The sequence below is a fragment of the Pyrus communis genome, chromosome 8, assembly GCF_963583255.1.
Source record: "Pyrus communis chromosome 8, drPyrComm1.1, whole genome shotgun sequence".
Lineage (NCBI taxonomy): Eukaryota > Viridiplantae > Streptophyta > Magnoliopsida > Rosales > Rosaceae > Pyrus > Pyrus communis.
The window spans coordinates 3695579-3835813 of NC_084810.1; the positions used below are offsets into that span (position 1 = coordinate 3695579).

At 37.7% G+C, this 140235-nt stretch overlaps 18 protein-coding genes across 19 annotated transcripts; 12 read left to right on the top strand and 6 right to left on the bottom strand.

Moving 5' to 3' along the window:
- Positions 1-501: 501 nt before the first annotated feature.
- On the top strand, positions 502-3129 carry LOC137742163 (ras-related protein RABA1b-like). The gene is made up of 2 exons (XM_068481945.1): positions 502-849; positions 2503-3129. The coding sequence occupies exons 1-2, from the start codon at positions 629-631 to the stop codon at positions 2933-2935; spliced, it is 654 nt and encodes a 217-aa protein (XP_068338046.1). The 5' UTR covers positions 502-628; the 3' UTR covers positions 2936-3129.
- Positions 3130-3848: 719 nt separating this feature from the next.
- Positions 3849-12309, top strand: LOC137742445 (anaphase-promoting complex subunit 6). The gene is made up of 16 exons (XM_068482310.1): positions 3849-4213; positions 4618-4752; positions 4884-4957; positions 5208-5247; positions 5898-5943; positions 6190-6269; positions 6436-6614; positions 6715-6840; positions 7112-7186; positions 7922-8047; positions 8579-8648; positions 9387-9469; positions 10287-10400; positions 10683-10782; positions 11703-11738; positions 12017-12309. The coding sequence occupies exons 1-16, from the start codon at positions 3968-3970 to the stop codon at positions 12146-12148; spliced, it is 1662 nt and encodes a 553-aa protein (XP_068338411.1). The 5' UTR covers positions 3849-3967; the 3' UTR covers positions 12149-12309.
- A 100-nt stretch (positions 12310-12409) lies between these two features.
- Positions 12410-16366, bottom strand: LOC137742443 (uncharacterized). The gene is made up of 8 exons (XM_068482308.1): positions 16247-16366; positions 16000-16116; positions 15016-15209; positions 14827-14932; positions 14544-14694; positions 14248-14387; positions 13160-13326; positions 12410-13082 (listed from the first exon to the last, which is right to left on the bottom strand). Exons 1-8 carry the CDS (start codon positions 16308-16310, stop codon positions 12789-12791), a joined length of 1233 nt encoding a protein of 410 aa, XP_068338409.1. The 5' UTR covers positions 16311-16366; the 3' UTR covers positions 12410-12788.
- Positions 16367-16488: 122 nt separating this feature from the next.
- On the top strand, positions 16489-17012 carry LOC137742444 (uncharacterized). The gene is made up of 2 exons (XM_068482309.1): positions 16489-16642; positions 16785-17012. The coding sequence occupies exons 1-2, from the start codon at positions 16570-16572 to the stop codon at positions 16901-16903; spliced, it is 192 nt and encodes a 63-aa protein (XP_068338410.1). The 5' UTR covers positions 16489-16569; the 3' UTR covers positions 16904-17012.
- Positions 17013-22605: 5593 nt separating this feature from the next.
- On the top strand, positions 22606-23747 carry LOC137741639 (protein DOG1-like 4). Its single transcript, XM_068481332.1, has 2 exons — positions 22606-23016; positions 23475-23747. The coding sequence occupies exons 1-2, from the start codon at positions 22606-22608 to the stop codon at positions 23745-23747; spliced, it is 684 nt and encodes a 227-aa protein (XP_068337433.1).
- A 7669-nt stretch (positions 23748-31416) lies between these two features.
- LOC137742025 (tubby-like F-box protein 7) lies at positions 31417-34986 on the top strand. The gene is made up of 4 exons (XM_068481757.1): positions 31417-31835; positions 32982-33069; positions 33895-34024; positions 34225-34986. The coding sequence occupies exons 1-4, from the start codon at positions 31491-31493 to the stop codon at positions 34796-34798; spliced, it is 1137 nt and encodes a 378-aa protein (XP_068337858.1). The 5' UTR covers positions 31417-31490; the 3' UTR covers positions 34799-34986.
- A 1007-nt stretch (positions 34987-35993) lies between these two features.
- LOC137741905 (uncharacterized) lies at positions 35994-39731 on the bottom strand. Its single transcript, XM_068481602.1, has 8 exons — positions 39660-39731; positions 38611-39600; positions 38045-38518; positions 37834-37929; positions 36991-37593; positions 36760-36915; positions 36440-36625; positions 35994-36353 (listed from the first exon to the last, which is right to left on the bottom strand). The coding sequence occupies exons 1-8, from the start codon at positions 39729-39731 to the stop codon at positions 36267-36269; spliced, it is 2664 nt and encodes an 887-aa protein (XP_068337703.1). The 3' UTR covers positions 35994-36266.
- A 576-nt stretch (positions 39732-40307) lies between these two features.
- LOC137742767 (polynucleotide 3'-phosphatase ZDP) lies at positions 40308-46829 on the bottom strand. Of its 2 annotated transcripts, none has more exons than XM_068482716.1 (12): positions 46394-46829; positions 45916-45975; positions 44658-44714; positions 44510-44569; positions 43791-43862; positions 43425-43481; positions 43089-43165; positions 42309-42390; positions 42063-42179; positions 41717-41841; positions 41328-41397; positions 40308-40676 (listed from the first exon to the last, which is right to left on the bottom strand). In XM_068482716.1, exons 1-12 carry the CDS (start codon positions 46769-46771, stop codon positions 40629-40631), a joined length of 1203 nt encoding a protein of 400 aa, XP_068338817.1. In that variant the 5' UTR covers positions 46772-46829; the 3' UTR covers positions 40308-40628. The 2 variants fall into 2 exon arrangements, with proteins under 2 accessions (XP_068338817.1, XP_068338816.1); XM_068482715.1 differs by having other exon boundaries at positions 45910-45975.
- An 8102-nt stretch (positions 46830-54931) lies between these two features.
- Positions 54932-60315, top strand: LOC137742766 (uncharacterized). The gene is made up of 8 exons (XM_068482714.1): positions 54932-55346; positions 56361-56495; positions 56795-56986; positions 58042-58103; positions 58224-58381; positions 59167-59315; positions 59409-59552; positions 60068-60315. The coding sequence occupies exons 1-8, from the start codon at positions 55005-55007 to the stop codon at positions 60242-60244; spliced, it is 1359 nt and encodes a 452-aa protein (XP_068338815.1). The 5' UTR covers positions 54932-55004; the 3' UTR covers positions 60245-60315.
- Positions 60316-61953: 1638 nt separating this feature from the next.
- On the top strand, positions 61954-64246 carry LOC137743425 (peptide-N4-(N-acetyl-beta-glucosaminyl)asparagine amidase A). Its single transcript, XM_068483312.1, has one exon. It carries the CDS (start codon positions 62042-62044, stop codon positions 63875-63877), a length of 1836 nt encoding a protein of 611 aa, XP_068339413.1. The 5' UTR covers positions 61954-62041; the 3' UTR covers positions 63878-64246.
- A 2253-nt stretch (positions 64247-66499) lies between these two features.
- LOC137741907 (exopolygalacturonase clone GBGA483-like) lies at positions 66500-68875 on the bottom strand. The gene is made up of 4 exons (XM_068481603.1): positions 68702-68875; positions 68198-68512; positions 67013-67142; positions 66500-66939 (listed from the first exon to the last, which is right to left on the bottom strand). The coding sequence occupies exons 1-4, from the start codon at positions 68873-68875 to the stop codon at positions 66500-66502; spliced, it is 1059 nt and encodes a 352-aa protein (XP_068337704.1).
- A 2398-nt stretch (positions 68876-71273) lies between these two features.
- On the top strand, positions 71274-74370 carry LOC137743731 (uroporphyrinogen decarboxylase 1, chloroplastic-like). Its single transcript, XM_068483675.1, has 5 exons — positions 71274-71431; positions 72337-72719; positions 72851-73135; positions 73290-73525; positions 74000-74370. The coding sequence occupies exons 2-5, from the start codon at positions 72393-72395 to the stop codon at positions 74160-74162; spliced, it is 1011 nt and encodes a 336-aa protein (XP_068339776.1). The 5' UTR covers positions 71274-71431; positions 72337-72392; the 3' UTR covers positions 74163-74370.
- Positions 74371-79893: 5523 nt separating this feature from the next.
- On the bottom strand, positions 79894-83409 carry LOC137743752 (protein LIGHT-DEPENDENT SHORT HYPOCOTYLS 7-like). The gene is made up of 2 exons (XM_068483696.1): positions 82610-83409; positions 79894-80130 (listed from the first exon to the last, which is right to left on the bottom strand). The coding sequence occupies exon 1, from the start codon at positions 83194-83196 to the stop codon at positions 82645-82647; it is 552 nt and encodes a 183-aa protein (XP_068339797.1). The 5' UTR covers positions 83197-83409; the 3' UTR covers positions 79894-80130; positions 82610-82644.
- Positions 83410-87671: 4262 nt separating this feature from the next.
- Positions 87672-88040, top strand: LOC137741909 (uncharacterized). Its single transcript, XM_068481609.1, has one exon. It carries the CDS (start codon positions 87672-87674, stop codon positions 88038-88040), a length of 369 nt encoding a protein of 122 aa, XP_068337710.1.
- A 33643-nt stretch (positions 88041-121683) lies between these two features.
- LOC137741359 (uncharacterized) lies at positions 121684-123485 on the top strand. The gene is made up of 5 exons (XM_068481081.1): positions 121684-122669; positions 122773-122821; positions 122918-123044; positions 123228-123298; positions 123391-123485. The coding sequence occupies exons 1-5, from the start codon at positions 122507-122509 to the stop codon at positions 123410-123412; spliced, it is 432 nt and encodes a 143-aa protein (XP_068337182.1). The 5' UTR covers positions 121684-122506; the 3' UTR covers positions 123413-123485.
- Positions 123486-124866: 1381 nt separating this feature from the next.
- LOC137743424 (EP1-like glycoprotein 2) lies at positions 124867-126520 on the bottom strand. The gene has a single exon (XM_068483311.1). The coding sequence runs from the start codon at positions 126452-126454 to the stop codon at positions 125087-125089; it is 1368 nt and encodes a 455-aa protein (XP_068339412.1). The 5' UTR covers positions 126455-126520; the 3' UTR covers positions 124867-125086.
- Positions 126521-127525: 1005 nt separating this feature from the next.
- Positions 127526-129244, top strand: LOC137743545 (epidermis-specific secreted glycoprotein EP1-like). Its single transcript, XM_068483461.1, has one exon. It carries the CDS (start codon positions 127772-127774, stop codon positions 129092-129094), a length of 1323 nt encoding a protein of 440 aa, XP_068339562.1. The 5' UTR covers positions 127526-127771; the 3' UTR covers positions 129095-129244.
- Positions 129245-136874: 7630 nt separating this feature from the next.
- LOC137743333 (epidermis-specific secreted glycoprotein EP1-like) lies at positions 136875-138563 on the top strand. The gene has a single exon (XM_068483205.1). It carries the CDS (start codon positions 136902-136904, stop codon positions 138204-138206), a length of 1305 nt encoding a protein of 434 aa, XP_068339306.1. The 5' UTR covers positions 136875-136901; the 3' UTR covers positions 138207-138563.
- The last annotated feature ends 1672 nt before the right edge of the window (positions 138564-140235 follow it).

Here is a 140235-nt window from a genome sequence, read left to right on the forward strand (position 1 = left end):
TTGACTTTTTAATGTAAAAATGTGATTTTTCGTTAAAGTGAATAGTACAAAGAGTTTTTTTGTTAAAATTCTCTAAAATAAAATAAAAACTTACATCTTTTAGAGAAACAATTAAAGAACCTAAGAATTGTTTCATCTTTTGATTCAATCATTAAGGTTTATATAAAACGTGTGGCTTGTTAAAAAAAAAAAAAACAGAAAAAAATGAAAACCGAGGTTTTTGGCCGTGCAGAGCTGCTCCTTCCTTTAATGTCTTCATTTTGAGGACCTGTGCTGTCATTTTTTATATAAATTATTAAATTAATTTTACGGTAGATTAAATTATCAATTTAAATAATTTTTGTTACACAAATATAAAATACTTACAACTAAGAAAAACAAAAAAATAAGAAGAGAATCATTCTATCTATAAAAAAAAGTGCTGATATTTACATGGACGTTTCCTCAATGTACAAATTCCTTTGACATCAAGTTTCTGGCGCTTTTTTTAATTAAAAACGCTTTCACACTTCCCAGTCCCACTTCAGTATCCCCACCGAAAGCTGCACCTCTCTGCAACTCTGTCTCTCTCTCTCTGTCTCTGCACCTCTCTCTTAATTCGAGCACCAAAAGTTAGAGAACTGCAGAAATGGCTGGATACAGAGCCGACGATGACTATGACTACCTCTTCAAGTTGGTCTTGATTGGGGACTCCGGCGTGGGGAAGTCCAATCTGCTCTCTAGGTTCACCAAGAACGAGTTCAACCTCGAGTCCAAATCCACCATTGGCGTTGAGTTTGCAACCAGGACCTTGACCGTTGACGGCAAAGTCATCAAGGCTCAGATTTGGGACACTGCTGGCCAAGAAAGGTCCTCCCTTTTCTTCTTCCTCCATGGATTTCCCCATCTAGGTCTTGCTCGTTTTCTATTTTATTTTTTGGGTTTGTGAATTTTTTTTATGCTGGATTGGTAGATTTTGTGTTTTGGTGAAGTTTAATTTTTGGGTTTTTGTGAAATTTGGAGCGGATTTGGGTGATTATTGTTGCATGTAGTTTTTTTAGCTCAGATTTGTTGAATTTTGTTTGTTTGTTTTTTTTTCATTTGAAGTTTGTGCGTTTAGGAAGATTTGGGGTCACTCTTGTTGCAGAGACTCATTGATATTAGGATTTGTTTCTGGTTTTCTTGATCTTTGAATAGTAGGTGGGACTTAGATCCTGGTTGGTTGAGATCCATGCATTGTCAAGGAAAAAGATAGGCTAACTGTGGTAATATTCTTGCCTTCTTCTCGAGGCACGTACCGGGATGAGGTAGATCTTAAATTCCTTCAGTTTGTGGACTCAGATCTTAAATTTAGGGAGTAAATACTATTCCTTAATTACTAATACAAAAGCATGCTTTGCCGTGAACCTTCTGGCATGCCTTTAGATAGGGATTAGATAGCATAGTATTTAAACATTGCCTAGCATGTAAGCGAAAAACATTACCTAGGAAATCGGTGTAAATTTTTACAAAAGGCCGTCAGTAAAATAAGAAAGAAAAAGAGAACCAAGGACGTATAGAACATCCTCTTTCCTTTATAGATAATAGTGGCGCAGCATCGTACTAGTAGCTTCCCCTTTAGTTACAACTTACTTGCCACGGATTAGCTTCTCTCCCTTTAAATGCTGGATGGAAGTTTGTGCTGGTAGTTAGAACTTACTTTGCATTAACAGGACTTACATTAACACGGTGGGCTTTAAGGGTTGACAAAGAATGGCAGAACAGAAGGAACAGGACCGAGTCAAATTAGCATCTGTCGTGTCTGCATATATTCTGACAGTTAGAATCTAAGGACTGAAAACAGATGCTGAGAAAAGTAGTGGTTGTAGAGTGTTGTTTTCTGTTGAGATTTTCCACTTGATCCTTTAGGCATGTTCGTTGTTGTTAACTAGTTGAAAGGACTAGTGGTTATGTTTGAGACTCATAGGGAATCCATTATTAAAAACATAAGCAGTTCCCTTTTTATAGTAAATACGAATACGAACGAGAGCTTATTACCTGACTGAAATTTGATGCAGTGCAAGGGCTATTGCTAATTATGCTTATTTTCTTCTTGTTATGCGTTTCACTTTGTGCACATTTCATTTGGCGGTTATGGAAGCCCAGCTCATATGATGTATCTGAAAAGGGATACTATAAGCTGATGAATATTGCTGCTTTCTGGTCGGTTTTAGCTGATAATATTGCTTTTTCTTGTTTCTTGGCATTCAGTTGGTGCAACTTATTAAGGCCAAATTTTATCTTTTGGAAACTTAGAGCATCATTATATTTAATCAAACTACTGTTGCTAGTATATGGCTTATACATTGGCCAGAATGTTTCACTACGATTCAGGCTTATGATTTCTAATAGTGAATTGTGGTTCATAATCCATTTTGGCAAAGGACTTTCCCCCTTGCTTTTGAAGTCTGCTTATGACCGTTTCTCTTAGTGATGCCCTTCTACATATTTTTTATGCTTAAGTTTTCCCTCTTGGTCTCATAGGTACCGCGCCATCACTAGTGCTTACTATCGTGGGGCTGTGGGTGCACTCCTTGTGTACGATGTAACTCGCCATGCGACATTTGAGAATGTGGACAGATGGCTGAAGGAATTGAGAAACCACACCGATTCCAACATTGTTGTGATGCTCGTTGGGAACAAATCAGATCTCCGCCACCTTGTAGCTGTCTCAACTGAAGACGGGAAGTCCTATGCTGAGAAGGAGTCACTCTACTTCATGGAAACATCTGCACTGGAATCAAAGAATGTAGAAAACTCCTTCGCTGAAGTTCTGACTCAAATATACCATACTGTGAGCAAGAAGGCAGTTGAAGGGGGAGAAAATGGAACTTCATCTGTCCCAGCACAAGGAGAGAAAATAAACATGAAAGATGACGTGTCCGCGTTGAAGAGAGTTGGGTGCTGCTCAAGCTAGGCCTGGTAAACAAAACTTGATTGAATGAATATGGCTTCTATGAACTGTGTAATATTTTGCAGAGGGACACAAACTAGAGAATACCGGAACACGAAATTTTTACTTTGAGTAAGCTAGCTTATGTTATCCTCAATTAGTAAACAATTTCAGCGGATGCTGATTAGCACTTTTAATTCGCACTTCAGCACCATCTATCTATGCCTTTAAATTTGTTTTTAGCAATGATATATTTGTTCAAATTCAATATCAGCATCGCCTTTCTTTTCGAAGGAAGAGGATCCTCTCTGGATCCGCCTATGAGGATCCTAGGAATCCCCACATCTTAGCCATTTGTTGTGTATCGTGTAGTTAATTTTCGTTAGATATTATTTGTGTTTAATTTTAAATAAAAATGTCAAATGATTTTTTACACGATGAATGACTAAGATGTGAAGATCCTTAAGATTCCCAAAAAGTGGATTTGGATGGGATCCAATTCCCTTTTCGAATGAGTAAAACTTCCTGATCATCGTGTACAATGTAGTGCCACATCATTGATTAATTTTTTTTAACCTTGAACCTTGGACTGGAGTTCAAAATTTAAAGATTTTGATATGACACGATTTCAAGACCTTGACATGAGGCCATAGATTCAAGATGCTAAAATCGTAGGTGTAATCGGACGGATAACACATTGTATTTGTTTTTTTTCCTCACATCACATGATGAAACAAAAAAGTGCAAAGTTATATATACTCAATTACATTTAAGATTTTTTCGTATAATAATTTTAAACACGGTTCTAATTTGAATATTAAACTTTCAGGTTTTTTTATTTGTATCTAAAAATATCAAGTTCTTTAATAAAAAAGGGTTTAAAATTTTAAATTACAAAGCCTAAACAAGAACTTAACCAAAAGCCCATCACTCTAAAACCCCCACAGCTCCCGCCCAATTCAATCACTCTCTCTTCCCAAAATCCCTCACCCACTCTCTCTCTCTCTAACCCAATTCGAACTGAAGCAACCAGAGCAAAACCCCCTTTCGGCGACAATGAGAGAAGAAGAGATTGAAAAGCTTCGTGGGGTAGTTCGGGACTGCGTGACGAAGCACCTCTACTCCTCCGCCATCTTCTTCGCTGACAAAGTCGCTGCCTTTACCAATGACCCTGCCGATATCTACATGCAAGCTCAGGCTCTCTTTCTCGGCCGCCATTACCGACGCGCCTACCACCTCCTCAATGCCTCCCAGATCGTCCTCCGTGACCTCCGATTTCGCTACCTCGCTGCCAAGTGCCTGGCAAGTCTATCTTGCTGCTGAAATTAGGAAATGGGTTCTCTTTGTTTGCTGAGTTGGTTCAATGTTTTTGCTAGAAATTGGGTTTTCCATTTGTGGATTTTGGGTTTCTTTAGTTGGGTTTTGGTTCACTTTGATACGTGATTGTAGAAAAGGAGAAAATGGGATTTACTTCTTTCTTACTCGGATTATAAAGGCGACATTTTTTCGTGTTGTCGGATTTTCAAATTCAGTAACATAGATAGATATATTGATGATTAAAAATTGCGGTCTTTCAGCTTTAATTTGGGTCGATGCAGTTGTATTCTGGATTAATAGGACTGACTAGTTCTTTTCTTTTTGTTTTTGTTTTTTTTTTTGTTTTTTGTTTTTGTTTTTTGTTTTTGTTTTTGTGTCTGTTTAACCAGGAGGAGCTGAAGGAGTGGGATCAATGCATATTAATGCTTGGCGATGCGAAAGTGGATGAACAGGGGAATCTGTATGACACAAAGGATTCCAATATCATGTACTTGGATAAAGATGGCGAAGATCATGAGATCAATGTAAGATTATCTGACTACCTCACCTCCTAGTAAACATTGTTATATGAAAATTTGGAAACAGTTTCCGATGTTCTGTCTGTATATACTACTATCTTTGTCACATGAAATGTGTTATTCATATCTTGCAACAGATATCTTCTGCAATATGCTTTTTACGAGGTAAGGCATATGAAGCATTGGAAAACCGTGTCCAGGCCCGACAGTGGTAAGTTTTTCTCTGGGACCTGGCTTTATCATGTAATGTTTAACAGGCGTGCGTGTGTTTGAACATGTTTTTGGGTAAAAGAAATGATACCCTTTGTAGTTTTTAACTTGTAGGAGTATGAGACTTAAGCTTAAAGTTGATCTTGTGGATAGACAATAAATGATTTCTATAGGTGTGGTATCTGCTGAGAAAGGTTGATTGAAGGGATCCTTTAACTAATTTTATTTTTTTATTTTTTTTTAATTTAAAGGTACAAAGCTGCTATCAAAGCTGATCCCTTATGTTATGAGGTACGTTTGGAATATTCCGTTGGATATATGGGATTTTAACTTACCAGAGATAGTTTGGTAAAACACCCGAACACCTGTAAGTTTTATAGAAAAACACTTCAAGGGCCCAATTGGTGAAAAAAAAAAAAAACTCCTCGACCAACCACTTATCACATTCTAATTGATTCTTAGTTGCAAAATTCATTTGGTATCCTTCTCCCCACCATTGCTAGGTAAGAGGGGAATTTTTCTGAAGTAATTAGTTTGAAGTGTTTTTCTCGGAAGTTTAATCTTATCAAGGGTTTATTTATTAAAAGCCCAAACTTATTCTTTCTTGCCTTTTCTAACATTTTATGGCCACCAAAAGCAGGGAGGGGAAATAGCATTCCCTACAAAAGAATTGAAATTACTAAAGTATCAACTTGATAAACTGTTTTATCCTTTCGAACATGCTTAAAAATACATGGAATCATTAATCAGAAGGTAGGTAGAATCACTTTCTCATGGGGAAATAAATACCAACTGGAAAATACTATTCAGTCCAACTCTTTACCAACTCTATTACATGGGGTGAGACCCATTTGAGAGTGTTAGACAAAAAGTTGAGCTTTCTAGCAGCTTCAGTTTCAGCCTTCAAACTTTTTCTACTGACCTTTTTAATTTTCTTTCAGGCTTTGGAATGTCTTATTGAGAATCACATGCTTACATGCGAGGAAGGTTAGGGTCATTTAAATAAACTTTTCATTTAATCAAGTTCGATTGTTATTCAAGGAAGTAATATCATGTATTTTGATACTACCTTTTCAAGTTAATTAATTAAATATGTTTTAGGCATCTGGCACTTTTATCTTTGTTGATCCATAGATTGCATTGGATTGTTTCCTCTGCATTTATTTCATCAATCATTTAACTATGGATTCCATGGTCCCCTACTTATACCTTTTTATTTGCTGCTGAGTTCAGAGGCGAGCCTACTTTCATCATTACAATTTGGTCCTGAAGATGGATGGCTCTCGTCATTCTACTCATGTTTAATTAAAAAGGTAAATCGAAATGCATTTCAATATGTCACCCTTTAAGTGTCGAACATAGAGAAGACATCTTACATCCAAACAATTTTTACCCTTTTAATAAATATTACTGTACAAAACATCATATAACAATATAGTTTGCTGTGTTCTCATCAGTCCTCCTTTTTGTGTTTTCCAGTATGACAAAGAAAATGTTGTAGAAGCAAAATTCAGAGAACTTGAGGAAGAAAGTTGTAGTAGTAACACTGAGCAATCCTTCATTTGTACTCTGAAAACCAACACCGACCTTCTAGCCTGCAAAGCTGAATACTATCATCAGTGTGGTGAATATCAAAAATGCTTTGAGCTAACTTCCGTGTAAGTTGGGAACTGGTTTGGAAGCAACATACGATCATACCTACATTTGAGATTTTATTTCCCCCCAAAATTTATCTGCATTTTATTCATGATTCAACAGACTACTCGAAAAAGATCCTTTCCATCTGAAAAGTACGTTGGTGCATCTAGCAGCAGCTATGGAGCTTGGGCATTCGAATGAGCTCTATCTTATGGCATGCAATCTAGTGAAGGACTATCCTCAAAAGTGAGAGTGGTTGAAAACTATATTACTCGAGTCACTACTGTACAATTTGAAAATTGAAAGTACATCCATAAATACTTATGCATATAGTACCATTACTGGGAATACCCATGAGACGAACATGGAATATGGATTGCGGTTTCCAGGGGTTTTGGGGGATCTTGTAACTATGATTTTAGATGCCAAAAGAAAGACGGACTTTGAATTTTCTTATGTTTTGTCGCTTTTGTGATTCATTTAGTTCAGTACTTTATCAGGTGTATTCTCTTTGCAGGGCTTTATCATGGTTTGCTGTTGGTTGTTACTATTATTGTATCAAAAAGTATGTTGAGTCGCACCGTTATTTCAGGTAACTCCATCACAATTGGTAATGCTGTTAAATGAAGTGTATACATGTAATATATTTTGAGTTGCCTTATTTCCCCCATGTTGACTTGTGATTTTTTCGTTTAGACCTTTCAATTTCTGCATTATTGGTTTGAGATCCTTTTGATTATGACATTTATTTTGTGTTTATGCTTTGAAGTTTATTCTGCAGTTATGCTGTGTATATGAGAAAATAGGTTATAAGCATTCTTTTTCCTCAGCTTCCCTGATATTTCTGTTTTGTGTCCTTGTTGCCTGATAAATGGCCTTCACATCATACTGGATGCTTTAGATTATTTAATGTGAATTCTGCTGGATTATATAGGGATTGTGCTGTAGTTAGGCTCATAACCTTAATCAACCTTGCATCAGTTGTTACCACATTGATAATTTTAAATGTACTTATGTTACATTGCTTTGTATTACTCGTATATTAATAGATCCTTTTTAGGTTGAAAGTTTGGACCAATCCTGGTTTGGATTTGATTTAGTCCTGCTTGAACATGCCCCCTGCTTCCTCCCTCATTTGGTGAAAAGCATTTGGAACAACAATCTGTCCCTAATACACACACACACACAGAAAAAAAAAAAAAAAAAAAAAAAAAAAAGAAAAATCATTTGAAGTGATAGCAGTTGAAAAGGACGGGTTATTGTTTCCTTGTATGTTTCAATATCTTGAATCCTTACCGATTTCTTTTGGGTTTGTTTTACACTGTAGCAAGGCTACCAGTCTAGATGGGACCTTTCCACCTGCTTGGATTGGATATGGGAACGCATATGCTGCTAAAGAAGAGGGTGATCAGGCCATGTCGGCTTACCGCACTGCTGCTCGTTTGTTTCCAGGGTAATTATGTATCTCTCTCAGTATCTTACGTTGACCATTACCTTGAATTTTGTTTTCCTTCTGCCACTTGGGAATACCAGGAAGAAGATATGATAATGTTATTTAGGCAAATTTTAGAGATTAGTATAATTAATAGGAACTAAAGTCATTTAACTGAAACAAAACACAGATTTGGTAGAACATTCAATTTTTTCTGCTTGATATTTTCCTTTAGTTTGATTGGAGGTGATATGGTAGGGCACATAAAGCTTCTGTTTTTTATCCTAGTAGAAAGAATAAAATTATGGTAAGAACCATCACCTATCTGTGCGCAGTGGTTAATGGTGTCAGAGTAAAAAGGTATAATAAGAAAAAGTCAAGAACACAGCAAAATCTTAGGTCTTGAGAATTGGAAAACTTCAAAATGAATTTCTAATGATCTTACTTGGAATATTATCATTAGTTTGTCTCTTATGTCCAATAGTCCGTAGTTTAATTTCTCTTATTATGTATGAATTGTGTTTTACAGGTCTTGATATTCTCTTATTTCAGGTGTCATTTACCAACTTTATACATTGGGATGGAGTACATGCGAACCCATAGCTTTAAGCTTGCCGAGCAGGTAAAATAGAGTCCTGCAAACTACTTACAGATTGCTGTTTGTGATCTTGGTGTTCAGAAATGTGAAATAATCCTCATCTATACCAATCATACAAGGAAAACCCTGAATGGCATATTTACCTCATGACTTCCTACGTTTTCTTAAGTCACAAACAACTCTTTACATTAAAAGATTAATCTATAAAAGTTTGAGAGCATGATGGGCAGTATGAGAAGTGGATAACTCCAAGAGGAGTTTGCTTTGTCATAGGCACCTGCACTTGAAGAAAAAATGAAATTGTAAAGAAAGGAGAACTTTACATGTGAAGGATGTGTGAAAGGACTACTGTTCTTAATTAATTATTGTTTGTAGCTTCCTTGAACTTTCAGTTTAGTCTTTAAAAATTTAAATTTAATCTAAACTTTCAGCTTCTAATATATATTTTACGTATTCGTTGCATTATTCTGATGTCACTGGCTTACCACTTTGGAACGATGACAACAAACTGTGTTCCGTCTTTGATTTGATGTCCAGTCCACTTGTCAAAAAATTGATTACAATGAAAAAGTATAACATTGTTGCCCAGATGTGTTAGATTGATACAAGAATAGAAGTATCCTCTCCATCGATATGTAGCCCTTAATACATTTCCCATGTACGTGCCCACCTGACAATAACGGATTCTGTGACCGGGTAGTTTCATTTGTAACTCTTTATCTTACAATAAAAATACTGATATAAGCCTCTTTGCTTCTGTAGTTTCTTATGCAGGCGAAGGCTACTTGCCCATCAGATCCACTAGTATACAATGAACTTGGTGTTGTTGCTTATCATTTGAAGGAGTAAGTACTGTTACTGTATCATGAGAAATGCAACCTTAAATAATGAATATAAGATAAGTTTGTAAAGGCATTCGAAAAGGCTGACCATTTATTTCTAGTGGTTTATAAGTAAGGATCGTACATGCACAATTTTCTCAAATGATATTTATATTGAATCGCAAAATATTAACTCTACCATTCTATAACAGTCGGTTTGGGCAACTTTACATGTATGGGTATTTAACTGGCCCAATGTGGTATATTTATCTGGTGGACTAGTGCTTCGTTTTTCTCACATCCATATTTGTTCTCTTAAGTTGCAGAGTGCAGAATGATTGTAGTTAGTAGGGTTTTAATTTTTTTTTATTTTGTTTTATCATATCTACACTTTTTTTTGGGGTCGAATCCTTTAATTTCAAAGTAGTCTTATGATGGATTGACAACTAAACGAAGGATGCTAATTAAATCTGCTTGAAAATTGACTCTAATTTTCCGAAACAAGTTACCAGAAGGGGAAGTAGTTGGTAATAATTTGAAGAGAGGGAAATAGTGTGGACTCGCAGTGTCATATAACTTGGGAAATTTAACATTTGGGGTCCTCATGCTGTATGATTATTAATTGGCTCATAAGAAGTTGCTACTGCATTAAGATTATGAAAATTGTATTTGTATTCTGTAATTTATGTGGACTATTAGGTCGTATAATCAAATCATTTGCATGTTTTCTTTCCTTTTTAGTCTGTTCTATTTGCTGGCCATTTGTCACAAATTTTCTTTTCAGCCACACCTCTCCGATTTGTACTATGTGATTTTTATGAACATCTCTCTTTTCAAACAGGTATACTAAAGCTGTGTGGTGGTTTGAGAAAACTTTGGCTCAAATTCCCTCCCCTTTGGGTGAAATGTGGGAACCAACTGTGGTTAATCTTGCTCATGCATACAGAAAACTGAAGTATGTTATTTATTTGATCAGAATTTCTAGCATTTTGTTTGTTAGCAGTGTCTGTACTTCTTTCATCCTGAATTTTTTATTTTATTCTAGGAGACTTTGGTACCTTTGATTTGTGGGGTTGAGAGAATGTTCTCTGGAATTTTTTTTATTTATAGTTTTTTGATATAGCGCAATTTGTTTTCATCTTCAGTTTCTCTCTTCTTACTGATGTCTATGGTTTAGTCTTTATATGTAAAACTAATATTTCCTCTAGTCTAACTAGATAATTCTACTCTGTCTCAGGATGTATGATGAAGCTATTAAATACTATGAGAAAGCACTTGCATTGTCAACAAGAAGCGTGAGTACTTATGCAGGTCTTGCGTATGCTTACCATTTGCAGGTATCTAAAGTTATAAATTACTTTATGTATTTTAATTTTTTAGAGAATTGTGTTTATTTCTCGTTTTGCTGGGCATTGCTTCTTGTTCTTGAAATGTGTTAAAAACTTGGAATCTGTGAATGGATAAATATTAGCAAGGGCTTCCGAGTTGATATAAATGAATAATTTCCACTTATAAAAGGTGGTTGTGAGAATGTGAGGGCAAAGTTCCACAACGGTGAGGGATCAAACCCTGCAAGGGCTTATAAGGAGTTGGGCTACTCCCCATATAATGTAGCCAATTGGTTTTATGGTGGAACCCCAACTTTCTCAGGTTGTCCCGCGTGTGAAGCTCAAAGGCACACATGCTCCACGTCATCATGTTTGTGTTGTTCACGTGTTAGGCTTGAAAATTCGCCACACGTGAGAGGGCGTGTAATAATTTGAGAACAAAGTCCCACATCGGTGAGGGATCAAACCATGCAAGGGCTTATAAGGAGTTGGGCTACTCACTATATACTTGGTTTTATGGTGGAACCTCAACTTTCTTCAGTTGTGTACTTAATGCAGACTGTTCTACCAATAAACACTCGTTTTTGTAGTTAGATGCATGATGTTCTGGATGTGTGATCAGTTTCAATATCTCCCTGTCATATGTGGATAGAGAAGCTTCACGTTTGGAGTAGAGAAGAAAATTTTAAAATTAGTCGGCAGATAATATGCTTGTTGCATTCTCTTGGATGGGTAAATAAACACGTTATTCAACTCTAAAACAATGAAATTGATCTATTCTTGCCTGGAAAATGTTAGTATCACTTAGAATCTTGTGTCTAGACACTGAAACTTCTAAAAATTGAGTGCTTGTGTCTTTCATCCCCGTCCAGTATGATGACAGTACTTAGTGTTATTGTGTTTATGCTCTTGTTTTCACTGCTGTGCAGGATAATCTTAATGCAGCAATTTCATTCTATCATAAGGTGAGTAATTGCTTGCTCTCTCTCTCTCTCTCTACTGACTGTGAGGCTGATGATTCTTTATGTTGTATTGCATGACTGATGAAAAACTTTAAATTCTTTGTCGTACATGGATCCATTAAAATTTCCGCATGATGCCTTCGTGCCCAAACATGCTTTCTATGCACCTGGAATATCTTTTTAGATGCTCATAGTGTTAGCATGAGATTGCCTGTAATGGCAGGAAGATAGTATGATTATGACAGAGGTATGATTACGTTTCTTTTGTTGTGTCCGTGCAGGCTCTATGGCTAAAACCAGACGATCAGTTCTGCACCGAAATGTTAAGCTTGGCTTTAGTAGATGATAGCCGTCGTGGTGTGGACTCCAGAACTGAATTTCTAGGCTTAATTACGTTTGATGAACGCGTTTAGTCTTGTATGCGTGCTGTATTTTATGTGCAATAGATACCCCAGTGCCTGGGATTTGATCAGGTGAAGTAATATCTTAGGTTTTCTTGTATCAAAGTAATACGTCTGAACCTGTTAGTATCAACGATTGATGATTGAAATAGAGGTACCTGGGAGTTTATTCATGATTTTGGCCAAATCTGTCATTTTAACCAGTTTTCTTATTTAAACGAAAACGACGTGGGTAATGAAGGATTAGGCAAGCATAACGAAAGAAAAGAGTGATTAGCAAAGTGCCCCAAAATCTCCCTTATGATTTTTGGCCAACTTCAAGGCCGACATAAAGATCGATGCCCGCCAGACATTATTAACAATGATGCGAAGTAGTATTACAGAAGGTAGCATAAAAAGTACCGTAATCCCTTGGAGAAGCCTCAATTGACCGATCTCGGAAGCTATACTGCCACTGACTGTATTGTCATTTAAGAATATCCCTACTGGAGAGAGTAAGACAATATATATAGAGGAACTAGGCATACAAAATCTATAGTTTCTCTTCTTTAACTTTCTTAAAGCTCGAAAACGAAGAATAATTAAAGCTCGATGAGTCATTAACGCAACTTAGTCATGCAGTCTTCCGTATTGTACTATGTTAATTCCCTCTTCAGTCTCTTTTCGTCCGAGCAACATCAGCAATGTATTGATTCAAGTGCTGACCAAATATTTTCGTAGAGAATGACTCTGTGACATGCCGTCGTGCTTCTATACCCATTCTCTGAGCCATCTGCGGGTCTTTTATGAGTTTAGCCATAGCCAAGGAGAACTCTCTTGGGTTACAGTCACACAGAAATCCCGTTTCACCATTCTTAACTGTCTCTACAGGGCCCCCACTGTTGCATGCAATAACAGGTTTATGAGCGGCCATTGCCTCCAGAGGTACAATGCCAAAGTGTTCATCCTGCATTTTTGAATATCTCATATTAATTTCATTTTCCCCACTATCCAATCAACGGAACAAAATTATGTACTTTTTACCTTTGGCGTATAAAGGACGCATAGGCATTGGGAGAGAAGTGCATTTCTTTCTGCTGTCGAGCAAGAGGTGATGAAGTTAACTTGACTGGACACTCCTTCCCTTTCTGCTAGGCTTCTGAGCTCCTCTAAGTACTCAACATTTTCTCTCAGACGATTATCGAAGCCACCTAAAACATCAGACATGTATTACATTTATCATTCCCATATGTGCAGAAGTTATGCAGCACTACCAATCAATTAAGGAATGATAAATGAGTATATCAATGTCAAATTAAAGTCCACTAGTAAAGCATTGAAGTAGAATTGATTCCTCTTGGAACACGGCCCAGGCAAGGGTTGACCAGGGTAAACTGAACCTAAGGACCCAGCGTAACTTGTCCTGCTAGCTCATATAGAAATCCAATGTACATATGGTTGTTTACCTAGCATCCACAATAGGTAAAAGGCAACCCCATACAAACCTCGAGTGACGAACACATACGAGTCCCCAATATGACCTAACTTTTAATTTAAGACAATAATTAATATTTAAAATGTTTAGACTAACACGGTCAGAAACTATTGTTCAAGTTAAAATAGAATTGCTAAAACTATGACACTTGTTTCTTACAGCATCTGCATTGTTTGGAACCCTGAGGAATAACTTTTGAGAGGTCAAACGAGTATGTAATCCTCCAATCAATCTAAATTCATTTCACCTCACCAAGTACCAAGTCACTGGCCAGTGTTATTTAAATTTTGACATCTTTATATACTTTTCATATATATCATGCAAAATGACGCGCAAATACTTTGCAAATAACAAAGGAAAATTTGAACACCCAATACAGGGTTCTGAATTGGCTGTACGTCAGACAAGCTTACAAAACTGCTCATAAAAGGCATATGATACTGTAAAGCTCTCAACATGCAAATGAACTAAGGGAAAGCTTAACCACACAACCAGGTGATTACTGCATGCTTCTACGTGGTTATTGAGAGCCAAACAAAAATGGAAACAGTCTTTCAACAGCAACATAAGGTAATGAAGGAACACACATCCTATAGAATCATTAAGATTAGTAGGGAGATAACAAGTCGGAACATGCCTGCAATTGTCAAGGAAGCTTCAGCCAGATCAGGACCTTGAAGGACATCCCCTTCAAGGGTACGAAGCAGAGCAAAAGCTGATATTGCCAAGTCTATATTCTTTTTCCTCTCGAAACGATTGATAGACAGAAAATTTAGCCTGGAATGAAAAAACCAAGGCAGGAAAAACAACAGTAAACTACCAGATGAAATTCAGAGAAGAAAATCTTCAATGTTATGGTTAGATATAGATTCATACAGGCACCCTAAAAGTAAAACCAAAGGGTACCGGCAAATATACAAACATGTTCATTACTTGTAAGAATTGGCGGGTTCATTAAACTGATTCACATTGACAGCCGGATAAAGAACAGCTGGCTGAATCCCTTGAGCGGCAAGATGCTTAAATGTCTTTGCAAACATAGATGCTGTAAATTTGCTGTTAACAAGAATCTTATGTGCCATTCCTGCAGCATTATTTATCAAAAAGGAAAAGGAAATCTAGTAAAAAAATAGTAGTATATCCACAACAAAATAACACTGAAAAATACACAAGAAAAAATAGAGGAATGTCATAAAGCCAAGATATGGAATCAGACCAGTTGTCATTTCTTCTATGAAGTCTATGGGTTTTCTATATATCCTCCTCAAAAGAGTCGTGTGTTGAGCCAGCAATAAATCCGGAAAATGACAGTAAAACAAAACCTGGACAGAAAGACGTAAAGTATTAAACAACCATACTACTGGATGCTACCAGATAACAATTCATACGAAATAGGTGCAAATACCTTTGTTGCCTTCTTAAGCTTCAGTAGTGGGATGACAACAGAAACCTGATCTGCTAGTATTACATCAAATGATGGCCACATGACCAGCATGCAGAGAGCAACAAAAAGGCACCGTATATATGCACACAAAGCATGGAGTCGATAGAATATATGTCGGGGTAGGAAAGATCCATATACAGTAACAGGAAAGATACCTGTAAAACCAAATGACAGTAAAACATCAAACTATGCAGCGATCTTGAACGACATATGATCAACATGAAACTGAGAAAAATAAAAACAAAAGGAAGGAAAACATGTTATGTTGTTCCAACTTCTATACATTCCCAAAGGGCCTAAAGGAAGTGAAACGTGTAAAGTTGTAAACCATCTTCAAACCCCAAGGCCTAACATCCATCTACCTACGTAGTCACCTATTTGAGGAAATCCCCATTTACCATATTAGAACAGGAACATCCAACCTAAAATCAATTGGCGATTGGTGGAGAGGCCTGAGATGATAAAACACTTGTGCAAGGCTTTAGTTCACCAACGTCGGATTCACACCCTCAAGAGGCAGGTCTGTATTTTTATCCATGTTTCTCATAGAGTAGACTCACCAAGACTAGCTGTTGTACCGTTATTTCTCCCTAAAAACAATGCATACTATTTTCTTCTCTTATATGTAAATTGGGCCATCATCTAAATCTCCCACTAACACTCACAAACAGAAATTACAATCTCCTTTCTACAACTTCCTTTATTTATTTATTTAAGGTTTGTCTTCGCTATTTCCGACTACTGGATAGTCCGGATTTTTATCCATTAGATTGGCAAGTAAGAAAAATAAAATTTCCTCAATTCAACCATGACCTTTCATTTCTCGTACTACTGACTAGTCCGTACTATTGAAGAAAAATTGATTTATTTATGATATGGTATTCCAAATAGGGTACTTATCAATTTGATCAAAGCATAAATTGAAGTAGAGAAAGCCGCACACACCAGAAACGGTCTCCTCAAAGCATCGATTTTTATCGTGGTGGGAAGTGAAGACGTGAACTTTGTGGCCATGTGATGCAAGTTCGACAGCCGCGTCGACGATCAGTCTTTCAGCTCCACCTACCCATCACATTCACCACAACAAAAACTCAATCCCCAAAAACTCCTTCACAGTTTTCAAAAAACAACCCAAAAACCCCTTCACAATTTTCAAAAACAACAGAAAGAAAAGAGAAGAAGAGGAAGTTACCTATGCCCAGATCGGGATGAATGATTGCAACGTTCAACTTGGAGCCTCCTTTCTTCTCCGCCATTTCTTTCAGCTCGTTCTTTCTCCCCTATTATCTGCAGTCTAACTCAAAGTCTCAAGGGGAACCTTTTCTGCTAATATTGGGCCGAAACGGACCGGGTCTGCCCCAAAATGTGTAATTATGAAGTGGGCTTTTACAAAAGCACCTGGGTTGGTTCGATAGAATCCGACCCGGTTACAATTTCGAGCCAAAGCAGTCGTCTTTCTCTGTTTCTCTAACGCACAACGGAAGAGAGAGAGAGTTTGTAAGACGAAGGAGAGAAATGGGTGGAGAAGAAATAGCGGGCCCACCAGCCCCGAAGGTCCTCCGTCTCCTCTATTTCGTCGGCGCCGGCTGTAAGTCACAATCTTTCAGATTTCAAAGTTAAAAAATCTTTGGTTTCTAGAGAGAGAAAGTGTTCTTCTTCCTGTTTTAGAGAGAGAAAGTGGTCTTATTTGAATTTTGGCCCATTTTTGTTTGATTTTTTTTTATGTGTAGTTATTTGCACGGTTGGAATCAACAAGTGGCGCGAGATGCAGCGCAAGTCCATGGCTTTACAGCAACACCAGCAGCAGCAGCAGCAGCTCCCCGAAAATGCCTCAAATGCCCTTGAGTGATCTCAGGTTTTTGGTTTCTGAAATTCTTGATGAATGTGTGTAAAACAATAACAATTTGAGTAATCTGATTTGAAATTTTGCATTAATATGGAATCTTGCTGTTTTTTGAGCTGGATTTTCGAATTTCGCCGCGGATTGTGGCAAATTAGTCTGAGATTTTAGGTTTATATGTGCCCTCCAGATGAACTCTGGTTAGAATGATCGAGCTTTAGTAGCTTGTTTGTTGAATTTTATGGCCGAATAGTGGACGAATTTGTATCTTTCGATGTATAAAATACTGAATATGAATAATTCTCGGCATAATGTAAGAGCCCTAGTGACCAAAATCAACTTGAGATTGGAGATTGGGGATGAATTTTCGATTTTATATTCTTTTCGGCTTTCTTTTGTGTCAAGTTTTGTGAATCCATAGTTTGATTCATGCAGTAGTGTGCATTGCACCCTTCCTCTGTTGAACTTGTTCCTTGACTTTATAAGGAAGGTAGAGTTTTCGCCTTGAAAGTCAAGCCAAAGCTAATTCGTCATTTTTTGTTCGGTGAATAAAGCTAGAGAAGAGTTCAGGCAATCCCATAGAAACAACACAGTAATGCATGCTTCTAGTTATTCACTTTGGACGGTCATACATTGTACTCTTGAAGATGTCGATTATATGTTTGTGGACTTTGTATTTGTGAAGTTGTTTTGATGCTAGACCTTAAACCATCTCCACTTGTGTGAGCAACAAGCATGCTTTAAAGCTATTAGTAAACTAAACCTAGTGATAGTCCTGAATTAGGCGATTTGTTAGTAATTTGTAGTGGCAAGGAACTTGGTAGTTTCATACGGTTCTGTCATCGATTTTGCAGCACGCTTTTGAACTTGCCCTTTTGATTATTCTGAGATACTTATGCGCTAATCTCTGTAGTTTAACTTCTAACTATGCATAATGTACTCTGAGGCCGTCACTCTACTAAGTTGTGCAACCTTCACATAGCGTAGGCTATATGTTATGGCAGTTCTCTTCAAATGTTTCACTGTATTTCTCCATAAATATGTCAAAATTAGTTGTCATAAGAACGGAGTTCGTAAAAAATAGAGGGTCTGCAGCTGCTTTGAGATATATAGTTTTGCCAATAGTGATTGTTCGAGTCTGACATTCTTCTGGCTACATAGTTTTATCTGTTGTAGTTAGATTTTTGTTTTTCTGTTTTCTTTTGTCAAATGATCAAGAAGATTATTGATCTGGCTAACCACACTGGATTCAGAATGTGTGGTCATGATTGAAAATCTCCAACCATTCTATGGAAAATCTCCAACCATGTCTATTCATTTATAGACTAAATTGGACGCGTCATCATGACATTCATCGATGTGGCGTGGGTTGCATGTCAATTTTACTCTTGTGGTGAAAAAACTGTTAATAGTACCCTTATGGTTATGTTTCTTATCAATCTCGGTACAATTCCTATCCAAATTACCTCCAATTTGGATCAATGTGTGCATCTAGCAAGGGTAACTGTAGAAGTCCGTTCAAGCCTAGCCTAGGTTGAGGATGTGACTGGCTTGAACGACTCAAAATGACCTTTTTACCCCTGCACTTGAATGGAATTTGGATAATAAGTTGGAGTTGGATTCAATATGAAGAAGAAAGATCTGTACCTACATGAATATTAGATGGCAAAAATTTATGAGAGTCCATTAAAATCTGGGGTAACGTCTTTCGCTCTCCCAAACCATCTATATGCGCGGAAGAAGATGAAGATGGTGATGTTCTCACTTTTGCAAGTAATGACATATGGGGGTGTTACTAGAGTTTAGGTCTTAAATTTCCTCTCATGAATGACAGTTAGTACTATAGCAAAGGCGAAGTCTTAAGTTTGATTCTTGCCAAACGCGAATTTTACTTGTAAGTGAGAAGTTTTAGGTTCGATTTTTGTCAAAGGAAAATTTGATCTATATTATTACTAGCTCATTATGAGACTAAGCCCACTCCTCACCCTTAGTGTAGATAATATTGTTTGTGCACTACAGTCTAGTAGTATTCCTTCTTCACTTGTAAATGAGAGATCTTAGGTTCAATACTCGTCAAAGGCGAATTTGAATTACATTATTGTTAGCCTATTGTGAGGCTTAGCCCACCCCCTTCCCATTAGTGTAGATAATATCGCTTGTGCAAAAAAAATAAAAATAAATAAATCATGTATCAACGTAATATCCCCACTCTTTTTCTACATAATTTTATTAAGGGTAAATTACATTTTCATACTTCAGGTTTAGGGTCTATTTCAATTCCTTACAACATCTTCAAAACATTTCACTTTCATACCTTTAAGTACTATTTTATTTCAAAATAATACCTCTGTTACATTTTCCATCCATTGATCCGTTAAATGCTGACGTAACTGCCAAATGTCTGCCACGTGGCAAAAAATATTTATAAAAAAAAAAAAAAAAACCCTGAATTGAAAAAAAAAAAAAAAAAAAAAAAAAAAACTTCAAAAAGCGGAAACCCAGCTCTTCTCCCTCCCAAGCATCCCAACATCCCTAAACCTGCATCAACAAGAAGGGGAAGGAGGAAAAAAAAATCCCAGAAATCATCTTCGCGGCGTCGGGAGGGGGGAGAGGATATGGGATATGGGTTTTTCCGGAGGGGGGGGGGGAATATGGGATCTGGGTTTCACCGGAGGGGGGGATATGGCATCTAGGTTTCGCGGTCCGAGGGGGGGTGTGGATATGGGATCTGGGTTTCGCGGGAGGGTCACTGGGTGGGGGGAGGGGGAATGGAAGGGAGCTGGGTCGGGGTGGGGGGGGGAACGAGAGGGATAGTTTCATTTTTTTTTTTTCCCTCTCCCTCCCTCTTCCTCTTCCTCTTCTTCTTCTTTCTTCTTCTTCTTCTTCTTGTTGCAGATGTGGGTTTCTTCTTATTCTTCTTGTTGTTGCAGATATGGGTTAGTTGGGAGGGGGAGGGATAGTTTCAATTTTTTTTTTCTTTCTTCCTCCCTCTTCTTCTTCTTCTTCTTGCAGATTGTGGGTTGCTGTGTGTTTCAATTTTTTTTTTTTTTTTTTAGGTGAGAAAATTCAGGTTTTGGGTGGGACAGGAAGGGAGGTGAAGAGAGTGGAGGATAGAGAGGTGGTTGGGATGCTTGGGAGGGAGAAGAGGGGTTGCATGGATGGAGTGGGTTTCTGCTTTTTCAAGTTTTTTTTATTTTTTAATTCATGTTTTTTAAAAAAAATTAATTTTTTTTTTTTTGCCACATGACAAACATTTGGCAGCCACGTGGCATATATGTGGCAACCACGTCAGCATTTAACGGATCAATGGATGGAAAATGTAACGGATGTATTATTTTGAAATAAAATAGTACTTAAGGTATGAAAGTGAAATGTTTTGAAGATGTTGTAAGGAATTGAAGTAAACTCCAAACCTAAAGTATGAAAATGTAATTTACCCTTTTATTAAACATTTTTGTTTTTTTTTTATTTTTAATTTGAGTAAGATGCATAAAACTAATATCAACCTAAGCATATTTAAATTTATGTAAATTTGAAATGAAAATATTTTTGAATTATAAAATATTTATGGGAACTTTCATGAAAAGGGTGTGGGCTAAGTTTATTTTAATAAAAAAACATGCTATAACTTTATTTAATGAAAAAGACTTAAGTTTTAATGAAAAACTCATAAATTTTAATAAAAGGAACAAAAGAACTTAAATTTTACGGAAAAAGACATAATTTTAATATTAAAAAAAAAAACTGACGCACGGACCCGCGCATCTTTACACAAACTGTTTATGAAACTTAACGGTAGATAAAGATTAATTATATATGTAGTTATATAATAATATATATGTATAAAACAACAGAAATTTCCTAATTCTACTCTTGTGTATATAATCTACAGGGGACAAATTTGACTAAATTCGTGTGCAAACAGTAGTCTAATACAGATGCGAAGAAAATATTGGAAAATATATAATTGTTCGAGAGACAGAGGAGAGGCGTTGTTGTCAGGGAGAGTAGTTGATGGAGAGAAGGAGATGAAGAATAATGAGGCGATGATGAAGTATATATTGCACGAGCTTTACTTAGGTTTCTTTTTCTTTTTCTATGATGAAGTATATATTGCACGAGCTTTACTTAGGTTTCTTTTTCTTTTTCTTTTTTTTTTCCTTTTCTATTTTCATTATCTTGTCCTTATCATTAAATAGAGTTATATGATAGTTTTTGGTTAAAACACAAAGTTTTGAAGATCTTTTTATTAGTTTTCCTAATATTTTTTGGCGCATCAAGGTTTATACCCTTTTGTTGGCTCGTTCACATCATAAAATTACCATTGAAATATAAAAGTTGTGGACAAAAGGATTAGTTTGGAGTCTTTGGACTAAGATTAGTGCTCTTCACTATGAGATATATGTATGGATGTGAATTTTAAATTGAAACCAAATTGAAAGCTACTACTGTCAATTTAAAACGTATTTATAATAACTTAACGTACCGATGCTAAATTGAAATGTCTCCATTCCAACTTGAAGCGTATAATAACAATTTGAAACGTACCAATTCCAACTTGAAATGTACCCACATATCGGTTTGAAACGTATATAATGCTAAATTGAAACGTACCCAATACAAACCATCTTTTAAAAGGAAATGTATCACTAAATTCTATTTTCCAAATGTACCATGGTACGTGAAAAAGACAGAAAGATAGGTAAAAAGTGTGCTAAAACAAAATGCTTACCTTTGATACAGATACTCAAATCAAAAAGTGTGCATAAAATGAAATATGAAGGAAATGAATATGATCGATAAGGAAGAGCAGAAGAGGGTTGGAGGACCGATCGAGGAAAGCAATGGCATGAAAAATTGCTAATGGTTGTAGAAGAAGATAGCACGTTAGTTACTTGTATGGTATGGAATGAGGAAGAAAATGTACATTAGAAGCATAATTAGGTCAAGTTTGATGTGTTTTAAGATTTTTAAAACTTATGTACTACATTTAGGAGATTTGGGATATTAATATGATAATTATTAATCAATTAAAGGTACATTATAAGGGCAAATCGTGCAATATTGCATTAAAATATGTGGGACCTTAACTGTAGGAAAAATGTTTAATCAAATTCTTAAAAGAAACTAATGTTTAATTTAGAAAATTAAAAAACGACCTCATTAAAAAATTATTTTTGTAGTACTTTAAAATCTTATTGTACATTCCTTAAAAAAGTTGTTTATTTTTAAATATAAACATTTGAAGTGCACAATGCGAGATTTAGAATGCTAATAATAACACCCTAAAAACAAATTTGTTTTATTATATAATAATGTTTAACATTCAAGTAAAACTTAAAAAGTTAAAGTTCTTGAAACTTTTTTTTTTTTGTTTGGTTCTTTAAGATTAAACTGTTTTTAATTAATCACTTCAATGTTACATTTATAGTTCCTTTTACTTATTATTTAGTGATATTCATAGATTTACAATTACTAAGTCGTAAAGTTTGTTTGATTAAGTCCTCGTTTTCTAACATTAATAAATTATCTTACTCTGAAGAACTATATTAAAGAGGCATTTTATAAATTTTCCGCGTGGCCCAACTTGCTTCCACGTAGCCATGTACGTGCCCTACTGTTCAATTTGGCATCACAACAAACCAAAGATAAAACCCTCCAAACTTTCATCAACGGTCGTAGACAAGTAAACTAAACCCCCCACCACCACAATGAGCAGCTTCACCAGCTTCTACGAGACGTGGTTTGAGCAGCTTCACCACCTCGTCCACCAGCTCTCCACTTGTCCCAGACCCCCCACAACTCCTGACCACCACCGCCAACTCCTCCACGTCGTCCAGAAAGTCATGGCCCACTACGCCGAGTACTACCGTGTCAAGTCCCTTGCCGTGGAGCGCGACGCCCTCTCCGTCTTTGTTGCCCCCTGGGCCACCACCCTCGAGCGCTCCCTCCACTGGATCGGCGGCTGGCGCCCCACCACTGCCTTCCACCTTGTCTACTCCGAGTCCTCCATCCACTTTGAGGCTCACATCGTTGACATCCTCCGGGGCCACCGCACCGGTGACCTTGGGGACCTCACCCCCTCCCAGTTCCGCCGCGTCAGTGACCTCCAGTGCGAAACTGTAAGTATATAAACCACATCAATAACAAAACCTTTCTAAAATAATTGAACTAAAAAAAATAAATTCTACAGTGTCATCATATCGCAACAATATTTTTGTAACTGTTGGATTATTGACATTTCAATTTTACAACAAGTTTTTTAATTATATCAGAAAATGTGGATTGGTTAATATAAATTTGGAACTCGCACTTAATTCTTGTAATTTACAAAAGCATCTATTAGCACCCCAAAAAAAAAAATACTTTTTGCACTGTTCATTCCCTTACAAACGATTAGATGAGATTGCATTTGCATGTTGACGTTTTTGGATCTCTAAATAGCATCTTTTGGTGGAGTGAACAAAACACTCGGCGTTCTACATGTGATTTTATAACTTTACATATTCTTACAAGAAAAAAATTGGAATCAGTGGCCTAATTAAATGATGCTAGCTAGTTACTTCATTTTTTGGAGCAGGTGAAAGAGGAGAATGCGATATCCGATGAGTTATCGGAGTGGCAAGACGGGGCGTGTGAGCTGATGGGCGCATGCACTAATCTGGAGACGAACATGGGATTGTTGGTGAGTGTGTTGAAGAAGGCTGACGAACTGCGGCTGAAGACTCTGAGAAAAGTGGTGGAACTGCTGACTCCACAGCAGGCTGTGGAGTTCTTGATTGCAGCTGCCGAGTTGCAGTTTGGTGTCCGCGGCTGGGGGTTGAATCAGGACCGTCGGCGTGGGAATGTCTGAATTTCGGTTATGTTAATCAGACGGTGTTTTTTGATCGTTGGCGGAAGTTAATCGGGTACACACTGTCGTTAATTTGTTTGCAGTCTGAAGTACTACCAACATAGTAAGTAGGTTGTTTAACGTTGATCTTTTCGTGTTTTGAATCTTCCCATCAGCACCGTTGATCAAATAAAGAATTAATCGCATTATCTTTCACCGTTGGAGTAGTATATGCTTTGAATTGAATGCTTCGTAGAGGGAAACGAAGTATTTTTTTTTTGTTGTGAAAAAAAGGAAAGAAAATGCACTTAGTACTACGGTGTGGTAGTATTTTTCTTCATTTTCGGTTTGAATCTCGTGAATAGCGAATTTGATATCAAATTAGGTTACCCATTGTGTGATTTAGCCGAATTTTTCTTCCTTTTAATGTAAAAATATCAATGTATTAAAAAAATAATAATAATAAAATAATTAAAAAAAGGAAAGAAAGGAGACAAAAGGCTTTCGTCAAAGGTCCAAATTGATGGTACGTAGTTCGAAGATATTTTGACGTGGCATCGTGTGAGGCCCCATTGGCATGCAAGCTGCCACCTGTGCTTCTGCATGGACGTTACTTGTCATGCTAAGGACGTGCCAAGTAAGACATCAATTGAGATCAACCAGTCGATAACAACTGCTTATGCATGCATTTTTGTTGTTGCCGTTGGATTATTCATCCAGTTATGAATGTGTATGTGGGCAACCCTCCTGATCTACGAAACAAATTAGAGAATTTAAGAGAGTTTGCCAGTGCTAATCCTTAACGCGGCTCATGATCATGTGCTTGTGAGACAGTGAGCCAACTATTTTTTTGGTTAATAGTTTGGTCGAAACATTACGTTAATTAGGAAATTAAATTTGCAAATTAAATTATGTGTCAACAAATTTTCAAAGAATTTCTAAACGTCTGGGGCAAAATTTCAAATGCTGGAGGAGACAAAACCTTTGTCATGTAGAGAGCATAATTTAATAAATAAACAATGTCAAAATTAAAAGTAAAATAAAATTAATTGGAAAGATTTAGATTGAGAGATGAATACTTTCTAATAGTCAAAACCTAGAATTGTACAGAAAATGTAAACATTTGTGCAGACAACACTTTGTTTAAATGTTGAATTTATGGGGTTATTTTTTCTTATGTTATTGTTTGAAATGAATACCTAAGATTAGAATTAGCTCATAGGTTATATGAATAATAGCTATTGTAGCATCTGTGTGTCTTAAGTTAGAGATGTGTTGTGCATGTGATAGTTGACTCATGTTGTAGGCGTGAGTGGGCTGCAATGGTTATCTTGCTCATTTATATTTGATGAGTAATCGAATCCAAGAGGAGCAACGTACTCCATCTTCTTTCTCTTCATTGATCAGCTAAAATTGTAATACCTCGTCCTTGATTTTTCTGATTTTATATTATGGAACGTATGAAATTACCAAATTGCCTTTAAGGTATGAACTTTGACTTTCGTTGACCATCTCGACGTAATGCTTGTTACTAATTTTCTTAGTTTATTCTTATCGTACACATTGCCATGAATGCGTGGGTGTGAACAAATTTGAATTTGGAGCTATAACGAAGTTTTTATGTTTTGAAACGTCAAACGTTTTTCGAATATTTCACGTTTCGTCTTTAGTGGCCTTAATTGGCGAGCCATTAGGACCCTTTCTTTGTCCCTTGTCCGTTGGCCATATCCCTTCCCATGTGACCCCATCTCCCTTTCCCATTTATGTGAACCCTCTCTCCCTCTAAAGTCACACATCTCTTTACACTCTCTCCCTATCTACCCCTCGAGTCTCTCTCAAACCAACCTTCCTCGAGGGTTTTCACTCAAAAAAAGCTTCACCTTCTTCCCTGTGAACTTAGAAACGAAGAAAACCCTCCAAAACCTTCATATTTCACTGCACAGTGCATTCACTGTTCACCGAAGCTCTCCGACGAGTTTCCACCTTCTCTGACTAAGGTAAGCCTCGAACCTTGCCCAAAAGTTGTAGATCGTGCCTTGATGTATGTTTGAGAGTAGTTTTAAGAAGTTTTTTTTGATGTTTGGACGTAGGAAACTCACGGGGAAAGCTTCCTAAGTTTTCAGGCTAGGACCGTCGCTTTGCAGCCATTTTTCGAGCAACTCCGACCACCACTCGGTCCCAACTCGGTCCCAACTAGTGTCAAGCTTCATTTTGGCTTTTGAAACATCGAAAATGGTTGAGAAACAAGCTCGAACGGAGCTCGGGAAGTTGAGCCCAGAAACCGGCCAATTTCAGGCTTCGCGAGGAAGGCAAGCAACCTTTACTCGCGGGCGCGTGAGGTTGCACGTGGTGCAGCGATGGCCGATGCATAGAGCACACGTGCTTCCCCGGAGGTACTGTGCTCCGCCGCCATCCATGGCGACAACCACAGCACCGTCTGCGACTCATCTCGGCCCATGGCCTCCCGGGCCGCTGCCTCGGAGGTGCATGGGGGAACCCGAGGTCCCCCCTTAGGTTTTTCGACGTCCTGAATTCGATTACAACGTCCATTTTCTCAAATTCAATCGTTTTAGTAGAGTTTTATTAATTGGTCCCTTTATGTGTTTAGGTGCGTTTGTTAGTGGTGTTTCTGTCCTCCCTAGTTCGAACGACTCTTCGATGACGGGAGTATCTGTGAGTGGACCCCTTCTAAAATGCATGATTTTATTATAGAAATGCACACATGAAAAACATGATTTTATGACTACATTTTATGAAACGTTTATTGAGTTATCGCATTTACGCTTTATGATATATCATGCTTTATTGAATTTACGTTACTGACATACTTATGAATATGATTTATGATATGATGTTTGAGCTATTAAGCTCCAATGAGATATATTTTGGAAATATTATGTTCATGATTTTCTGTGCTTACTTAGTGGATATTCATACATGTGCCTTCGGGCAGGCGATGTAGTGCCTTCGGGTGGGCGATGTAGTGTCTTAAGGCAATTGTGATACCACTACTAAGCACACTGTATACGATATATGTTTTATGAAGGTTTTATGGCATGCTAGGGTTTTCGGAAAACTTATTACTTATTATGCTAAATGAGTTTTCTAAAACTGGGGGTTAGTACGTTGAAGAATAACTGTTTTAGTATTACTTATATATAAACTTGGTCTACTCATGTTTTGTTTTGCGCCCCCTTCAGGACCTAGGAATGAGGCATACGATCCAAGCTACAAGGCATTCCCATATCAGTGAATTAGTGTCCTCCTCTTTACGTAGGACATCTTTTGTAATCACACTTTCTAGTATTCCTTCCACTTGTATTTCGAATTAGTAGTATGCTCTGAACATGTCATGCATTATCACTTTTAAATTGTTGGCAGTTGAATATTATATTTTATTAAGGTTTGTACTTGAATACTATATTGCGTTGTTATGCGCAAAAAGTATATGCATGTTTTACATGTTCTTGGCATATGCATTCATGAAATGGCTTGCGTCACCCTCAGATGTCGGCCAACACATGGGCATCCCGTTGTCCTTCAAACACCGGGATCAGGATGTGTCAAAAATCAATTCTTATTGATTTTTAGTTTTTAATTTATAAAATGAAAGTCTAATTTCTAACACCTTTTGGGCGAAGTACTGTTGCAAAAATCATGACGACAAGTTTGAATTTGGATATTAATTTGATGATTCATGAAAAAAAATTTGGCGTTGAATCACCAATGAGATGAAAAAAGAAAGTTTAAACTTAAATTTTTTTAGAAAGGAGGAAGTATTCATGTACTAATTTTCTTAAGAAAGGGGAAGATTGTTCACTAGTTTTTTTTCGTTTTTAATATATATGGACTAAAAATAATTGAAAAGTTCGTATAAAAAAATAATTGAGAAATAATTTTTTTTCTTTGTCAATAATTGAGAAATAATTTGGTGCTGTAGAAAAATAAAAAAGCTCATGTGTCTGTGAAACAATTCAAAAAATAAAAATGAGAGACATTACGACTTACGAGGACCAAACACGCAATCTTATACATAATAAATGCAGCAGATATATTGTTACAAAAGAAACATTTTGATAATTAATCAAAATGTTTACTATTTATACTAATATAAAATAAACTCATATAAAAATACCCTAATATTTTTTGTGCCTTGATTTTTTGGGGCCCTAAATGGTCATCCTGCTGGCACTGGGCCAGGGCCGACCATGTGGATCACCAATAGGAAATAAACATGTTAATCAACACTTAAATAATAATTCAATCATCAACAATCACATTATTTAGTTTACAAAATTTAATTTAAAATTGGGATCTTTCTAGTATTACCTGATTGAAAATGAAATGAAGATACAAAAGGAAAAGAAAATAAACAAAATACAGGAATGGTTTGCGATTTCTCTCAACCGTCAATAGTCATAACCACTTTTAGCCAAACTTCAACATGCTCAACCAGCATGCCTCTCTTCTCAGACGAAGTACATGCCTTTCCACTCTGACAAAGTCCTTCCACATAAACCACCGAAAAAGAAAGACGAATGTTGCATAACACTGCATGGAGAAAAACTAATTGCGATTTCTCCTTCGTACGAACACCTTAAGCCTCTGCCCATATGCTTACGAGGGAAAGACATCAGCCACAATAAGATCAACACACTTTCATAATTACATTATGCATTTGTACTTGATTTTCACGTTTGAATTTACCCATATGCTTACGAGAGAAAGACATCAGCCACAATAAGATCAACAAACACTTTCATAATTACATTATGCATTTGTACTTGATTTTCACGTTTGAATTCGGATAGTTTCGTTACTATCTTATAATAATTCAAAAAATATCTTACATCTATATTTCTTATTGAGAAATTCTCTTTGTCAATCAAAAGATGGTAAAGAAAAATAATTTGGTCTTTTATTCAGAATTCTATAAAAACATTAAAAAATAAAAATCTTCCGCATTAAGAGCACTTTCACCGGTTGGTGCAAGGCAAAGGCAAGGGCCTAAACTTGCTTTCCACCCCCAAACCTTCCTCCACCGGTCCAAATTGGGAAGAGCAAGTGGTGGGCCAAGCAAGGTCCGCCTAAAGGCCCGAACATTCAAAGCCCCGCTTTGCGCCAATGGATAAAGCTGATGTTAGTTACATTTTGATTTTGATTTTTTTTTTTTTTTGTGTGTCGGGCGCTTGCACTGCATGCGTGAACTCAACGAGTTGGCCATCAGCTTCTGCCTTTGTGGGGCCCATTGCATGTATAACATCCCAAATCGCCCCAAGAGAGTGGATCATGTAAGCCTTATATGTATATTCTCATCTCTACTTAGCACGAGACTTTTTGGGAGCTCACTGGCTTCGGGTTCCGTAAGAACTCCGAAGTTAAGCGAGTTCGTGCGAGAATAATCTCAGGATGGATGACCCAATGGAAAGTTCTTGTGTGAGTTCCCAAAAATAAAATCATGAGGGCATGGTCGGGGCCCAAAGCGAACAATATCGTGCTACGGTGGAGTCGAGCCCGAGGTGGGATGTGACAGCATGAGTCTAACAGAAACCACCAAATGCTACGTGAAGTGGCGTTTATGAGCCGTTAGATTTCCAACGGTTAAAAAACTTAAAAAATATTTACCGTTGTGCCACATAACACGTTCCAGTGCGCCGGATTTTAGATGAGCAGAAAAGTAATGATTGAGATTATTCTAACAGTACAAAAAAATTTTAAATTAGGATTTTTTGTTTTATTATTCTACAAATACCCAATTATTTACTTCATTCCTCATATACAGCTCAATTAATATTTACTTTTATAATAATCTTCCATATTTGTTTTCTACTTTCAAATTCTTTTTTTACCAAAAAAAAAAAACAAAATTGAGAGAAAACAACTTGGTTGATCGGGGAAGACATTGCTTTGCTTGAGGGTTGGGTGTGTGCTACTCATGACATGATCACGAGAAATGAGATGAGGGTGCAACAAATGTGGAATAGGATTTAAGCACAATTTGTCGAGCTAATTCAAGGTACACCCCAAACCGATCAATCTCTATTAAGTAGGTACAAACATTTACATAAAGATTTGAAAGCTTGCCAAAAAGCTCTCGCAAAAACAAAAGTAATTTATCGATTGAAGTGACGATAATCTAGTCAATGAGGTAATAACATTTTGTTAGATTTGATTCTCCTCCCCTAAAGATATGTACGCAGTCAGATCTGGATTCAATCACACCCTCCATGGAGATATGTAAGCAATCAGATTTGGATTCAATCACACCCTTCAATCAACCTCATTCTTCCGTCGCTATAGTCCATGGGTAATTTTGATTGGATTTTGTTTCTATCCGCAAATATAAGCAAATTTGGTTCCAACAATTATGTTGTTTTATAATTTTTGTTTCAACAACTATAGGCACAAATGTGGTTCAATCTTGAAAACAAGGAATCATTCACAATGCATAAATGTTGAAACATTATGAAGCATACTCTAAAGTACAAAGTTCAACTTAGTGGTCCACGTTGTATTGAACGAGACTCTCCTACACGAATCAACTACTGAAGAATCATCATTGGAGGCACCATAGGAGAACCCAATTGAATTGCTCACACAAACCCAAGACACCTCAAGGCCTATTGGTAAGAAGGTTGCTAAGAAAAGAGTTGCAAGAGGGAATTCTTCAAATAATGGTTACTAAAATTAGTTTTCGAATTGGCTCGCCAATAGGCACTGATATGGAGCAAGACAAGGCTAAAGATGAAACAAAAATAAGAGATAGGGAGTTAGGCAAGAAGAAAAGGATCAGGTATCATGCGATGCCTTGATGATATATCTTTTGTTCAAGACGTTTTTGGGAAATACAAAAAAATCGCGTCATGCAAAGAAGGTTTTCTATAGAAGATGAGAAAGTTTCATACGTTCTAAGGGAAGACGGACCTAGTCCCACTAATTTTATCCCATTGGTTGTAGAATACTAAGAATAATATTGTTTCAATATCGTAGTTGGTTATGCTAATATTCGTATTTATCCTTAATTAAGAATAAATTATTGGAATTTTTTTTTGTTGAATAAACAATATTATCTCCACTAAAGGGTGAAGCGTTGGTTAAGCCTCACAAGTCACAATGAGCTAACAATAATGTAGTTCAAATTCTCTTTAGATGAGAATGAAACTAAGACATCTCATTTACAAATAAAAATGAATAACACTAAACATAGTACTAAGTGACAATAAATTATTAAAATTAGACAATCATTTTATTTTTAAAATATTCTCGTCTTTCAAGTAATACATTACAATTAAAAAAAACTATCAAAAAAATATTATAGAATCTTATAACGATTTATTATATTTACACAATCACATTCTTAACTAAAATAGAACTACAACAAAAACGAGACACAAAGAAAGTATAAGCCATAAATGGCCTTCACTGGTTACGGTACTCTGCCGCTAACGGGTTTCAGCTGTTACGTTGAATAGGACCAGTCAAACGCCAACCACACTTTGACTACACCACTAACCTCACATCCCCGTCACCCAACGCCCCTTTACCTTCACATTCAATCTCCCCACGCGTCCAATCCTTGTTCTCCCATTGGCCTCCAAAATATCACTCGTCACAGCCCCGTCACTCTGTCAAAACTCATTTCTCTCATTCATCATCAACCCCTTCCACTCTCGCTCTCTTGTCTCTCTATAAGGAAAAAAACTGCTTCTCTTTACCAGCGAGTTCGAGATCGGAACCCTAACCCTATAGCCCCAATCCGAAGCCATGTCTCTGCGGAAAGCGTTTCGCTCCCGGAAATTCTCCAAATCGTTCCGGGAATTGAAGCTCAGCGACGAGGATCAGGCGAGTGGGGGCGGCCGCAGAATCGTCCGCGACTCGGACTGTGCTGACTCATCTTCGTCGCCGTCGTCGTCTTCGTGGTCGGATATGCTCCCGGAGCTGCTCGGCGAGATCATACGGAGAGTGGAGGCCAGCGAGGACAAGTGGCCGCACCGCAAAAACGTCATCGCTTGTGCCTGTGTCTGCAAGCGGTGGAGGGATATCACCAAGGAGATCGCGCGGTCTCCTTCGTACAGTGGCAAAATTACCTTCCCCTCGTGCCTTAAACAGGTATGCCCTTGGCGATGTAATTTTCGATTTGTTTGTTTAGTTTTTAGGAGAATTTAGGTTAAATGAGTTTGTGTAATTTGGAATTTGAATAATTTTTAGAAGATCGGTAATGATTGTGTGGAAAGTTGTTTTTTTCCTGGAAGATTTCGCATTCTGCAGTTTCCCAAAAACTAATTGTGAAATTCACTGTTGGAATCTGAAAACTTTGATGGGGATGCCAAGGGGGTTCATCTGCGAACAGAGTGAATTTTTAAAAAAAGTGAGTGACTTTCAAAGAATGTGCATTGAAGGTGTATGCTTTGAAACACACCACATTTGTATCCTTATGCGGGGTTAGCTCAACATTCTTCCCCATTTGCTGCTGTTTTAGTTCCCCCTTTGAGCACGATGTCGTGATTGGTTTCAAAAATGAAATTTACTATTGAAGTCTGCAATTATAAGCGTATTTTCTTGGATGATCGCAATTCGCAAGATCAAGGAATATGAAATAGCTTAAAACTTTATTGGATCGCAGGCTTCATCTGTGATCAGAGTGAATTTGCGTAATTCTGAGGAAAAAAGAGCAATATTTGGAGAATGTGCATTGTTAAGAAGTTGCATGCCTTGAAACACCACGTTTATATCCTTTTGTGGGTTTAATCAATATTCTCCCCATTTTGCAGCTGATTTGGTTCCTCCTTTGGGGTATGAGTGTATACTTGTTAACCAAGAATTTGGAAGTTCGAAATTTATACATGCTTTTCCCAGAAAATACCTAGACATTTGTATTTTGTATAGTGTTTTGAATCTTGCGTTTTGTCTGAAAAACAATGAATTTTATGAAATTCCCCATACTAAGTTATGTCTCCATTTAGCAGAACTAAAATCTAAACTGTTAATGAAGAAATTAAGGATTTTTTGGCAGATTATTTTTATACTCTAATGATAGTCCATACGGAGAAAAAACAGAGTGAAATTGTAAGATTGTTTCTTTAATGCTTCTGGTTATCTTGTTTCCAGTCATGTCTTGAAGCGAGATTGAAGTTTTAATATTAAGTTGCTTCCGGTTTATCATTGACGATAGTACCATGTTAGGTGGTTTAAATTTAGTGTTTTTTAATAAATTGATCTGAAACTGATGATCTTACACTTTTGTCATTCTTGCAGCCAGGACCACGCGATTTTCCCCACCAATGTCTAATAAAACGAAACAAGAAGACCTCAACGTTTTACCTTTATCTTGCACTTACACCATGTAAGTATGTACATGAGAACAACTTCAGGGTTACTTACTCCTATGTGTCTTCAGAAGCTGTTTTACTTTTACTATTTCAAATTTTGACCTGTAAGTCGCCAAAGTCAATACTCGAAGGGGGGAAAATTTCTTGGGTCAACCCTCTTTAAGTTGACTTTAATGTGACGGCAAAAATGAAAGATTTTTCCGGGCGATTGAATTGCTAAGTTGACTTGACTCAGCAGGATCTGGGCAATCTCAGAATTGTCAAACAAAACGTTTAATATCTTGGTCTTACATAGATTTTGCCGGGCGATTGAATTGCTAAGTTGACTTGACTCAGCAGGATCTGGGCAATCTCAGAATTGTCAAACAAAACGTTTAATATCTTGGTCTTACATAGCTTTTGACTTTTTATCAATTTGGTTCGCAGCCTTCCCTAACCTAATTACATGTAAAGAGCAGGTCTAGCTCTAACAAATAGAGAGTTATAGGTTTTAAACTGTTAACCATTTGCTGAAGAAGAAATTTTGAAGGAGCACTTGGTTGATACTGAAAATTACTTTTGTAGAGTAGACTTTTAAGTTTGAAAGGCTTATCTTACTGTGACTCTTTTGGTTTGTGACGCAGACAAATTATTATTTATGGTAGTCGTTTAGTTGTGCTGAAGATTGGGACTATAGTAACTCTCGTTTCCTACTTAATACTCCTATTGAATACAGTGGAGTTAATCTTTTGTTTTATTTGATACTTTTTATGTGAGGCTCTTGACAGCTTGCATGGATGCTTAAAGGTTGAATGTTTTCTCATTCTCCTGTGATATTTTTTTTCCTCTCCCCTTCCCAGCATTCACCGATAAGGGAAAGTTTCTTTTAGCAGCGCGGAGACACAGGCATGGCACTAACACTGAGTATATAATATCACTTGATGCTGATGACATATCCCAAGGAAGTAATGCTTATGTGGGAAAATTAAGGTAAGACATTCTTGGGAAAGGAAGTTTAGTTAGAAGACCATTTTTTGGAATGTCTGTAAGAGGTTTTATACCAAGTTAGGTCGACATGATCTCATTTTTTAGAATTCAGAATCAGCTTGACTGGTTTTTTAGGAGGTTTTATTACATTGAATTAAAATAACAAATTTGAATGTTAACATGGTTTCTTAAAACTTTTTCAGCTCCGATTTTCTGGGCACCAATTTTACAATCTATGACAGTCAGCCACCGCATAGTGGTGCAAAGCCTGCTAGCAGTAGGTCTACTCGTCGTTTTGCAAGCAAGCAAATAAGCCCCCAAGTTCCGGCAGGCAACTTTGAAGTTGGGCAGGTCTCTTACAAGTTCAACCTTCTAAAATCAAGAGGTCCAAGGAGGATGATTTGCCCGCTTATTTGCCCACCATCAGATGAAACTTCCATTGGAAAACCTTTGGACAATTTAAAGTTGAAGAAAACAGCTTCTACAAGTTCTGGTTACACCTCTTTGAGGAACAAAGCTCCAAGATGGCATGATCAGTTGCAGTGCTGGTGTTTGAATTTCCATGGTCGGGTCACGGTAGCATCAGTAAAGAACTTTCAACTGGTTGCAGCTGTGGACCCAAGCCAACCAGGAGGGAAAGGAGACGAAGAAACGGCTCTCCAGTTCGGGAAAGTGGGTGATGATACATTTACCATGGATTATAGACAGCCTTTGTCAGCGTTCCAGGCGTTTGCTATTTGCCTTACCAGCTTTGGCACCAAACTGGCGTGTGAGTAAGATAATTTCTTTTGTATTGTTTTTTTCTCTTAATGTTTATTTAAAGAGCTGGTGCTGGTGCCTATGGAGATTTCCATTATGTGCTCCTCTCTAGATAAGAAAATTCAACGTTTCGGTTTCGGTTGGACGATGCTTATTATGTAAATGTTGCTTTTGTATGAGTATGTCATGGGCTGCTGTTGAAATCATCGGTGGTGTTTAATATATGTAATATTAGAAATAATTGCAAAATGTTGTATGGGGTCGGTTTTGCGTTCATGTTGCATCTCAATGGCTTTGAATGAAAGATTTGAAGTTTTCACCTCAAGATATGACACTGAAGGTGAAAATTTCTGGGTTATTGAATACTTCGCCTCGATGATCCCTTAGATCCAATCCAATGGTTGTCCAATTTTCTTTGAATCCGTTGGGTTGGATCTAAGGGCTCTAAGAGGTGGAGTAGTGTAGATTTTTTTCGTATATTATGATCCCCTGAAGCCATTGAGCCGAAAACCCTTTGTCACAAACATGGACGATGAAAAGTTTCTGCGAAGGTCTGAGCATCCAATTGAAGCACACTGGGAGTTGTTGCATTGAAATTTTGAATAGATTCAAAACTAAATCATATTTGGTTCAGGTTTTGGGTTACTTGGGACTTGGTTTTCAAGTTTCAAGGTCTTGGATTCGAAGTCTGGAGTTTGCAATCTCAGTCCAGGTCGCAAGTTCCAAGTCCATATCTGAGGCCGCAAGTTCTAGATCTGTAATCTTGGGCCGGGAACATGAAATTTTCGAAATTCACTGGGGCTGGTTTGGTATTGCAGTGCTTTGAAAAAAAAAAATGTTTCTGCTGTGTTGTAAGAATAAGCTTATTTTTGCTCCTTCATGTTTTCAGTTTTTTTTTTCACCAAAAACTGTGAAAATAAGCTGTCTTTAAGTGTTTACCAAACACCTTTTTGAGCTTAGTTTTTTTAATACAAGTACCAAATCAGTATTAAATGGTGCTAATTGGTAATACGTATCACTCAGTGATTTAAAAAACCAACGGTTTGATTTTGCATACAGGGATCTAAAGAATCTTTCCACCAGTTAGATTTTGATTAAAATTTGTACTGTTTGGTAAGTACCATTGTAACCTAACTCAAAACTTTCCAATCTCTTGTGCAAACGAGAGACATAATAACGTGGCAGTGCAACCGTCACAATAAAAGAAAGGAACTCTTTCAAAAGGACAAATGCATATATTCAACTCGTCCATTGAAGAATGGCCTTGCAAAAGCTTTAGCTAAGTTGACATTTACAATATTACTTAGTACCTGTGTAAAAGTGCCACATACGAAATTCTACCATTGATTCACAAGATCAACTTAAATGATGATCGATACACCGAATCGTCATTGTGACCAAGCTGATCTCTCTTAGGATTGTCCTGCCCGGAAAAGCGATGTCGTTGCACTCGAATATAACTAGTATTGCCAAACACGTACCTCAGTTATGTCAACATTACCACTGTTTCTAAATTTTCCACAAAGACATTCAAATCTTCATTCCGACCATCCACATTTTTGTCAGGTTCAGCCTGCAAATTCAAAATTATAACCAAGTTCTAACACTCAGATGTAACTATGAATGTATGACATACACATTATCACCAATGATAATAACCTGCGACTCGCCTGACTTTGTTGAGGAGTGAACAACTGAGTTCAAACTCACCCGCAACCCAGGTACCGTAAATGTTCCATCACCGTGAGCACCATCAGATTCCTCTATTGGAACTGTTTCGCCATTATAACCACTGATAGAGTCCATATTTTCATTTGAAACAACCACATTTTCCAAGGGCACACCCTGCAATTTGAAAATGGGATCCAAGTTACTGAAATGTTATTATGAATTTATGATGTATATACACGTCAGTACGCACAAAATAATAATATGCGATTCACTTGACTTTGTTGAGGAAAGAACAAGTTGAAACTGACCTGCATCTCAGGTGTCATTGATGTTCCGTTACTGTGATCAACATCAGATTCCTCATTTGAAACCATTTCACGATTATAACCACTCATGCAGTCCACATTTTCATTTGATACAACCATGTTATCCTTGTGATCGTCAACATTTTCCTCCACTTCACCCTGCAATGTTCAAATTTATAATACTTATAGAACTGAAGAACCATAGTCAACATATTGTACGCACATATTACTTACCGGCAAATTGTCCGACTCTGACAAAGTTTCTCCAAGAGTTTTATCCATGGAGCCAATGGTTGGAGGCCGACCAATATCCCAACCAAGGAGTTTACAAATAACCTGCCCATAAGCCCTATGAGCCGCCTTCTTCTTTGTCTTCAATATTGCATTGCAGTGCTGAAGAAGCGCAACACCACCTTTAAACCTCTTCCACCCTTTCTTCATTAATGCGCAACAAACCAAACAGCAAAATTCCCCACCTTCGTAATTTTTCTCATAAAAACTCCTCAACTCACCAGCCTCTGTAAATATTCTTGAAAAGAACTTTAGATCACTTTCCTCACACCCATCTTCATCCATCAAATCACCTTCATCGTCATCTTCGCTGTTGTCTTCATCACTGTATGAGCCATCTTTCTCAGAAAAGAAATCCAGGCATTCTTTCAAGGCCTTCTGCTGTATCCTCGCTGCAGCAGACCTAGCGTGTTCTTCCACTGGAATAGAGCATGTTGCAGAAGCTGGAGGAGAAGTAAAGGTCGGCCAACCTAACACTGTCGATGAGGAAATGCTGGACTCTTTACATGGCCATTCATTCTTTGACACCATTGTTTGATCAGTTCCCTGCATTTGACAAAAGTGAGTAAAAATAAGAATTTTTGGATAACACATGATTTTAATCAAGAATGCAGTAGGTACGTACGCCATTAAATTCTTTGAACCAACAAAGCCCTGGGCAGGGTAGCTAAAATCAATATAAAATTTAAAAAGAAAAGAAAAAAGGGAAAGAAAAAAAAAACCGAAAACTAGTTCATTTGAAAAGTGGATTATCAATTTAGTTCAATTTAAGAGCAATAATCTTACCCAAGTATCCACTGTTTCTTTGTTTGCTTCCATTTCTGATATTCCGTTATCCATGCTTTTTGTGCTTTCATTTGTATTATCACCTTCGTAAGATTTCTGAAAAAACATATCCCATATCAGAAATCACATTACAAGAAAAAAAATTCACATTTTGTTATGTCCGAAACTCATGAACCAAAAATTACGTTAAACAGCGAAAGACATAACTAACCTGGCAATCCATTACTTCTTTACACACAGCATTGGTTTCAGCTGCCAAAATATCTTCGTCAGCATTTTCAGCTGTCACTATCTCTTCAACAGAATTTTCAGTTGCCACATTGTCTTCAACGGCATTTTCTGCTACCGCATTGTTTTCCACAGAGTTTTCGATTTCCATAGCCTTTTCGGCTGGCAAATTGTCTTCCATAGCATTTTTAGTCACCAGATTGTCTTCCACAGCGTTTTTGGCTGCCAGATTATCTTCCCTAGCATTTTCAGGTACAACATTGTCTTCCATAGCGTCTCCAGGTGCTACATCATCCTCCATAGCGTCTTTGGGTGCCACATTGTCTTCCACAGCATTTTCCGATGCCAAATTGTCTTCCAAAGAAATTTCAGCTTCCATAGCATTTTCAAGTGCCACATTGTCTTCAACAGAAACCAAAACTCCCTCAGATGAACCAGCATTCACGTCAGCCTCACCCTGCAACATTCGCAACTCAATCCAATTCCTATACACCAAAACAACCACCACCACAAAGCAATATTAAACAATGAAAAAAAAACCCCACTTACTTGTTCCTGGCCCCGTTTCTCCAACGAAAGGCCGAGCCTTTCGCCTTTGAGCACAATCGTCGGCAGCCTGTCAAAATCCCAACCCAAAACCTTACACACCACCTGTGCAAAAGCCCTATGAACCCGCTTCTTCTTCGTGTTGGTGATGGAAATCGAGTGCTGAACAAGCCCAACACAGCTCCTGACCCTCTTCTTCTTTCCCAACACGTCGCACACCAAGCAACAGAACTCCCCATTCTCATAATTCACCTCATAGTACCTCCTCAGCTCACTCCTCTCCACAAACAAATTCAACAGCACCTTGTACTCCTCTGTTTCGCCGTTCTCAACCCAGTAGTCCTCTCCATCTTCACTCTCTTCCGCCTCGGACTCCTCCCCGTCCAACCCAGCATTGCCGGAAAACAACCCCCGGCAAGAGTCCAGGGCGCCGTGCTGCAGTTTCAGTGCAGCGAGCCTTGCTTGTTCTGCGGGGGAAGGGGGTTGGGCCACCGAAGCCGAATTGGGCTTGGCGGGTATTGCAGGCCACTGGGTGGATGAGCCCGGGGTAGAGTCACGGGCGGGGCTGGGGCAGGGCCAAGGAGGGCCGGAATGCGGAGGAAGCGGGTCGGGTTGGGAGGGGTTCTTCTTGGCCAGTCTCTCTCTTTCGTGCCTTGAATTTCTGTTTCTCTTCCTCTTAGAGGAGGAGGAGGAGGAGGAGGGGCCTTGATGACCCGATTGGGGAAGGGGGTCGGGTTGCGAGGGGTTTGTAACATTTCTTCTGGGTCTGGGTCTGTTATACGGATTGGGATTGGGATTGGGATTGGGATTGGGATTGCGATTGGGTTGGTGGAATCTAGGGTTAGGATTAGAGGAGGAAGAGGAGGAGGAAGGGGGACCTTGGTGCCAGAGAGAGTGGAGGTAGATTACTTCATCTCTGAGTCTGCTGGAAGTAGGGATCCATGGCTTTTGCTTTTGCTTTTGCTGCTGATTATTCCTGATTGCTTTTGTTAGCTAATTCCTTCTGTGACCAATCCAATTCAATTCATTTCATGCAACTAGGAACTAGGAACCTGCTTCTTCTTCTTGCTGTTGGATCGTCCTGGATATTTGCCACTTTTCTCGGGGACATTTTTCCGAAACATGGTCAAGTATACGAAGTGTCACAGTAGAATTGATTAAAAACTTCAAAAAGAAAATTTCTAACTAATTATATTATGACACTTGGTATACCGAACCGTATTCTCATCACATCGAAAAATTTCTCCAAGTCACAAGCTTTAAGGAACGACTGCAGAAACAGAAATTACCAAATTATCAAAAAGACCAATTTTTTGAGTAATTCAGATTACTCAGTAATATGCGAAATGAACGATCATGATTGAATTAAGAAAATAACATTTTTGTTTACTTACCAATTTAATGAATATAAAGCAGGACTAGACAATAATCCGGACCACTAAATAGTAACTCCAAAAAGACACTCATAAACTAGAAAAGTCACCCTTTTTCTTGGCCCCCAAACCGGAAAAGTTACTTTCAAACAATATTTTTGCTGCTCTGGTTTATGCGCGCCCCTCAGAAGACAGCCCCATTGCTAAAAGTACTTGCCCTATAAACCCAATGGTCCGAACTACGCAGCAGCAAACACAAAGGGCTGTGCGAGGCCATGATACAGGAGCGGGGTGTTTTGTGTGTGACAGCCACAAGGTCTAGATGGTCGAACCTAAAAATTTCTCCATGCGCGGATACAAGAATATTGTGTTAATGTGGGAAGAATGTTTAGAAGTGAATTCATCAAATCCATTCTCCGTTCAAAAGAAAACAGAATCTTTGCGACACTACACAGTGGAAAGTAACTTATCCTAATCCAAGAATTTACAAGTAGGGTTTCATCCGGTGCTTAATTCATTGCAGCAGAGAGGAGAATAGCAAGAAAAGGAAAAATAAAATCTAATTTTAAACATCCCCTACAACATTGACAGCCAACGTGAACGCTGAATTTTGCAGTTGGAGGCTGGAGCTGGTGACCGAAAAATTCCTCAAACACCAAAGTATTCCTCTGGGACGTAAAACTTAACACCAACGGCCTGCAAAGACAGAAAAACCATAAGCACCGAACCTCCTTTAGATTTATTTTGAAAGGGAGAGTAATTTCAAACCAGCAAGGATAATGTCCAAGCACTAGAACCATTGTTCGACTAAACCAGATAAACCAAAGAAACCTAGGCGACTGGCAATCATTTACTCATTTGCATGTTCCCACGTTTACTAACAATAACAAGAAAGTCAGGAAAGGCTTATGTGGACTAAAGACTATGAACCAAAATTAAACAATCCTAACGCACGAATTCATGTATAAATCCTTCCAAGAACCGTTTATTATCAAACTTTGTTCACTAATCCTGTTCTGTGTAAGTAATTTTTACTGTTCTTACCAGAGAAAAAGTTATACCATTCTGATACAGTGGAACCGCGGCACAATTTTGGCACTTACTATTTACTAACATATATAGAGATGTTATTCAGAAACTGCATGAACTTTACATATTCTTTTTCAGATTGATGTACCCTTTTAGTAGATTGACAGAGGCGGGACTACGACTATGCTCAAAGGATTTAATAAATGGACGAAAGGAAATAGAAAGTCCGTGTACACCAGTAAGTACAACTGTAGCATAGAAAATAATATGCCAGCTTAAATTTCTACATGCATGTGATATAGAATTGTATGTTTGTACCTCCGCAAATTTAATATCAGCATCACTATGATCTTTTTGTCTCCCGGCTGCATCACCAACATAAAAGGATCTGCAATGCAGACAAAAAGAGCTTTTACATGATCACTGATCCTGTTCTTTCGATAATAAATGCCATTGAAACAAACTAAACTAACTGATCATTAAGGATAACGCTAAGGAGACCAAATTTTTAAACCAAATGATGTATCACCAATAGGAAATAAGCACGTTAATCGACACTTAATTAATAATTCAATCATCACCAACCACATTATTTGGTTTAAAAATTTGGTCTCCCTAGCATTACCCGATCATTAAGCTAGCTATTCTAAGTCTTTCATGTGGAGAACAGTGATATAGAAACAAAACAAGAGATAAAAATAGTTTACTGATCCATGTCGATGGAAATGCCAGAGTTGAAGTGTTGTTCCAAAACATGCCACATCCCCGGTTTGGGCTTGCGAAAGGGGTCATCTGCTTTACCGACTTTGCCTAGGCCACAAGCTATGAAAACCTGGACACAGATAACTTCAATACTCCTTGCGTATTTTTCTTGAAAAAAGAAAATAAAACTCATTTCATAGTTTGTCTAGATAATGGTTCTCTCAATAGAGTTTTGGAGGTAATAATTTAAGATGAAATGATGAATATATTAGTTGGATCAGAAATGGCCATTGCACGATTGGATGTTGTGACCACATAAGACATAATGTAGGTTAGTCAGAGAGAATTTACCTGAATTGGGACCTTTACTTGCTCAATAAAATTGTTGAGGCGCCCAATTTTTGAGTCCACAGCTACCTGTCTCTTATTCTTCCAGCGCTCTATGTTGGATTCATTCGTAAAGATTACCTGATGTAGTCAAATTTCCAATCAATACAAACCCAGACAACTAAACAAATGTGAATGTCAATCAAATACCAAAATTACAACTTTTGCATAAAACGTCATTAGCTTAGAGACTAAAAATAAAACACATACCAGCTTGTAGCCATCTTTGTACAGGCTCTGTAGCTTATCAGGTATTGAAGGATACATAAGAGACCAAGCATCAGGACCTACTCTGAGATCAGACCAGCATGTCAGGCCAAATAAGAGTATAAATGAAACTGACTTATAATGTTTACATTGCTGGAACCATTAAAAAAGATACTTATCAGACTTTCATCGCGAACATATTTAGTAATACTATATACTTATAATTCACAAAGCATTTGTTAAATTACCAGAAAATCCCCAAATCCACTTCACAGACTCGGACTCGAATGAACGCATCCAATATATGTCACAGTTTAGCATTATACTTGAATGAACAAAAACATGTACAAGTAGCAACATCCACTACCCTTGCAATCTTGAAAGTTTCTTAGTCCATAACTTATATGACATATTTACACATTTACAATCATCCACAACGGAATGATTAAATCTTGAAATGTGTTCCATTTTACAAGAAATATTTCAACTCTTTTTCTTTAATATTACACCTGATTGACAGAAATGATATATGTTAATTAGAAAATTCTGTATTGTGTCACCTAGACATGGATGAGTATAGAAATACATTCTGCTGTCTGCATACATGGATCGACATCATACATTAAGGTGTCGCCAATAATTGAGATGGCTTGTCTGTTGAAAATGCTTTGTGCATCATTAATTATTGGCCAATACCTTGTTCAAAAATAAAATAGTTTCATACACATTTCAATAACATATATTCTACCCAAGATAATGCCTGAAACATCAGATTGGCTTTACCTCTTTACATTAGTGTTGGCTAGACATCCATCAAAATCAAAAGCAGCAATTTTACTCGAATCATGTAGACCTTCATCCTGTATTAATAAACACACACAACAAAATGTGAAGAGGATTGAACTACCTCTGCCCAGAATTATCATGTGATGTTTTGTAGGTCTAACGTATAATTTATAACTGCATGTGTGCCATAGAAAAGCAAAAGGGAAATCCAGTAAAGGGAAATCCAGCAAATACATTGTTCATTAAGCTAATAAATATATAGATAAACACACTCATGTAAGAATTAATAAGCATTTCAAAATCACTTTTACAAACAAGGATAATATCTCTTACCCGTTCAAGAAATATGATTGTTTGAAATGCCTTCCATTTAGGTGAAAGAGTTGCATCCTGAACCAGTAAACATTTCCAACGAAAGAAAACAAAGGTAAAGGGTACATTTATGCAAGCACAAAAAGGATTTCCTAAATGCCAGAGTTTGCAAATGCAAATTTAAAGGACAATCAAAATATATTGAGGCCAAGCCCTTGGGTTTAGCCCTAGTGGTAAGGGAGGGAGGGTGGTGCAATATATTAGGATTAAAAAAATTCCAAGGTTCAGTTCCCTCCAATGTACCCACCAAAAGAAAATACCCAGGCCTATATAAATATGAGGAAGGATTAGTCCTGGTGAAAAAGAAACAGAGTACATGAATCAGACCTTGTACTTGTCTTTCACTTCAGAAACTGAAAAGGATATTTCCAGCTTAGCCTGTCCATCAAATTTAGAGGACTGCAAAGAGAAACAAATAATAATTAAGTAAGCTATGTCAAGAGGAGAAACAACATCTAGCTTAAGTTGCTTAATTTCTTATTTAAAAAAGTTCATCACAACAAAGCAGCAATCAAATGTCCAATTATTGTACCTATCTGTTGATCCAGGAAAACAGCAGGAAAACTACGAGTAACATGTATTCAGTCCATGTGATACTTGTAAACTAATTAAAGGAAAAATGAGGATCAAAATTCACATGTACAATGTTTGCAACCACACGAATCTACTTGGGAACAAAAAGGGATAGACATCGAGAACCTCAAGGAACAAGGAAGAGCAATCTGGAAACAAATGGAAAGAAACAGTGTAGGACAACAGTTTCGAACCAACCAGAAAACCCAATCGAAGAATACAAAAACTGAATAAAAAGCTTGAATAGGGCACTAGTACATAGGCAAAACCAATCTACAGCGTTATGCAATTCCTTGACATTTTACGATGTAATATTTACGGAAGCATGATTGCCATAAGGGATGTTCAACAAAAGTAGTGCGATTGCAAACTATACAGAAGTATCTCAGAGCCCACCTAGCATCATGTAAAAGAAATCCAAGAGATATACAAATAAAGATATGTTTACCCACTCCAAAAGAGCATCTGCATACCTTTGCTTTCTTCGGACTGCTTTCCTCTATTTCATTTTCATTTTCATCAACTTCACGAACCTATGTAAGCAAAACATAACAAATCACCATATGAACTTCCCTTTGCAAATCAAAGCTAATTAGGAAGACAAAAACATAGCATGTTTACCCTTTTTCCTTGAGAACTTTGCCTTCCTTCAATCGCATATTTACTTTCGTTGGTATCCTGAAAGATTCAATTTTATTTTCAAAAAAGAAAAGAAAAACGGTTTTGTAAATAAGACATTATGATCTGTCAGATTCACCAAGAAAATGAAAAACCAAAATCAAACAAAGAGACTAAAGAGTTCATTTCAGCATGAATTGTGCCCACTTAAAAGGTTGGAATTCATCTGACAAGTTCCCTTTAATATACAATAATAACAAATGTAATGCATTTGAGTAAGAGAAAATATTTGTCTTTTCTGTATAGTTTTTGAGTTAATTGCTAGGCTAGAATATGTGTGCCATAATGCCATTTAATTTAGGGCATTATTTTTTGGTTTTGGTTCTTCTTTGCAGGTTAGGTACGTAATTGATCCTTGTGGTTCACTCTAATTTTCCTTTTAAGTACTGTGGTTTCAAGTTTGTTAATATAATCATTGGGATCTACTTATGTTACTAATCTTAGTTCTGTGAATTGGTAAACTTTCCACATGGTGTGCAGGGGCCCCATAGTCTTTTATTGTTCAATCTCACTTGACAATTGAAATAACACCAATTTCACTCCAAGTAAACCCAGAAACTTGGGTTGCAATACCCTTTTCCCCAAGAAATTGTGTTCTAAGGCCTAAGCAGCATTCTTCCAACTTATTAAGTGAGTTTAGACATGGAAAGGATATAATGCCACTGCACATGATGGGCATTGGACACAAAGTTATACTAATTCACGAGAATTGAGCATTTGACCAAAATTGTTAACAGAAGTAAATCACAAAGGTAAAGTTAACAAAATTGAACAAAAAGTGACAAATATGATAAATCACAGGGACCATTTGAAACTTTTGGCTTTTCATATATGTGATGCTCGATAACCTTAGGTACCTAGGCTGTTCTATCTCTTGTTCTCCACCAATCGTTTACTTTATGCAAACTCAGTTTTAGCCTCAATGTTGCACAAAAGTGTTCACAATTTTGCAACAGTTTGTTCCCCTACTGAGAGAATCCTGGTCGGGTTTCAGTCCTTACATCTATTGATGATTCCATAGACTGATATAAATCATTCAAATGAACCTAAAATCAGCAGAAACTGTGTGCATATTGATTTTCCGAACTTATTGAATGTTTTACTTGTCACAAAGGCCAATGTCTTACGTACATTAATATTAGTCTCTCTTTTCCCCAAATTCACAATCGAAAGCGCGATATGACAGAAAATCAACCTGTACCTCCTCTTGAGATTCATGTGACGCACCCACTAACTTCTTCAAAGCCTCCTGATCACTGCTCTGAAAACATAACAAAGTGAGAGAAACAATCAAATGGAGTAGAAACCCATTTCTGCTAAACCAATTTGCACTCTTCCACTCCGAGTTCATGTTTGCTTGCAGAGAAAATTCCGAAAAAGAAAAGGAAAATGAAGTTCAAAAATTTGATTCACGTTTATAAAAACAAATTTCAATGCTTTGCACTTTTAAACTCAGCTTCGAATTCAAAAAAACAAAAAAAAAACACTTAGGGTTGAAAGTAATTTGGCTACATTCATCATTTTCGAAGGTTTTTAATTGAAGATCAGACAAAGCCTTACTTCAAAATATTCATCCTCTCAATTTCATTTTTCCTTAAAAAAACAGAAGCTTTAATTAATTAATTAATTAATTCCCATTAACCAAACAAAGAAAATCCCAAACTGCAAATCGATCAAACCTTCAAAGACTGAAACCCTTTAATCTTCTCAACCGAAGCAACCAAGTCGGACCCAAAATTGAAGCAATCCAAATGGTGCCATTTGGTCACATCGAAACCTTTAGGGTCTCTGCTGACCAACCCCAGCCGCAGAGCCTGGGCGGCGATCGGTTCCGAGCACTTTTTGCACGATGACCTCTTCGACTTCGCGTACTCCACCGCTAATTTGGTCGAAGAAGAAGCCGACATTGGTAGTGTGTGGAGGCCGACACAAGCGAAACGTTTCGGGGTGTGGAAATTGACGAAACGTGTCGGAGAGGGTTTCGGGGAATTAGGGTTTTTGGGGAGGAAGGGAATCAGGCGGGTGAAGATAGAGTTGCAGGTGGGTATGGTTAGCATTGGAAGTTGGGTAACTGGGGTTTTAGGGATTTCCCGCCATCATTAAGTGCATGCAAGAACAAGAGAAAAGCAATAGATTCCAAAGAAAAATAATTTTGTCACGTCATATTTCCCATTCCGATGTGACATTCTATTAATTTATATTTTTTTTTGTTAAATAAATCGCGTAGTCAACCGTTATATGATGACATAATTGTAAGAAGGAAAAGAATCATCTCTGGATCTCTTTCTCATAATTCATCAATTTCGAAGATTTGAGGTATTGAAATTTGATCAAATAGTTGAAATAATTATAACTTTAAAGTTGGCCCCTATTTGTAACTGTTTGATCAATTTTCAATGATTTAGATCCTCGAACTTTGTAGATTAGGTTATAAGAAAATCGCTTCTTTCGAAGTTTTGACATTCTGCCAATTTCTACGTTTTTGTTAAATTAATCGAGTGGTAAACCATTATATTTTGACCTAATTGTAAGAGATCCTCTTCTGAACTCCCTGAGGCCGTATTCATATTGGGAGTAGGTCCAATAGATTAACCAAACAGACTACTTAACAAAATGTTTAAATGATCGAATCTAAAAATATTGGTGGATTCAAAAAAGTTTGTGTGGAAGGTGATTCTAAACTTGTTATTGATGCAATTAAAGGGTTCTGAGTGACTCCTTGGCAATTGAGGAACTTTATTGAAGATATCAAGTGATTGGCGTCTCCGTTTGGTACCATTTCATAGATAAAGCCATATCTACAAAGAGACAAATTCTTGGCGGATCCCTAACACGAGTTTTATTTTTAATAATTTCCATGTTTGGTATAAGACTCTGTCGTCTGTGGCAAGAAATGCCTTTCTGTTCGACTATATTGGAATTGATTGTGATTATGGTCAGTCAATTTAATGTTTTATTTTCTTATAAAAATGTGAGTAAATTTACCAAAACGCTTCTCATAAGTTACACTTCAAAAATATAGGACAGAGAACGCAAAAATGGCAAAAACCCACAACCTTATTGTGAAGAGAAAGAGTCCATAGGTGACAGTTCAACCACAGCAGCACTCAGAAAAAGTGCCAAAACCAAGTGGAGCAAAAACTGATCCAAAAGTGACAGAATATAAGTATAAGCTCCCATGGCAAAACTTTTTGTTGCAATTAACTGTTTCAAATTCAAACAACCAATTTTACTTGCATCAAATTTCATTGAGGTCAATTTAGTAAGATACATACTCTCTGCAATGTACTGAATTCGTCGATAGTCATCCGAACAAGAGGCAAATGCTTCATCAAGTCTTTCCCCAAAAATCGCCATCCACAATTCCGTGCCTAGTCAAAACTATCTCTTTCACAAGATTTTTGTAAGTGAAGGGTCGAACCGCTGCTCGCAAAAACAGCTGCGGAGGAATCTTACTACTCTTGATCCTTTTCCTCCATGGACCATACTCAGCAATCTTCTATTCTTCAGCACTCACTGTCAGTCGTTTTCCCTTCATGGCTGTTTCATCGCCATCACCTTCTTCTCTGTCTTCCAATTTTCGATTTTTGTTCCTTTCCATTGTCCTCAATTACTTCTTACAGTACTCAGTAGTTGACTTTACACTCTGTTTTGCTAGCTTTTCCATTGCATCTGCATCTGAGCTACTTACCGCCTTTTCAAACTCCTCATCCCAATACTTCTCATCTTTTTCTTCACTCAATTCTTCCTCTGCGGCTCGAACCTACACCGATAAAACCGGCCTCTTCATGTATATGATATTGAGTTTCATCTAAACTGCGCACTTATTATCAACGATCTAGTCAAATTCCCAAGCTTGCCCATCAAACTCCACTTGTCCAACCTCTGTTTTTCGCCTTCCACCACTACCTCACACACCAAAGTCCACTGCTGCCACGACAAATCCGAAAACCGCCACCTCGGGTGCCTCACAAACACCCGAAAGTACTTCCTCCCCTTGCTTTTATCGAATTGCTCCGATCTGTTCCCAAAATCTTGGCTCATCTCAAATTGCTCAATCTTTTCCCACTCATCTTGGTCCTTCACTCCCCTAATCATCGTCACCCTCTTGTCGGTGAACCTCCCCCGGATCGATTGGCCAATAACAACCCCGCGCCACATGTACGGCCCGTATTCCCCGTACTTGTACCAGTCATGTAGGTGGCGCACATTGGGGTTGTCTTTCTCCATGAACCGGACCATCCAGTTGTACCGGATCCCGATTTGCTGGAGCTCATCTGTTAGAACCTAGAACCTAGCAATGAATCACAGTAACGCCAAGTTCGAAAGCTTGCATGGAAACCAGGGAGTATATTATTAAACAAAGCATCAACACCGGCTATTAAATAGCCTTACAACTGATCAGAAAGTAAAATGAAACTGCCCACGATTTTACAGGACCTACAATCGTGGTAACGACTACTTGAAAACAAACATGCAGCGTGTCCCTTAAGACTAGGACTTTATTGGACTCCTACGTGGTTAGAAACCCTAACAACTAGGAACCCTAGCAACAAGACTTATCTGCTAACGGCTAGGATCCTAACAACTTTAACATCCTCCCTTAAACTGAACACTACAGATGTTCAGTTTATTCCTGGAAATTTGCAGACACCCATCAGTTCTCGCATCTTCAGAAAAGTGTCAACCTTCAGAGGTTTAGTTAACACGTCTGCAACTTGTTCTTGAGATGAACACTGCACCAGCTCTAACACTCCATCCTTGACCAGATCACGAAGGAAATGAAACCTTATGTCAATATGCTTGCTTCGACCGTGCATCACAGGATTCTTTGACAGTTTAATAGCCGAAACATTATCACAATACACTAAGGTTGGACCATTTTGCTCCTGATTAAGACTCTCCATGATTCTTCTTAACCAAACAACTTGGCATGCACTCGATGCTGCAGCTATGAACTCTGCCTCAGTAGTGGATAGAGTAACAACTGGCTGTTTCTTTGAGGACCAAGAGACAGCTCCCGAACTTATCATAAATACATAACCTGAGGTGCTCTTTCTGTCATCTTGATCACCTGCGTAGTCGCTATCGGTGTATCCAGTGAGTTCTTCAGTTCCTCCCTTCTTGTAGAATATCCCTAGGTCAACCGTCCCCTTAACGTATCTAAGAACCTTTTTTGCTACCTGTAAGTGTTCCTCAGTTGGACGCTCCATGTATCGGCTGATCAGGCTTACGACAAACATTAAATCAGGTCGCGTAGCTGTTAGATACATGAGACTTCCCACCATCTGTCTATAGACAGTGCTGTCAACCTCTACGCCTTCATTCTTTGTGAGTTTTAAACCAGGCACCACTGGATTCTGTACTGGATTACACTGTTCCATGTTAAATTTCTCCAGGATCTCTTGAGCATACTTCCTTTGTCCGATAAAAACTCCATCAGATCTTTGTATAACTTCGATACCAAGGAAGTATCTCATTTTTCCGAGATCAGTCATGTCGAACTCAGCAGTCATAGACTTCTTAAATTTCTCAAACATTGTTTCATCATTACCAGTGAAAATAAGGTCATCAACATAAAGACATGCTATCAAGATCTTACCTCCTCCTGCTGTCTTGATGAACAAGGTATGCTCGTGAGGGCATTTGTTGAAGCCTTCTTCAATGAAATATGACTCTATGCGACTATACCAGGCTCGAGGGGCCTGCTTAAGTCCATACAGCGCTTTTTTAAGTCGATACACCTTTGATTCCTGCCCCTTCTGCTCATATCCAGGTGGCTGATCGACGAACACTTCTTCTTCTATTTCCCCATGCAAAAATGCGGACTTAACATCGAGTTGATAGATCCCCCAGTTCTTTTGTGCAGCGAGAGAGATTACCACTCGAATGGTGTCTAAACGAGCCACTGGTGCGAACACCTCTGCATAATCAATCCCATATTGTTGACAGTAACCCTTAGCAACCAATCGAGCCTTGTACTTATCTACTTCTCCATTCTCCTTGAGCTTTGTCTTAAACACCCATTTCACTCCAATTGTTTTTCCTCCTGGTGGCAACTTTACCAGTTCCCACGTATCGTTCTTCTCAATGGATTGTATCTCCTGATTCATAGCATGTCTCCATTTTTCTGACTTCATCGCATCTTCGTAGGTTGTGGGATCTCGATCAATGAATAAGGCTAAATGAGCCATTTCATCCGTCTCTTCATCAGATAGTCCTTGACCTGTCTCATAATCCCTCATCCATATAGGTGGTCTTCGAGTTCGTCCCCCATGAGGTGAGGTTTCGTCACTTTGACTCCCTTCTCCAACCATCGTGCCCTCGTACTCAATCTCAGGTTCTGGTTCGTCTCCAACGTCGTTGCTTTCAAACCCTGGATCACTCGTCGTTCTTGGGCTGCTAATTTCCTCATCATCATTCCACTCTAGGTCTGCCACTATCACATCCTTGTAGCTATCACCCCAACTCCATTGCTGATCCTCCTCGAACACCACATCTCGACTTATAACAATTTTCTGAGAAACAGGTTCATACAGTCGATAAGCCTTAGATTCTTCACTTACCCCAAGCAAAATACATTTACAGCTCTTGGCATCGAGCTTCACCCTCTTGTGATCAGGTACATGAGCATGAGCAATGCACCCAAAAATTCTGAAGTGATCCACAGAAGGTTTGTGTCCATTCCATGCTTCCTCAGGTGTCTTGTTCTTCACAGCAAGGGTAGGGCATCGATTTAACACATGTACAGCCCAATTTGTTGCTTCAGGCCAGAAGGTTTTTGGAATTTGTTTTGCAGATAACATGCTTCGCACCATGTTCATAATGGTGCGATTCTTCCTTTCCGCCACTCCGTTCTGTTGAGGGGTGTAGGCTGTAGTTAACTGCCTGTGTATCCCATTCTCTCGACAGAAATTTGCAAACTCATGCGAGGTGAACTCGCCTCCTCGATCTGTCCTCAAACTTCTGATGACTGCCCCAGTTTCTTTTTCTACCCGTGCTTTGTAAGCTTTGAACATGCCAAAAGCTTCTGACTTCTCTACCAAGAAGTAGACCCATGTTTTCCTGCTAAAATCATCTATGAAGGTGATAAGATACCTTTTGTTGCTGTTGGAGGTTGGATTGATTGGTCCGCATATGTCAGCATGCACTAGTTGAAGTGTCTCAGAGGCTCTCCACTGGCTTTCTTTGGGAAATGGATCTCGTTGTTGCCTGCCTACCAAGCAATCTTCACACACCTTCTGAGATGCTGCGATCTGAGGTAGTCCCTTCACCATTTGCTTCTGCTGAAGCACCTTGAGCCCATTCCAACTGAGGTGCCCATAGCGATGATGCCACAACTGTGCTTGATCAGTTGTTTGAGAGGAGAGACACTTCTGCTCTTCAGGGCTTCGAGCCACCACTGCAAACATTCTGTTGGTGCTCATCTTTGTCTCCATGATTAGACCTTTTTCAAAATGAAAGATCTTGCACCTTCCTTGTTGAATGAGAACTGTGAGCCCATTTTCCTGCAGCTGACCAATACTTAGTAAATTATTCTTCAAGTCTGGTACATAGAACACACCTGTGATCACATGTATACGTCCATCTATCTCCATTCGTACACTTCCTTTGCCTTGCACAGTCAGGCTTGAATCATTTCCTAGTTTCACTGATTCTTTGAAGCTACTGTCAAACTCGCTGAACAAGTCCAACCTTCCACACATATGATTGCTACATCCTGAGTCGAGAAACCATGTGTGCTCCATCCTCTTGAATTCCACAAGTGCCATTAACAACATTTCTTCCTTTGTTTCTGCATAGTTTGCCTTTTCCTCCCTAGGTTTCTTAGGGCACTCCCATTGAAAATGCCCTAGTTCATGGCAGTGATAGCACTCTAGGGTTGATTTGTCGAACCCTAGCCTTCCTCGTCCTCTTCCTTTGCCACGATAAGTTCCACGACCACGTCCTCCTTGCTGGACTCCATGAGTAACTTGAAGCGCCTGTTCTTCCTCCCCATGACGGCTTATCCTTTGTTCATGCACCAGAAGGCTACTCTGGAGTTCATCTATAGACATAGTGTCTAAGTCATTTGATTCCTCAACTGAGCAAACGACATAGTCATATTTCGAGGTCATGGATCTCAAAATTTTCTCGATGATTACTACATCATCCATCTTCTCTCCGTGGGTTCTCATCTTGTTGGCTATGGCAAGTGTTCTCCCGAAATAGTCATTAACTGTTTCTCCATTCTTCATGTGCAGCACCTCGAATTCCTTGCGAAGAGCCTGCAGTTGAGCCCGTTTCACACGTGCAGTTCCTTGATATTTCTGTTTCAAGGAGTCCCATATGTCTTTTGCTGTGTCCTTCTTCAGAATGGTCTCCAATATTGACCTATCTATGGCTTGGAACAAATAGTTCTTGGCCTTCAGATCCTTCAGCTTTAGTTCATCTAAGTTCTTCTTCTGTACTTCACTGGAATCCGATCCTCCTGCTGCAGCATTGATCCCAAGCTCCACCAAGTTCTAGTACTCTTTGGAACGGAGAAAATTCTCCATAAGCATACTCCAATGATCATAGTGTCCGTCAAACCTTGGAATGGCTGGTTGTACAAAACTGTTTTCAGACGCCATGTTTTGTTTCTTTTTTTCACTCGAACACCTGGGTTACAAGCTTTCGATCAGGCCCCGTAGTGGGGCTCTGATACTAGATGTTAGAACCTAGAACCTAGCAATGAATCACAGTAACGCCAAGTTCGAAAGCTTGCATGGAAACCAGGGAGTATATTATTAAACAAAGCATCAACACCGGCTATTAAATAGCCTTACAACTGATCAGAAAGTAAAATGAAACTGCCCACGATTTTACAGGACCTACAATCGTGGTAACGACTACTTGAAAACAAACATGCAGCGTGTCCCTTAAGACTAGGACTTTATTAGACTCCTACGTGGTTAGAAACCCTAACAACTAGGAACCCTAGCAACAAGACTTATCTGCTAACGGCTAGGATCCTAACAACTTTAACATCATCGTCAGTGAAGTTATCGATGTACTTTCGGCCCGGTTCTTGAGTCGGTAGAAATTGGACTCGGCGAGCCTTTTGCTTTTCTGTCGAGCATTTTCCTTCGCTTCCCCGCAAAACTCTGCATTACCTTCGATTCTGCTCGGGGACGACCAGCCTCAAGCCTTATTCTTGCTCTGCCCGGCGTACGAGCGGAGGTCCCTAACTCTTAGCGGAGGTCCCGCCAGAGTTGGGAAATTTGGCAGGAAAATGTGAAATTGGGATCCAAATTTTGCGGGAATTGGGAGAACGAGTTGATGGAGAGTGTTTTGGGGGCTGCGGTGAGGGGTTTTAGGGTTAGGTTTTTGCGGAGGAGAATGAAGAATGACGTGAGGAGGAAAAGAGAAGGGTTTAGGGTTTTAGAGAGGGAAGGGTCTTGACTCAGCAATTTCGATTTCTCGATTATACCAGTGCAGTCTTTAATTAGAGATTAAATAGATGATTTATCGCCATAATACTTCGATATGGTGGTATTCTTTTTCATTTATAAGTAAAATGTCTTATATTCGAATCTCGTAAATGATGAATTCGATATGAAATTAGGTTATCCATTATATGATTTAGCTATGTTTTAAAGTCACATTAAAAATCCATTGTCATCATAAAAATCACGAAAAAAAATTTGGCAAAAAAAAAGAAGAAAAAGTTTGTTACAATGCAACTCACTTAGAGTGAGTATCAATAACATCTCGTTTTAAATTTAATAAATTTAGAAATTAAATTTGATTTACAATTATTTTAGGTAGATTTCAAGAAAAGAAAAAAATAGTTGGGTCAGTTGGTCGTTGGTACATGGCGCCTTCCTTCCGATAAATTTTTCATTGTGATACTGACACATCATATGTTTTTATACAATTGGTGAGAAATTTTATTTTTTAAGTTATTAATTTTTTAACACACATATCTCATCAGTTGTATAATGACACATGTACCATCCGTACCGATCACATTGAAAATTTCTCCATCCTTTTACTTCTCTAACAAGAAATTTTTTAATTATGATAAGAATACGAATAATACATCACATATCTTTATATAAATAATAAAAAATTTTATTTTTTAAATTATTAATTTTTTAACACATATATCTCATTTACACACTTGCCATTGGTGTGCGGTCACACTGGGAAAATCTCTCGTACTCTAACGGCTAAACGATGCGGCTTCGTGCACTTAAACTAAACGAAAAGTAGGCCTGTTTACACCTCTTGCTTCCTCCTCCTTTTCCAACTCCGGTCCAATCAACCATGGCGAAGCGAACTCATACGACGGAGCTGGGCAACATCGCCTGCGAGGAGCTCGGCGAGCTCGGCGCGGGAAAGGAAGGCTGGTTCGACGACCCCAACCTCCTCTGCGCCCTGGACACCCAGTCGCTCGCTCTCGCCAACCGCTCCGTTATTGTGGTTCTCGGGTGGGCCGACTCCGACGGGACCCGCCTCAAAATTCGACCCGAATTGTCCCCGATCGAGGCGGAGTTCGTCTCGGCGGTGGAGTGGCTGGTGTTTGACGAGATAAGGGTGGTTGTGGCCGGGACTTCGTCTGGGTATCTCCTATTTTTCTCTTTGGATGGAGATTTGATTCATAAGCAGGTAAAGCTGCTACATTGGTAATCTGGGTTTGATTAGATGAAAATTTGTCTTTGAATGATGTGAATTTTATTGTGTTTGGTAGATTTTTGCATATGGGGTTTGTAAATGCAATAATTATGTATGGCATTGTGATTTTTTCTTGTAGTGATCATTGAAAATTTGAGTTATTGAGTTTAATCTGTTTAGATTTTGCATGTTGGGTATGTAAATATGATAGTTTTGTATGCCATTGTGATTACTTTTGGTATTGGAACCCATAACCAAGTGAGAAAGGGATCAAATGGAGTAGAAACTAGAAACCCATTTCTGGTAAACAAATTTGCACTCTTATCATTCGGTTCCTGTTTGCTTGCAAAGAAACTTCAGAAACTGATAGGGAAAATGAAGTTCAAAAATTTTATTCATGTTCTTAGAAACAAAACTACAATGCTATACACTTTTAAACTCAGCTTCCAATCAAGAAAAAAATCGACATTACTTCAGATCATTCATCCTTTGAATTTCATTTTTCTTAAAAACAGAACCTTTAATGAATTCCCATTAACCAAACAAAGTAAAACCTAAAATTACAATTTGAACAAACCTTCAAAGACCGAAACCCTTTAATCTTTTCTACCAAAGCAACCGACTCGGACCCAAAGTTAAAGCAATCCAAAATGGCACCACTTGGTCACATTGAAACCTTTAGGGTCTCTGCTTACCAAGCACAGCCTCAGAGCCTGGGTGCGATCAGTTCGAAGCACTTCTTGCACATCGACCCTTTTGATTTCGCGTATGGGTTTGTTAGATTTTTGCATACAGGGTTTTCAAGTACAACACTTTCGTATGGCATTGTGATTTTATCTGGTGGTGATTATTGAAATGTTGAGTTATTGAATTTAATTCGTTTAGATTCTGCATATATGATAGTTTTGTATGCCATTGTGATTACTTTAGGTATTGGTTCTGTTGGAAAATTGAGTTATGGTCTACTGGTCTTGGTCATGCAACTTTAATGATTTTATGTATTAACAGATCGTATATCCCAAGCGGATTATAAGGTTGAGAGTCCGTGGAACGAAGAGAGATTTGACCCATGAAACATCCTCAGAGGAGGTTTGTGTTGTTATGCCTGGCATAGTTGCTCGTTTTGATGGCTCGGATATTCAGGTAGGGGAAACCTTTTGTTTTTTCATTCCTTGCTATGAAGAGTTGTACCTGTAAAGTCATCTTTGAGTGCGAAGCATGTGTCTTGAATCTTTAATTTCCCATACTTTCACTTAATGTAATGTAAAGATAAAGTATTTCTAGTTTTAAATTAACAAGATTGTATGTGATGTCTATAGGCGGAGACTTCAAAAAAGTTTAGGCCCCCTTATTTTGTGGGTTAAAATTTGGAGTTGTTTCTAGCATTTAGAAGCTCAATTGGTGTGGGTTCTAATAATATGCTTTACATGCTTGGAATACAGAATATGCTGCACCAGTGGTTTGAAGATACAGAGTCTCAGTTCTGGGATCAAACACTCAAAAAGCGAGGCTCAGATGATTTTGGACATTCCTATGGTAAATTACCTTACCAGTCATGGAGTGTCAGCAAGTATGGTACTTGTGCTGATGCAGCCATTACTGGCATTATGCTTCCGCCACTGATGGAAATCCAGGTATATTCGCCCTGCTTATTTAAATATGCTGATGCTTTCTGTTTTAATTGCATGAAAAGCAGCAAGATTATAAAAACACACATTGTACCCAAAACATAAAAAAACAAGATGGTCATTTGTCAAGTTCAAGAAATTAAAAGCACACATACCATGTAATGTTAAACTGCAATTAGTGTAGTCAAGAGTCAGAAATAATCAATTCCATTGAGAATAACACCAACTGTTCAATAAAAGGACTTTTGTCTGCCCGGGATATAGGAGACCAGCTCAAAAAGGAAGTTATCTTCATGATCAAATTGTTGATTCTCTTGAGAAGCACAGGATCCTGGGAGCTATCGATAGACATTTTCTATTTTATCTTATCTATTTCCTTTTACTTGTCTCCATCATCTATGGTATTAGGTTGACAGATTCATTTTCAAATGAAAATCTCTCGTCATCTTCATCTGCTGAATTATTCGGTTCATTGGATGGAGAGCAAACTCCATGTACACTTTAAGCTTTCAGATCATTTATTTCTTCACTTCCACACCTTCGCCTATATTCTTGAGCTTCCTCCAGATCCTTTTTCCAGTGTTTCTCCTTTTCAATCAAATAACGTATGTTCATGTCACCCTGTCCTGTGACATTTGCATGCTTTCTCAGCTTCCATCTTGATGGAACAAGGTTCTGTTGAGTTGACAAGTTAAAAAGAAGTTAATGGGTGGGGATATATATGACAAGATACCTTGCATCAAAGTCAACTGGAAGCTTGAAAGTTCTTGAAGAACTATTTTCCCCCATTGACAAATCTCAAAATCTTAGCATTTATACCACACTGATTTTGTTTGTCATCTTATAAATAATGAGATAATCAAAGGAACTTCATTCTTAGATTTATGCAAATTTCTTTCGGTAATGTTTACAATTTTGTTTTGTTGCCATTTTGGTCCATTTTTCGTAGTTTTTTATTTTATTTTATTTTTCTGATAGCTTCTGGTCTTTTCCCCATAAATCATGGAAAACTTTCTGAAGTTATTCTGGGTTTGAATTCAGTTGCTTTTATTGTTGGGCAGTCAACTGGACATTATTTCTGTGGAATCACTGTTGGAGAGGATGCAGTGATTTCAGCCTTCAGGTTAGTGTGGTGGGATGATGCAACTTACAGGTTTTCTACTTAGTGTTAAATGCAGTCTTATATTTGTTTCACTTAAAAGTGCCCATATTTATTGACGACATTTGGTTTCTCCATATAAAGACTATCGGAAGACAATAATAGGTCTTTGGTGGGGGCAATCTTGTCTAAAGTTGTGCCTGTAACATTTTCAACAATAGCTTCATTATCAAAAATGATTTTGGGGAGCGACCAGACTTCACCTAAAAAATCAGAGGAGAAACCTCAACCATTTGCACAAGGTGAGATTAATTTACTGTAGTTATTTATTTAAAGTTCATAATGTTGTTGCCTAAGTACATTTGTGTCGTCTTTCCACTCGAATGTATAAATGAAAGAAGAACGAGGTTATAAGCACAAAGAACAGAGAAATGGTAACTCATCTTGAAAGTATCTACTTCCTTTGCATCCATGTATGTGGTGGTCATGCCCCCTGCTTGCATGACTATTTGTGTTTTCCATACTTTGTTGGCTCTTGGAACTTTGCTAATATTGTTTCTATTGAAAGAAATAACAGTAACATTTTTTTTGGTTAAAAAATAAGAAGAAATAGGCACGAACATGCTTTTGGACTGGTAATGGAACCAAAAGTAGATACCTCAGTTCCTCTGTGTGTGCAACATTCATTCAAGTCTAAGGAGGTAAGTGATTTGACCGGGCTTATTGTCAGCTGAAAGGGAATTAAACCATAAGGGCTCGTATGGTGCCTAGGATTGGAATGGATTGGATCATTAAATGCAGGGTATGTGGTGGGTGATTTTAATATTTGAGGAGATTAGAAGGGTATTAGACATGAAGAAAACTTATCCCTTCTAATCCTAACATTTTGGAGAGGAGTGTAATGAATAAGTTTTCTTAATGAGTAATCCATCTTCTACCTTCAAGTAAACAACAAACGAGGCCTAAGTTTTAAGTGCTACTATTATAATTGATTTTTTCTTCATGGATTTGGGAGTCTAGTTACCAATCGTTAATCAACTGCATTTAAACTTTTTTTTTCGCTCACATGTGATTTTATTTGTGACAGCTTCACCATTGACATGTTTGAAGGATTTCCCAAGAAAGGGTGAGAAGCTTACCTTATCACCTAGTGGCACATTGGCTGCGATTACAGATTCACTTGGTCGTATATTGCTTTTAGACACTCAAGCACTTGTGATAGTGCGGCTTTGGAAGGTTTCTCTCAGAAACCTTAAATTGAAAGTTTTTCTATCTCCTTCGTTTTGATGTTGTAGTTTTTCCCTGATGGTGGTATGAGTCGATTTGCAGGGATATCGGGATGCTAGTTGCCTATTCGTGGAGATGCTGGTCAAAAAAGATACTGCAGCTTCAAATTCAAGTTACTATGAACCCACGAAGAGTGATTACTGCCTGTGTTTGGTTATTCATGCCCCTCGAAAAGGAATTGTTGAGGTAGTTTCTTTTACCGCTTCCTTTCAGGAACTCTCTCCTTTTTCGGACATGCAAGCAGTCAAAGATCTTTTTCATTCTCTTAGTTGCATTTTTCGTAGTTTATATATTTACAATAATGCAAAATTAAAATAGCATTGACTGCATTTCCTCTTATCTTCAAAGAAACTATCTATACCTGGCATTCTTTAGTACATTGTTACTTAGTTAAAAAAAACCCACAAAAGTAAGAGTCATTCTATACATGATCGTTTTGGGTTTCATGGGAACCGTGCACCGCTCTTCCATTTTCACTCAAATGAAGCAGATGAGTTTAAGGGAATATGTGCTGGATGGCAGCCTAGAAATCGAATGAATGGATATCATTAAGTAAGGTCAAGAAATTGTTTTAGTTTTGGACTGATGGGAACTTACTTCTTGTATTTATTAAAAGAACTGCAATAGTACTTCAAGCGATTAACATCTGACTCACGCTTAATTTCTAATAATATGTTTTCTCTCGTGGCAATATCGTGCAGATTTGGCAGATGAGAACCGGACCAAGGCTTCGAGCATTTCAATGTGCGAAAGGTAGCAAAATACTGCAACCTACGTATAGATTTGGTTCGTCAATAGCCTCTCCTTATGTTCCTTTGGAGGTTTTCATGTTGAACGGCGACTCAGGTCAAATATCAGTCTTGAACCGAACTCTCTAATCGAATGTAAATATCAAACATTTGTAAATCTTTTTATGTAAATGAAACGATGAAATCCTTTACCAGAGTAATTTAGTGGTCTTTGTTGGATTATTCTTCATCTGTTCCTTACTTAACGACTAAACCCAAAAACCACCCGATCTTGAAACCGGCCTAACCGTTAGGCTGGAAGTACAACAATTACAATGTTGAGAGCAATGCAGTTTGGTTTGCTTTGGGCTGTCATTTGTTTTTCACCTTTGTTTTTTGGGTTGGGTACTTGCTTCTGGTGGACCATCTCCTCAATCGCATCGCCTTCAATTGTTTTACACTTTTGTTTCTGGGACGGATATAGTGGCACTATCTTTTTTACGCAGTTTTTGACATGAGTATTTTTTTGTCAATTCCGTAATGTATTTAAGTGATCTGAATGGTTTAATTTTTAAGTTTTCTTTCAAAAATCATGTGTATCAAAAAGTATCCAAATCCAAAACCAATGATCGTTGGATTAAGGGTTTAGGGTTTTGTTGCAGAACCTTATTTGTCCATTTTCTTCACAACAAATAAATGTCTTAATAGATTTGGATTTGTCTAATTTTTTTGCAAGGATAATCTATGAATTATGACCTAAAAGATGAACGGTTTGGATTGTTAAAATACACTAGTGAGTCCTACAAAAACATGTATAAAAATATGTTGCTACAGATTCATCCCCTTATACAAAATTTGATTTTTACCCCATATGAAAGATAGTGAATTTTCCAAATGTATTTTGCAACAAAGAAGAGAGAAAGAGCAATAAAATATAGGAAACTTTAATGAAAAGCTTTCGGTACTGTTCACTTTAACAAAAAATCACATTTTTACACTAAAAAGTCAATCCTGGTACTATTCACTTTACCTTTTATTTTGTCCTTATTGTTAAATCTCAAAGTTTTTCAAGTCATTTTCATTAGTTTCTTTAAAATATAAGGAGGAACTGATATTCTGTCCACTAAATTTATCACCGATTTCTTTTGGATTCCCTTGAAAAACTACAGTTCATTTTCCCAAATGCATGAGACATTGTTTTCCAACACATTCCAATTGCTATTTGTAGAAAATACAAAATTACTAAATATTTCTTTGGACTAAAATTGGTTAGTTAAATAGATTTTCTACTATATTTACCTACGCCATTATCACTTCATTAGCACAATTGTTTATGGTATTTCTTATTGAAATTAAGGTTTATTTGGAAAGTGCTTTTAAATGATAGAAGCAATTCTTGAAAAAAAATGTTTTTGAGTTCAAAATCACTTAAAGTGTTTTTTTTATATATTTATTATTATTATTATTATTTTTTAATTTGTGAATGAAACAATTTAAAATTAATTTGCATTTTTAAGGATTAATTTTAAAAATACTTTCTTTAAAAACGCTTTATCCATTTAAAAGTATTTTCCTAACGAGCTCATAAAAATTTAAATAATATTTTAATTAAATAGTTAATAATTAAAAAAAAACGTTATTTGCACATGAAAAATTAAATTTGATTTTTCAAATAAAAACGGCAAGCCTAATTTTCGAACAAATCAAACGAGAATCAAGAATTCCAAGTTTTGTCCTTCTTTTTTTTTTTTAAATGAAAATAAAAACGTACTTTTAAAAAATTATTTAAATCAGTTTATAGAATGAATCACCAATTCACCATTGTTTTCTTCTCCAACAAAAGAAACTTTTAGACAAAAACAAAAAAAGCAAAAGAAACTCAGTATTGTTTTCTACTCCAAGAACAGCACCAAAGCAACAGACAGCTCAACTACCAGTAAGTCACTCATGGCCTCTCCGTTGGCCCTCTTCTTCCTCCTGCTCCTCCTCCACCGACCACTCTTTTCCACTGCCAATGTCCACAAACTCAACCTCCTCCGATCGGAGCTCCTCTCCGATCCCACCCTTCAAAACGACCCCGCACCAACTCTCTTCTTCGAAGTAACCAAACCCATAGAACTCCCCAAAACCAAGCCCTGCACCCAGCTCGTTCTCCAGCACGACTTTGGGTATACATACGGCAAAGCTCCGGTCTTTGCTAAATACACCCCTCCCTCGCACTGCCCATCTCAAACATATTCTAGAATTGTCCTCGAGTGGAAAGCCACCTGCAAAGGGAGGCAATTTGATCGGATTTTTGGAGTTTGGCTCGGCGGCGTTGAGCTTCTCAGGAGTTGCACGGCGGAGCCGCGGCCGAATGGGATTGTTTGGAGTGTCGAGAAGGACATCACAAGGTACTATTCTTTGCTTCAGAACAGTCAAACACTTGCTGTTTATATTGGGAATTTGATTGATAAAACATACACTGGAATTTACCATGTGAACATAAGCATTCATTTTTACCCTGCTGAGAAGAGTTTGAATTACAATTACGAGAAAAAGTTGGGAAATTTGGCTTCTGGGTACCATTCTTGGGCTGATTTGATCTTGCCCATTTCTAGAAATCTGCCTTTGAATGATGGGTTGTGGTTTAAAATCCAGAATTCGACCGATACGCAGTGGAAGGTATTTGATGTTCCACAAAATGTTTATAGGGCTGTGTTGGAGGTGTATGTTTCATTTCATGAGAATGATGAGTTTTGGTATTCAAATGCTCCTAATGAGTACATTGCTGCAAACAATCTTAGCGGCACGCCTGGAAATGGGCCTTTTAGGGAGGTTGTGGTGAGTTTAGACGGTGAGGTTGTCGGGGCAGTCTGGCCTTTTACTGTGATTTTCACTGGAGGGGTCAATCCTCTGCTGTGGAGACCCATTACTGCGATTGGATCCTATGATCTTCCTTCTTATGATATTGAGATTACGCCCTTTTTAGGGAAGATATTGGATGGGAAGAGCCACAAGTTTGGTTTTAGTGTTACAAGTGCCTTGAATGTTTGGTATGTTGACGCGAATTTGCATCTTTGGTTGGATAAGCAGAGCATGAAAACTGAAGGAGGGCTTTTGAAGCATAGTAGCTTGCCCCTTGTTGTTTCACTGGTTTCAGATTTCAAGGGTTTAAACGGCACATTTTTAACAAGGGTCGGCAGGTCTGTGTCATCGACTGGATGGGTGAAGTCCTCCTATGGGAACATCACAACCAATGCGATTCAAGATTTTCATTACAGTAATACAATGGTCATGAGGAATGATGCTAATACACAGATAGTGAGTCAGAAGATCCATTTCAACGATACACTTCATATCAGGCCGCCATCCTCCAGTGCGTACTCAATGTCATCAAACAAAAAATTTCCTCTTTACTTGTACACTGACTACTTGGATCAAGCAAATGAAACGTATAAGTTGGTTACAAATGTCGAATTGGGATTTATTGAGAAGAAGTCTGCAAGTGCTGGTTCACAATTATCAGGTAGCTCTGTCAGAAATCTGCAGAATGCCGAGGGTAATATGGTTGTAAAAAACAATTTGGTAGCTAGTGGATTGGGGAGTACCCAGCAAGTGTATAGGTACGATGGTGGCAAATCCTGTTATTTCAGAAACATAAGCAGCTCAAACTATACCATACTCTATGATAAGGTGAGGAGTACGTGCGGCCAAAAACCAGAGTCTAATTTGGATTTTGGCTTAAGCAGACTATGGCCTTTTGGTGCTCAAAGGAACTTTCCTGGTCCCCTATTTACTTGAGAACAATGACGGTGCCTAGCTTATTCATATTGATGCATTTTCCTGTGCTACAGGAATGGACTTTTTTTGGTAAATTTTAAGGGAGTTCCTGTTTGTTGGCACCTCAAATAAAAATGTACGTTTTTTGTACTTAATTTTATATTTGTGGACATTCTTCTAGAATCTAGTTAAGGTATCTGCACTAAAATGATTCTGGTTTTCCTTGGAATTGAATGATTTCTAAAAACTGGATCATGTCAACTTGTGTTATCTCAATATAATCGACGTGTGTATGCCGGAAATTAAGAACCGCTGATTGTTTAGAATCTAGTTCTTCTGGTTGTTTTTCCATTTTGATGCGAGTCTTGCATTTGAAATTGAAGGATTATTCTGTATTTCTAAGTTTTAACTATTGAAAGCTTATGCCACTCAGCAGAGTCATTAGATTTGTAATTCCACAGTTTATTTATATGAGAGGATGGTGTTTATGTTTCTGTCTCTTTCTCTTGTTAGATTACTTTCCTTTCCTACTTTTGGGTTCATGCGCACCACTCATTAAGAATGACGCGCCACTCTTAAGAATGAAGGGGCGTCGGGAGTTTATTTTCATCCCGACCCCTAATTTCAATCTGTTACAGGAGCTTGTCTATGGTGTGAATTCGTATGGCACAGGAGCTGACCTAACCGCACGAATCCAAATCCTCGTATGAAAAAATTGAACATTTCAAGATGCAAATGCATGCCAAACGAATTCTCGCCATAGATTTTTCCTATTACAGATGTATAAATTAAGGTATTCAATGACGTTTTTAAACGCTGACAATAGCTTCACTTGTCTGCCGTTTTGTTTCTTTTATGTAAACTAAACGGTTAAGAATGAATTCCACATGGATGGGAGGAGGGACCTCACATGTGCTTATAAGTACGTAGTTAGGCTATTCTCCATATTGTCAATTAGTTTTATAGTGGAATCTCAACTTTCTTCAAGGTATGCTTGTCCCACGTGTGAAGCTTAATGGACACACGTGCTCTACATCACCCGATTTGTGTTGTCCACATGCTTGACTTGAAAATTTACCACACACGACTTGGGCATACATGAGACCAAGGTTCTAAAAAATGCTAGGCGCTAGTCGGGCGGCGGGCTGACGCATAGCGCCTAGGCGGCTAGGCAGGGTCTAGATGGATTTAGGTAAATTTCTTGTATATCTTGTAAATAAATGCATATTGACACTTACAAAAAATTAGACTTGTATGAAATCAATGAATAAGATAATAAAAGAATGATAAAATGCAAAAAGAGTATCCACCAAGTCCAAAATTTAAAAACACATTACGCATATATGCCATATAACCATAATGAGGAGTATTGTAGGATGACACATGTACAACAAGTTCATAATTTTAAACCACTTAGACTTAAATATGATTTTTTATTTTATTTTTTAATTTCATTAAAAAAAAAACCGCCTAGCACTGCCTAGCCCCGCCTGCCTAGCCTCGTCTAGCCCACCTAGTGCCCATCCAATTTTTCTACCAGATTTGCAAGAAAACATCTTGGCTCACCAGCTCCCAACGCCTAGGCACTGCTTAGGCCCTTTTTTAGAACATTGCATGAGACTAATTACAAGAGCAGCATAGGGTTTGTCTTTCATGCTTTCCTTTTCCAGTTCATTTTTAGGGCTTTGATCATTGCTCAGCTTGTCACTTTTTGCAATGTGTAATGTTAGAGAGACCAAATTTTTAATTTGTAAATCAAATGATATGTCACCAATAGGCTATAAGCACCTTAATCAACACTTAAGTAATAATCTAATCATCAATATTTATGTCATTTGAATTTACAAATTTTAGTTTAGAAATTTTGTCTCTCTAATATTATCCTTTTGCGATATGTAGTTCACCACTTGCGCATTTGTCCATGTTGAATTTTTTTACAACCCTATCAATGCAATTCTTAGAAAGACCAAGCATTCTCCTCGATCTGTCCCTCTCAATGAGTCCTTCATATCGAAACTGTTGTCATCATTAAATCTTGATTGTATGCAAGAATGACAAGTTAGAGCTGGCGAATAAAATATCATCCACGTACAAAACCAAGAAAGTAAATTTGGAGCCACTAACATTACCCTTCCATGAATAAAGTAGGTTAATTTGCGGAAGTTTTCTTTTCTTTTATTCTGTGTGTGGGGGAAGAGCTTATTAATCTCCAACAAATCTATAGAAAAAAAATAATAAATGGTGCTTTAGAAAAGTATACTGTGACAATATTAAAAGGTCCAAATTAATAATGAAATAATCATTGCACATTCCACCAACAAATAGCTATATTCTCAAAACTAATTATTTGTAGAAAACATGTCTATTTTATTTTGTTGTGTAAATATTTATCCATAAATCGCCACTCATCATTCAGTTATGTTTATGAAGGGGCGTCTGACTTGGACATTATTTTCCATCCAAACCCTAACAATGCTCTAGACGTATGTCGACCAATTCATGTCATCACTCGGATTGTTCGCCTTGGTCTTTGTTACAAGCTGAAGGCTGAACTGTGCCGGACACAATCGGCTTCACGTTCTTACAGTCAAAATAAGCTGCGGGACTTTCGCCCCCTATCACATTGACTCTCATGTCACTGAATCACATCATTGCATGCCCCCTCCCCGCACGAAAGTTTGACAACGGTACGGTAGGCTGCACGGTCGTGCCCTTGACGTTCTTGAAGCTCACGTTCGATTTCTTAACATTCGAGGGCACCGTCTTTTCACAACGCCCTTTGCCTTCCGGGGTAATGCATAACTCTTGGTTCAAGATTATAGGAGTGTTCTGTGTGTAGTCCATGATAATGTCCTCAAAAACCAAATTGGAAATATCTAAAGGTTTTTGAGAACCATGATAAATCTCGATTCGAATGCCTCCCTCAGTGTGCCCAAAGCTGCAGTTCTTCACGGTCACGCACTTAACGGATTTTTCGAACTGATCGGTACCCAGGGGTCCGATACCAAGTCCGTTCCCGGCCTCGCAATGCATTTTTTTCGACATGGATATCGGAGTTATCGTTGCTAATGGTAATGCAGTTGCTGTTGTATATTATGATATCTACATTGGTGATGTTAACTTTTGTTGATGACTTAATTAGAATTCCATCCGAACCCATTTCGTAGATGTTAACATCTTCGACTAACACGTTGGTGCTCTCAAAAATGCCAATGTGGACGTAGTCGCCATTGGTCGAAGTTATATCTCCGATTTCTGCATTGGTGACCCGAAAGAAAAGCAAATTCTGCATTCAATCAAAGAAACTATTAATCAAACAAGAGTAATGTTATTCATACCATATTTTTATACCACCTTAGGTGGCATCTGATGTGGACAGCCACATTATTTGAAAAATTTGCAAAACCTAAGGAAATGAAGGAGATAGACTCTTCGTATACCACAATCATCATTTAATTAACTAATTTTTCTTAATTATTAGTTTATTAAATAATGAACTAAATTTAAAATTTTGATTAATTCAAATGATGTGGCTGTCCACATCAAATGCCACTTAAGGTGGTATGAAAATGTGATACCAAAACATGGTATGAATAACATTACTCATCGAACAAAGAGTAATGTTATTCATACCATGTTTTTATACCACATTTCTATACCACCTTAGGTGACATCTGATGTAGACAACCATATCATTTGAAAAATTTGCAAAACCCAAGGAAAGGAAGGAGAAAGACTCCTCGTATACCACAAACATTATTTAATTAACTAGTTTTTCTTAATTATTAATTTATTAAATAATGAATTAAATTTAAAAATCTGATTAATTCAAATGATGTGACTATCCACATCAAATACCACATAAAGTAATATGAAAATATGGTATGAATAGCATTACTCAAATTCAAATAACAACTAACGGAAAATAGTAATGTTATTCATATCATGTTTTTATACTACATATCTATACCACCTTAGGTGGCATCTGATGTAGACAGCCACATCATTTGAAAAATTTACAAAACCCAAGGAAAGGAAGGAGAAAGACTCCTTGTATACCACAATCATTATTTAATTAATTAGTTTTTCTTAATTATTAGTTTACTAAATAACGAACTAAATTTAAAAATCTGATTAATTCAAATGATGTGACTGTCCACATCAAATGCCATATAAAATGGTATAAAAATATGATACAAAAACATGTTATGAATATCATTATTGAACCGAAAAACAAGTGCAATGATTGGAAAGACTGAAGATCAACGGTTAACAAAAAAAACTGAAATGACGTACGTACAAATGCGAACATGCATGCATGCATGGGACTTACGTACGCACCATAGGTTTACCGGTGCATTTGTTTCCACTTGTTGTTGAAGGACAATCCTTATCAATTCCCTTGCTATCAAAAGTGCCTTCTCCATATATTGACAAGTTCTTGATATTTTGGAAAGTAATCCACGCATTTGGATGGGCACCTCCAGTTACCGACTTCGTATCTGAAGACTGCACCGTTCCTTCAACCTCAATTTCCACCGATTGTTCGCAGGGTCCCATAAATTCAAGTTTACCGACTATAAATGTTCCTTTTGCTATTGTAAGGACGCTCTCTTTCTTGGATCTGCATGCTTCTTGCCATGCATTTGAAAAAGCCTACCAGCAATCCCAAAAGCATATTTTAGTTTAGAAAATTGTTATTGCTATTCCGAAATTCTCATTGTAAATATAAATTTTTTTTCTATATTTCTATTGCCAAACATCATTTGATTTAATAACAATTAGTCTCTATTTTGATAAAAAATAACTGTGATTTTCAATCTCATAAACAAGAGTTGTTCTTACCGCAGTATCATCTATCTTGCCGTCACCCTTGGCTCCGAATTTTTTTACATCAAGATCGATATGATAGCTATGATCGCTTTGATCTTGATGATGATCATCCGCTTTGGCTTTGATGGCAAATATTGTTACCAAAAACAAAAAGCACGTAATTCCATGACTAAATTTTGAACTCATGTCTAAATCGTATTAGTAAAACATTTTGCCACCCATAATCTCAGTACTGTTGAAATGAAGATGATCTGTCTCAAGGGCTGGGCCCGCTGGGGTGCTTTTCTATATTGTAAAGAAGGAAGCTGAAAACCACAAATTAAATTGTGAACCCTAATTTCTTTGGTCCTATTTTGGTGCCGGCTTTCTTTTATTTATGTATTCCAATTTATTTCTAGTGGTGTCACTTAGTATTATGGTCTAGTGATATTTTTTTTTATTTGTTCGATTTTTTTCAAAGGTAAATTTGAACCATATTATTGCTAGCCCATTGTGAGGCTAAACCCACCGATATTCCTTTAATGTGGATAATATCATTTGTTAAAAAAATAAAAATTATTTCCTTGTGGTTTCAATTTCATCCAATTTTAGGTGTTATTTTTGCTTAAATTTGGCTCCTACTATTCGGTATTCACACAAGAACGTATGTTTGTGCTTTTTGTAAGGAACTACGTTCGCGGAGAGCTTGCTGACCTCCAAAACCTATGTTAATTCACGTTATTTTATTTTTTGATTTTCTTATTTTTTTCACAAACAATATTATCTATATTAAGGGATGAGGAGTGGATTAAGTTTCACAATTGGTTGGCCATAATAATGTGGTTTAAATTTGCCTTTGGCAAAAATCGAATCTAAGACCTCTTACTTACAAGTGAAGACGAATACCACTAGACCATAATACTAAGTGGCTAATTCATGTTATTAACTTCTTGTAGTAACCGTCACCAAATTATTACTCACATATATCTTTAAGCTATGTTTGGACAAGAAATTTTTAAGTTTAAAGGATTGAGATCAAGTTAGTCAAGAATGGATCGAAAGATGTTGATAGGAGAGATCTAAAAATACCCATCTAAACATTACAAAAGCATGTGAGAGGATATTTAAATCCCTACTTGAAAGCAGTCATTTTCTAAACCCTCATACATGCCTTATTAATGCTGATATCGAAATTCTTTTAAGGATAATACTTGCATTCGCTCATGGGAAATGCTTATATCCCAATTTATGCGAATAATGTATTTTTTTTTGTATAAATTTTATAATTAAAACATTTGAATTTCTTAATGTTTATTTAAAGATTATCTTTAAAAAAATCATTTGAATCAGAAATCGTATAGGCATCCAAATGTATAAAAAAATCGACGATGTGTGCATCATTAGATTTCATTATTCTAAGAGCCTGTTTGGTGATCTAGATGGGATTGAGCCTTAGTGATACAATTGGATTGGCAAATACTTGTAAGACCAGACTTATAACTCATGCATAAGGATATGTTAGATAACCCACTTTATAGTTGATTCATAACCCATCATGTCCAGTTCTGTTCATCTTACATTTTGATACAACAAATAACAGACTATACTTAAATCTATTTTAATTAGTCACAACCTATTGTAAACCAGCCCACCAATGAGCAATAGGTCATACATGTAAGGGATTATGTACACATACCTCAAAATTTCCTTGTCAAGCTACATGAAACAGTGGACTAACTTAGTTCTACAAGTCTGGGGCTATTTACAACTATCTAATTAAGAATTCTCGGATGTTTTTGAATTGTTAACTTGACTCTTAGACCGAAAAAGAAACTGATAGTATAATGCTTCATACTCTTAATAAGGGTTAGTTTTGTAATTGCCAATTTCTGAAAATCATACTAAACTTAATTGACCATTGATGTAAAATATGAGAGGACTTAAATGAAATGGGCCGTCACTGTGATGTCACGATTTAAGATGTATTTTTATGTACAAGAGTTGAATGCGTTTCATGTAAGTTCTTAATCTTGGGAAAACTTCATATATAAAAACACTCAATCGACGATTTGGACCATAGTTTCAACATTTTCTCTATTCAAAAGGTTTTCACATTTGAGAAAATAACCCTAATTATTTCCAGAATGATGCTCTCCTGTGCATCAAAACGCAAAAAGCAAAGGATGAGATTTAACCAAATCTCATTGGACTAATCTCAATCGCTCACTTGTAAAAAAAATAATATGTGGGAGAGAATTTCTAATTATTTCTATTCACAAAGAGTATTGGACTCGTCTTCGTTCAAGTTTTACGTTTATCTTGGGCCTTAATATTTTTTTTTATGGTCAAACAGGGCCTCCATATCAGAGCCCAATATAATATAATACACTACCGTTTTCTCTCTCTCTCTCTCTCTCTCTCTCTCTCTCTCTCTCTCTCTCTCTCCCCGTCTATCCGAAATGGGTTTATCTGCTCCGGCCAGGCAAGCTCCGTCTCTCTCTCTCTCTCTCCCCTCATTGTTTCTTCAACTTCATTTCTGACTTTGAATTTGGCATTTGGGCCACTTGGGGCATCCTAAAAAACTGAAATTTGGTATTTGCAGCGTGAACAGCTCTCTGGGATGGAAGTCTTCGAGCTTGTTCGTGCAGTCAGGAGCAGCTTCTACTTCTACTTCTCTCACTGTATTCTCGGTTTCTTCCAAAAGAAAATGCCTCCACAGAAAGGTTTCTGTAATATGCTCTTCTTCCTCCTCTTCATCTTCTGGTATGCTTCTTTCCATCCCAACTTTGCAAACATTTGTTCTTTTTTTAAGTTTGATCGTTTGGTTGGTTTTTTGGGATCTTTTTTTATATAAATTTGATATGGGTTATTGTTCGTTTTGAATTTCTTGCATTTTAGCTTGATTATATTGAATCAATGAGTAATTCTCAGTGAGACTAATAGAAAAAGAGAGTAATTTAATTCTCAGTATCCAGGTTCTGATTAGTTGCTTCTAATTTTTCATCGAAAATGTTCGGTGTTCAACATAGTGATAAATGTGTGTTGATACTGAAAATGAAGCTGAATTCAAAAGAATAAAACTCTAGTTGGTTGATTTAGAACCAACTGGTGAAAAAAATCAGAGAAAAGGTTGTTGAAGACACTCTTAGTCATGCATCTGTGATGTTGTGAGAGCTCTAAGAGTGTCACCGTAACATGGAGAAACGAAAAGTCAATGGATATTGAAGCTGTCCTAGAAGTGCTGTTATAGCACTGGAGGGCTTTGGTGCTTTTTTGTTGTCTGAGTATACATTGATACATTTGATATCGAACTATACTCAAATGGATGAATCGTAGATAGTTTTCTGGAAAAAAAACATAGTTGGGAAGTATAATACATCAATGAAGTCTGTTTTTACTTTATGTTCTATGAACTATAGAGCGCAACTGTGCTGTGCTGGTCTGTGATATCGAACTATACTCAAATGCATTTCTTTGTTCGTTACTTCTTGTAAATGCTGGTGCATACCAAGACTTGCAACAAATAATGTTGAGCCCTGTCCTCTAATATTTTCTCTCGTTTGATGTTTAATTGTAAGAACTCTTCTTTGAAATTGTGGTTTCATTATTGTTATATAAAAGTTTTCATTTTTCATATTCATTTTAAACTCCCCACTTCCTTCTCCCAGATCCACTCTTGGTTAAGGCTGCGAGAGGAGATCCTGTAAGTCGGCCTCCGGCATGGATGATGCGCCAAGCAGGAAGATATATGGCTGTTTACAGAAAGCTTGCAGAGAAATATCCATCTTTCAGAGAGAGGTCAGAGACAACTGATCTCATTGTGGAAATTTCTTTGCAGCCTTGGGAAGCTTTCCGTCCTGATGGAGTGATTATTTTCTCTGACATACTTACGCCTCTACCTGCATTTGGTGTTCCCTTTGACATAGAAGACGTCAAGGGTCCTGTTATTCAGACTCCCATTGTTTCTGAAGAGGGATTGAAGACCTTGCATCCGATTGACTTGGACAAACTACACTTTGTGGGGGAGTCCTTAAAGATACTGCGGCGGGAGGTCGTTATTAGACACTTATTACATGCTTGAGAAAGAAGATCAACTGTATTAGATTGAGAATGATTATTACATGTCTGGTTATAATTTTCAATCTTCGTACACATGCTTCTCTCACGTATTCTTTCATTCAGGTTGGTGGGCATGCTGCTGTTTTGGGTTTCGTAGGGGCACCCTGGACGATTGCTACATACATGGTAGAAGGGGGTTCAACTTCCACGTATACAAAAATAAAGAGCATGTGCCATACAGCACCACATGTATTGAGGGCTCTTCTTTCTCATTTGACTCAGGCAATATCAGACTACATTGTTTTCCAAGTAGAAGCAGGGGCACATTGCATACAAATATTTGATTCATGGGGTGGGCAACTACCACCAGCCATGTGGGATAGCTGGTCGAAGCCTTATATCCAAGAGGTGAGGGAGGAGACATATGCGTAGGGACAGTCTTTATTAGGTTTTACATAATTCTTCTCACACAGGTGCATATGGAAATTACTCATGTTTTTCTTTATAGGTATAAGTTGCTTCCTTTTCCTTCTGCTCACAAGTTACTTTTCTTAAATTGCAGATTGTGACTTCAGTTAGGAAAAGATGCCCTAAAACACCACTTGTTCTCTACATTAATGGGAATGGTGGCCTTCTTGAGCGTATGAAAGGAACCGGCGTAGACGTGATTGGGCTCGACTGGACGGTAGACATAGCTGATGGTAGAAAACGACTGGGTAGTGAGATCAGTGTACAGGGAAATGTGGATCCTGCTTACCTATTTTCTCCTCTTCCTTCCTTGACCGAAGAAATTCAAAGGTTTGTTATGGGAACATCTCTAAACTTACAACTAATATTATTCAAAACTTACCTGCAATATGAACTTGGATTTGTGTGGACCACTGGTTTGTATGATGCTAGATAACGAATGGGTAGTGAAATCACTTGTAGACATTCGCCTGAATTTGTACCAGATTGGATTGTCCGACTTCTTTGTCTAAAAACTAATATTCGGCCAGTATCAAACTTTTCCCAGATTAACTTGGCTTCACCTAAAACTTATAAAAAAAAAAGAAAAGCTAGCTTAGCACTTGGCAACTGGTTGGAATAAAGTCCTTGCCCCAATATTTACTGGCTCAGATGTTCAGTTAAATAAAAAATTTGTTCAAACGATTGTTAGCTTCTATTTTATTCTATATGGATAGTCAAAGGGATTTTAGGGTTTTGATCTTTTGGTTTTATTTTTTCAGTTCTGAATTGTGTATAATTATAAAACTAACGCAATATATTCAGGGTGGTGAGGTCTGCAGGGCCAAGGGGACACATTCTCAATCTAGGGCATGGTGTTCTTGTACGGACACCTGAAGAATCTGTTAAACATTTCTTCGAAGTTGCAAGAAGCTTGAATTATGACACATTTCTTGAACCACAAACGCCGAGGGAATTGGTAGTGTAGACTCATCAAATTTTATTTCGCAAGTTGGCTTTCGATAGCGAGTTCACTGCATATTCTTGCAGCATCATGCTTGTCTCTCCTTACCGCATGTAGTTGAGGGTTCATTGGAGCTCTAAGGTTCTGGACGTTTTGAAAGGCGAGATTGTGTTTCAGATTCAATTCTTCTTGTAACAAAGATATCGAGTATGAATAAATGAATTTCTTCTTGTAGGAAGTTGTTAGTTTTACCTCTCATTTCTCCTACTATATATCTACATCTGCATATATTGACAGATCGTTGATCGATCAGTTCTAGCGTTTTGAACAAGTAATTGTTGTCCATTCTCTTTCATAATACAAAATCAGTATGCTGTAAATGTTCTCTTTGTTGAACATGAGTGGTCTACAACTCTACATGCGTTCGTTGTAATCATCTTATTCGAAGTCTGTTATTAGTATTTTCTGTTAGCAGTTTGTTAGGAAGCTGAGATCTCGATATATATAGATAAGACTACTGTCATAGAATCATCGATCATCAATCAGTGAAAAGTTCATCAGGTGTTTCTTTTGATCCTGTTGATATGTTAGTCTCTCTCGAATGATAAATTCTTGGAACCCAAAATCATTTATCTAAAAGCACTTTTAGTTATTTTAAAAGTATTTCTAAACAAATTCTATATTTCTCACATGTTAAGATGCAAGATAATGTTGATCTACGAATATGTGCTTAGACTTAGTTGCCTAATAAAATTCTTATATTAAATAAGAATTTTTCTAGTAACACCCTAATAAATCAACCAGATCATTTTTATGCATTAATTGAAAAACTTGGAAAAACAATTTAGATGACAAGAGCAAAGTGCACACACGGTATTTTGTCCCAATGATACAACGTCATGAGAACAAAACCCTTACTCATGTCTTTGTATGATTGTAACATAATACCGTGATGACAATGCACATAAATTCTTCAAATATGAAAAAGAGGGAATTTACTGGGTGTATGCAAAAAAGGTGTATATATATATTAAATTTTTTTAGTATGTAAAATTTAATTATGAACAACAAAGGTCGATGCAAAGGACAAAGTTGGGGCTTAAAGTGTAAAAAAAGTAGATGAGTGAACTTTGGATAGGTGAGTGGTGTGTGAATGGAAACATTATGGATTAATTATGTTCCCACTTGGGGAGCCCTGATTATCTTAATCGTGTATTAGGATGAATGACAGTGGATTTACAAATAATTGAGTTGATCTTTTGAACTTGATATAGGGATCACCAAGTCAATAATATTGTTTTATACGTACAAAACTATTTTTAATTTACAAAAACCCTAGCTAGCTATGTGTTGTGTGTTGGTTCTGTGGTCCAAACTATTTGTAAGAGAAAGAAATTCTTTCCGGATCTTTTCACTCAAGGTTACCGGATCAAATGATCCGGATCTTTAAAATTTGATCAAACGATTAAAAACAAAAGTCTCTTTAAAAGTTATAATAACTTTAGCTATTGGATCAAATTTCAAGAGTCCAGATCATTTGATTCGGTAACTTTTGTAAAAGAGATCCGGAGATTCCCCGTTGGATCGACGCACATTATGGTGAGATTGCGATCTGCAAAGATTTTCCACTCTCACTTTAGGTTACAGCCTAGGTGGTGATGTGAGATGAGCTGACAGGTTCTGGCATCAACCCTGTAGTCTGCCTGTTTACATACTATTGAGTCTGTCACTGCATGCAAAGACACTCCTACGTAAATAGTCACCGCCTTGCAAAGACAGGACACTGCATATCCATAATCCAAATATGCATGGTATGTAATACTTAGGTTTGGGTGATCTATTTGTTAGAGTTTCCCTAGCTAGGTTTCTAAATCCCATTAGCAGGTTAATTAGATGCCATATGTAAGGCCTATATATGCATATCAAATTTTATCACCACCAATCAAAAGGAATATTTGCTAGGAGCATAATATTTAGATGATACTTACACACACAAAAAAATATCTTGTAGTATAATTCGACTAATTATATATGTGATCATAATTTGAGGTAGGATTTGTTCAAATTATTGACACAACAATGTGCCATGCGCATTATTTAGGAAAAAATCCTAATGAAAAAAAAAAAAAGGATTAAGAAAAAAAAAAAGAAGGATTAAGTACCTAAAACCCCACAATCTTTTAGTGTCATTCCAAATCGGTCTCAACTTTTTTTGAACATTTCAAACAAGTACCCAACCTATTGATGCCACATCCATTAAGCCCCAATTAATTTTTCAAACATATATTGTCCTACCAAGTAGATATGTCATGGTCATCATTAATATTAGTTGCCTCAAAACCTAAATTTCAAACATGGCCTATATAATATGGAATCCAATGACCAAATGTGACACACCTCGATCCTGGTATCATGCTAGTGTCAGTGTGATATGTACTATGCTTTCTTCACTAGCATAACCCAATGTCGTATAACTTCACCTTCAGGTGATGAGGCCTACTTATTTCTTCATTGGTGTAATCCAGTGTCATACAACTTCACCTTCGGGTGATGGATTCAGTGTGATATGTTACTCGTATTGGATATTTATGACGTACTCCTAGTTTCATCGACGAAACTAGAGTTGTATAGCTTCACTAGTCACGGCTAGTGTCAGTGTGTTATGTACTTCTTCACTGATGTAACCCAGTGTCGTACAACTTCACCTTCAGGTGATGGGACCTACCTATTTCTTCACTCACGTAACCCAATGTCATACAACTTCACCATCGGGTGATGGATTTGCCTTTGGGCAACTATGATACCCTTATCTAAGAATATTGTTTTATGATTAACGAGCAATCTATGGATTTGCCTTTGGACGATTACGATACCACTATTTAAATACATGGTTATATTATTTAAGAACATTTTCATGCTAGAGTTTTCAAAAAAACCTACTATGTTGTATTATATGGTGTTTTCAAAATAGGGGGTTAATATGTTCGGAAGAAAGATTGGTTTTATTTTATTATGTATATTAAACTTTGGTCCACTCATGTTTTGTTTTGCACTCCCTTAAGGACTTAGAAACGAGGTGTATGATCCTAGCGTTGAGGCATTCCCTTATCGATATCTTCGAGTCCTCTTGGTGTAGGGCCCATTTCTTTGTAATCATACCTTTTATAATATTCGTTCCTCTGTAATCTTGATTAATTGTATGCTCTGAACATGTTTGTGCATTCTCATATATTTTTAATATTTAAAGTTACATATTTTATTTACATTCATTCTTTCTAGCATAAATTGCATGCATGTTTTAAAGGTTCTTAGCATAAAGGAGGTTAGAATGACTTTCGTCACCCTTGGGTGTCGGCCAATACATGCCCATCCTGGTGTTTGGAGGATACCGGGATCGGGGCGTGTCAAAATTGTATTAAATTGAATAAAAAATGGACCCAAATTAAAATTACATCAGGAGAGCAATCTTCTAACAAAGAAGAGGGTTAAGAATTCGGTCTCAAGGAGCTTATTTCTGCTCATGTGATTCCCTCATTCTCAGATTCTCGGCTCGTAAAGTTTCTAGTTCTTCTTTTAGGCGGTAAAGATGGCGGTGGCTGCATCATGGCAGTCCATCCAATTTCACCAACTTTCATGACCTCTTATCGATGTTAGCAGCTTGACTTGTAGGGTGGAGTTGGAAGTTTTGTGTTGGGTTTGGAGGTGATGGCCTGATGAGGGTGGTGGTGACTATTAGTTGGTGGAGGATATGCTTTCATAACCTTCTATTAATTTTGGAGACAAAGTAAGCCCTAGTTAATTTAACAGATTTTTAATTGGAGCTTAACAAATGTAACGTTTTTAATAGGTTTGGTACTTGTTTGGAATATTTAAAAAGATTAAGACCAATTTGGAATGACACTAAAGGGTTGGAGGTTTTAAGTATTTAGTCAAAAAAAAGAAAAAAAAAAAAAAAAAAAAAAAAAGAAAAAAAGAAAAAAAACAGCCACCATTATCCTTAAGTGGAAAGTTGTGAATTTAAGCTTGTGGGAATTACAAACTTCTTACTCGAAGAATAATGGTGGCTTAATAACATTTACTCACTAAGGTGGGATCTATTAAGTAATCCCCTCACTCGTGAATGTTGGAGAATCCGTACAATTTCATCACTCATCAAAGGTGGGATATATTGAAGTATAAGCTTAGCAAATAAAGTGCTGATATTTGGACTTCATTTACTAATCACCTGGCTGACGACCTTAATAATATTAGTGGGTTCCATATACATAAGCAGGACGGATATTTATTAGAGAGGTGGCCAATAATATTGTCAAATCCAAATAGTATTATTCTAGCAACTAATTATATCTTGATGTGTACTTGTAAATTACTGAATTTTGACCATAGATTCTTATGTCCTTCAATACTTTATAATTATCAATGATGCAGAAAACCATATGCTCTAAATTTTCAAAGCATTTGAGATAAATCATGTTGTAGGAATTGATGCATTCCTCTATCTTTAAGTCATTCATTTCACTCTCAACATCTCCGAGGTCTTCATGGACTGATGTTGGTTCAATATGCTCATGTAAGCATAATATGCATAACTATTGAAATCAATAAATTCATAAGAGCTCGATTAGTTAGAACATCTAATCATAAATTATCCAGATTGATATCAGTTCGTACTTGTAGAATGAAAAAAGTCATGATGGTTGAGTTCGATCTTGGTCTTCTCCTCTTAGTTTCGATAAAGTTCTGCTCTCTATAGAACGAGCCCATAATGAACAACATTAAACCGAGAAGAGAGGCCAAGACATGTCTTTATAAGATTCTAAACTGCTCATCCTATCACGGTAGCAGTTTCTATCTCCTTCCAAGCGGTTGTAACTTCCTCGTATTTTGAAATTGAGTTCTTTAGTTTTCCCTCCATAATGCTTAATACTTGTTTAAACATTATTAAGTCCAATACTAATCAATCGATTCACTTATATGCCGGCATATATATCCGTAAGTGATAGATTAATCTTGCTCACTCACCTTAATTATGGAGAAATCTTACGGATTATGCACACAAGGATGAGAACCAGCCATCAATGACCAATGCTCTAATGGAACCAGTTATCATCAGTCTCCTAGGTGTCCGATTTGGCAGTTGTCAATACTAATTGTGGAACCAGACTCACCTGTTTGGCTCGTGGTGAAGTACTCAATACAAGTATCAAGATAACCATTTGCTATTTTGGGTACCTGATGGCTATCCCTAGATCATGTGAGGAGGCCACACAGATACACAGCTAGATCAACAAGTTGAAATGCACTAAAGGGGAATAGTAGAGAGCAAGAAGCACTCTTCACCTATCTGAATCCACTGATCGAAAGGGTATGAGTTAGAAGAGAACTCCGTCTGCTTGATGAACCCATGCCTCAATTTTCATTAAGCAAGGACGTATATATAATTGACATAGAAAAACCCTACATGTCTAGAGAAAAACAAAGGACGCTGGCTTAATGGTAAACAAAAAGAAAATATGATTGAGACACACAATCTGATAAGAGTTTGAAGAAGAAATCGATGTTTTCAACCAATAAGAAGCTCAATTTTCATTTAGCATTCGAATCTGGACAGTGGATGATCATAAGTAGCACATAATTCAAAATTAGGAACGATATAATACTACTCTTGCAGTAATAGAGAGCCCATACTTTACATGGTAATGTATACTTAACCATGCATATATCTTTGAGACAATTGTACTCATTAATCCAAGAAGGTGTAAAGGGAACTTACTAATTGAACTCAATTCAGCTTCATGCACCACCGCCTTCATGTTTCAAATTCTCATAAAATAATTAGTAAGTGCGAAAGAAAATAGACAAAAGGACTTGATGGCATGGAAGTTGAATGTTGCAGTATCCAGCATGGAAGTTGAATGTTGCAGTATCCAGAGGGGGAGATCCAAAGTTATTTCATGGTCCATTTGGGCTGGACGTCCATTTGTTGGCACCTCTGAAATTAGTATTCAAAGAATTAGTGCATTTTAACAAAATATATGTACGGAAATTAAACCTGTTTTCGTATGATGGAACTAAATGTCTTCTTATTAGGACATTACATTATGATAAACTATGTATATATGAGAAATGCTTTAAAGTGAATACTAGGCTAAGAAAGCAGATCTTCTCACCATTTTTTTCTCTTTGCTTTGAATAGCTATCGTACCCAACGGATGACTCTTTATGGACTTTCTGACACCTCACATTTTAACGTTAATTTTCGTGTCAATATTATGAATTATTGTGACATAAACATGAGATTACAGATAGTATATGAAGAATCTTACCTTTGAGAAAATCTCCTTAGTGTACTGATAATTATTTAGATATGCTTTATAAAATGATATAATACGTTAATTTTGATTTTGTGTTGGACAAAAAGAATGTTGTGAATTAATATGTTTAATCATATCTACCTTTCTACCTAGTAGTAGTAATCCTGACAACACGTACTACTATATATGTTTTTTTTCTTCCGAAAACTAATCAAGCCATTTAGGTTAAACTTAAGAGGTTACCACTAGCATTGATCCGATTTCGACAAAAGACAAATTGATTTAAGTGCAAAGGTCAATTCATTGTTTATTGAATAATTAACCAAGAAAAGGACATTCCATCATAGTGAATATAAAGAAGGGAAGAAAAAGCAATGTAAATTATTAAATCTGGTCAAGACAAATCTTGTGCAGCTTGAAAAGATTTAGTGCTAATGGTACATGAGATCTTAGTAATTAATGGCTAATGTGTCATTAACAGCCAGCAGATGGATAAGCAAGCATTTGGTCTATCCTCCGCACCGCCCCCATCGGGATCTTTCATCATAAAATTGCATCAAGATTATGACAAAAAAACATATTATATATATATATATATATATATTCATATATAATGGGGATTCCATATTTAATTTATATGTTCACATGAAAATATGAATGTCAATAGTGATATATACAGTTTATGTTCATTCATGGCGGGCACAAGATCGTGCAGAATCCCAAAAGGACCATGAATACAAAAAAGCAAAAACATATTTATGCAATATTATATGTTTTCTGAAACCCACAAAAAAATTCATAATTTTGCATGAGAGAGAGATACTAAGGTTTGTTTCAAATGTTTTTAAAAGAAAAAAAATTGTTTTTTTTATTAGCATCCCACAATATGTTGAATACACCCCTCATTAAAATTTAATATTAAATAACCTACATACCTAATATGTAATGATAATTTCGATCTTACAAGGTTTAAAAAAAAAAAAAATCCAATTTACTTTTTACATGTATATCCCAAGTTTATCTTCTTTAACTCTCGAAACCACTCTCATCCTCCATTGTAGAATTAATGAAACTACAAACATGTTAAAACAAATATGATTGATGATGAGAATCACACACCTAATAAACCTCAGCCACATTAGATCACAAAGATCCCTTGATTTTAAAAGCAATGTAACAACCTAATCTCTTCCTCTAATTCACTGATTCAATAACTAAATCCATTCCCATGATTCGATCAAAGGAAAAGAAGAGGAATCATCATCATCAACCCTAATATTTATTTAATCCCCATTACCCAGTGCCACTGCTCCTACTCTATATAAAGCTCTACACTTCTATAGCTGCCATATTTTTTTTTTTTTTAGATTTTTATCTTCCTCATCCACTGTTGCGAAAATCATCTTCCTCGTCTACTGGTATGGAATACCCACAGCCTTCCACCTCTTTCCATGGAAGGGATAGAGAAACATGAAGGGATAAACACATGCAAATAATCAAACAATTGTTGGCATCACTCCAATAGAAAAATTTAAAACATTTCAAAATCACACAAACTTCAGCTTTACACCGAAGGTACTTTTGGATGACCTTATGTATTTGCACTTAAAATTTGAAAAGTGTGGAGTGTACGTAGAAAATGTAAGTTATATGGTGAGAATGTGGGATATGAGGGTATTATAAGAAAGTAAATGGGGGTGTATTAAGGTAAGTTTAAATTAAAAAAACAAATGTGGGGTGTATTCAACAATATGTGGGGTTTCAAATGTGGAAGGTAAAGTTGCTAAGGTACTGTTATTATGTCTTTTCTCTTAACATAAAAGCAACTAGCTAGCTACCCTGCAAATTAGGGTTTAAAATATTCATGCCGTAGGGTTTTGTAACGAATACTGAATTAAGATCGCTACCATTTGAAGATGCATATATATGTCCCTTAACATACTTATTTTCTCTTTACCTTATACATTGGCTGAAATTTTACAATCCAAACAATCAGGGACTGAAAACTTCAACATAATTGACAAAATCCCAGAATTTTAGCTGGTTATATTTAATTATCCTTAATATTATTCATGAAGTTGAATTTTATGTTGTTATATACGGTCAGATCAAAAGTAATTCATCTATAGATTCTAAATAGCAACATATAAGATTTACCATTTTGTGGAGAAAGGCGAGCGATCGATCAAGATTCAAGACTGGTGCAGGGAGATGTTGGGATTATTGTCAAGATTTGCCTTCATTAGTTTTCTCTTTTTTTTCTTCTTCTTGTACGGAATTCCCCGAGCTTTGGCTTGAGAGTCCCTCACTTCACGCAGATAGACTCTTATAGCTCCAGTTGCAAATGGGTTTGTTTCTGGCAACCCTCCATTTTCTTCATAAGCAGCTCTCAGCCGTCCGATCAGTGCATCGAGGCTGCCCCAAGCTTGTCTTAGCGGACAGTTGCAAGGGCCAGGAGGCTCAGGCTGCCCAAAAAACACACACCCTTGTAAGTGCACCTTGGTCTTTCCAAATTGGTCCAAGTACCTGAGGAAATCAAGAACATGGTTGGAGTTGCTCTGTGAGAGAGCGACTGGAGGCCTCTGGTTTCTCAAGTACTGCCCAAAAGTGTTCCAATCTCGCCTCTTCTGCGATTCATACCGGCTCAGTTGAGCCGGCTGCGAAGCCTGCTTCTGTTGCCGATGATCAGTAGCAGAAGCAGACGACGATCCTTCCGCTACATCTTTTCCTTTGTTGGTAGACATCGTGACGAGTGATAACTTTGTTTTGTTTTTTTTAGTATTTCTTTGAGTATGAGAGAAGCTGGAAAGGAATTTGGGAGGAGAAGAAAACAAATTTACAGTGGAAGAGAAGAAAAAGAAAATAATAATAATATTGAACAAGAGATCACATCAAAGGGGGCTAGCAGTGAGGAGACATGGTATGGGACCAATGAAAGTGCTTTAGCTCCTCTTTTTTCTTCCTCTCTTGCATTATTTTCTTGCTTTAATGGTACTATTAGCTAGTGTTAATAATACTTTATTTTTTTTTCTAAATTTTTATTATTGTGCTTCCATCATCAAAGCAATGATTATCGACTTTATTAGCGTAATTAGTACTATGGTTTAAAGCCTGGTGACTAAGGAGTAACACTAGTTAGCTTGGGGTTTAGTTTAATTAGCATGAAGTAACCAATTTAGGAAGCCACAAACTGAATGATGAAAATGTACCATTAATGAAGCATGAAATCCTTGGAATTTTGCAATAATATTAGCTTAAGCTTTGGTCAAGGTGAGTTCATTTAACTTGTGAACAAGTTCTAGAATTTCATGGACTTCATCAGTTCAATTTCTTGACAATACGGCTTGTGTGTGTATTTATTTTTGTAATGACTCCAAATTTAACTCTTCTATGCAATGGTAAGTCCTCCAAATGCTACAGAAACAAAACTCGATGACTGAAATTGAACTCAGTCCTATCTGGGTCTCCTAGCTAGTTTGATCAACAGTTCCATTTTTGACTTCTTTTGGGGGAAGGGCATATAACAATCGGCATTTAAGATGAGCAGGTTGACCCTCGAACCATTATATAGTATAATATAGCATCTAATAATTATCATTACCCAACTTGGTTTAACTATTCTAAATGTTCAACTCAACCATAATATAAACCTTATCTCATTATTTGAACCGCTGATGTTTTAGGTCATACTAAAATATCTTTCCTACAAAAGTTTACTTAAGTCAATCGTCTAATTATCATAGTGCACCCTAGTAAAATAAGAACAAACTTTGTGTTGTTGATAACTAATGAAATGTTCATAATAATAATAATAATAGTTAAATAGTTCAATGATTTTCAATTTTAATGAATTTTTACAAGAATGATATATAAGTGAGAACCTGAAATATAAATGATTTGGATTGTGAGATTACTATAATAGGAATACTGTCACCACTCACCACTACCAATAATATTGCTTAGTGATGAATATGCTAAATAATATCTGAATAATGAGCCAGTGTTAGTGATGTTTTTGTTATTTCCCTTATCCTTCCTGATCTGTCGGCTTTTATCAGAAACTGGTATGGGGCCAAATGTTCCACATCCCAAACCTTGAACATTTGTTTTTTAAATCTAGTAACCTTTCAAATTCCCTTTGAGTTTCTCACCAATTATGGGTTTAATTTTCTGTGAAACCTAACCGAAAGACGAGGCCCAAGGGACATAACGTCTGCTCAGGAGGTGTGTTCTCCAAGATTAATTCCCTATATTTTAAGGATTTGGCTTAATTGGTTGTATGATCTTTGAACTCTTTCACGACTTACGTTTCAAGGATCTATTTGATTTTAGTTTTCGTTTGTGCTTGTGAGTATTGCCAAACTTCAGTCTTTATATGAGAACTTTTTATTCCTTATTCTTGTCCTAAAGTCGAGATACACACACACACACACACACACACACACACACACACACACACACACACACATAACTTTTGGACTTCGAAAGCAAATTAAACAGCCTCGCAATCTCACAATGGTGAAAACGTTTTCATATGTACATAGGTTTTATAAGTTGAAGAAGATTGGACTAAATTAAGCAGAAGGGCTACGTCTTGTACCTAGCTTTATATTTAAGATTAAAACTTGGTCCTTGAGCGTGAGGCTAATATTCTGGATTTTAGTCTTAGCCACATTTTACAGAAAGTCAATTATAAACTTCTTATTTAAGTGTGATTGTGTAAATACCATATTAGATTTGATTCTAGTTATTCTACCCTATTAGGACTTGTATTCCTTGGAGGAGAATGATTTCTTCTCTCCCTAATAAAGGCACCACGTAAGAGGAATAACACATCCTCTACACAACCCTACAAACACATCTCTTTCTATATTTTCTCTGTGCCATCTGCCTCCTCTCCTTGTCTGTTGAATATAGGCCACAACACGTTATCAGCATGCTCCTACCGCTGGGCTTAGGAATATGACGTGGACGTTTTCTGCATAAACTAGTTCACCAATATCATCACGCAATCAGATTTTTTCAAAACAACTGTTTTTATCTCGATATTTTTTGCAATCCTGATAACATGAACATTCACCATAATGCATGACCCAACTTTATGTTTTTCGAATTTTAGATTCTACATAAATTGAGTATGCATTATATCCATAATTGTTGAATTATGTGAATTGATATTGTCATGAATTGAATCCTATATATGTTCATTCATTAAGTTATTTAATTAAATATGCATTGAATTAATTGAAAAAAATCGAAATTTTTTAGGGTTCTTCGAACCCATGACCCGACCCTACACCGGAGCCAGAAGCTCCATGCCTTTGGAACCCAAACCCACGATGTCGTTTTGACATCGTCCAATTGCCAAACTCCAACACCCTTCACGGCGTCCCACACATGGCCTACAACCATGCCTTGCCATCCCTGACGACCTGCAGTTGTCATCGACTTTGATTTTGGCCTAGATTTGTATGAATCTCCATGGATTTGAAAACCCCAAATTCAAATCCTAGGGTTTTTGGTTTATGGACGTCAAGATTTCCCTTTTTTCCCTATCACACCATCGAATTCCATGTCAAACCCTTGACTCGCACCAAGTTCTTTTAACCATAACACGACCACCTGAAACGGCGACTCCAGCCTTCGTCCTCGATGACCACACTTAGGGTTGCTTCGGTATGGGATCCCACACAAAAAATGGTAATCCCAAACCGAAAATTTTCGGGACGAGATTCTGAAAACCAAAATCGAACCAAAAATTCGATATTCCCTAAAATTATTCGGGATTTCGGTACATTTAGGTATTTCCCAAATCCCTTCCATGGATTGTCGTTTTGAAACCTTTGATTGTTGTATCACCTCTCTATGCTTGGCTAAAAGTCCTGATTTCACAGAGAGAGTTCGAGGAGGAGGCGAATGAGCTCAGGTCTGTTAGCTTTGAGGAGGAAATAAACGAATTATAGAAGAACAATATGATTAAAAACCGTAAATTTCAAACGAAATGTAACATGAAATTGAAAACCCTCAAATCCAAAACCCTAGAATTCAAATGCCCAAATTAAAAATGAATTGAAGCCACAAACAGACTTTACCACATCAAGATTACCTGATGAAGACAAGAAGATTACCTTAATGAAGAGAGAGGTAAAAGGAAGCAGAGGTGGCTGTATTGATTATCGAATGTAGAGAAAAGAGTGAAGGCCGAGAGAGAGAGAGAGAGAGAGAGAGAGAGAGAGAGAGAGAGAGAGAGAGAGTTAAGGAGTGAAGGTGGTTTGGGCAGAGAGTTTCAGACTCGATAGTCTAAAAGTGAAGTGAGGTCGTTGAGAAAAGGTTTCATTTTGAATAACAGCGGAGATTAATTCTTAACCAATCCAATGGCTTATAATATCTAAAACTATTATATTTTAACTTCGGTTTAGTTTGGGATTACCGATCATATTGTGAGACCGATTCCTGTACTGAATAGTTTGGGATCGGTACCAAAATTTTTGAGATTTTCAGTTTGAGATTTTTCAGTACGGTTTTGGGATTTTTTCGGTATGGTTTGGGATTTTCGGTATTTTTTTTCCACCCTTAACCACACCCAGCGATGCTAGGGTGTTCTTTTGGCTGAAACCCAAGTCCAATTGGGCCGGCCTTCTCAGTTTGCAAAGGGAATTTGTTTAGATTAGGCTCGCCTGATGCGACCCAAGTTCACGGCTCGACCCAAAGTGTAACACCAGCCCATAGGGCTATAGTGTCCCTATGCCCACGATGCACTGGATCCCAGCCGCGTGCTAGTGCATTCGTGTTCCGGATGCCCATGGGTGTATGGACACTATAGCCTTATGGGTCTTATAAGTTTTCACCTACACTTTAATCTTTGGCCCGAAGTCCAAATAATTAATTTAATTATTATAAAAGACCTTGAAGATTTAATTTGCATTTTTTTTTGTTGCATATTTTTGTATACATATTTGTGTTTGTCTGCAAGAACATATGAACCTGAAGTTCATAATTATTTCGAAACCTGAAGTTTCTAGAAACATGCCTTGTTTGAAAGCCTGAAGTCTTCCTTATAAACATCACCTATGAAAACCCGAAGCTTTTTCATGTAAATTAAACCAATACATGTATATTAGAACCTGAATGTTCTACTTCTATGTGAATGGATTGATTTTTTTTTTTTTTTTCTGCATTACACTAACTACACCTTGTCCATTTATTTTGTTATATGAACATGTCGAATTTGAACAAACTTGACTTCAGCGCTTTAGAGGTCTTTGGAAGGAACTACCTCAAGTGGGTCCAAGATGTGAAACTTCACCTCATTGTAAAGAATTTGCATCCTGCCATTGAAGATAAGATGGACAACCTGGTTGGCGAAGCTAAAAAAGCTAATGCCATGATCTTCATCCGAAGACACATTCATGATGCACTGCAAACTGAGTACCTTGCTAATGAGGATCCAAGAGCACTCTGGGTCGCTTTGGTTGATCGTTTTGATCACCAAAAGGACATTTTCTTACTGGAAGCAAGACATGACTGGCAATATTTGTGTTTCCAAGACGTTAAATCTGTGAATGAATATAATTCTAAAGTTTGTTGAATCTGATCACTTTTCAAGTTCTGTAACGAGACCTTGACTGAAGAGGATTTCCTGGAGAAAACCTATTTGACCTTCTTTACTACTAATATTGTCATACAACAACAGTATAAGGTTCATAATTTCACTAAGTTTTCAAATATAATCTCTGTTTTACTTCTAGCTGAAAAGCAAAATCAGTTGTTAATGAAAAATCATTAAGCTCAACCTACTGGGGTGCTTGCTATGCCTGAAGCACATTATAGCACAAAACAACACTCAAAACAACAACGTAGGCATGGTAGGGGTGGCCAGAAACCACCCCGTCATGGTTAATAGAGCCAAGGCCCATCTAAGGGAGGAAATCGAGCCCAGAAGTGCCCTAACCTCACTCCCAAGGCCCTAAACTTCAAGAATAAGGGCAAAGCACCTAAAACCATGAATGTCGACATATGCCATCGCTGTGGTTTAAATGACCATTGGTCTCGTGTTTGCCGTGCTCCCCAAAAGGTTGTAGTTGAATATCATTCTCGTCGTAAGAAGTGTGAATCAAATTTTGTGCAAGTGGATGAATAGGAAAGTACCAAGATGGAGGTTTCTAACCTTCAGGAGGATACCACACTTATGGAAGATCAGAATCTTAGACATGAACTATTTCTAATTAAATTTTACAATAATGGGGCCGAATTCGACATAGTGGCCGAACCCCCCCTTTCTTTTGGGTTTAATTTTGCACAATTTTCCTTTATGTTTGGATTATTTGTTGGTGATTTGTTTTTTGATATTAAGTTTTATTAATTACCACCGTTGAATAATTAAATTATTTTGAATGGATATTTGTTTTTAGAACTTTTATGCATGTGACCGATTCAAATTAATTTTTATTTCTAGGTATGACTGGTGAGAAAGTTAGTTTGGCAGATAATGCAACCACGCACACTATTTTGCATGGACATATCTATTTCACTAACTTCATACCTAAGAATGCACATTTGAAAACCTTCTTAGGTTCATCCAACCTAATTGAAGGATACAGAAAGTCCCGTATAATTTTGTCCCATGGCACTATTTTGACCATTAAAGAGGTACTTAATTCTCCACGTTTCGGAAGATCGTTATTGAGCATTAATGATATTCAAGACAACATAATAATTACCATGCTGAAACCTATGTATAAAATGGAGTTGAATTTATGTGCATAACTTCCTACAAACATGGCCAAAAGCGTATTCTAGAGAAGATGGAGCGTATCCCGAGTGGTCTGTATATTACGACTATACGCCCTATAGAAAGCCATTATGAGGCTGGCCCTACCCTTGGGACCGTTCATGAAATCATACTTTGGCATGATCGTTTGGGACACCTTGGACGAATAGCGATGCACCGTATCCTCAAATCTTTACACGGGCATCCACTAACCTGAAGTTTAGGTTCGATTCAAGGAATCGCATGTCAAACCTGCTATATGGGAAAACTTATTATTAAGCCTTCTTATAACAAGATTCGCTCAAATCTTCATATTTTTCTACAAAGGATTCATGGAGACATTTGTGGATCGATTTAACCTCATTGCGAACCATTTAGATATTTTATGGTATTGGTTGACGCTTCCACACATTGGTCACACATATGCTTGTTGTCCCTAAGAAATGTTACCTTCTCCACATTGGTGGCTCAGATTAACAAGCTCAGGGCTCACCACTCTAATTATCTAATCAAATTTATTTGATTGGCTAATGCTGGAGAATTCAATCTAAAACTTTTGATGACTATTGCATGTCTATTAGGGTTGAAGTTGAACATCGAGTACCCTATGTTCATACACACAATGGTTTGGCAGAGCCATTCATCAAGTGCATACAAATGATTGCTCGATTGTTGGTCATACGTACCAAGCCCCCGATCACTGTTTGGGACCATGCAATAATGCACGCAGGCATGTTGGTATGCCAGAGGCCTGTTGCAATCTAACCATATAGCGCCATTAAGTTGGTTACCGGATAGAAACTCGACATATCACATTTACGCGTTTTTGGTTGTGCGGTCTATGTGCCAATTTCGCCGCCCTTACGTACAAAAATGGGGCATCAGTGAAAAATGGGAATCTATGTCAGATATGATTCTCCTTCAATTATTTGTTACTTAGAACCTTTGACAGGCAATCTGTTTATCGCTCATTTTTTATTGTCACTTCTATGAGACAATCTTCCCGTCGTTAGGGGGAGATGAGAACGTCAACGTTCCTAATGAACAACACGAATTATCATGGATGACTCCCACTTTGTCTCATTTAGATCCCCGCCCCACTCAGTCTGAGACTAAAGTGCAACGCATATTAGATCTTTAGAGCATAACTCAGAGCATGGCAGATGCTTTCATTGATCTAGCGTGAGTGACAAGATCACATATTCCAATTGCGAATGTTCCTGCAAAGATAGATGTACCAAAAGTATGACATACTTCCCTTTTGGAGGCCCAGGATGCCACTTTGGCCGATCCACATAAATTAGCGGCTAGCCAATCATTTGCCCCTACCCAAAAGCGTGGTAGACCTCTTGGTTCAAAGGTTTCACACTTCCAGAAGAGGAAACCCATGACACAGGCCCCTAAAGAGCCTACCGTGAATCCGACTATCGTTTACTCATTCTATCTAACTATAAGGAAATTCTAGATTACAGAAGCATCCTTAAAGAGACGAATCTCGAGAATCATGATATTTTGGTCTATTATGCTAGCTTGGATGATGTTTAGTGTAGAAATGAGATGATCGTCGACAATGTATTAGCATATGTAGTAGGTACTAAAATCATGTTGAGCGATGACATTGAATCCCGTTCCGTAGATGAATGTCGACGTAGAATTGATTGGTCAAATTGGAAATAAGCAATCCAAGTCGAACTCAATTAGCTTGTGATACATATGGTGTTTGGACCTATACCTCCTACTCCTCCACAGTGAAGCTCATTGGCTACAAGTGAGTTTTCGTTCGAAAGCGTAATGAGAAGAGCAAAATTGTGTGTTACAAAGCTCGTCTTGTTGTTCAAGGCTTCTCACAACGCCCTGGGATTGACTATGACAAAACTTATTCACCTGTTATGGATATGATATATTACTTTTCGCTACCTTATTAGTTTGGTTGTTTTCGAAAAATGAGTATGCAGCTGATGGACGTAGTAACTGCGTATCTCTATGGGGATCTTGATACAAAAATTTATATGAAAGTTCTTGAAAAACTTACATTGACTAGATCAAATATTTCCAAACCTTGGAACACGCTCTCAATTTTGGCTGAGGTGTTCATTCTATGGTTTAAAGCAATTGGGAAGAATGTGGTATAACTGTCTAAATGTGTATTTAACTAGTCAAGGATATGTGAACAATGAACTATGCCTTTATGTGTTCATTAAGAAGTCATATTCCAGTTTTGCAATAGTTGCAATTTATGTCGACGACATAAATCTCATCGGAACTCCTGAAGAGCTCGAGAGAACTGTTGCTCACCTGAAGTCGGGATTTGAGATGAAAGATCTAGGAAAGACTTGATACTGTCTTGGTCTCGAGACAGAGCACCGTTCGGTTGAAATCTTAGTATATCAATCGAACTACACCCAGAATTTGTTGCGCCTCTTTAACGAAGATAAAACGAAGCCTTCGAGTATTCCTATGGTCATTCGATCGCTAGATGCAAAATGAGATCCCTTCCGTCTGAAGAAGGATGATGAAGAGATTTTGGAGCCTGAAGTTCTTTATCTAAGTGTGATAGGCGCTTTATTGTACTTAGCTCAATGCACTCAACCTGACACCTCATTTGCTATTAATCTTTTGGCAAGATATAATAAGACACTAACATGCAGACACTGGACTGGTGTTAAAGACATTTTTTGTTACCTTAAGGGTACTACGGATCTGGGCTTGTTCTATCCCATCCTAAAATTACCAAAGTTCACGTGAATCAGATTGAAATCCAAAGTTCTGAAAGGAAAAAAAAAAAAGGTGTTTAGCTAACTAGAAATATACACTGCTGGTGTGGAAGCTAGACCTGTAATCAGAAGGCTGAAATGCCTCTGTGAGTCTTCTCAGCCCCTGAAAATGGTACATAACCGTGGCGACGCAGAATACTTATCTGATCCACACTCAAGGGGGAGTGGTATAAACTTCTTATTTAAGTGTGATTGTGTAAATTCTAGATTATATTGGATTCTAGTTATTCTACCCTATTAGGACTTGTATTCCTTAGAGGAGAACACATCATCTACACAACCCTACAAACACATCTCTTACTCTGTATATATATTTTCTTTGTGTCGCCAGCCCTTTCTCTCTGTCAGTTAAATATAGGCCACAACAATTACCTAGTTTTTTGTAATTTTTAAAACAGGGTGTTGATAAAAAAAAAAAATCTTTTAAAACAACCAGTTTAACTTTAAAAAAAAAAAAAAAAAAAGAAAAGACTTTCCCATTTTTGAAATCGAATTGTTACTGATTTCAACTATTTCTCAAGGTTATCTGAATTCTGAAAAGATGCCTACTCCTTAATATCCTCCATAAATATTTAAATTTTAGTCCAGACAAACAACTTAATATTTGTCAAATAAATTTCACTGTTGCATATTGTGTTGGGGACACTATTCTAAAAATCGGCCTAAGCAGTCGTCCAAGCGATTGATGGTGGAGGACCAATATGATTTAATCCAAAACGTAGAGAAAAATTGGATGGGAGTTAGGCGGTTGCTTAGGCGAGCTAATCAGTTTATGATTTAGGATTCTATGGTTTTTTAATTTTTTTTTAATTAAGTCAAAGGGTTTTCTGGGTAGCCTACCCAAAAGAACTCATATTATTTCTCTAGCCAATTCGTGTTTCTCTTCTTCTTGTCTCTTTCGCACAAATGTATTCTCTCGTCTTTTCTCTCGTCACCTAGACCTGCGCTTGCCATCACTTAATATCATTCTGTAGCCTGCTCAAACTTTGCAAGTAAGTTTTCAATTTTTTTTTTCTTTTTAGATTTTAATCTTTAATTTTTCTTCATATTGCAATTGAGTAGTGTTGAATTCTAGATGCACGACCCCATTTACATATATTGATTTATTGAATCATTGATCAATTTTTTAAGAAAGAGGATGTCAATTTAGATTATGAATTATTGGATTTTCAAATTTGGTTTTGGGGTTTAGGTTTTTATAGTTTTTTACAATTCTGTAAGTAGGCACCTACTTATGTGTTCTATAATAAAATTAAATAAATCTACCTAGTCCGCCTAGATCTCCACCTAACTACTAGGCCCAGCCCCCCGTTCGAAACTAGCGCCTTTTAGAACCTTGATTGGAGATGAGCATTGTTCACCAAAGATCAAGGACCCGACGATGGTTTATTGATTTATAGACAGTTGAATCCTAATAGATAGATATTTAATATGGAAGCCTCTGACTACCCAACAAGTAGGTCTATTTCGATTTGACTTTTCTTTTTTGTTCATGTGATCTTACTATTATAATGTACTACATTTTCTTATAGTAGAATCTAACCTACATATTAATGAAACTCTCTTTGTTAACAAAAAAGGTTAAAAAAACAGTTTTATCTTTTATCACAACAAAAAGTTAGGACAGTAACGTAATTTTACAAAATAAAATTTTGCTATTTTTTGTTTAAACCTCACATGCTGGTGATTTTATAATATCTAATTTTTTTTTTAAAAAAAAAAACGTCTCTTCCTCTCTTTCAATTTTAAAAATAAAAGTAAAATTTTTCGCACACTTTGTGTGTGGGCATATTCTAGTGTTATATCTTTATACATTTTGTTAAACTGTTCGGTTTCTGTTGACATTAGTTTATTGTCTATTGAATTTTTATTTGTCAGGAAAAGTATGCATAAACCTCTTAAAACGGTTTAATATTTTGAATTTCAAACCAATGGATAGGTTAGATCCAAATTTCCGCACGGGCTAAGCGATCCTCGAAAAACTGCAAAGATTAACAAACAACAATAAAGAACCTTGACAGCATTGTGGTACCGGCCAAGAACTCTATGAACCTAGACAACATTATGGTATCGGCCAGGAACTCTCTAATGATTAAAACTCAAGCAGTAGGTTACACAGCAGAAATGTGGGATGCCTTTGATATAAACCGTATGAGATGTATTTATAGTAGTTAGAAGAGTCCTTGTAAGGACAATAATCCTTGTTAAGTCAGGAGAATCCTAAAAGAAATCTAGGAAGTAATTCCCTTTTTTCTTAAGAATGTAATTGCGCAAGGCAAACCAATCCCGATTAGATGTGAATTCCCAAGATACCCTCTTAATTGGGATGCAATTAGGAGTCGATTACTTAAGGGACAAGTATTTCGTTTTGGACGGAGCAGACTCCGCTTACCTTTCTGGTGTCTATTGAAGTGACATGATCTGCCCAGGTCGTGAGGATAGTCCAGACTAAGTTGCATACCCAGACCTTAGCAATTAATCAGGTCATTCCGACCACTGTACCCCTGGTGATCCAAAAATCATGATCCCACATGATACTCCAGTGGCAATTAATTTTAAGCTTCAAGTGAACATGGAGCACCAAGAGCTGATGCATGTATGTATAGAAGTATTACAAGGCTAGATATTAATCATGCAGTAAGTGTTGAGAAATCTACGAATCAAAAATCCCTGATTGTTGTATATTTACTTAGTTAGGAAGTCAACTCAATCTTTCATGGAGTTAATCATGTATAATCTCTGTATATATTTTACTTCTCCGTTCATATCAATAATATACAGAAAATTCCAAACCTTTGGTTCTTATGATGGTATCAGAATCCCTTCGTGGTGGCTCCTGATTTTCCTTTTTGTGTTCATGTGCTTTTGAAGCTTTCAAGAGCAAGACATTTTTTTTCCCTTGCCTTGAATCACAATTTAATCATGGGAATGAGAGAAAATTCAAACATCAACTCCAATTCTATCTCCAATCAGCAGACGCATCTTTTCAAATTGCTTGCTGGGCTCACGCCATAACAACTCCAACAACTTATAACAGGTATATCCATGGTAAAATTACAAAACTTAGAAAATTGCAATGCATTTGCAAATACGGCAGGTCGGGTTTTTTTGTGAGTTTCCATCAATTAATTCTGTATCTTCTAATACATGGATTTTGTATAATGGAGTGACATATCACATTGCATCCGACTCTGCTCTTTTCACTCGAACACATAGTTCTTCCATGCCTTTAGTTAATTTACCCACAAGTTCATCTGCTGCTATTTCTTCAATTGGCTCAATACTTTTTGACAAGAATATCACTTTGAACAATGTTCTTTGTGTTCCCTCATTCCGTCTTAATTTGATGTCTGCCAGCAAAGTCACTAAATCCTCAAATTGTTGTGTCATTCTTTTTCCTGACTTTTGTGTTTTACATGACTTGGCTACGGGGATGATAATTGGCTTGGGTAAACGGCGAGGAGTTCTTTGTTACATGTCACCACTAATTACAGCCCCCACAACCCCCTTTTCATGTCATGTTTCCCACACATCTAGTACATGGTATCGACGCCTTGGTCATCCTTCACCGGATCAACTCAAATTACTTTCCAATTTGCTTCCTTCGGGTACTGTTTCTATTGAACATAATTGTGATGTTTGTCCCATGGCTAAACAGACAAGATTAACTTTTTCATTAAATTCCATCTCTTCTAATGTGCCCGTTGCTTTATTACATTGTGATATTTGAGGTCCTTAAAAACTTAAATCTACTTCTGGGGCACGTTACTTTCTTACCATTGTTGATGATTACACCAGGTGCACTTGGATAGTTTTGATGACCCATAAGTACAAAACACAATCCCTTATGAAATCCTTTGTCACATTTGTTTGTAGTCAATTTAGTACCATCATCAAAGCAATAAGGTTTGATAATGGAGCCAAATTTGTCTCATTACGATATTTTTTTCCTTGATAATGGGGTTGAACTTCAATGTTCTTGTGTTTACACTCCACAACAAAATGGAGTAGTTGAACGCAAGCATTGCCACATTCTCATTGTGGCTCGTGCTTTCCTCTTCCAAGCCAATTTGCCACTTAGTTTTTTTTTTTGGGGGGGGGGGGGGGGGGGGGGGGGAGTGTGTTCTCACTGCAATTTATCTTATCAATAGGCTACCCACTCCATTACTATCCAAATAAGTCACCCTATGAGAGGTAATACAATCGAACCCCCAAGCTCGATCATCTCAGGGTATTTGGGTGCCTTTGTTATGCTACTGTTGTTCATCCATTACAAAAATTCGATTCACGTACCCGTTGTTGTATTTTTGTTGGCTATCCAACAGGTCAAAAGGTATATAAGCTTTATGATTTGAGGACAACACAATTTCTTGTTAGTAGAGATGTGAAATTCCATGAAAATATTTTTTCCTATGCATCTTTAACTCCAGAAGACCATCATCAAAACTCACAAATTGTTTTACCCATAGTTTACCCTTATTCTCCTAGTCAATATGTGGGCTCCACCACCCCACCCATTATTTCCTCACCTTCTACCTATCCACCACCACCTACATCTCATGACTCAGAGGCCACCACCCTACACATTATTTCTCACCTTCCGCTCATACACCAACACCTCTATCTCATGATTTAGTGGCTACCACCCATATGGACTCCACCCACTCTTCCACCACTTCTCCTCCCTCTTTCCATGAATCAACCATTCATAACTTTCCACATGACAATTCAACCGATCCCAGTCCATCATCTCCTCTTTTGCCTGCTCCTACCAGACACTCTACTCGAACCCACAAACCGCCATCGTGGCATAAAGATTACCATATGTCAAACACAACTTTTACCCAAGTGCTGTTGTCCCACTCTACTCCAACTTCTGTTAAAGGTACGAAATATCCATTATCAAGTTTTGTTTCATATTCAAGACTATCTATGCAACATCATGTTTTTTTAGCTATTGTCTCAGGCCACAAAGAACCCACATCTTATTCACAAGCTGCTACATACCCCAATTGGCAGCAAGCCATGACTGCCAAACTCAATGCTTTGCAACAGAATAATACATGGAGGTTGGTTCCTCTACATGCGGGGTATAAACCCATTGGATGCAAATGGGTTTATCGCATTAAATATCAGTCTGATGGGACAATTGAATGCTATAAAGCTCGTGTTGTGGCAAAGGGCTACACCCAAGTTGAAGTCGTTGATTACATTGAGATGTTTTCGCCAACTACCAAACTCACCATTCTTCGTTGTATTCTCACAATCGCTGGTTCTCGCAATTGGAATATTCATCAGCTCAATGTTCAAAACGCCTTTCTCCATGGCGACTTGCACGAGGAGGTGTGCATGGACCTTTTTCCCGAACTTTGCCGACAGAATGAGCACTTGGTGTGTCCGCTCAACAAGTCTTTGTATGGTCTCAAACAAGCCTCTTGTAACTGGTTTTCCAAGTTTTCTAGTGTTATTCAACAAGCTGGATTTCAACAGTCCAAGGCAGATTATTCATTATTTACAAAAACCTGCGGTAGTTCTTTCACTGTGGTTCTCATATATGTTGACGATATCCTTCTCACAGGAAACAATCTTCATGAGATGGAGCACTAGAAGTCCGTTCTCCTTAAAAAATTTCGCATCAAAGACCTTGAAAACTTGAAGTATTTTTTGGGATTGGAATTCTCATGTTCTAAAAAAGGTATATTTGTATTTCAACGCAAATATTCCTTAGATATCTTACAAGATGTAGGACTTTTAGGTGCAAAGCCGGAAACTTTTCCAATGGAGCAGCACTTAAAGCTTACCCATGATGACGGTGAATTACTTCATGATCCAACCCAGTATGGAAGAATGGTGGGTCGATTAATCTACTTGACAATTACTAGACCAGACATAGTTTATTCAGTTCAAACCTTAAGTCAATATATGCATCAGCATCAGAAGCCTCACCTATAAGCAGCTTTGCGGGTTTCGCGATACATTAAAGGAAGTCCAGGTCAAGGATTGTTATTTCTGGCTACTAATGACCTTTCTTTAAAAGCCTACTGTGACTTAGATATTGGGTAGGGTGTAAGGCAACAAGGAAATCAGTCACATGATTATGTCTGTTTATGGGTGATGCCCTCATTTCCTGGAAGTCGATGAAACCATGAAATGTTTCTCATTCCTTTGCCGGAGCAGAATACCGGGCAATGGCAACCACATGTTTAGAGCTAACTTGGTTGCAATACATACTTCGTGATTTGAATGTTTTACAAGATAAACCAATTGCCCTTTATTGTGACAACAGAGCTGCTATCCACATTGCAGCGAACCCAGTTTTCCATGAGCGCACAAAGCATATTGAAATTGATTGCCACATTGTTCGAGATAAGCAACAAGCTGGATTAATTTCTCCCTCCTATGTTCCTTCATGAATTCAATTGGCTGACATATTCATGAAGGCCCTAGGAAGAGATAACTTCAATTCTCTCAAAACAAGTTGGGACTTCACAACATTCACTCTCCAACTTGAGGGGGAGTGTTGAGAAATCTGCGAATCAAATTCCTGATTGTTGTATATTTACCTTATGTATATTTACTTAGTTAGGAAGTCAACTCCTTCTTTCATGAAGTTAATCATTATAATCTCTGTATATATTTTACTTCCCAATTCATATCAATAATATAAAGAAAATTCCAAACCTTTGGTTCTTGTGAGTAAGTGTTGTATGTCGATTCATGAATCATCCAAGCAATCATCGTTTTGCTGATGTGAAATAATATTAAGATACGTGCAAGGAACCAAAGGATATATCATCATCTATACTCAAGAGAAAGAAAGCATTTTAGTTGGGTTCACGGATTGTGATTGGGATGGTGAAATTGATGGTAGAAGGATACATAATCTGGGCATGTGTTTTATCGTGGTCGTCTAAGAAGCAAAGTACATTAATGAGATTATCAACAACCAAAGCGGAGTATATTTTAGCCACAAGTGCAGCATGTGAAGCAGTTTGAATTAGAAGAATATTTCATCAAAAGCAACACACTCCAACTGATATCATAGCAGGTCAAACCACATAGAAATTTGGCATCATTTTGTCAAAAATTAATTAGTTGAATACAGCAAGATTGAATTGAACTTCTGTGGGACGGATGAACAAATTACAGAGATGTTTTCACAAAAGTACTTCCAAGAGATAGGTTCTATTGTTTCAGAGATAAGCTAAATGTTGCAGGACAAATCCAGTATGAGGAAGTGTTGAAAGTACTGCATTTATCTGTAGTTTATGTAGAGTCGTATCAGTCTATACAGTTTTTTTTTTGTTTTTTGTTTTTTGTTTCATTTGAATAGCAACCCCTTAAAGGTAATTGACTATAATTGTCTTTACTGAACAAATAAGCATAGAAAAGCAATGTACTAGTTGTGGACATAACTGTTGGGGTTTAAAAATGCTTCACTATTCTAGAGATGTTTATCTCACAAAGAAAAATGTAACGCAGCGGAATTGATAGGCAAGAGAAAGAAAGAATTCTCAAAGTATTACACAAGGTTTTTATTCACTCACAAACTTAGTACAAAAGGAAACACTCAAACACTCTTAGAAGCTTTGTTGCTTCTTCTTACTTTTTACTTGACACTCTCACTTCTTGCTACTTGCTCTCTTGGTTGTTCCAAATGGTGTGGATGCCTTCTCCTTTTATAGGCATGGATGGAACCTTGGAGAAGCATGAAAACATCATGCTAGAGATATCTAGATAATTCCACTACCTTCCTAAGCTAGAATTATCTACACTAATCTTGTATGTTGGTGGAATCCTCACCATTCTTCTAGACTCTTCCACCAACTTGAACTTTGCTAGAATTCTCTAGCATGTGCATGGATCTTTCTTTGTGTATGGGCCGGATCAATTATCTTTGGGCCAAGACAAGATTACAATTCAACATCCCCCCTTAATCTTGTCTTGTGACGCCAATTGAGTTTCTTAGTCTGACAAAGTCTTCTTGTTTGAGTGGCTTGGTGAATATGTCGGCAACTTGGTCTTGAGACTTCACGTATTCCACTTGCACATCCTTTCTTGCAATGCACTCTCTTAAGAAATGATAACGGGTATCTATGTGTTTGCTCCTGTCATGGAATACTGGATTCTTTGCTAGAGCTATTGCAGACTTGTTGTCGACATAGATCTTTGTTGGCTCTTCTTGTCGCATTCTTAATTCTTTCAGCAAGTTTCTCAGCCAGATTGCATGGCAGACACATGAAGTAGCAGCTACATATTCAGCTTCACAGGTAGAGAGAGTGACAATCGGTTGCTTCTTCGACATCCATGTGAATGCAGTGTCTCCCATGAAGAACACAAATCCAGTAGTGCTTTTTCTATCGTCGAAATCTCCTGCCCAATCACTGTCGCTATATCCAACAAGTTTGTAGTTATCAGAACTTGAATAAAACAAGCCAAAGTTAACAGTACCTTTGAGGTATCGAAGAATTCTTTTGGCCGTTTTCAAATGTGTAGTTGTGGGATTCTCCATGTGGCGACTGATTAATCCGACAGCATAGAGAATATCTGGTCTTGTGCAAGTTAAGTAGCGCAAGCTTCCAACTAGGCTTTTGAAAAATGTTGGATCTACGCTTTCTCCTTTGTCATACTTGGTTAGTTTGACTCTGCACTCCATTGGCGTGCTCACGGGCTTGCAGTCGTCCATTTTGAACTTTTTCAGTATCTCCTTTGTGTAGCTTTCTTGGGAGATGAAAATTCCTTCTTCGTTCTGCTTGACTTCAATGCCTAGGTAATATGCCATCAACCCGATGTCGGTCATCTCAAATTCTTTGGTCATCACTCTCTTGAACTCTTCAAACATGCTTGGATTACTCCCGGTGAAGATTAGATCATCCACATATAAGCACACAATCAAAATATCTCCATCTTTGACTTTGACGTAGAGAGCATGTTCATGAGGGCACTTGATGAAGTTGTTTTCCTGAAAGTACTTGTCGATGCGACTATTCCATGCTCGTGGCGCTTGTTTTAACCCATAGAGGGCTTTCTTCAGCTTCAGAACTTTGTCTTCATGCCCTTTGATCTCATAGCCTGACGGTTGCTGAATGTAGACTTCTTCTTCAAGGACTCCATTTAGGAAGGCGGACTTCACATCCATTTGTTGAATCTTCCAACTGTTTTGAGCTGCCAAAGAAATTAGTAATCGTATAGTTTCCAATCGAGCAACGGGTGCGAATACCTCATCATAGTCGATTCCGGCTCTTTGACTATAGCCTTTCGCCACTAGTCTTGCCTTGTATCTTTCGACCTCTCTATTGGCATTTTTCTTTGTCTTGTACACCCACTTGACTCCGATGGCTTTGTGTCCTTTCGGAAGAACAGTGAGTTCCCATGTATCATTTTTCTGGATTGCTTCAATTTCTTCATCCATTGCTTTCCTCCACTTAGTATCTTGCACTGCTTCTTGGAAGTCGACTGGTTCACAATCAGCAAAGAGACAGAAAAGTGTAGGATTATCAAGTCTTTCAGCTACCTCATAAAGATCTCGTATACTTCTTGTGCGTGGTACTTCTCTTTCATTTAGACTCCCACTTGACAATGCTGATGCTGATGAATTACCATGATTGGTTGATGTTGGTGAAGTAGGTGAAGTAGTGGATTCTTGTTGAACCTCTCTTGCTTGCTCCATCATCCCTTGTTCATTCTCTTCTTCAAATTGAGGAAAGAAGTGAAGATCACCTGCATGTGGGCCAAAATCCCATTCTCCTTCTTCATCGAACATCACGTCTCGACTGATCACCGTCTTCCCATTGTTTGGATTATACAGCTTATAGCCTTTTGAATTGGTGTCATAGCCGATGAAGATGAACTTCTCACTTTTGTCGTCGAGTTTGGTTCTCCTCTCGTCTGGTACGTGTACATGGGCTATGCTTCCAAAAACTCTTAGATGAGAAATACCTGGTTTTCTTCCACTCCATGCTTCTTGCGGAGTTTTTCCCCACACACTCCTTGTTGGAGACCGATTGGATAGGTAGACAGCACATGCTACAGCTTCTGCCCACAATTCCTTAGGCAATTTCTTGCTTTTGAGCATGCTTCGAGCCATGTCGAGGATGGTTGGATTTTTTCTTTCCGCCACTCCATTTTGTTGAGGGGATCTTGGAACTGTCAAAGGTCGACGGATTCCATTTGCTTCACAAAACTCTTGAAATTCCTTCGAAGTGAATTCTCCTCCTCGATCAGATCTCATGGCTTTGATCTTGCAACCACTCTCATTTTCTACAGCGACTTTGAACTTCTTGAATGCTCCAAAGACTTCTGATTTCTGCTTCAAGAAATACACCCAGGTTTTTCTTGAAAAATCATCAATGAAGAGAAGGAAATAATTATTTTTACCCAAAGAGCTTGGTTTTATTGGACCGCACACATCGGTGTGAATGAGCTCGAGTGGCTTCTGGGCTCTTGTGGTCGACTCCTTTGGAAAGCTTTTCCTGAACTGTTTCCCAAGTAAACATCCTTCACAAACTTGATCAGGGTGGCTAATGCACGGTAAGCCTCGCACCATCTCCTTCTTAGATAATAACTCCAATCCCCCAAAGTTAAGATGCCCAAAACGAAGATGCCAAAGCCAAGATATGTCTTTGTAACATATCTTGAGACACTTTGCAACATCGTTTTGAATGTTCATGGGAAACATTCTATTTTTTGACATTTTCGCCTTGGCAAGTAATCTTCCTTTGTCATCTCTAAGAAAAAGGATATAATTTTTCATATGAAAATCATAACCTTTTTCTAAGAGTTGACCCAAACTCAAAATGTTGCTTTTCATATTGGGCACGTAGTAGACATTTGAAATTAATTGGTGACCGCCATTTTCCAAGGGAATAAGGATGTTACCTTTTCCTTTTACGGGTATTTTGGATTCATCTCCAAAAGAAACGTTGCCACTCACTGATTCATTGAGCTCTACGAAGATGCTTCTTCTTCCGCACATGTGGTTGCTGGCGCCGGTGTCAAGGTACCATGTATAGTCTTGGTCTCCATCATTATTCTTGCATGCTAGTAGCACAATACCATTCTCTTCTTTCTCTTCTTTCACATAATTGACCTTCTCATCAAGTCTGTTGTTTGGAGCTCTACATTCCCAAGCATAATGCCCAAACTTTTGACAATTATAGCATTGAACTTGAGATTTTTCATACCTTGAGTTTGAGCGTCCTCTTCCGCGACCTTTTGTTGAGCTTTCTCCTCTTTCGTAGTTGCTATGGTTGTTTAAGTTCCAACCACATCCACGCCCATGTCCACGTCCGCGACCTCGACCACGACTTCTTCCGTATCGGCTTCTCTCGTTGTCGAAGCTTTCTTCTTTCTTCTTTGGCTGAACATGCGTCTTAAGGAGCTGCTCATCATTCCCTTGCCTCTTCTTATGTTTCTCTTCATATGCTTGTAGCGAACCCATTAATTGCTCTATACTAATTTCTTCCAAGTTTTTAGTTTCTTCAATCGTCACGACAATGTGCTCGAACTTGGGGTCCAACGAGCGTAGTATCTTCTCCATAATTCTAACATCTTCTAACTTTTCTCCGTTTCTTTTTAATTGATTGGAAACGGCTAAGACTCTTGAGAAATAATCAGAGATTGATTCAGACCCTTTCATTTGTAGAGATTCGAACTCACCTCTTAATACTTGAAGACGAACCTTTTTCACTTGTTCGGCTCCTTTGTAAGAGGTTTGAAGCTTCTCCCATGCTTGCTTGGCAGAGGTTGCACTCGAGACCTTCTCAAAGCCATTGTCATCTAATGCTTGGTAGATGAGGTAGAGAGCCTTCTTGTCTCTCTTTCTTGAATCTTTCAAACTCTCCTTCTGGGGTTGAGACAGAGTAGCTTCATCTTCTGGCTCAGTGTAGCCTTTCTCCACAACTTCCCAGACATCGTGTGCACCCAAAAGGGCCTTCATTTTGATACTCCAATTATCGAAGTTGTTGCTGTCGAGCACTGGAACTTGGAAGGCTGCCATAGCATTGCTAGCCATAGCTCTGGTACCACTTTGTTGGGGTTTAAAAATGCTTCACTATTCTAGAGATGTTTATCTCACAAAGAAAAATGTAACGCAGCGGAATTGATAGGCAAGAGAAAGAAAGAATTCTCAAAGTATTACACAAGGTTTTTATTCACTCACAAACTTAGTACAAAAGGAAACACTCAAACACTCTTAGAAGCTTTGTTGCTTCTTCTTACTTCTTACTTGACACTCTCACTTCTTGCTACTTGCTCTCTTGGTTGTTCCAAATGGTGTGGATGCCTTCTCCTTTTATAGGCATGGATGAAACCTTGGAGAAGCATGAAAACATCATGCTAGAGATATCTAGATAATTCCACTACCTTCCTAAGCTAGAATTATCTACACTAATCTTGTATGTTGGTGGAATCCTCACCATTCTTCTAGACTCTTCCACCAACTTGAACTTTGCTAGAATTCTCTAGCATGTGCATGGATCTTTCTTTGTGTATGGGCCGGATCAATTATCTTTGGGCCAAGACAAGATTACAATTCAACAATAACCACATGGGCATCATCATGTATGTAGTGGTAATCCAGAAATTGGTACTGGTAATCTAGGAATTGGTGTTGGCCACCATGGGAGCACATATGGGAAGAATGCGAAACCTTCTTGAGACTCTGCATCTATCTTTGTCCACTTTTCTGTGCGAGTGTTGCACATGAACATGCCGTCAGGTCCCTTTGTGTACATGATCGATCTCCTCATTATTTGGGTCGAAACCTAGCACACCAAACTCATTGTCGTCGTCCAGAACTGGAACTGTTTCTTCGTCTACTGAATATATCCTCACGTCTTTCAAACTGTACCGCTTGTTGTTAGCTGTTGCTGTCTCATCTTCGTCTCCTTCTTTTAAGTCCCAAACATATACACATCCACCGACATAGTCGCACATCTGTAGGCACCCTCCATGCTCGCCATAGCATTCAAGTATTGGTCCTACTGGATCATATTTTCTCAAAAATTGGTCATCAAGGTGAACGAAATGAAATTCATACTGTTGTTTATTGTTGTCGTCCATCATGAATGGATCCAACCCAATGAGATTGTTCTCACAATCTTCGTCTAGGCAATCACCCATCCAGTATAGCATTCGATTGTAAGTATAACTAATCTCACAATGGCTAGAAAATATAAACACAAAGGCTTGTGGGGACGATACAATTGACTTTCTCCATTCACCAGTTTCGGAAGAGAATATCTCCACGCTGAATTCGGAGGAAAATGTCTTCCCTGGAACAAGAATTAATCTCCCAATCCTGCACCTATAGTTAGCATTGATAATGATCTCTTTTTTGTCGCTGTCGTCTTCATCATAGTAGGGAGTATCACAGATGAATCCAACTGCTACATTTTGTTTAACGCAATTAGGGGTGGGAGGAAGAGCAACCCATTGCCTGGTGTATGGATTGCAGATGTAGTAATCGCGTTGATAATTCAAGCTTGCACAACACAAAACTAGGTCATTATACGCCCCTACCACAATCGGCTCTTCCTTCAAATAGTGGAAACTCATGAGCCTTTTGAACAACGGAGTCAGCGGCTTGGACAACCCCGATGATACTCTAGTAAGAAATTCATTGGCTTTCCAACTTATCAGATCCTCCAAAGCACTTAGCGAAATAAGGATTGGAGATGAGAGTACACCAACTCTTGGACACACATTTGCTTTGGAAAACAAATTTCTTACTAGGAACCCGACAGAGGATTTCAACCAATACAGCCAGAGGAAGATCATCGATACTGATAGAATGGTTCATTAATTTTGATCTTTTTAAGTGATGGATAAAATCAGGGGCGGGTGCTGCTCCATGGGACGATAGGGATATTCCGCTGTAGCTTCTTTTGATTGCAGTTTTCAGGGCGCTCGGTTTAGACCTAGAAAACCAAAACCAACTGATACGGAGGTATAAATTAGGTTACCATCTCTACTTTTTCTACTCAAAATCTTATTATTTTTCAATTTTTGATCAAGATCCTTGGTTTTAATAAACGTCATTAATTGTTTAAAAAATAAATTATTTACCTGTCAAGATAATTGAAATTTATTTCCAAATATATTCATTTAGTGTTTGAAACGTTACATTTGATATATTTATATTTATGGCTAAATTTTATCATATATTTCTATTTCTGGTTTGCCATTTTTAATTTGCAACCTTCTTTTTTAAGTTGTATCATCTTTTCTTTTAAATTTTAAATTGTACCCATATATTAATTTCTTTTTGTCCATTATTTTTTTTAACTTTTATTTGTACTCATAATTTTTTTTTAACCTTTTATATGGACCCATAATTTATTTATACTGTACCTGTGGATGCAAATTTCTTCCTCTTTGATCTTGGATGAAATTGCACCTACAAAACAAATAACACATTTAGTCAAGGCCAAGAGCCTCACGCGCCCATGATGAATTTGGGGGGGGGGGGGGGGGGCTTTGGCCGAAGAACCTCCGATGCCAAAGTTAGAATTTTGAGAGAAAAGTGTTTTGGGAATTTTTGAGTGTTTAGCAAGAGTCAAGACTTAGGTTTTTAGAGGAAATGAGGTTGAATATATAGTGCATGGCCGGCCCCTTTGGGAGAGAAGGTGACCGGCCTCTTGGGAGTTTTTTGGGTGTAATTGGTAGTTTAATTGACAATTAATAGATGAGTTTTTTGGGTGTAATTGGTAGTTTAATTGACAATTAATAGATTAATTAGGTAATAAATCTATTAATTGACCAATTAACATAATTTTAAATGGAATTTTTTTGGGGGGTTACCTTGTGGAGAAGATATGATGAGGATAGATGAAATAGGTTTGAAAATAAATACCTATTTGGGCATTTTTTGACTTGATTGAAGAATGATTGTCCATTGCTCGCGCGTAGGAATTCTGATGTGCTTTGAGGGTAATTTTGTCATTTTCACCCAAAGATCCACGTGTCGCCTCTTGATTATTTTTGGCTCCACAAATCCCCCCACACCTGTTGAGCTGCTTGTAGAAAAGGGCAACATGTATAGAGATTTTCTTTCTTTAGAAACCTTAAAACTGCTTCCTTTTTTTGATGTTGATTCCCTCTTTAATAGGAAATTAGATCCTTCTAGAAAAGGGAAATAAATTTCTCTCAAAGCTTATTTAAGTCCACCTTAAGTGGGTTATTAAATCAACTTTGGAGAGCGATTTATTCTACCCTACAAGAGAGAAAGAGCTTAGAGGATATTTGTTCCCCCTTCTCTAGCAATCTTCTACATCTTGCTAGTGCAAAGGATCGTTTTCATTGATTTCTTCGTCTTCTCCGCGCCGCACCGAGGTAAGAAAAATTAATTTTCCTTGTCTTCTTCTTAGATAGTGCTGTCGCGGGGCAATTGTCGGGATGGTGCGGCATGTCGGCTGGTAGGGGCCATGAGTTGGCTCGGCATGGGGCGATGAGGTGTTGTGGCAGGGACCACTGCTTGAGCTACTCAGCTTGGCTAGAGCCAAGGGCAGCTTGTGTTGCTGGGGTTGTGGATTGAAGCGTTGAGGCAGTGTTAGGCGAGCCGCATGACTTATGTCCTTTGGGCTCTTGGACCTGATGGGGGCCAGGTCGGTGATTGAGAGAGATGAGGAGGTCGATGGCCTCATGGGCTGCTGGAATACTGGGCATGCAAGCCTCTTGCCTGTTGGTCTGGGAGAAAAAATGAGGAAAAAGCCAGTATGGGTTGAGTTCCCCTACTGAGTACTGTGAATAACGTTGGCTGCTTAATTCTTTTTGTCAGAAGAAATGTAGGTTGCTCCTGAGAGAAGGTAAAGAGGATCAAGGTAGATACTTTGGCTCATTTGATCGTTGTCGTGCAGCCTACTGTGAATGAAGGTGGAAATAAGAGATCTTCCCTGTCTGCTCAAGAGATGCTAGTTAAGAAAAAAACTGAAGACTTCATCCGCTGCTTGTGAGGGTCCACCTGCTGTCGAGAGGTCTGTGATTGACATGATTTCTTCCAATGGGAAGAAAAATAAGGCTGCTAGATCTGAGCCTGTGGTGCCTGCTATGTCGAGAATGGCTAATTCGATTGCTGATAACATTGCTCAGTGTAGAGGTCTTGTCATGCCCCTAGTGTCGAAGTCTGTGCCAAGACATCCGTCAGGAGCTAAGTCCGGTTCTTCTTAGGAAAAACTTGCTATTATGAAGAGCGATAAAGTGGACTTTGCTGCTAAAGTGGCGCTAAGGCCCACTCCCTCTGCTGCTGAAACTGATTCGCCTGCTGGGAAGAAGGAGACTGCTTGCGTGGGCAGCTGTGAAAAATCCACTAAGCCTACTTCTAGGAAGGTTACTGAGATCTGTGTGCTCTTGAAACTAGATCTACTTGAAGACATGGACGTTTGTGCCAAGTTTATTGATGGCGTTATAAAGGTTTTTTTGCCCAAGTTCCTTTGTGAAGCATACGACCCAATATAGAAGGACTGATCTGCTTGCTATGATGCATATATAGCAAGGCTGCCAAGGATGTAGTGAAGACTATGGTAGCTGAAGCTTATTCCTCGGCCAAGGAGATTAAGAGGTTGGATTTTGAGCTCGTTGTTTTGAAGGGGTCTAATATTTTTGCCCCCATTTCTCTGCAGCTTGAGATCACTCACCAAGAGATTGTTGACTTGAAGACTAGGCTTGACGCGATCCAAGTTAAGTATGAAAGTGCAGAAAAGGAGATTGGATGTTACATACCTCAGATTTAAGATCTTGAGTTTATAGTTTCTGAGCTTCGTTTTGCTGCTTATGCAAAGGATGAAGAGTTGATTGTTGTTTATAATCAAGTGATCCACTTCAAGAGAATCGTCGATAAGCTTGAACCCCAAGTGTTGGAACTTCAAGGTGTATTGAAGATCAACGAAAGTCTGAAGAAAGAAGTGGATGAGTTGCAACGCGTTTGTGTTGGTCTGCTCGAGGAGAATGAACAGATGAAAGGTGAGAAGGATGAGCTCAAGGTTTCGAGACCTTCTCTATTTCTCCGGAAGACTTGCTTGCTTTTACTTTTGAGGCTTCAATTGGTGAAGTAGTTGAAGAAGTTGAAGAAGTTGAAGAAGTTGGTGCCTAGGCTAGGGAAACCGGGGGTGAAGCGCTGGATGATGCTACTGTTAAGAGCGTCACGGCTGCTAAAGATGTGGCGATCGAGTAGTCGTGGGATGTCCAAGTTGCCTTTAGGATTTTCTTTGTTTTTCCTTGTAACTCTTGTTTTCCTTGAACTTATTCGGCCTTTGCTAGTTGTTTATAAACATGCTTCCTTCGTTTTTCTTCATCTTCCCTTCTTTTGTTCATACCCTAACCTTTAGACTTTATAGACCAGTGGCAGGCGTGCTACTTTTCTATAAGCAGATAGGCCCACGTAGCCTATGCAATCGTAGGTGTTGGTGTAGAACTTTACAAAGTTGTTAGCCATAGGGTTGGCAACCGGATGCCTTGCTTATAGAAGCAGATAAGTCCGCGTGACCACTAGGCTGTTAACCTTGGCTTTCTCTAATTTCGTAAGTTGTGTAGCAAGTATCACAACACTTTAGGACTTGGTGTGAGTTGTTCCGCACTTGGCAGAGGTGAAGCTTATCGACTGCGTAACATGTCAGCAATGGATAAAGCTTCGTATATGCACACTAGCTTGTTTAACCTTTCATAAGAATGTGCGGTTGTATAAGTCTAGCGTGGCTTTACTGCTCAAAGAGCAAGCCGTAGACAATCTTTTGGAAACCGTAGGTTACCTTAGTGCACTCGGTAGCAGCTTTAGGGTTCCAGGGCAGCCGTCCATCGGAAGTACTGCGTAATGTGCCCCTTCCGTCTCTAGGGCCCGGTTCCCCACAGATTAGGCCAAGCGACCCAAAATCCTTCAATTAGCTAAGCCTTGAAAAAGACCATTGTGGTTACTTCTAAGAATCCTGACGCAAGCCATCGTGCATTTAGTTATACTAGGGTTGCCAGGCTCATCCATGTCTGGATATTTGGAATGTAGAGTTTATCCTCCCATTTTGGAGAGCTGACCCATGTGGGTGTCGGGGAATTGGTTTACCCTTTTGCACTGGAGAGCATGGTTGGTCTCTCAGGGGGTGCAATTCCTGTGATGAGTCCCTATGAAGGGAACAGTCTTCTTTTGAAGTGTATGAGTAATCAGTTGTTGTAAGCATGCAGCCAAGCCAGGTTATGATTACTTCTGAATTCCTCATTGAAAAACGAGTGAAACAAACGAGAGCTTAGCTGTAAGGTAGGAACTATATAACAACTGGATAGTCCTCGGCTTGTGAGGTGGTGCTCGTCAAGCTGTTTGAGTTTTTAAGCTTTGATGTAATGGGAGGTCACACATGGTACTTCCTCAGATTGTAGACGATCCACTGCTTTTTGATCTTCTTGTCGTTTCATGGTGGCGAGGGTGTAATTACTCTTGTTGCCTACTTTGCTGATCTTGTACGGACCTTCCTAAATGGGATCCATCTTTTTGAAGCCTTCTCTGTGGGCAATGATGAAGGTTTTTCTTAGGATTAGATCATTAGGCTGGAACTGTCAGATCTTGGCCCTTTTGTTGTAGCTGGAGAAGAGCTGTTGTTGGTAGGCTGCGATGCGGGTGATGGTTTGCTTGCGCTTCTCCTCCGCCAGATCTTAGCTTGTGGCTATCTCCTTACTGTTCTGCTCAATGCTTGGTAGTAGAGCGATGATACTTGGCTTGATGATATTGGGATGAATGATTGCTTCTGAGACAAATGCAAAAGAGAAAATAGTTTCACCGATTGTTCATCTTTTGGTGATGCGATATGCCCATAGACATCCGGGGAGTTCGTCTGGCCATTTTCCCTTCTTGTTGGTGAAGGATTTCTTGAGGCAATTGAGGATCATCTTGTTGGATGCTTCGGCCCGCCTATTGCCTTGAGGATATCTCAGCGTGGACATGTGATACTTGATGCCATACTTTTGGAAGAACTTCGCCACATCTTTACCCACGAATTGTTGGCTGTTGTTGGTGACGATGGACTAAGAGATGCCAAATCGGCAAATGATGTTCCTCTATATGAAATGCTCTATGTTCGTCTGAGTCGTGGTCGTCTTGGGCTCTACTTTTACCCATGTGGTGAAGTAATCGGTTGCCACAATCATCATGCCTCTGCCCCCAGTAGCATGCGGCATAAGTCCTACTAGGTCGATTACCCACTGCATGAACGGCCAATGACTCGTATGTGGGTGTAGCTCACTGACAGGCAGTGCTGGTATCAGCTTGTAGCGTTGGCAGCAGTCACACTTTTGTACTAACTCCTTAGCATCTTGGTGCATGGTAAGCCAATAATAGCATGCGTTAAAAGCCTTATGTGCTAAGGATCGACCTCCGGAGTGATTTCCACAAACGCCTTTGTGGATTGAGCTTAGAACCTTCAAGTCATTGGAAGACGTTAGACATAGAGATGTGGTTTGTTGTAAAATCTTTGGATAAGAATGCTGTTCCACATGTAGTAACGTGCTGCCTTCTGTGGGGAATGTGTCATTGGCCAGGTAGTCTGCAATAAAATCTTGCTAGTTTGGAGTTGTACAAACCTATGACACCTTGGCTGCTGGCTTTGCCTCTATGTTTGGCTTGTCTAGATATTCCTCCGGGATAGAGCATTTGAGTTGGTGGTCGAAGGCAGAGCCTAGGCCGGCTAGTTCGTCCACGTGAGCGTTATATGCAGTTAAGTCTTTTGCCATTCGGAGGCCTACTAGTATGGTCTCGTACTCTGTTTCGTTGTTGGGTATTTTGAAGCTTAGAGTGATCGCCTGTTCGGGTATCGAATCATCTGGGGTGACAAGGACTATGCCTACTCTCGAACCTTTGTAGTTGGATGAGTCGTCGACATGCAAATGCCAGAAGTCTCCATTGGGTAGAGCAGGTGCGTCTAGAACGTGCTCGGATACCTTCGGGGCGTCGTTGGGCCGCTCTATTGCGTTGTAAATGCATGGTAGGGAGTCGTGGAGCTGGGGCCATGTTACACGTAGCATGAGATACTTAACTGCCGGTATTGGACCATTCTAAAGCTAAATTATGGAGCAAGGGTTGGCTAGGGCCGTGTGACGTGTAGCAAGAGGTAGTGCTCAACTGCCGGTACATGTTGCTTCTATGTAATTCTTTTGGGGTGATGAAGACAAAACTTGCTTCTGAGTGTGTCCTTCCGGTGTTTGTCTGCCTTTGGCATGTCTTTTAGGCTGAGTTATTGAGTTCGTCATAAAACTTTGCATTCGTCAAGGTCTACGCCTTTATCATCGTGTGTCTGGATTGGGCGGAGTAATGCGTCATGAGGATGACTCCGTGCATTTGAAGGTAAAGCTTGAGCTTTCAGGTTGCAACAACTACCGCCAAAATTAGCTTTTGAATTTCTGATAGCATCGGGAAGAGCTTTTGAACTGTAGAATACAGGTAGTCGTGCCCCCAACTCTTCTCATATGATGGTAGAGCTTATTGCTGCTTCAGATATCGTCAAACATGTGAATAAGTCTTCATCTACTTCTGGTTTAGATAGTAGGGAGGTGATGTCGAGTACTTCTTCAAGTCCTTAAATGTGTATTGGCTAGCCTCGTCCTAAAGTGCATGCTTCTCTGCCAAAACAAAAGAGTCTGCTAGAGTTAGATCTTTTTTCATGATCAATTTTTCGAATAACGGGTAGTCTGCTGGAAGTCCTTTTTGGAAGGTTGTTCTAGCTTCTCTGCTTTGAACCTCTTCACATAGTCACGAAACAACTCTTTTGGGTTCTTCTTGACGTTGAACAAATGGTCGGACTTCTTTTTGATCAAGCGATATGATGAATATTCTTTGGTAAAAACTAAAGAAAGTTCGTCGAAACTTCGGATAAATTGTGGCGGCAGGGTGTAGAACCAATCTTGTTCATTGCCTTGTAAAGTGATGGCGAATATCTTGCACATGAGATCGTCGTTGTTTCGATAGAGGGTCATTGCGCTTTGGTAGTGTTTTCAGTGTCTCTCCGGGTCTTCATCCCCTTTGAAAGATGTGAATTATGGAATGCTGAACTCACGTAGAGGCTCTGCCTGCTCGATCTCATGCGTGAAGGGTGACTTGCTTATGTTGGTCATGTTCCGTTGTAGTGCCTCGTCAGCAACCTTGTTGTGTTGAAAATTACGTAATCGCTTAGTCAAGAGTCTATCTACTTCTTCCTGAATTTGCATTTGTTGGGGTAGCGGAGCTCTCGGCTGCCCCCAGCCATGACTTGCTGGTCTAGGATGCTCTTCCATGTGTTTTGCTCGTCTATGCCTCGGATGCGGTGTGTGTGGTGCGTTCCTAGCAGGCGAACGAGTTTTTCGCAGGCTGCCGGTTGAGTTTGAGCCGGATTGAGTGATTGTTTCTCTCCGTCTGTTGTGCTGCCTACTCTGATGTAAGGTGAATGATGCTCCTTGCGAGCTTAGCCGCAAATGAACACTTCGCCTAGAAGGTTACTCATGTTGACTATTGGAGTGTGACCGCAACCGTGAATATACGCTCGTCTGTGGGCCTAGTTGAGAGTGCACTCTCATCTGCGTGCTAAGACGGGAGTATACGCTATCTCAAGGGCCCAATCGGGAGTGTACACTACCTGAATGCTCAGTTCGTGGCTGGTCGAGTGGCTGCTTATCGAGACGCTGCTGGAGAGGTTCTTTGTCTACCTTTGTCCTATTTCGGGACACCTCGTCTGGGGCACGTTGCATCTCGGTACGCTGTAAGAACTGGTTCACCAAGGTCGTTTGTTGTGCAAGGGCGCTCGTCAACTTTATGACTTGTCGAGACAAGTGTTGTTCTCCATTTACGTTGGAATATCTTGGAAGATATGTGTCTCCTTGAGCAGTGGAAGTGTGGTAGACTCCGGGCGCAAGATTTAAGTTAGGAAATTTCAAATCCGCAGAAAAAAAAAGTGGTGACAATGCTCCCAGTTCGATCGTTGGTCTGAAAATTTGGAGCCAGGACCGTTGAACTAATCTTGGATTGATTTGGGCTACTTGGAAGGCCTTGGGAGCAAGCTGGGCCAGAGGAGCAGGCTGGGCCACGGAAGCAGGCTACTCGGAGGGAGCAGGCTGGGCCATGAAAGCGGGCTGCTCGGCGGGAGTAGGTTGAGCCACGAGAGTGGGCTGCTCAGCGTGTGACGCACGTGGGTGAGAGGCTAGGGCTCGGTTTAGCAACGTATTAGGCTCGTGTTGGGCTTGGAGTGATATGGCTTAGGCAGTGGTTTTGGTGCCGTGGGCCTTGGATGGCACGGCTCGGGCCATGGTGGTGGTGCCATGGACCTCGCCACTGGTGGTGGTCGTGGTGGCCACCATGGTGGAGCCCCTGTAGCGGTGGTGCCACTCCACCTATGATCACATTTAGCCTCGTGGATCGCCGCGGTCCCATTTCTTGAATATTACAATTTTCAGTTGTGGAATTTTCTAAATTTCTAGCCATTGTATTTCTCTTTTACGTTTTATCAAAGAATCTTGGCAAATAAAAAATTCTACGAAAAATATACAAGAAAAATGGACAAGAAAAAAATAAAGAAAAACCTTTTATGTGAGTCTTCAACTCTCAATGAAAGCACCAATTTGTGTATGCAATTTTCTTCCTCCTTGATCTTAGACAAAATTGCATCTACAAAACAATAACACATTTGGTTAAGGCCAAGAGCCTCACGCACCCACGATGAATTGGGGGGGGGGGGGGAGGCGCTTTGGCCGAAGAACCTCCGATGCCAAAATTAATTTTGAGAGAAAAGTGTTTTGGGAATTTTTGAGTGTTTAGCAAGAGTCAAGACCTAGGTTTTTAGAGGAAATGAGGTTGAATATATAGGGCATGGCCGGTCCCTTTGGGAGAGAAGGTGACCGGCCTCTTGGGAGTTTTTTGGGTGTAATTGGTAGTTTAATTGACAATTAATAGATTAATTAGGTAATAAATCTATTAATTGACCAATCAACATATATTTAAATGGAATGTTTTGGGGGTTATCTTGTGGAGAAGATATGATGAGAATGGATGAAATAGGTTTGAAAATAAATACCTATTTGGGCATTTTTTACTTGATTATGATTGTCCACTGCTCACGCGTAAATCCATGTGTCGCCTCTTAATTATTTTTGGATCCACAGTACCCGTTTTTTCTTTACAAATATACCACTTTATTATATGCAAAATGTATCCTTTTTTTGTAAGCACCATTTTTTATGTAAAATGTACCCATTTTTTAATGTAAAATCTTTTTTTTTAATATAAAATGTACCGATTTTTGATATATAAAACATGCCCCCTTTTTTTATATAAAATGTATCAATTTTTTGTATGTAAAATGTACCCATATTTTTATATAAATGTACCAATTTTTTATATGTAAAATTTAGCCAAATTTTATTATATAAATGCACTCATATTTTATAAAAATAAAATAAAATCCCCCCCCCCCCCCCCTTTTTTTTATAATCTAGAATGCACCCATAAGCAATTTTTTATTTTTTATTTTTTATATTTTATAACAAAACCCATAAGCAATTTTGAATAATTAAATTGGTAGTGTAAATGAAAGCAAAAAAACGGTTGAGTCATTATTGGTATTATTGCATCTCTTCTATTATTATGTTATTTATGTGGTAGGAGAGGGACTTCAATTAAAAAATTAAAATGCATAAGGTTTTAGTTTATAACCAAATACTGCAACTAAACTATCCCTTAATACTTCTTAGTGCACTATAGATGCTAAAAATAAAACCACTTAATTAATTAGGATAATGTATCTTTGGTACCACACAAGATTTTCAGCCAACTGATTTGCTTTCCTATTTATACTAAGATTAGGATTCCTTAGCGTTTAATGTTTCTCCACACATTAATTTTAATAATTTGAGGTGCACGTTAATATTATTATTTTTTTATCTCATATGATAACCGACCACATTCAATAATCAACCTCGAAAGATATTTAACATAGTCAATTTGGATATCAAAAAAGAGAAACTAATAAAAAAAAACTTCAAAATTTTGCATTTTAACTAAAACCCACCTAATAATTTTATTTAATGATAAGGACTAGAAAATTAAATTAAAAAAAAAAAAAAAAAATTGGCCTTGCGCCTCCCACCAATACACCCCCTTCCCCCACCCCCCAACCAAACCAAAAACTTTTCCTCTGTTGTAAAATCGACACTATATGTGCAGTGAAACATAAAGTAAATAAGACACAATATTTACGATGTTCGGCAAGTGTGCCTACGTCCTCGGGGCTGCAGTAGTACTTTCTTTCATTATGTGAAATAATATAAGTACAAAGATAACTCTCACTATTTGTTTTCTTTTCTCTAGCCCAGCTCACTGATATTTTATTATGTATCTCTCTTCTTTTCTTTCACCCTCACTTTCTTCCTCCGTATGCTCTCATTTTACAGGCAAAAGATTACTGTAGCAACATTATTTGCTTTACAAACTTTCTTCATATGAATGATAACCCATCTGATTTTTCTTTGGATGAATAGTAACAAACTATTCATGTTGGCCATCCACATATTACATTACAACACTCTTCCTTGGATGACCATATGTCAATACATTACAATACTCTTCCTTGGATGACCATATGTCAATTTCGGTTGCCTCGTTAAAATCTTGATCTGTTTTGGACGCCCCCTGATGAGTATCTCCCCCTGATTTCGAATTCTTCAATCTAGTTGATTGCTAAGTTGATGTAAGCCGATACCATGCATGACAGTTGGAGTGTTAGCTTCTGAAGGTGGTTCACAGGCTCTCCAAATTTTAAATGGCCCCAAGTATTAGCCAAATACATTCATGACTAGCTTCATGGAGATGTGTTTATGAGAGATATGAAGATCCAGCAATGAATCCTTACTTCCTTGATCATTGCAGAGTCAATCTATGTCTATATGTAAGTACAAATCCTTTATGAAAGCGATTTGTATGCAGGCTATAAAGGTATTCAAATTTTGTTTGCCCAATAAGACCATGGCTATTAGTAAGTTCTCTGGAATAGAACAAGCACATATCTATAATTTATTGGAGATATCTATAAATAAACTTTATTTCATTGCAATACCCATTTGTTGGTATTATGTTCCACATGAAGTGTAACACCTGATTCAATGTATTGTGCTAAATACAGTAAGGCACATACTTCACTAAAATATGGTACTCCTATACCAAATATCAATTCATCATTTCCCTCATGAGGATGAATGATTTTTCTTAGTGTCTAAATATTAATTAACTACTTGAGTGTTCAACTCATGATCTTCAATCCATATGGTTCTTTAATACCATAAACATTTTGGATAGGATTTGTGTTGACATATTGTTTGATCTGTAGCTCGAGATAATATTCCTTTCAACACTTTATAACCTTTCTAGACTCTTCAAGAGTTCCAATATAATATTAACAACTCTTGCAAGAGATTTAGTATATTGCAACAACATTATAATGATAATACTCACTAAGGCAATTTATACCATCCGTTGGTATTGAGTACATAATTTATGCTTTATCCGTACATGGCTTACTTCAAGCAATTTGAATCCTTCAAGGATTTTCTACACTTCATGACACATTACCCTTTTAGAACTTATACAGAGCAATTTGCTCATGTATACTTGAAGGAATTTACTTATGGAGATATGCTTTGGGCATATATATACTTCTCCACTTAAATGATCAAGCTTTACAATGGGAGATCATGTTTACAAGTTCAGGTTTCATTGGAAATTTTCTGTCATATCATGTGAGTGTATTTCATTGTATTACAAATGCCTACATGTAACCTTCTGGGTTCAACATCATTTGGCGATTTGTACTAGAGGTCCATTTTTCCACGTTCATAATCAATTGTAATGGAATTGCCTTTCTTCATTTTTGGCCAAATTTTTTTCTTTTTGTCGACGAACAAAAGAATGTGGCTCAATATCAACACAGCTCATTGATGAATTTAGTAGCTACTGTAAAACCAAAATTAACATTGCTAATCATCAATTCGTGATCCCATAATTCTCATGTGCATGTGCATGCATATTTATTAGTATTTCATCACTTTGGATATCTTTGCCTCTTCATGGGCTTTACATTGTCTCTTCTAGGATAGTCATCTCTTATTAGATGAATTATTTGAGAATTTGGATCATAACTTCCTCTAGAGCGTTGTAGAGCTTGGATTTTTAATCTCCACTTATGGGGAATTGAATCATTGGAATCTACACATCGATCATGCTTTAGGCTCGAAATATATTAAAATTGCCGTGTCCATGGATCTTCCATTGTGGAACTTGAATCCATGCGATGACTATTATGCTTCGGGTATGCAACAGGCCAGTAGTGCCAAGTCTATGTATAGTCTGACTGAGACTTCAATCCATGCAACATCTTTGTAACTTGTAACCAATTAGTAATTTTCATTACCTTTTTGTACATCACGTGAATTATATAAGCTGGTAGTGTTTGTTGGGGCTGTGAACAGGATTCCCATCATTGAACTTTGGTCTTTCATTCACTTAGTTAGCCACCAATTTTCTCCTTTTGGACTTCTATTGCCTCATCGTTGATCATTCTGCTTTAGTCTCTTGCCCAGCAGAAGTGGTGTGCAACCTTTGCCCTTGGATGGTCCATCACTTCTCAGTGACTCGTCCATGCTTAGCAACTTCGGTGTAAAGAGTCAACAACGTACCCATTATTCTGGAGTGTTGGTGACTTGAGATCTACCAACAATAGTTGAAGATAACTACTCGAAAGCAATGCAAGGTAAGCAATCAGGAAAGGTTCTAGGCAGTCGGTTCCTGACCGAAAGTTTGATTTCAGGTTTCGACTCATTGCTTTCTTGCTCTTTGCCTTGTAGGTAAGAGTAAGGGCGAAGGAAAAGACAGGGAAAAAGCATGATATGAGATACTCTTGCTCTTGACCCTGATGATATAAGATACTTTTGCTCTTGAAGAAAGATAGTAAAAGGTTTTGATGCTGATGTAAAGCTTCTCAATCAAAAATATTTCTTGCTAAGAAAATGAGTTTGGCATTTTGAGAGACTTGGTTGAAGAGGTATTTTCATAGAGAATGAAAACTGAAATTGTTGAGAGGTTTGGTTACAGATGCATTCTCAACAAGGAAAATGAGCTAGGCGTTTTGAAGGTGTGCCTTGCCATGGAGTATAGGGATTTCCCCAATAGCAGGTGGTGGTGTGAATGTGGCCTTGTCACACACGCTTGTCGGCATCAGCGGTGTTGTTGAATAGTGAACTTTAAACGTTTTAACTTTGCCAGAGTTGTCCTTGATATCTAGAAAGCTGAAATTGCGTTTGAGAAAATGTTGACGAACTTTATGCAAGAAAATCCGGCTTTTGAAATTCGGAGAGCAATGTCTTGATTTTTGAACAAGTGGTTGTGTTACCTCTCCTTTTATAGAGGTATCAATTGTACTTGGAATTTATTCTCAAAATCGACATTATTCTAGTCTAATCAAGGAACTTGGGGTCCTTGTTATACTCATCATAACAAAATGTAGTACACTAAATAAATTAAAGCAATAAGCGGTAATTCCAGCCATGGTAAATAAATTGATTTTAAGTAAATAAAGCTTGTGACAAAGGCTTTGATTCAGCACCATTCACATAAATATCAAAGCTTAAAGCAAAGGGTAATAACTCCACTCACTGTAAATAAATTGCTTTAAATAAATAAAACATGTGATAGTGCTTTAAACCAGCACCATACACATAAATATGCTAAAACAGAAAAGGCAATGATTAAGTCCCTAGCCTTTGCTTTTTTTTTTTTATTCTTTTCATATGGTGCAATCTGCAATGCACCATTTCTAAAGTCTAGCCCCATTTTCCCTTTTTATTCTTTCATACGTGAATGATTGATCATTCACTTTTTTCGTTCTTTTTCTGTGCACAACTAGAACCACACCTCTCCCATTGGTTCCTATTTTTTTATTCTATTTATTTATTTAGGTATGGTAATGGGCTTTAAGCCCTTTGGTCAGCAAGGGTAATCCCAAATAAAAAGAACCTTTGTCGTCGTTGATCTCTTCACAAAAAAAGAATGGTGAGAACGATTCCGGAGTTGGATATTAGATGGGGAGTCACAAAATTGGGGACGACGAAGATGTTGGCATCTACCAGAGGACTGCAATGCCATAAAAAAAAGGGCGGTCATAGGGGCAGGGCCGAGCAGCATAAAACTCAAAGCTAGAATTACCGCGAGTTCTCGAGATCCGTTGAGAACGACGTGATCTGCGTTTCCAAGTTTGATGAGATTCTTCTGGATCTCTGGAAACCAGTTGTCTAGTACGAGTTTTCTCATCTCATGATGACTACAGGTTGTTGTAAATTTCAATTCTCACTGAAATTTGGTGGGCCGTTTTTGGCTCGGTGGGAGAGATGAAAAATAGATGAAAAAATGGACATACCTAAGAATGATGTCATCTTGAACCATTGTTTTGGGTCTGGATTATGTGTAGCATTTTCCACTTAGGCGAGAGCTTATCGTGCTGATAATGTGTTATAAAATCGACGGTATATGTGCAGTGGAACATAAAGTAAATACGACACAATATTTACGAGGTTCGGCAGGTGTGCCTACGTCCTCAGGACAGCAATAGTACTTTCTTTCATTATGTGAAATAATAAGTTTGTTTATAAGGATGATAAAATACTAGATTAACTGATTTGGTATTGTATCAGGTATTGGATCAAAAGAAAACAATGAGTAGTATGAGATGAACTGTACGTAAACTTCTTGTTGGTTAGATATATGAGTCATTCCCGATGGTTGATGAGTTGTATTAAATTTCATGATGAATTTGGAATCATAAAATTGAGTGGTGTTTTTTTTAGCGAGCATAACATCTTTATTACACTTGACATGCTTATCTTATGTCCGTTGATGATTTCTTTATAAATTCTCATTAAACAACTTTCAGAAAACGAATCCTTGTCGTTTGTAATCCATAATGGACGTAACTCGACAAGGCTCGGCTCAAACACTTAAATTGATGTCTCTTTCACTAGGTTGTATGAACTCTAGTACTGCCATTACACATAAACATTGAACTCTATTGGCTTGTTTTATATTATTTTTTCAAATAATAAACATGTTTAGATTACTTTTGACAAAACAAGTTTAAAATATTTTTATTAGTTATAAAAACAAACAATTTGAATTTTTTTTTTTTTTTTTTCAAGAAGCATTTGTCGGGTACTCTTTTTAAGAAGTGCTTTTTCAAGGACTTCAAGGAACGGTTCAAATACGCGGAGTACACAATAATTTTTTTTTCAAACTCAAAGACAAAGAATTTAGAAGTTTTAGTACTATAGTCTAGTGATATTCATCTTTACTTGTAAGCGAAGCGTCTTATGTTCAATTATCGCGAGAGAAAATTTTGAACCATATTATAGCTAGCATATTATTAGCCCACACCTCCACCATATTAGTGAAGCTAATATCATTTGTTAAAAGAAAAAAAGAAATTTACAAACTTAATGAAATCAAGGAGCCCAAGTCCGACATGATTAAAACCTAATGACCTAATCAAGAAGCCCAAACCAAAGCTTGAAAGAAGTCAGTACTTCCCGTCGTACAAAACACCAAGAAAGTGGTCGGGTATACGCTATTAAACAACGGCGCTGCGCCCCGTTTCTTGGGGAAAAAAAAATAAAGGGTAATCTTCTCCCCCCATTCTGTAAATTCCGAATTTAATTGGCTTCTTTTGTATTAATATTTTTTTAGGTAGCGTAGAATATAAAATATAAGTATAGGCTTTCTTCTAATATAAACTCTCCGGGCAAGAATAATATATTGATTCATATATAACTTCATAGATAACTTTGCTGTTCGTTAGAAATTCCAATTAATGGAAAAGTTGATCTCTTTTAGTATTGTTTTGGATTTTCTGAGATTTTATTTAGTGAAAAACCCAAACTTTTCCGCAATGCTTCCTAACTTTCGCCTCAATTCAGCAGCTAATATAGTTGTGCATATGTAACCGCATTGGCATTTTAAAAGTATCAGTGCAGTTGAAGAAGAAATCATCAGTAAAAAGGAAAATAAAATCTACCCTATCACTAGATAATGATACTTTGAGACATCACTCATTTTTAGAACAACAACAAACAACAACAACCAAGCCTTATCTCACTAAGTCGATTGGCTGTATAATCCTAGAACGCTACTGTGTTCGATTTTGCGCCAAGTCTTCCATTAACTCAGTGCTTCATATCTTTCACTTTTCAGAAGGTAAGATGAAAATTTGTGTTTATTTTTTGTAAGTAAATTTGTGCAATCCTATATACCCCTTTTACTTTAGTTGCATGTGATTTGAGTTCTGGGTTATTAATGTTGAGTTACAAGGCTAAAAAAATTTCTTCATGTTTTCTTGTTATTAAGACAATCGATTGCAGTTTTAGTATGGGCTCTGTTATTGTTAATCGTAATCTGATAGTTATAATGCAAACTGAAGTAGTAGTTAGGCAGATGCCAGAATCTCTTAACCTCATTTTTCTTTGCCGTGCTAGATTGAAATGAACGAATACATCGGTGATGAAATAAACCATGCACAAGAACAAAAGGAACATGAAATAGAAGACCCTGAGCTGCATAAGCTTATTTTACCGAATGTTGAAGATCTGCCTCTCATCCCTCCCTCTTCTGTTGAATCCAACTTCGTCTCTTATTTCGCTCCAGGTTCTTCCTAATGTGTTCATTTGATTTCATTTGATTTTTTAACATGAAAATAACACAACTATTTGTCTAATCCTAAACTATCTGTTTTTTTTTGTCCTTCCAGATTTTATGAAGCCAAGACATGACCAGTACATTTATCGCCACGCCAATGGGTACAAACCCAAACCCTTTATTTCTGTTTCATATGTGTTTGTGAACTTTTCAACAGTGAAGTTGATTGTTTTTTGAATCGTAACTTTATATGCAAGATTGTGTGTGATTGGCTTGGCTCCAACACTTGTGCCTCTGAAGGAAGAAGGGGGTATCACGGCCATTGATTTCAATGTTGGGAAATCTGATCGGATTGGGATAAAGGTTACTGGAAAGCGCAAGAAGGTATCTCTCCTTCTAATCCCAAAGAGGGAAATTAAACTCTCTCTCTTTCTCTCTCTCTCTCCCACACACACACACACAGAGACACACGCGCACACATATTTAATACACCACACACACATATTTAGCGCGCCATAGTGTCACTTCTTATATTGTAGTTTTCTAATGAAAATTGTTTTTATGCAGAATGCACAACACTTGGAATCCAACTCAGCCTTGTGTAAAGTTTGCACCAATGATGCTACTTATATTGTGAGGTAGAAACCTTTTTTCGTCTATATTTTCTTAGTCCTTAAATTTTCATGATTTTCCATTCAACTCCTTTGATGTATGAGGTTTGAATTTGTAGTCTTTTGACCGGTGTTGCGTAAAAGGTTCACTATTGGAAGTGAATGGTAGATTAACCAAGCAGCCAGATTTCCTTAATTCAGCAGTAAGAATCAGTTAATACCCCTTTTCTTGGCAGTTGCAGATTTTTTACTGTGTCTGGAGTCACTATTGTCAAATGGAATCAACTTAGGTAGGGGTTAAGCATATATCTTTTTCTATTTGGCGTCTTTAACTGTGACATGTATATTTCCATATGTTTGTATCCGGAAAAAGGTCGCTTAGTGTCTAGAAGCTAGCTAATGTGCTTGGTCAGGTAAATAACGCTGAGAGGAGAGAGAGAGAGAGACAGGTGGGGGGTTAGGATCCCTTTGAAAGTGAAATACCATGAAGATATTTTGCGTTTGAACATACCTTGGGTTGCTTTTGTTTGATCTGGGTCAACGCATGCTACTTCTACTGGTAGAATGCATCGTTTGGTCAGTTATCTAAGAGTTCATACGGAAGGTATCTGAAGGTTTTGAGATGATCAGTTGTATTGGGATTGTTTCTGAACCCTATGATTGATTAAGAACTGCATTGATGGTAGTGGTGATGTATGTAGGCTTAGAATTCCTAGGTAACTTGAACTTGTGGAATTGAAAAGATACTGCAAGCTTCTTCCCTTATACATGCTTGATTTTTACATCTAAAGATACCCTCAGGGCATCACACCATTGCATTTATTGTTTTGCATTTTCTTTTTTACACACAGCGTCATTTTTTACAGTCCTTTATACTACTGCTGCGATTGGTAGCCTGGTTGCTCATTCTTCATTCTTATTCCTCCCATTCCAGGCAGATAGAGAGGGATATATTGCCATTATCATGCCAAAGCCAGCAGATTGGCTCAAAGTCAAGGATTCGCTGTTAAGCCTTGAAGATTACAAAAAGTTGAGGGAAGTTTCTTGACTCGTTCTGAAGTTTGCAAATTGCGCACTTTCATCACTGATCCTGGATGAAAAAGAGAAAACATTGAAATCTGCCGTCTCATCATGGTGCACACGAGATTACCCATCACTTATTCCTTGCTTGCGAGCGACACAGCTTGATGTCTTATTGCTTTTGGCAGTTACAGCGCATACAAGTGGTACATGTTCTCCCCTGCTTCTGTATCATGTATACCATCAAATTTGGATCATTTCAGAAAATATGATGGTTTTAGTAAAGAAAATGCAGTACATTCTTTACATTGTTTGTAGCATTACATTCTTCTGATTGAACTGTATATTTGACGCTCGTAGTAAGGTAATTAGTTGATTCATTGCGACTAATCTGCTAAATTAAGGGCTGGTGTAGTTTATGCACCATTTATGAAAGAATTGTTCTAGTTGTACTGCAACACACCTATCTATTTTAATTTGTTCTGCCTTTTTTAGGTAATGGTTATTGACTTTTCAACAGATCTCTTGTCGATTTTCTGCATACGAAATGGAGAATACTAAAACTCAAAAGGAGAACAATTACGATGACAGCGAAACCTTAATTTCATATCAATTATTAAACAAAAATAAAAATTCATATGAAATTCTAAAAGCACACATTTGTTTTTCTTTATTAAGGCTTAAAATGAAATGCTAATGACAGATTGAGATTTCACTGCCCTTGCCGTTACTTAAACAACATACTAAGAACAATAACAGAAGAAACCGCACAATAAAATTATCAAATTTCTACTTTTAATATTTGATGTAACCGGCCGAAGTATTCACGTCCTTTATAAGAGTCCCAAGCACTGGTGCCAACAAACACTTAGAGGAATCTTCCCTGTAAAAGAACCCTAAGCACTTACAGTCCTTGTCACACTTGGCCCTGCACTCTCCGACCTTCATTGGACCATCTCCACCATCCAAATAAGGACTCAGAAAGTGCTCAACATCCGCAACCTTGTAGTAGTTCGCTTTTGCCCCAATCTTGCACTGTCCCAACTTTGGGGCTGCACAGCCCTTGCTCCAACCCAGAAGCCCTTTCGGGCTGGGGCACCCCACACACATACCCCTACTACAGTACCCATATGAACCACATTTAGATGGCAATGCACATTCTCTAATGAAATAGCTCGAAAAGAATGCGAAGCTCTCTTCCCAGTTCATGCTGTTCACTTTGTCATAATAAGTATAGGCCTTGAGATTGCCATCGGACCCGAGTCTTAGAAATGAGTACGTAGCATTGTAGTTGAGCTTGTTAAGGTTGATCTGTGTTGCGCTGCCAATGGGACGAACTTGTAGGAGGCGCCTCTTGCTTTGTGGTGGTGGTGGTGGAGCACTAATGTCCTGGTTTACATTGAACACAAGCTCGTAAGCAATGGCATCTTCGAAACCATTCGTAGTCTGACAATCAAAGGTTACGGTGCTTCCATAGTCAGTTCCTGTCCACCCGCCATATATAAGACGCTGGCCAGCGTTGTTCAAGTACATAGCGAAACCGGTCTTGTCAAGAACCATACTGTATGGCCCATCAGAGCTATCAGTATCAGATTTGCGACTAACAAGCTTGTTACGACCATTTGTTCTGATTGATTGCCCCACTAGAAGAGTATCGGTAGGGTAATCAAAGCTCTGCCATATGAATCTTCCATTCTTGTCATGGAGGACCAAGTTACCGTTTTCAAGTAACTTGATGCCCGTAACACCTTTGTTGGCTGTGTTTGTTTGCCAAACAACAGTCCCATCTGCTTCTCCGAGGACTAAGTTTCCTTCTTTGCCAAAAGAGAGAGTGGCTTTCTCGTGAACCGGGTGATTCCGGTTTGCATCCCAGACCCACCGTACTTCATCATTGGGAACACCGGCTCTGATGGCGAATATGTAAGAATCTGGGGTGGTGTTGTAGAAGCATAACCCGAAAGGATTTGTATAGAAAGTATGGGAATTTGTTTGGATCACGCGGTAGGTAGCATGATATTCAATGTTTCCATCTCCTAATTTGCCTTGGTTGATGAATTTGAAGGTTTGGTTTGCAGGGACTTGGGCTTGAATGGGAATGGCAAACTGGAAGGCAATGAGGGAGAAGAGTAGGAGAACAGCTGAATGTGAAGTTTTAGTTGCCATTTAGTGATATTTGCTACTCGTTCTTGTGGAGGATTATATATAGGCAATTCTAGTGTGAATATCTCAATAAGGCTGGGATCACCAAATTTAATCGTTAAATAAAACGTTACCACATCATTTAAAGTGGGCAGTGATTTTCAAACTCCTGTTTTCTCTTATTGCATTGCACTCCTTATTTTCATCTCTTGATTCTCGCATGATTTATTCAATATAAACGCTAGATGAAGGAGAGTGAGAAAAGAGGAGTGCGAAAATAACTTGTACGAAACGATGCTTCTGGATGCTTTAAATGTGTGGGGTATACACCTTCAGGGAGAGAAGGTAATTGAAGAAGGACCATCTTATCCACTAGCAATAAGTTGTATATTTTGTTTGCTCAGTCAAACGAACTAGATGTATCTTGGTGTTGCACACTCCAATCTTTGTATATTGCCTTAGCCCTTTCCCACGGTTGTTTCTTTCGGAGAGACTTTCATGAAACGTGTGTAGCTTTAACACCTTTTCTCTATATCTCTTCATTTGACTTATCAACGTGAACTGAAAGAGAATACAAGCGAACATTCCACAATTTGAAAGAAAAGTCTTTCCAAGAGTCCCAAAATTTGCAGTTGAAGTTTCCACGCCTACTCTCGACCTCTGAAAAGTCTATGGTAATGACCCGACCACACTTCACTCTTCTAGCTACCACATTAATCCTCCGGGCAGAGAGTTGGTGCACTGCACAGCTAGCAAGCCACGAATGAATGCTAGTTCAATCAAATGTGAGAAAAGAGGAGTGCGAAAATAACTTGAACAAATCGATGCCTTCTTGGATGCTCTAAATGTTTAGGGTATATACCTTCAGGGAGGGAAGGTAATAGATGACAATTCAATAAAGGACAGCTGGGAAGACAACTTAAAGATACAGGACCATCTTATCCACTAGAAACAAGGGGTATACAAGCGAACAGTTTAAAATTTGAAAGAAAAGTCTTTCCAAGAGTTCCCAGAATTTGAAGTTGAAGTTTCCACACCAACTCTCGACCTCTGAAAAGTCTAGAGTCATTACCCGACCACACTTAGCCACCACAGTAATCTTCTCAGCGGAGAGTTGGTGCTGCCCAGCTAGCAAGCCATGGATGAATGCTGGTAGCTGGAGAACAGGGTCTCATACCAAGTTGTGCTGACGTCCGATTAAGGTTATCTCTTGAATTGGAGATAGTTAAACAGCATTGTACGATTAAAATGGAAATCAAAATTGTCAATGACTAAAGTAGCCCTCATAGTTCAATATAAATAATTGCTTGCTCCAAAGCTTACAGCATAAACCACCCAAACATGTCTTCCCCTTCACTAACCGTGTCACTGCCATCCATAGTCATTATCTCACTCTTTGCCTTCATTGCTCAAGCCCAAGTTCCAGCAAATGAAACTTTCAAGTTTGTCAACGAAGGCGAATATTGGCCTAATATTGTAGAATATGATGCAAGCTATCGCATGCTTTCTCTCTTTACCTCCCCCTTCCAATTCGCTTTCTACAACACCACCCCTGATGCCTTCACTCTTGCTCTACGCATGGGTTTGAGGAGGTCGGAGTCGGGGTTTTATTGGGTTTGGGAGGCCAATCGGGGAAAACCGGTCGGCCAAAATGCCACCTTCGCATTTGGGACTGATGGCAACCTGGTCTTGGCCGATGCCGATGGCCAAGTGGCTTGGCAAAGCAACACCGCCAACAAAGGTGTGGTAGGCTTCAAGTTGCTTTCAACTGGCAATATTGTACTTTATGACTCAAAGGGTAACTTTGTTTGGCAAAGTTTTCACCACCCATCAGACACTTTGTTAGTGGGTCAATCTCTGCGTGCCGGGGGAGTAAGCAAGCTTGTGAGTCGGGCCTCGGAGGTAGAAAACAAAGACGGGTCTTATAGCTTGGTGATGGAGCCGAAAGGTTTGTCTTTGTACTATAAGAGCAAGAACTCACCAAGACCATTACTCTACTTCACATCCTCCAAATGGATCAATGTTCAAAAGGGCTCACTGAACCATGTGACACTGAAAGCTTCGCCGGACACTCAAGAGGGCTTTGCTTACGACTTGAGCTTGGACTACGTTGAGGGAAACTCCACCACCGGTGGAAATGTCCTTCTTGCTAGACCCAAATACAATAGCACATCAACATTCCTTAGGCTGGAAATTAATGGGAATTTGAGGCTTCACACTTACTATAGGATACTACGTTACGGTGCATGGGAGGTGACCTTCAGTCTTTTCGATAAAACTTCAAAATGGGAAAGCGAGTGCCAATTGCCGGAGCGATGCGGGAAGTTCGGCATTTGTGAGGACAGCCAATGTGTTGCTTGCCCATCTTCTAAGGGACTATTGGGTTGGAGCGAGACTTGTGAGCCTGAGAAGCTAACTTCTTGTGATCCAAAGAGCTTCCACTACTACAAAGTTGAGGGGGTTGATCATTTCTTGAGCAAGTACACAAAGGGAGACTCAATCAAAGAGAGTGATTGTGCTAAGAAGTGTACATTGGATTGCAAATGTTTGGGCTACTTCTACAACCAAGATACATCAAAGTGTTGGATTGCTTATGATTTGAAAACCCTAACCAAAGTTGCTAATTCCACTCATGTGGGTTACATCAAAGCACCTAACCACTAGCTGATAAAGCCACAGAGAGAAAGTACAATTGAAATGGCAATCTAGTGGTATTTTTTTGTGTATTTTCTTGCATGTTGATTATAATTTGGTGAAATGGACAACTTAAATGTCACTTGTAATGCATGTCAGCAGAAATAATACTTATTTTGAAAATAATCTTGGATTTTGGAAGTTGGTTGTTTATTTGTTTCAAAGGTGATGGTACAAATGCTTTTCATCTTAATTATCAGGTTGGAATATAGTGGCTGTTTTGTTGAGTAGGATTCTCTTCCTTTCAAATATCTCTCCTCTTATTTGAATGGTCACGATTAAGTTATATTAACGATTTGTGTGTACTTTTTTATAGAAAGAAAAGAAAAAAAACAAATAGGAAAGTGAAAAGGGAAGAGAGGGAAGGAAAGTAAATTTGGAGAGGAGATAATCCTACTCTCTTTTTATTTTTATTTTTTCATGAAAGTCATGACAATACACCATTTTAGGATCTTCTTCTATCTTAAACGGAGTTGAAAATTTGCTTTCTCTTGAAACAATGTCTAAAAACAAAGGGAAATAGATAAATATGACCCATTTTCTTAATCTTGGGACCAAAATAGAACAAATCGCTCATGCACAAGTCATGCACACCATGCACAAAATCAAAATAACGAAAATAGCCACATATAAATTATATACTTATAGGTGATGACGTCATTTTTCTGATTGGAAGAGAGAGTTATCAGTTGTGGGTTTTATGGTTGAGCGCCGCTCTTCGCTTTCCGTCGACGAGTATTTATCAAATATAGTAAAAAAAATTAATTTCAAAAATGTCACTTTTTATAAAAGCTTTCAAATATATCAAAAATTTACTTGAATAGACACAAATACCCTCAAATTTAACAATTAAATAAATTAAAGGCTTTTTAGCTACTGTTGCCTCAAGCTCCAGTCCAACTTCACCTTCGCTTCTACAATCCACCACCACAACCCTATCCCTTTCAACCCCCTCATCACCGACATTGAGTGCCGCCGCAGTTACCGCAAGTAGGAGCAGCAGAATTTCAATCATGCCTTCAACGCCTTTTTTCTTACTAATATCATTTTTAGTTTTAAATATAAAAATAGTTTTTAAAGTTAATCCACATGTCGTTATATTATTGTATTTGTGAGACCCACGTGGCGCCATATCATCACACTAACAGAGCAATTGACAGATTTTTTACGGAAAAACTAAAATAATCACGATGGACAAATTCAAAAAAAGACTAAAATGATTCACGATAGATAAATTCAAGAACTCTACTATTGATTATCATTAATTGTTAAGGACCAGATTAAGGAATTATGTCAATGTCACAAATCATTTTGGCTAAAAAGCCTTTAATCTATTTGATTGTTAAATTTGAGGTATTTGTGTCTATTTAGGTGAAATTTTGGATATAATTGAAAGATTTTATAAAAAAATGACATTTTTGAAATTAAGGGTTGATTTTTTACTTTATTTGATAAATATTCTTTGTCGACATTGTTTTTTATTTTTCTCGCCGTCGCCGTGGCTTCATCTACTCTCCGTTGCTACTGCCGTTGTCATCGAAGGCCCCCTTCTATTCTAGCTTCGAAATCTCCAATACAGAGTGTTTCTCTGCATTTCATTTCTCTTAAACGTTTGGTTAATGTTTTCAACCCTATCTATTCTAATTTTTTCCCTTAGCTCTCTATTCAATCTCAATTTTATGGTTCCTTCCTTAGACTGTTTTTCCACTGTAATTTTGAGGGGTTTTAGGCAATGATTTGATTAAGGATCCTTAGTTAGGGTTTGTAGTTTCTCTTTCTGTGTTTCCTGGGATTGAGGATGCTTAATCCATGTTCTGGAAATGACTTTTAACTTCAATTTCTAGGAAACTTATCAATCTACAGTAATAGTTATATAGTTAAAATTGATTGTGAGTCTTTGCAATATAATTATTAATTCCTCTGTGTAATTAATTGAAATTTGGTCATGGTACTTGTGAGATTGTCATTTTCTGTATATTTTACTATTTCAGTATAATAAACAGTTTTTTAATTTATTTTTAATTCCAAGCTTGACATTGAAACTGAATTAGCAAGAAAAATGGTCCCAAAATGTTAAGAGCAATGAAATTGCGTTGATGGGGTGGTGTGAGTAATGGCAACCATATACTTGATAACAGCTTCTTACATTTACAAGTGCCTTGTGATGGTGAATTCTTATTTTAAAGTATGTCGTAGTTTGTGTTCTTGTTTGTGCTGGCCATTTGATTTAAAACTGGGAATGCTCCTTTTCTGGTTTCTAAATTCTTAACCAATTTGAGCAGGCTGTAATGTCATGCCTATTCAAAAGTGAACAAATGTAAGTTTGTGATTTTATTATCAATTTAAAAAATGTGGTTTAGTATTGTTTTGGCATTTTGGTGAAATGGGTTTGTTTGTACCTAACTGCAAACCTTTTGTTTGCTCATGATTTAATAGTTGACTGAGTATCCATGCTTATACATACTTTAACCATTTTTTTTCTTTTTTTTTTTTGCAACATGTGTTCATGTGGCTGAAATTTTGTGATTATTTTTCTTCCTTGAAACTTTTTATTAGTTTAATTCTATTCGAATATGAATGCAAATAGTGAGAAAAGAAAGAAGGAGAGCAATGACATGGTGAAGGTTGGGAACTGCATTGCTTATGTTGTAGAGCAATGGCATGGTGGTCTATTAATTTATAGTAGTGTAAGAGGGCTAACCACAGTCATCGAACGAGAGTTTAAACTTTTACATAGATTTGAACTGAATGTGAATTTGGATCTTGACAAGGATGGTCCAAAAATTCATCAAGTTGCTTTAGAGTCTTTTTTCTTTTTTGGACAACAGTTGCTTTAGAGTGTTTAAACGCCAAAATTGAACAATATGGAAACCCTACATTTCTGTATCAGTAGGGTACAATTCTTATACGTGGATAAACTTTCATGTTAAAGCTTTTTATTATGCGCTAGAGTATACTATATTTAGATTTTTAATTGTTGAATTTTTACAAACGAATCATTAATCACATATTTAGTTTGTAATATACATTATAACATAATAAAATTTTCGTGGAAGTAAAAACTATACACAACTGTTATTTGGTCAAATATGTAGCAACTTGGTTTGACCAAACAAAAAAATGTAGCAACTTGGGGATGCAATTACTCAGAGGGCGCATAATGTGATGGCCGACGTACCAACTTTCTTGTCAAACGGGGAGGCTACTAGATAATGTACTCCAGCTACAAGCCAGGCTTCAGCACGGTCATCAATCCATTTCAGCATGGGGCATGATTTCAACTAAAGGGCTCGAACGGTCAAACCTACTGATGCATGCACGTATGACTCAGCTCAGCAAACAAAAAGTTTAAATACCAACTACCTTTCCTAGATAGAATGAAACTTTAACGAAAAGCTTGCGAAATTGTTCATTTTAACGAAAAATAATATGAATGAGATTCTGGGTTCAAAGAAATGATGAGATGGTCCTGCATCGTGTTATTCCTCAATTTATTTATTAGCCGAACGATTTACAGAATTTCATATTAATGATCGGAACCGTTCATATTATAAATCATTCTATAAAGATCATCACTAAAAAAAAATCAATTAAAACTAAGTTTATTTAGTCAATCAATTGCAAGAATAGATAGATGGTTTGTAATTCTTTTATCAAATCCGTTCATCTGTTTTTATATATATGAATGATCAAACGATCTCATATTTAATTGATTTTTTTACAAAAATGATACTTACGGAGTAGGAATTCCTTCTCAATTATTGAGCAGCCAAGTTAATTTCATTTGTAAATTCAAATCCTCATTAGTTAGCAAGTAACATATACGACTAACCAAATGCCAATTTCAATTTCTCCTCATGGGAGGCTTTTATATATAGGAAGCATTTAAAGGAAGGGATCTTTTTTTTTTTTTTTTTTTTTTTTTTAATAAAAATGGGCATTGTTTTTTGAGTCCTTACGATATCAAACTTTAACGATCCAAACTGTCTATTTTTCAAGTTGTACCTCATAGATAATCTTACAAAGTATTAGCTAAATCGAAAATATTGGAGGCATCCAAATGAGTTCAAAGAAATTGATGAACACTTTGTTCCTAAGAAATAATGAAATTTCAACGTATTAATTAAACAGGCAAATGGTTTCGGATTAAATTGAATTTTTGCAAGCATGATCTATGAATCAAGACTTACAAAATAAATGACTCGGATTGTTGAAATTCACTGTGGAATGGGCACATGGTTAAGAGTGATGCTTAAGTTAAGAGTGATCTATGAGTCTTTGATGCTTAAGTTAGTTAAGAGTGATTAAGGGGGCACATGGTTAGTGTTTAATTAGGGTAGTAAATGGTAATAGCGGCTTTCTTTCTATTAAGAAATGACTTACATGGAATGGTTTACTGTTATTGTAGTGTCTCAGCTTAATAATACAATGTCATGTGTAATTTTTTTTTTTTTCGTGCAAGAGGAAGGCATAGGGAGAGCAAGCATGTGATAGCTTGCATCATACTATGTTAGGCTAACAAACAAGTTATGTTTGTCGTGTTCTTGTCATTTTCGTGTCATGCTCGTTACCTTAACAAGTCGTTTTGTGTCAAATTCATTTTCTTATTAGGTGACCCGATTCGTTAATGGGTTATTTCATTTTGTGTTGGATTAACAGGCATGTAAGAAATTGACAAGCCTAACAACTAAATCTAGCAAACGATATTTTATTGGGTTCTTAACAGGTGATCCGACTTGTTTACAGATTCTTAATGAGCGACCTAATAACAACCTGAATCGTTAATAAATTGATCTGAAATCCATTATCTTTGTATTATTCATGTCGAGCTAACAGATCATGCAAGAAATTGTCAGGCTACCCAAATTCTCCTTCTTCATTGATGTACTTGAAAATTTGATTTGCTGGAACTTTTGTTTTTTTACATTTTATTTTATCAAAGGTAAAATTCATTACCAAGAGAACACAAGTACATACATGGGGCCACTACTAAAAATTTCGGCTTTACCGACGAAATTAGTTTGTTGGCAAAAGTCAAAATTTGTCGGCAAAGAGTCTTTTCCAACAAAAAAATTTCGTCAACCATTTTGTCAGGCAAAGCATGTTGTGCAAGAACTTTCCCAACGAAATTTGGTATTTCGTCGGCTAAAGTTCAACTTTTCCCGACAAATGCCTTTTTGTCAGCATTTACATCTTCCCCGACAAATATTTTCGTCGATAGAGGCCTTTTAAGCCGACAAATAATACTTTTCATCCAACAAAATGTGTTTGTCGTCATGGATATTTCGTCAGCAAAGTCTTCTATCTCTTGACAAAATTAGTTTCATTGGGAAGACAACTAATTTATAAATAAAATAAAATAATAAATGATTTAATGCTTAGCTACTACATATGCACATTAAAATACAATACACAAAAATTGTTAAGAAATAATACTTTATTGATTGACAAGTTTGGAACGTACATGTAGAGTACTTGTACAAAAGCCTGTAACCCAATAAAATGGACTAGGATTTTCTCCTCTCCTCTTTACATTTCCTTCCATCCCCTCCTCTCACATTCTCTATTTTGTCTTTCTCTTTCTATACAAAAATTAATATAAGATGTTAACGTAGTTTAACTGTAACCGTTCAAATAAGAGGGGAGGAAATGAGAGGGAAAAAAAACAAGGGAGATAATCCTTCTCCTTTAGTTATCGGGTCAGAGCCTTGTGCTTTTGGGAGATGATGACAATATTATGTACTTTCAGATAGCCTCTAGGCCTTTGCATAAAGGTATTAATTTCGAGAAATGTCTTGTTGCAGCGCAAATAATTTTTTATTTTTTATTTTTCATTACAGAATATGATGCAAACTATATTATGCTTGCTCCCTTTGCTACTACACAAACAGAAAATTACAAGAATTGAATCACAATAACGATAAACCATTTCATGTAAGTTATTTCTTAAAACAGAAAAGCCAATATTAACTTTTACAGGTATATAATTACCATTTACTACCCTAAACACTACCACGTGACCCCTTAATCACTCTTAGTTCAATGGAGCATCAAAGAATCTTCTGCTAGTACCAAAATGGTGCCCTTCATACTTTCCTTTCCCGTAGATTACTTAACATCTCCACTTGTTAACCGGAGCACGCCATTAGAGGCCACCTTCATCCACTATCCGTTGGTCCAACTTTTATTCGTCAACAAATTCAGTGAACACTCTGGACAACTGTATGATGTTGGACCAAGTGGCAAAGAGAAAAGCCACCCACGAGGAGAAACTGAAGTTGGCATCTAGTTAATTGTATATGCGACTTGCTAGCTAATGAGGATTTGAATTTACAAACGAAATTAACTTGGCTCCTTAATGATTTAGGAGAAGTTCTTCTTAAATTCACTATGCCGCCGATTTACTGAACTTTATGCTTATGATCAGAACGGTTTATGTCATAAATTGCTCTGTAAAGATATTTCTTCAAAAATCATTTAAGTATGAGACCATTTAATCCTTCAAATATATTAAAACAGATGGACGAACTCTGTAAAGCAATTACAAACCGTCTATTTACTTACTACAGAATAATGTTACACGTATTATCTACTTGTATCATCATTGTATCATATCTCTAATAAATAGAGGAATAATTCAATTGATGGTACAAATACAGATAAAACTAACATTTTTATTTGCTATAATTCATTAATTAAACAAATGTAATTTTAATAAATATTTCTTTTAAATTAATTTTTATAAAATAATTTATAATATTAATAACACTGATTGTAAATACAAAATTTTATAAATCAACTATTAAAACTAAAGAGTCGGTGCAAGACCAGATCCCATTATCCCTTTGAAAGCAGAATCTCGTGCATATTGCTAAAATTGAAATATAATAAGTGTCAAACTTGTCTGTATCAATTTCTAGATTTTTGTGTGGATAAGATATAATTCTATATATGGAAAGTGGTTGGCATATGAACTTTGTGTTCGCTGAGTCATACACGCATGCATTAGTAGGTTGAGTTCTTTATTTGAAATTATGACACGTGCTGAAGAAAATGGATTAATGCAGTGTGCTGGTACCTGGCTAGTAGATGGAGTTAATTGTCCACTGACCTCTTGGCCGACAAATTTTTCATTGTCATCGGTAGACGAAATGATATATTACGTGTTATTATATAAATTATGAGATATGTGTGTTAAAAAGTTAATAACTTAAAAAATAAAATTTATCATCACTTCTATAAAAACACGTAGTATACCACTTATATTCCGATCACAATGAAAAAAATTTCATGCTTGAGGACAAAGTTGGTCAGTCATTCCATCCCCAAGTCGCTACATAATTGACCAAATAACAGTTGTGTATAGTTTTTACTTTCACGAAATTTTTATTATATTTTAGTGTAGGTCATGACTAAATAAATAAAAAGTTAAATGTGTGACTAATTGTTCATCCGTTACAGATTTAGCGACCAAAAATTTACACACACACACACACTCTCTCTCGAATGAAAGTTTATCCACATATCAAAATTGTAGCCTGCTAATGAAGAAATATAGGGTTTCCATATTGTTCAAAGTTGGCGTTTGAAGACTCCAAAGTAACTCGATGAATTTATTTGGACCATCTTAGTCACAATCCAAATGCACATTCAGTTCAAATCTATGTAAAAGTATAAACTCTCGTTCAATGACTATGGTTAGCCCTCATCCATTAGTATAAATAGACCACCATGTAATTGCTCTACAACATAAACAAGGCAGTTCCCAACCTGCACCATGTCATTGCTCTCCTTCTTCCTTTTCTCACTACTTGCATTCATTGCTCAAGCTCAAGTTCCAGCGGATCAAACTTTCAAGTACGTCAACGAAGGAGAATTTGGGCCTTTCATTACAGAATATGATGCAAGCTATCGTATGCTTGATCCCTTTGCCGCCCCCTTCCAACTTGCTTTCTACAACACCACACCAAATGCCTTCACTCTTGCTCTACGCATGGGTTTGAGGCGGTCGGAGTCACTCTTCCAGTGGGTTTGGGAAGCCAACCGGGGAAACCCGGTCGGCGAAAATGCCACCCTAACATTTGGTACGAACGGAAACCTTGTCTTGGCCCATGCCAATGGCAAAGTGGCTTGGCAAACCAACACCGCCAACAAAGGTGTGGTAGGCTTCAAGTTGCTTCCAAACGGCAACATGGTCCTTCACAACTCGAAGGGCAAGTTTATTTGGCAAAGCTTTGACTACCCAACAGACACTTTGCTCGTGGGTCAATCTCTGCGAGCCGGGGCGGTAAGCAAGCTCGTGAGTCGTGCATCCGAGAAAGAAAACAAAGATGGACCTTACAGCTTGGTGATGGAGCCCAAAGGGTTGGCTTTGTACTACAAAAGCAGCAACTCTCCAAAACCGCAACTCTACTTCTCATTTTCTCAACGTATTCCTATTCAGATGAACTCATTGGTCCTCGTGACACTAAATAGTGCCCCAGAAACTGATGAAGGTCATGCTTATGACCTAACGCTAGAATATCAAGAGGCCAACTCTTCCTCAAGTGGAACCTTTTTTCTCGGTAGGCCTAAATACAACAGCACATCGACGTTCCTTAGGCTCGGAATCGATGGGAATGTCAAGCTTTACACTTACAACGACAAGGTGGATATCGGTGCATGGGAGGTGACCTTCGCTCTTTTTGATAGAGATAATTCAATATGGGAAACTGAGTGCCAATTGCCCGAGCGATGTGGGACATTTGGCCTTTGTGAGGACAGTCAATGTGTTGCCTGCCCTTCTTCTAAGGGACTATTGGGTTGGAGCAAGAGTTGTGCGCCTGAGAAGCTGACTTCATGCGATGCAAAGAGCTTCCACTACTATAAAGTTGAAGGAGTTGATCATTTTTCGAGCAAGTACACTAGTGGAGCTGCTGTGAAAGAAAACGACTGTGCTAAGAAGTGCACTTCGGACTGTAAGTGTTTGGGCTACTTTTTCAAGCAGGACACATCAAGATGTTGGATTGCTTATGATTTGAAAACATTGACCAAAGTAGCCAATTCAACTCATGTGGGTTACATCAAGGCCCCTAACCACTAATTAAGTATTACCAAAATGGGATAGTGTTGAGATGTAAGCATGTTGCATATCATCACATATCAAATTCTGCTTTATGTTCTTCATTTGAATTTTTTTTGGGTTCTCAAATGTTTTAGTTCTACTTGCAATGTATGGCTACGATTATAACATCTCAATGCCTTTTAATATTCCAACTATCATAGCAGTTGTGTAGAGTAAGTCGTGCATATGTCGTGCACATGAGTGTGTGTTGAGTCTGTGGCTCGTGGAGTGTGTGATGCTCCAACGGTCACTTTGTTTTTCCCTTTGTTTTCAGATCTGTGTTCACACACATACTGAATGAATAAAAAGGAGTTATGCACTACAACCTTCTTATTCCTCTAGCACTCTAATTTCTTTGCTCAAAACTAAATCGAATCATCAAATACAATTCAATTCATTAAGCAAACACTAATATGGGCTCAAAGCTTGGTTCGATTTGAATCAAGGGATGTGAACTGCCAATTTGGTTTCTAGGTTTTCCAACAAAGAACTCAAGCAATTCAAAGCTACGATGTTTGAATCTAGAGCTTATCTTCAAGCTTCAGTACTCACCAGAGTGAATTACGACTTCTGGTGCATCAAGTGGTGCATCAAGACTAAGACAATTTTCAAGTCTCATAATATATGGAAGTTTGTTGACGAAGGATATAAAGTTCCTTCACATTCTAATGATGAGCTAACAGAAAAACAACAAATTGTTGCTCAGGATTTGATTGCTTATGATGCTAGGGCCTTGGGATTCATACAAATTCAGTCTTGGATGAGATTTTTCCTCAAATTGAAATTAAAAGATGACCAATGCAGCTTGGGATAGTTTGAAGCAAGAGTACAGAGAAGACTCACAAGTTCGATCTGTGAAACTTCAAGGTATTCGACAAGATTTTGAATATGTTTGTATGAAGAATAACAAATCTTTATCTGCTTATTTGACTAGACTAATTGATTTAATTAATCTAAGTAAGGATGTATGACGAAGAATTGTCAAATAAAAGAACTGTTGATTAGTCATAGCCCTACATTTGAGAATATTGTGTTTATGATTGAGGAGACTAAGAATTTGAGTGAGATTGATTCCCCTGAGGTGGTTGTTATGCTCAAGGGGTTTGAACATAAGTTAAATAGACATACTAAGGATAGAGATGTAACTGAAATAGTATTAAGTAACCTTAGTATGCAGCCTAGAAATAACTCATGTGCTAATAGCTCAAATAATAAGAAATTTTGGAAGAATATGGAGTTTACCCTCAAAATTTGCAGGTCAAACTCAACCAGGTTAGGTTGATGTCTCAAGAGGTTTAAAACTATTGTTGAACTACAATCTAGTTATCAACAATTAACTATTGACAACTCTCCATAGAAAAATGGGGTTACAGAAAGGAAAAATAGGACTATAGTTGAGATGGCAAAAAGTATGCTGCATGAGAAGAAGCTACGTTGCAACCTCTAGGGTGAAGTTGTTAACACAACAGTCTAGGTACTCAACAGATGTCTACAAAGGCAATGAAGGATAAAACTCATTTTGAAGCATGTAGTGGAAGGAAACTTAGAGTGAAACATCTCAAAGTCTTTGAATGTTGTGGTATAGTCACATTACTAGACAGTTGAGACACAAATTGGATAAAACTCCAATCAATGAGATCTTTAGTGGTTATGAAAAGGCAGAAAAAAGATATAGAGTTTTCATTCTTGAGACAAAGAATACCATATTTTTTAGGAGTGTGTTGTTTGATGAAAATACAATGTGGAGCTGGACAATTGAGAATGAAGTGTCAAGGCCAATGAATTTGCAGTTGAATGAGAATCTCGATGAAATTGAAAATGTTGAAATGGATGCAGTTGCAAGACCATCACAGTTAGAAGAGAGCAGTTTCTGAGGAGATTATTTCAAGATTCTATGACTGAGATAAGAGAATTAAGCTATCCAAGCACAATTAAAACCACTCAATGATCTGTATGCTAGATGCAATTTGAGCATAACTAAGCATGAGAAATATGAAGTTGCTACTAA

Coding starts and splice junctions, on each gene's coding strand:
- LOC137742445 (XM_068482310.1), top strand. CDS start 3,968: ATGAGAGAAGAAGAGATTGAAAAGCTTCGTGGGGTAGTTCGGGACTGC. Junction 5,944..6,189: donor CATGCTTACATGCGAGGAAG/GTTAGGGTCATT, acceptor TGCTGAGTTCAG/AGGCGAGCCTACTTTCATCA. Junction 7,187..7,921: donor GAGTCGCACCGTTATTTCAG/GTAACTCCATCA, acceptor TTTACACTGTAG/CAAGGCTACCAGTCTAGATG.
- LOC137741905 (XM_068481602.1), bottom strand. CDS start 39,731: ATGTTTCGGAAAAATGTCCCCGAGAAAAGTGGCAAATATCCAGGACGA. Junction 38,519..38,610: donor AGAAACGGGGCCAGGAACAA/GTAAGTGGGGTT, acceptor CGAATGTTGCAG/GGTGAGGCTGACGTGAATGC. Junction 36,916..36,990: donor CAGAGTCGGACAATTTGCCG/GTAAGTAATATG, acceptor TGAACATTGCAG/GGTGAAGTGGAGGAAAATGT.
- LOC137741639 (XM_068481332.1), top strand. CDS start 22,606: ATGAGCAGCTTCACCAGCTTCTACGAGACGTGGTTTGAGCAGCTTCAC. Junction 23,017..23,474: donor GTGACCTCCAGTGCGAAACT/GTAAGTATATAA, acceptor TTTTTGGAGCAG/GTGAAAGAGGAGAATGCGAT.
- LOC137743731 (XM_068483675.1), top strand. CDS start 72,393: ATGATGCGCCAAGCAGGAAGATATATGGCTGTTTACAGAAAGCTTGCA. Junction 72,720..72,850: donor TAAAGATACTGCGGCGGGAG/GTCGTTATTAGA, acceptor TCTTTCATTCAG/GTTGGTGGGCATGCTGCTGT. Junction 73,526..73,999: donor TTGACCGAAGAAATTCAAAG/GTTTGTTATGGG, acceptor CAATATATTCAG/GGTGGTGAGGTCTGCAGGGC.
- LOC137743425 (XM_068483312.1), top strand. CDS start 62,042: ATGGCCTCTCCGTTGGCCCTCTTCTTCCTCCTGCTCCTCCTCCACCGA.
- LOC137742444 (XM_068482309.1), top strand. CDS start 16,570: ATGGGTGGAGAAGAAATAGCGGGCCCACCAGCCCCGAAGGTCCTCCGT. Junction 16,643..16,784: donor CTATTTCGTCGGCGCCGGCT/GTAAGTCACAAT, acceptor TTTTATGTGTAG/TTATTTGCACGGTTGGAATC.
- LOC137743545 (XM_068483461.1), top strand. CDS start 127,772: ATGTCTTCCCCTTCACTAACCGTGTCACTGCCATCCATAGTCATTATC.
- LOC137742163 (XM_068481945.1), top strand. CDS start 629: ATGGCTGGATACAGAGCCGACGATGACTATGACTACCTCTTCAAGTTG. Junction 850..2,502: donor GACACTGCTGGCCAAGAAAG/GTCCTCCCTTTT, acceptor TTGGTCTCATAG/GTACCGCGCCATCACTAGTG.
- LOC137741909 (XM_068481609.1), top strand. CDS start 87,672: ATGTCGAATTTGAACAAACTTGACTTCAGCGCTTTAGAGGTCTTTGGA.
- LOC137742025 (XM_068481757.1), top strand. CDS start 31,491: ATGTCTCTGCGGAAAGCGTTTCGCTCCCGGAAATTCTCCAAATCGTTC. Junction 31,836..32,981: donor TCCCCTCGTGCCTTAAACAG/GTATGCCCTTGG, acceptor TCATTCTTGCAG/CCAGGACCACGCGATTTTCC. Junction 33,070..33,894: donor TTATCTTGCACTTACACCAT/GTAAGTATGTAC, acceptor TCCCCTTCCCAG/CATTCACCGATAAGGGAAAG.
- LOC137743424 (XM_068483311.1), bottom strand. CDS start 126,454: ATGGCAACTAAAACTTCACATTCAGCTGTTCTCCTACTCTTCTCCCTC.
- LOC137743333 (XM_068483205.1), top strand. CDS start 136,902: ATGTCATTGCTCTCCTTCTTCCTTTTCTCACTACTTGCATTCATTGCT.
- LOC137741359 (XM_068481081.1), top strand. CDS start 122,507: ATGAACGAATACATCGGTGATGAAATAAACCATGCACAAGAACAAAAG. Junction 122,670..122,772: donor CGTCTCTTATTTCGCTCCAG/GTTCTTCCTAAT, acceptor TTGTCCTTCCAG/ATTTTATGAAGCCAAGACAT. Junction 123,045..123,227: donor TTACTGGAAAGCGCAAGAAG/GTATCTCTCCTT, acceptor GTTTTTATGCAG/AATGCACAACACTTGGAATC.
- LOC137742767 (XM_068482715.1), bottom strand. CDS start 46,771: ATGCTAACCATACCCACCTGCAACTCTATCTTCACCCGCCTGATTCCC. Junction 43,166..43,424: donor CAATCATATTTCTTGAACGG/GTAAGAGATATT, acceptor TTATTAATACAG/GATGAAGGTCTACATGATTC. Junction 40,677..41,327: donor CTGATATTAAATTTGCGGAG/GTACAAACATAC, acceptor CTGTCTTTGCAG/GCCGTTGGTGTTAAGTTTTA.
- LOC137741907 (XM_068481603.1), bottom strand. CDS start 68,875: ATGAGTTCAAAATTTAGTCATGGAATTACGTGCTTTTTGTTTTTGGTA. Junction 67,143..68,197: donor AATGCACCGGTAAACCTATG/GTGCGTACGTAA, acceptor GATTGAATGCAG/AATTTGCTTTTCTTTCGGGT. Junction 66,940..67,012: donor TGTTAACATCTACGAAATGG/GTTCGGATGGAA, acceptor AATATACAACAG/CAACTGCATTACCATTAGCA.
- LOC137743752 (XM_068483696.1), bottom strand. CDS start 83,196: ATGTCTACCAACAAAGGAAAAGATGTAGCGGAAGGATCGTCGTCTGCT.
- LOC137742443 (XM_068482308.1), bottom strand. CDS start 16,310: ATGGCGGAGAAGAAAGGAGGCTCCAAGTTGAACGTTGCAATCATTCAT. Junction 16,117..16,246: donor TCATCCCGATCTGGGCATAG/GTAACTTCCTCT, acceptor TGTGATGGGTAG/GTGGAGCTGAAAGACTGATC. Junction 15,210..15,999: donor CTTTGAGGAGACCGTTTCTG/GTGTGTGCGGCT, acceptor TTGGTTTTACAG/GTATCTTTCCTGTTACTGTA.
- LOC137742766 (XM_068482714.1), top strand. CDS start 55,005: ATGGCGAAGCGAACTCATACGACGGAGCTGGGCAACATCGCCTGCGAG. Junction 55,347..56,360: donor GAGATTTGATTCATAAGCAG/GTAAAGCTGCTA, acceptor ATGTATTAACAG/ATCGTATATCCCAAGCGGAT. Junction 59,553..60,067: donor CTCGAAAAGGAATTGTTGAG/GTAGTTTCTTTT, acceptor AATATCGTGCAG/ATTTGGCAGATGAGAACCGG.